At 35.6% G+C, this 124,471-nt stretch overlaps 7 protein-coding genes and 1 pseudogene across 13 annotated transcripts; 5 read left to right on the forward strand and 3 right to left on the reverse strand.

The window, feature by feature from the left end:
* The first annotated feature begins 1,771 nt into the window (after positions 1–1,771).
* Positions 1,772–31,585, forward strand: LOC128170743 (dynein axonemal heavy chain 6-like). The gene is given in 50 exon segments (XM_052836526.1): positions 1,772–1,808; positions 2,218–2,427; positions 2,525–2,737; positions 2,950–3,130; positions 3,627–3,723; positions 4,116–4,258; positions 4,626–4,696; positions 5,088–5,345; positions 5,602–6,045; positions 6,345–6,636; positions 7,038–7,309; positions 7,683–7,895; positions 8,241–8,426; positions 8,841–9,037; positions 9,465–9,648; positions 9,952–10,176; positions 10,443–10,664; positions 10,878–11,198; positions 11,654–11,785; positions 11,988–12,159; positions 12,665–12,828; positions 13,121–13,252; positions 13,481–13,641; positions 13,882–14,032; positions 14,417–14,785; positions 15,090–15,244; positions 16,411–16,591; positions 16,893–17,128; positions 17,332–17,494; positions 18,120–18,202; positions 21,400–21,637; positions 22,061–22,363; positions 22,824–23,009; positions 23,257–23,429; positions 23,630–23,810; positions 24,034–24,213; positions 24,491–24,597; positions 24,911–25,187; positions 25,623–25,793; positions 26,064–26,254; positions 26,482–26,816; positions 27,180–27,280; positions 27,433–27,537; positions 27,750–27,864; positions 28,142–28,263; positions 28,487–28,744; positions 29,109–29,355; positions 29,642–29,805; positions 30,306–30,528; positions 30,811–31,585. Coding segments are annotated over 50 exon segments (9,645 nt in total). The 5' UTR covers position 1,772; the 3' UTR covers positions 30,915–31,585.
* Positions 31,586–33,594: 2,009 nt separating this feature from the next.
* Positions 33,595–39,227, reverse strand: LOC128170727 (chromatin target of PRMT1 protein-like). 4 transcript variants are annotated; one of them, XM_052836501.1, is made up of 8 exons: positions 39,076–39,227; positions 38,693–38,773; positions 37,772–37,928; positions 36,948–37,137; positions 36,325–36,403; positions 35,842–35,880; positions 35,703–35,735; positions 33,595–34,577 (listed from the first exon to the last, which is right to left on the reverse strand). In XM_052836501.1, the coding sequence occupies exons 2-8, from the start codon at positions 38,749–38,751 to the stop codon at positions 34,358–34,360; spliced, it is 777 nt and encodes a 258-aa protein (XP_052692461.1). In that variant the 5' UTR covers positions 38,752–38,773; positions 39,076–39,227; the 3' UTR covers positions 33,595–34,357. The 4 variants fall into 4 exon arrangements, with proteins under 4 accessions (XP_052692461.1, XP_052692459.1, XP_052692463.1 ...); XM_052836499.1 differs by having other exon boundaries at positions 33,595–34,580; XM_052836503.1 differs by lacking the exon at positions 35,703–35,735.
* Positions 39,228–39,527: 300 nt separating this feature from the next.
* LOC128170717 (meiosis-specific nuclear structural protein 1-like) lies at positions 39,528–46,587 on the forward strand. Its single transcript, XM_052836488.1, has 10 exons — positions 39,528–39,677; positions 40,081–40,299; positions 40,548–40,675; positions 41,119–41,221; positions 41,445–41,674; positions 42,021–42,237; positions 42,676–42,783; positions 43,345–43,467; positions 43,948–44,208; positions 45,656–46,587. Exons 1-10 carry the CDS (start codon positions 39,675–39,677, stop codon positions 45,767–45,769), a joined length of 1,506 nt encoding a protein of 501 aa, XP_052692448.1. The 5' UTR covers positions 39,528–39,674; the 3' UTR covers positions 45,770–46,587.
* A 1,292-nt stretch (positions 46,588–47,879) lies between these two features.
* Positions 47,880–57,879, reverse strand: LOC128170710 (uncharacterized). The gene is made up of 4 exons (XM_052836471.1): positions 57,739–57,879; positions 53,202–54,939; positions 52,645–52,727; positions 47,880–48,989 (listed from the first exon to the last, which is right to left on the reverse strand). Exons 2-3 carry the CDS (start codon positions 54,934–54,936, stop codon positions 52,669–52,671), a joined length of 1,794 nt encoding a protein of 597 aa, XP_052692431.1. The 5' UTR covers positions 54,937–54,939; positions 57,739–57,879; the 3' UTR covers positions 47,880–48,989; positions 52,645–52,668.
* A 12,086-nt stretch (positions 57,880–69,965) lies between these two features.
* Positions 69,966–73,192, forward strand: LOC128170729 (meiosis-specific nuclear structural protein 1-like). The gene is made up of 5 exons (XM_052836504.1): positions 69,966–70,203; positions 70,450–70,577; positions 71,030–71,132; positions 71,364–71,612; positions 72,771–73,192. Exons 1-5 carry the CDS (start codon positions 70,039–70,041, stop codon positions 72,882–72,884), a joined length of 759 nt encoding a protein of 252 aa, XP_052692464.1. The 5' UTR covers positions 69,966–70,038; the 3' UTR covers positions 72,885–73,192.
* A 236-nt stretch (positions 73,193–73,428) lies between these two features.
* LOC128170731 (N-lysine methyltransferase KMT5A-A-like) lies at positions 73,429–86,714 on the forward strand. 4 transcript variants are annotated; one of them, XM_052836509.1, is made up of 9 exons: positions 73,429–73,906; positions 78,366–78,407; positions 78,611–78,707; positions 79,586–79,745; positions 80,244–80,439; positions 80,754–80,790; positions 81,611–81,666; positions 82,769–82,858; positions 86,618–86,714. In XM_052836509.1, exons 1-8 carry the CDS (start codon positions 73,880–73,882, stop codon positions 82,838–82,840), a joined length of 687 nt encoding a protein of 228 aa, XP_052692469.1. In that variant the 5' UTR covers positions 73,429–73,879; the 3' UTR covers positions 82,841–82,858; positions 86,618–86,714. The 4 variants fall into 4 exon arrangements, with proteins under 4 accessions (XP_052692469.1, XP_052692468.1, XP_052692466.1 ...); XM_052836508.1 differs by lacking the exon at positions 73,429–73,906 and adding an exon at positions 76,781–77,083; XM_052836506.1 differs by lacking the exon at positions 73,429–73,906 and having other exon boundaries at positions 76,782–78,407.
* Positions 86,715–88,224: 1,510 nt separating this feature from the next.
* Positions 88,225–96,103, forward strand: LOC128172013 (uncharacterized). The gene is made up of 11 exons (XM_052837784.1): positions 88,225–88,228; positions 88,660–88,749; positions 89,273–89,362; positions 89,781–89,858; positions 90,238–90,300; positions 90,532–90,597; positions 90,830–92,620; positions 92,804–92,884; positions 93,350–93,379; positions 93,771–93,806; positions 93,951–96,103. The coding sequence occupies exons 1-11, from the start codon at positions 88,225–88,227 to the stop codon at positions 94,175–94,177; spliced, it is 2,556 nt and encodes an 851-aa protein (XP_052693744.1). The 3' UTR covers positions 94,178–96,103.
* A 1,666-nt stretch (positions 96,104–97,769) lies between these two features.
* On the reverse strand, positions 97,770–111,045 carry LOC128170745 (uncharacterized; annotated as a pseudogene).
* Positions 111,046–124,471: the final 13,426 nt, after the last annotated feature.

Genomic DNA, 124,471 nt, shown 5'->3' on the forward strand with positions numbered 1-124,471 from the left:
GAGAGAGAGAGAGAGAGCTGCCTTAAAACTTATCAGCGACATCACATAGCAAAGTATATACGCTAGTTTTGGGAGAGAGAGAAAGAAAGAGAGAGGTAGAGATATGACGATGATACTGAAGGGGACATACTAACATCAATTTTCTTTCTATCGATTTGAAATATTGTAAAAATGAAACGATCGAATACAATGTGATGTAGAGCATACTGGTTGGTTACCAGTTTCTAACATATAATAAGAATTGTAATATGTATAGCATGAATTTGGACGTCGTAATTTGACAAAATTAACTTGCAATATAAAGATGATTATACTGTAAACGTATTAAAAAACTGTCTTTACCCCTTTGGCTATGTATTCTATTTTGCGTTTTTGGCGGAAAACGGCGTCCGCAAAATCAAGTACATTGCCAAATGTAAAATATATAAGTAGATAAAAAGGTAAATTCAGAAATGCGCTAATCCAAATTCATGCTAACTTGTTGAAAATTATATTCCGCCAAATATTGTACACCCTAAATATAGTGCGTTTACAGTATTTACGGAGACATTCCAACTACACGATTTTTTTTATATCGATATAAAATATTGTAAAAATGATTCAAATACATTGTGCGTGCGTGTGAAAGGGGGGGGGGGGGGGCTAAAAGAGGGGATCATGTTTGATTTAAGGTAAAACACAGGTAAGAAACCTCTTTATATTGCACGTTAATTTTGTCAAATTACGACGTCCAAATTCATGCTATACTTTCTTATCATATGTTAGAAACTGGTAACCAACCAGTATGCTATAAATCACATTGTATTCGATCGTTTCATTTTTACAATATTTCAAATCGATAGAAAGAAAATTGTTGTTAGAATGTCCCCTTCAGTATCATCATCAAATCTCTACCTCTCTCTTTCTTTCTTTCTCTCCCAAAACTTGCGTATATACTTTGTATGTGATGTCGCTGATAAGTTTTTTAAAAGGTCTCTCTCTCTCTCTCTCTCTCTCTCTCTCTCTCTCTCTCTCTCTCTCTCTAAACGTCTGAATATCATTTAATGAAACAAATTAGAAACATTAAAAGGTATAGGAATGTACACCACTTATTTACACAATTATATAATTTTTGCAAATTTCGGATAATCGGCTTAAAAATTTACAGCGGCAATCTGAAACATACACTCAGGGAGTTATATTTTATGGTTCAAAAATTTATTTCAATGAATTTATTTTCACTTTTATGTAGTCAAAAATGATATTAGTTTTGTTTAAATTCCGTTTCGTTTCGTTTCGATTTTTGGTTTCGTTTCGTTTGATTTCGTTTCATTTCGATTGGTTTCGTTTCGTTTCGATTGGTTTCGTTTCGTTTCGTTCGATTTCGTTTCGTTTCGTTTCGTTTCGATTTCGTTTCGCACTTTACAGGCGCCCAATGCAGCCACCATGAACGACGATATATCAGATGCGGTAAAATATGGCGATTTTGAAGTATTTAGTGGGGATAATTATGAAGCCCTCCTGCCAGAATTAAAATTAGAAGGTTTTGATTCTGATTTTGACAATTTTCTATCCGAAATGGTCGTTTCGGACTTCGATATAACATTAACCCGGCCAACAGGCATTTGCCGATTTGAAAAAATCCGATGATCCCGGGTTGCCAGCCCCAGAAACGCCAACAAGTACTCGTTTTGCCAAGCTTTCCGACGACGAAATTAAAGGATTTCAGGAACTCACACAATCAAAGGCTACACAACAAAGCACCAAATTAGGTAATTAATTATGGTCTTAATATGCTGAAGGAGAGGGTGGAGACAATGAGAGACAGGGTAAGTGACCACCCACCTAACCCCCACCCCCACCCACCCTGGGTCATAAGTAAATTTTTAATGATGTAGATAGCAACAAAGGACAAAGGGAGAAGGCAGGCTGTTGCTTCTGCTGAATAAAATTCAGTGCAATGGGTGAACTTTAACTCTGGAAACACGTTTTTAGAATAGAAAGAAGCAGAAATAGGAGAGAAAACAAACTGTTCACAGATTGTAAAAAGTCAATTTTACCCCAATAAGATGTTAACCGAGTAACCTCCCTTACTTTACGATGAAGATGCTTACCATCTCAACATTGTGCCTGTTAATTGAGGCTTACCTCCCTTATACAGTTCCCCTTTTCTCTGTCTCCATTGTTACCTGACATACTGTTGTCACCGCTGTAATCTGAGTTGTGTTCCTTTGACAGTTGCCGGTAATCACGGACCTGAGGAACCCGACCCTGAAGCCGCGTCATTGGGAGGTGATAGAACAGATCCTAGACTACCACTTCACCCCCGAGGACCCTCTCACCCTTGGCAAACTCGTCGAGATCAACGCCTTCCGCAACAGCGAGGCGCTGCAGGAGATCTCAGGCCAGGCCAGCTCAGAGGCCAGTCTGGAGGCCATCCTCAAGAAGGTATGACAATAACAATATACCTGCTACAGTTATGATTTATTTAAAATACATGTGTTATATTATTAAATAGTATTAATATTCTTATTCTGTGCTGTAGGTCGAGGATTCGTGGAAGTCGACAGAGTTCATGGTCCTACCCCACAAGGACTCCAAGGATGTGTTTATTCTGGGTGGTACCGACGACATCCAACAGAATCTGGACGACAGCAACATTAATGTCGCCACCATCGCCAGCTCCCGTCACATCGGCCCGATCAAGTCAAAGGTCGAGGAGTGGCTCAGGAATCTGGAACTGTTCGGCAAAACTCTGGTGAGCAGAACCACTTAATATTTCATAAGGCCTGAAGCATTAACTGAGATTATTTAATTCTGGATGTAGCATTAACTACCCTCATTGATTTTTTGATAAACATGTGATCCTCCAATGCTAATAAACATTGATTTGTTTTAAAAAAATACCTTTGATCCTCTCCTGATTGCACACATTGAATTCACTATAAATCCTTTGATCCACCCCTTCAGGACGAGTGGTTGAACTGCCAGAGGAACTGGCTGTACCTGGAGAGTATATTCTCGGCCCCGGACATCCAGAGACAGCTTCCTGCGGAGGCCAGGATGTTCATGCAGGTCGACAAGTCGTACAAGGACATCATGAGGAAGGTCAACCGGGTACCACTTGCCATCAGAGCCGCCACCCAGCCAGGTAAGGATACCACCAGCAAGAGTTATTAACGTATATCCTAATTTATGCGTTTTCCCCGATTTCTTTTAAATTGCAAATTATTAAATACGCATAAATTATATTTTGTATTATATTCTATAAAACAAAAAATGGCTGACACAAATTAAAAATGCTACACATTTTCTCATTTTCGCAAATTTTGTGACACGCCAAAAAATGGATATATATTGTATGACACTGAAGTCAGTAATGCCACTTATCATACTGTGGTTTTATCATTCATTGACAATCAATTTATGTGTGTTTTGTTTTTCCATGAAATTAAATGATGTTGAAAATCAATGTCTAATAACACAAATTTACAGATCTGTTGCTTTTATTAAATGAACAAAAATTGGTAAAAGCCATGTATGCCATTCACTATCTGAACTGTTCAATGATTATTGACACTACTTAATTTCATATCATGGTAGTTATTGCAATGATGAAAGTTATATTATGATGTGATGATTGACAGGTTTGTTGGAGACTTTCCAGAACAACAACGCCCTCCTGGACCAGATCCAGAAATGTCTGGAGGCCTACCTGGAGTCCAAGAGAGTCTTGTTTGCCAGGTGAATCCATCTGTCTCTCCACTTCTACCATCTCTCTATCCAGATTTTAACAAGCTGTACATTTTGTTCACACTGGTTTATCATTCTAAAGAGTTTTAAAAGAAGGAAGTAATGTTGTATACTTTCTTTGAATTCAGTTGCATATTCTATGGCAAGAATAATCAGTATATTCTTAATAACACATTAATCCTCTTCCAAAACAAACTGAGAACTGGCTGTTGTGTAAATTTTGATACATGTACTGTAGGTTTCTGTAAAAATTAAAGAAGTATGTTCTGCAGCAACACAAATTGAGTTCAGTAATATCCTGTGCAATGACATGGAAGACAATCTTGATTTTACATTGAGGGTCATTCTTTAGAGTTTATTTAAAGTTTCTGTCATTGTTCCAGATTCTACTTCTTGTCCAATGACGAGTTGCTCGAGATTTTGGCTCAGACCAGGAACCCGCTCGCTGTACAGCCACATCTCAGGAAGTGCTTCGACGCCATTGCCAAACTCGAGTTTGGTGTCCAGCAGTCTCAGGACCCAGAAGGTGAGATATCTCGCTGAGACAAAACCTTTTTGTATTCTATAGATTGTTTTATTATTTTGTTCTTTGATAAAATATATTATTTGGGATCAGATTTGAATTATTAACATAAATGTATACATTTGGCTGTGTATTCTGTACAGTGCTTCTGCTTCATCTAAATCAAGTACATTGCAAAATGTCTTACATACAAATCTGTAACTAAATACACTCGAAATTGTGCTATATCAAATCTGCACAAACTTGCATCATTTTCACCAAATTTTATACACGTACATATTTACTGTAACAATTAGTTTACATAACTTTTCCCTGATTTTATGGGTGAGTTTTAATGGATGAGTTTTAATGGGTGAGTTTTAATCAACAGAGGAGGTACAGTACACCAACGACATCCTGGCCATGATCTCCCCGGAGAACGAGAAAGTCAGCCTCGGCAGGGTAAGACGTCTAACTTTGTATAATATGGAAAGTTTGAACATTGTACGGAACGAAACAGTGTACGCCACTCTGTGTCTTGTTGTGACTGCTGCGTCAATGTTTGGTGCTGGGTCTGTATTTTTCAAATTTGGTTAAGATTTAGTCAATGCATTTCTTGCTGAAGTGAAATATTTAAAAGCTTAAACAGTACTCTGGATTTATTATCAAAACCCATATTGGCAATTTCATAACTAAGTCCTTTAACATTATGTAAAATAGTCTGTACAGTTATGCACTTGAAGAAAAAAATTTGCCCTTTTAATGATGTCAGCCATTATTTCCTGTATGTGGCCATACAGATAATCCAAAAAAATTTGAATAAGTGACAAAACTATATATTTCTTCATTGCAGGGTTTGAAGGCCAGAGGGAATGTGGAGGACTGGCTAGGAAAAGTGGAGGAAGCCATGTTTCAGAATTTACGTAAACTTGTCAAGTTTGCGCTGACGGACTACGAACAGCGCCCCCGCTCTGAGTGGGTGGTGACACACGCCTCACAGATCGTGCTGACCGTGTCCCAGATCGTCTGGTGCCGCAGCGTGACCGAGATCCTGGAGGGGGACCATGACAGGCTCGAGGGCATGAGGAACTTTGAGCAGCAGAACTTTAAGGTCAGTGATAGTAGGTCATTTGAGGGTTAAAGGTCAATGTCCATATCCTCAATTATAGGTCATTGCTTCAGTAAGATGAAGGCCAGTATTAGGTCATTGATATAGTAAGGTGAAATCAGTTTAAGAAGGTAGAGGTAATGATTTAGAAAATGTCATGGGGGTAATCCAGAAAGATTAATTATCTTTCCAATGAATTAGACAAGCCATTAAAAACTATCAGTATTGAGACTAACGTCCATTTCCTTTGTTTGTGTAGGATCTGAATGAGTTGGCCAGCATTGTGAGAGGGGAAATCCCCAAACTCGCTCGAGCGAACCTGTGTGCCCTGATCACAATTGACGTCCATGGACGAGATATGATCACGGGAATGGTCGCCTCCAAGGTGGACACAGTGACTAACTTTGAGTGGCAGAAACAGCTGAGATATTACTGGGATCTCGAGATGGACAACTGTGTGGTGAGGATGTCCAACTCGCTGTACGTGTATGGCTACGAGTATCTCGGGGCGTCGCCTCGTCTCGTCATCACCCCCCTCACTGATCGTTGTTACCTGTGTTTGATGGGAGCCCTACAGTTAGATCTGGGTGGTGCCCCGGCCGGCCCTGCAGGGACAGGAAAGACAGAGACCACCAAGGATCTCGCCAAGTCGCTCGCCAAACAGTGTGTGGTGTTCAACTGCTCCGATGGTCTCGACTACAAGGTAGGTGTCCCTATATTAGATAAATCATACGTATATTGTGGTTGTCTCAAAATAATTTAAAAATTTCATCTTTGTGCAATTAAGTTTGTAAGATTATTAAATGTGCATGAAGCTATTTTTGTGGATTAAAAATTTGTAAAAGTCAAGTCACGTTTTGATGATCATACTGAAAAGTAAGGACACATTTCAAGCTGATAGAACTCATGTAAAACTGCTATTTTTCTCATAAGATGATGTTCCTTTTATTTTTTGGTCAATTAAATTCTCCGTTTTAATACCTTGCCTGCTTTTCTCTCCAGATGATGGGTCGGTTCTTCTCCGGTCTGGCTCAGTCAGGTGCCTGGTGTTGTTTTGACGAGTTTAACCGTATTGACATTGAGGTGCTCTCCGTGATCGCCCAGCAGCTGATCACCAGCCGTAACGCCAAGGCCGCCAAGGTCTCCCGCTTCATGTTTGAGGGTCGCGAGATCAAACTGGTGATGACCTGCGCCGCCTTCATCACCATGAACCCTGGGTACGCCGGGAGAACAGAGTTACCCGACAACCTGAAGGCCCTGTTCAGGCCTATCTCTATGATGGTGCCTGACTATGGTAAACTTTACTAATTCAATAAAATATGTTCAATTAAATTAGACTTAGCAGACTGACTACTGTGGATTCCTTATTTTACGCGAGTACTTATTTCCTTGATTCAACCATTTTGAAACAGTGGGCAAGAATATAAAATTGCAAAAGTCAAGTTTTCACAAAGACTTATTTAGTTTACATCTGTCTGAAAAATAAAACCTGGATTTAAAAATCCATGAGATTTGTTTTTCGCAATTTTAAAGAGATATTAATAATTTCTTGCATTTGATTAGGAATCTACAGTTTCTTATTCGTTGTATAAGAAAATATTTCTGTACCATTCATTAATATTTCTCTCTAATTGCTGAACAGATCGTTTTTTTCTCCCTCTCTTTAGCTCTTTTAATGCTTTTATCTTTCTCTAGCCCTGATCGCTGAGGTGATCCTTTACTCGGAGGGTTTCGAGTCCTCCAAGAACCTCGCCAAGAAGATGGTACAGATGTACAAGCTGTGCAGTGAGCAGCTGTCTCAGCAGGACCACTACGACTTCGGGATGCGGGCGGTCAAGTCGGTGCTGGTGATGGCGGGGGCGCTGAAGCGACAGAACCCCGACAAGAACGAGGACGTGGTGCTGATTCGCGCCCTCAGGGACAGCAACCTCCCCAAGTTCCTCAAGCAGGACGCATCTCTCTTCCAGGTATGTACATGATAGTTGAATGTCTGGGGGCAAATTTTCATGTATTGTCAAATCAATGGTTGTTTCAACCCTCTGGTAGTTTTTTGCCAATGGATTTTCTTGTACATATGATAATGTATAACAATTTCCTTACCTTTTACGCTAGTCTATGATAAAGAAATGATTTTTTCTTTGATCCAAAATTTTAAAAAATGGCTGCAATTAAGATTAAAATTTATCAATATTTCTTTTGATTGTCATATCAGAGGACAAATTGCCTGAAAAACTTCACCAATGCAGATTTGGTAGACAGTGTCTGTTAAGGATATCCATGTTTTAAAAATAGTGCTTGGATAAGAATAGCGTTGTTATGATTGTATTTTTTCCTTTGTAGGCCATCCTGCAGGACTTGTTCCCTGGAGTGGAGATTCCAGAGCACGACTACGGCCGTCTGGAGGAGGAGATCAAGAACGTGGTGGAGACCAAGAAACTCCAGATCATCCAAACGCAGATCAAGAAGATCATCCAGTTCTACGAGACCATTGAGGTCCGCCACGGGGTCATGTTGGTGGGGCCCACAGGCGGGGGAAAAACCACCTGCTACACGGTAGGTCAAAGGTCAAAGTTGACAAATCTGGGTCTACAGTATGATTATGAGTATGTGAAAATATGGAGGTTTTTATTTCAATTTTTTCAACTGCCTTCGTGTTCATCTGATTCATAATTAGGGAAAAACAGCAACAAAAAAATTCCTTAGAAAGTGCCTTGGTGTACATGTTAATTGGAGAAAAGGGCATATCATGTGATTAGTATCATATAAAGGATTCAGCAATTGCCTCATGCTAGGAGAAGTTATATTTATTCCTGCTAAGTGAGTTGAGAGTTCTTTGACTTACCTGAGCATGTCTGTGTGTTGTGACACACCTGAGTTACCTGTCTCTCTCTGTTACAGGTGTTACAGGACACGTTGACCAATCTCCACGCGGCGGGGGTAGAGAACCCGTTCTACCAGCCGTGTCACACCCACGTCCTCAACCCCAAGTCTATCACCATGGAGGAACTGTACGGGGGCATCAACAAACTCACGCTTGAGTGGTCCGACGGACTCATGGCCATGACCGTCCGATCCTGTGTACAGGTAGGTAGAAGTGAGGGGGTTTGAGTTTAACATTGTTACGGGGAGGGGAAGAAATCAGGTGTATTCTGACAATGTGTACAGGTATGTGGAAGTCTGAGATTGTTGAAGGAGAAGGAGGGAAGTACTCAGGAAAGTCAGACAATGTGTGGACAATCGCAGGCTGACCCTAGAGGAGTCTGTAATGGGGTTTAACTCGTTTAAAGGTCTGATATTGATAAAGGTTGGGGGATAATTCAATTATCATGACCATAACTGTCAAAGCATCTCTCCAAGCATGTAAAAAGTTTTATAGAATATAGATCTCTATACTTGTCTCTCTATTTTTGTGTAGGACACCTCTATGGACCACCACTGGGTGGTGTGTGACCCCCTGAGAACATTCTCTATTATTTCTCTCTCTTTCTCCATATTCAGGACACCTCCATGGACCACCACTGGGTGGTGTGTGACGGCCCGGTCGACGCCCTTTGGATTGAGAACATGAACACAGTACTGGATGACAACAAGATGTTGTGTCTGGCCAACAGTGAGAGGATCAAGTTCACCCCCTACATACACATGTTGTTTGAGGTCCAGGACCTCGCAGTCGCCTCCCCTGCCACTGTTAGCAGGTAAAGTTCCACTCTTACATACTCATGTTGTTTGATGTCCATTGTTAAGACAAATAGTTTGATAATTAAAGTGACTGTTGAAATAGGAGTATGGTTAATAGGAAATGTTTAACAAAGTTTATGAAGATTTTGTATACCAGTATGTCAGAAAAAGTATCAGATGAAACTTTACTGACAGCTGTAATATCTTTTTTGCAAAAAAAATTGTTCAATATTGTGTAACAAAGTTAATAAAAATGTAAGTGGATTTGGAAAATGGTACAGAAGTATATGTAATTGCACACGACATGCATCCACTTTTTTAAAGCTTAATATTTATAGAGATTGTGATTTTATTAATAAGTATTTAAATATGATAAAAGAAATGATCTGCACAGGTATAATATGTTCATTTTACCTGTCCACATGTTTACTTTTACCTGTACAGGTGTGGCATGGTGTTTGTGGACCCAGAGGAGCTGAAGTGGCTGCCCTTCACCCAGACGTGGATGAATGGATACGCGGATAAAGTGAAGGATGAGATTCGCGAGTACATTCTGGATCTGTTTGTCCGATATGTGGATGACGGATTGACATTCATCCGGAAGAAGTGTCAGCAGAGCATCAACCAGGTAATGCTCTATGTCTTTTTGTGGATTTTTATTGAATCCATTAAAACATGTATTACAGTAATCATTGGGTCAGTTAATGTATGTATTGGCTACAATCGAAGTTTGCTGCATTATATTTTTGTTGTATAATTAGAATGAAACTCACCTTTCTTCTTCTGTAAAGTAATACTGGTTTTACCTGTGTGTTTTACCTTTTTACCTATAGAATTTTTTTTACCTGTGTCATATATGATAATACCATCTTGATCATAACTACTGTAATTATTACCTGTGTAATCCTGTTTAATATTTACCTGTGTACAGGTGGACATCAGTAAGGTGACCACGCTGTGCCGTCTCCTGGAGTCCCTCTTGTTCCGTCGCGGCGGACCGGACTTGAACCAGGACATGAACAAGCTAAACCCGATCCTGTGAACGACGTTCGTGTTCTGCTACCTGTGGTGTATCGGCGGGAACATCACCGAGAATTACTGGGATGCGTTCGATACGTTCGTCAGACAGCAGTTTGAGGACAATGGAGATGCCAAGGTTTGTACTTCCTTAATGTTAGATAATGGAATCATAATTTAGACATCTACTCCTGTTTTTTATGAGGTGATCATACTTTTAACACTGTCTGTACTTGATGAACTGAAACCTCCTAATTTGATAAAGTGATTATATTTTGACACATCCTGTACTTCATAAAATATTCATACTTTTGACACACCCTTTATTAAATAAAATGACCCTACTTTTGACTCCCCTTTATTAGATGAAATGACCTTACTTTTGACACCCCCTCTATTTGACAGCTGCCCAATGCCGGCGACTTGTGGAGCTGTTACATGGACTTTGAGACGCGCCGCATGGACCTGTGGGAGAAGATCGTCCCTCCCTTCAAGTACGATAAGGAGGTGCCGTTCTTTGAGATGTTGGTCCCCACCGTGGACACCGTCAGGTTCGGCTACCTGCTGGAGAAGTTCCTTTCCGTCAATCACTCCGTGCTGTACACAGGTGGAACAGGTGTCGGAAAGGTAAGATTGTAAAAACAGGTTATAGAAATGTTTGCCATTTAAATATAATTCATTCAATAATCTGTATTAATTTTTAAGAACAAAGTAGCAATTTTTACATGCATAATTCTTATCTGGTAAGACAAGATTAACAAAGTTTCAAATAATGTTTGGATGTACTAAATTCACGAGAAAGTATTACAATATTAATATACCAATTTGTTTGTTTGACAGTCTGTAGTTGCTAGAGGACTCCTGAACGGAATTGCTGAGAAAGCCGACTACGTGCCACAGTTCATCAACTTCTCGGCTCAGACCAGCAGTAAGAGAACCCAGGAAATGATTGAAGGGAAGCTGGAGAAACGCAGGAAGAATGTGATCGGTGCCCCGCTGGGCAAGCGGGTGATAATCTTTGGGGACGATTTGAACATGCCTAAACTGGACACTTACGGCTCTCAGCCACCCATTGAACTGTTGAGACAGTACCAGGACTTCGGCGGAATGTACGACCGAGAAAAACTCTTCTGGAAGGAAATCCATATAAGACATTCTTCTGTTTATTTTAATATTTTAGTTACATACATTAGTTTTAGGTTACATACATTAGTTTTAGGTTACATACATTAGTTTTAGGTTACATACACCAGGGGCTTGTTTAGCAGAGCAGACACTCCTACTAGATAAGTGCTTGCCGGAGAGTTCCCAATGTCTGCGTTTTCATGTTGTTAGTAAGCACAAATGTTAGCAACCTGCTCTGATAAAAAGACCTATGTATCGCCCATAAGCTGAAATGTTTGCTTAAAACAGAGACTCTCATTTTAAAAAAAACTTTGTAAGTTTATTTAGGGAGAATATTTTTTTTAACACTGATGGTGAATTTTATGCCTGTCTTACACATTTGGTATGAAATTTTCTTATGTATTGTTTTTCTAATATTTCATAAAATAGTTTCTGATTTAAAATTTCTATAGTAATATTTTGATGTATAATTGTGACGCTATTCTTTACAGGATGTGACACTATCCGCGGCCTGTGCGCCCCCTGGTGGAGGAAGGAACCCTGTCTCTCCGCGATTCTTCCGTCACTTAGCCATGTTGTCCATCCCCCCTCCCTCAGAACACAGCCTCAAACACATGTTCATGGTAAGGACACTGTCCAGTCTTGTATAAATATCTGATCCAAGTATGCTTGGTCTAACTTGTTGATTTGTATATATATGCCTGAGAATTGAAATTTAAAAAAATATGAAGTTACCTGCATTGTACATAATTATCAATTCTCTAAGTAAATGCTTTGATTTCCATTTGTAGAAACAATTAATTAATTGGATTTAATTTTTTGCAGCAAATCCTGGCTGGGTTTTTCATGGACTTCCCGACCGCTGTGCGTCAGACAACAGAACCGATTTGTCAGGCTGCCGTGGAGATTTACGGCAGGATGTCGACCGACCTCCTCCCCACTCCCGCCAAATCTCACTACGTCTTTAACCTGCGTGATCTGTCCAAGTGTATCCAAGGTTAGCTCTAACTGATCAAGTTTGACTTCCTTTAATGTACTATTCTTAGTTTGACATGGAGACCATTAAAACTCTTTAGAAAATTTTGATTGAAACTCAATAGGAAACATATTACGTTGAAAGTTCTTTTGAAAATTATAATTACAGTTTGCAAAAAACAAAAATTGATACCTTTATTTAGCTAATTAAATCAGCATTTTGAAACTCTTGTTCTAAAGTAATGAGGGTAAAATTAACAACTCTTTCAAAAGACAATAGGCCAGTAGATTACAATAATGACCTGATTTTTTGGACAATAATGGTATTGTGTTCATATAATGCATTGCTTCATTGATTTTTGCTTAAGACTGAATTTTCAGCTGTTTCGCGTTCCTTATGTTTAAGAATAAATATGTATATTTTTGCCTGACCTCTGAATTTCTTTAGTGCTGTTTTCCAGTGGTTTATCAATATATTGTACGTGTTGTCCCGTCTCACCTTTTTCTCTCCGTTTCTTTTTCACCAGGTCTGCTGCAGGCGGACACTGGCGTGATCAGGGACGGGAAGCAGGTGTTCCGACTGTTCTGTCACGAGTCGATGCGCGTGTTCCACGACCGACTCATCAACAACGAGGACAAGAAGTACTTCCACACTATGCTGGCTGAGATGGCCAGTAAACACTTTGGGGAGGTGAGTGTCTTGATCTGTAGTGTAATTATAAATATCAGTTCTATGTAGACATTTAGAAGTACTTTCACTTTATGCTAGATGATGGATAGTAAACTCTTCTGAGTGGTGAGTAGCTTGAATTGTTGAATTCTTTTCTCCATCATATTACTACATCCTAGTATGCAAAGCAAACAAATACTGTACCTGAAATAACATTTAAAGAAGGATTAAAAACCAGGAGTATATAGGTAGTTGATTAAATAAAATATGATTTGATTGATCTCGGTATGATATATTGATGTCTTGTACCCAGAATGTGGAGGCGGACAGTTTCACCACACATCCGATCATCTTTGGAGACTTCATCAAGCTCGGCGCGGAGAGAGCGGACAGGATCTACGAGGAGCTGAGCGACATGAAGAAACTGACCAATGTACTACAGGATGTAAGTCTTTTTGTGTATGTAAGGGGGATGTCTTACTTTCAATACAATTGATTTGTTATATTGAAGAAACTGTGATATAAGTAAGGAATGGTATATTGGCCTTAAAAAGCTGCTGTATAGCTTGGATGTATCAAAATCCGGATGGTATCAGACTGGTGCATGATCAAAACAATTGTGATATTCCGTTTATCTGTTTGCCCATTCACCCTCTGCCTCTGCTGTTTACAGTATCTGGACGATTTCAACATGAACTCCTCCAAGGAGATGAAGCTTGTGTTTTTCCTGGACGCCATTGAGCACGTCTCTCGTATCGCCCGCATGATTCGTCAGGACCGAGGAAACGCCCTGCTGGTCGGAGTCGGGGGCACAGGCAAACAGTCACTGACCAGGTAATTAAAGCAGTGGATTGTCAAATCCTTTGAGTTTTGAATAATAAATGTAGGAATAAATTTTTAATTCATTCATATATAGGGTTTATAAAGGTATAATCTTGGTTGGACAATTAAGGCTAAGTAAGTGTATGTATTATTGTATGGGAGTAATTGAACTATTTTTATATAAATTATTTGATCAGGCTTGCCTCCTACATGTGTATATAGATATTTATGTGTATACTTATTTCCCCCCAGACTGGCCTCCCACATCTGCTCCTACAAGTGTGTACAGATTGAGTTGAGTCGAGGCTATGGCTACGCCGAGTTCCATGACGACCTGAAGAAGCTGTATCACTACGCCGGGGTCCAGAACACACACACCACCTTCCTGTTCACTGACACACAGGTAAATAGTCCGGAACTAGAACTACTAAGTCAAGGGGATTTCTAATTATTGCTTTCTAAAAGAGATAGAATGCCTTGAGATTTAAGTAAGCATTTAATGAAATTTTGCAAATAATTTCTTATCTACTAGGGAATTATATGACAAGCACTTCAAACAAATACTAATGTCTTTATTATTGTTTATGTAAATACTGAGTTGTTTGGTTGTAGATTGTTGTGTGTATTGAATTACCTTGTTGTTGTAAATTGTTGTGTGTATTGAATTACCTTGTTGTTGTAAATTGTTGTGTGTATTGAATTACCTTGTTGTTATAGATTGTTGTGTGTATTGAATTACCTTGTTGTTGTAAATTGTTGTGTATATTGAATTACCTTGTTGTTGTAGATTGTTGTAGAGGAGTTCTTAGAAGACATCAACAACATCCTGAACTCTGGCGAAGTGCCAAACCTGTTTGAACCAGATGAGTACGAGCAGCTGATCATCGGCTGTCGTCCGGCCGCAAAGGAAGTAGGCATCGCCGAGGGCAACAGGGACGCGATCTACGACTTCTGTATCAACAGGGTCAGGAACAACCTCCACATCGTGCTGTGTATGAGCCCCGTGGGGAGCGCCTTCAGGACGCGCTGTCGTATGTTCCCGTCTCTCGTAAACTGCTGTACCATCGACTGGTTCACGGAATGGCCGCGCGAGGCCTTACTCAGTGTGTCCACTTCGTTCTTTGAGAGCGTCGAACTCGGAGAGGACAGTTTGAAGGTAAGTCACAGAAAAATAGGCTCAGTTGATGCCTATAGATATAAGTAATCAGTGACTTAGTGAGACCGTGAGTGTCGAACTCAGAACTCAGAAAGGACAATATGTTTCAGAATAAAGCAGTCATTTTTTCACTAAAAGTGGGAAATTTATGACCGAACAAAATAATAATGTTGCATCAAAAGAATAGATAATCTTGATTTTTAACATCTGTATTTGTTCTTAAAAAATCTAAGTCCCTAATTTAGCAGATATTTATCATGTTTGATGTTATACTTGTCTGATAAATCTTCCTCCCTTTTTTCAGCAAAAGATTGCTGAGATGTGCGTGGAGATCCACATGAGCGTGAGTGACATGGCCGAGCGGTTCTACAATGAGCTGAAGCGGCGCTACTACACCACCCCGACCAGCTACCTCGAGCTGATCCGCATCTACATCTCCATGCTGCAGGAGAAAACCAAGTCAGTTACAACCCTGGTGTTCAAAACAGTTAAACTAAGTCAGTTACAACCCTGGTGTTCAAACCAGTTAAACTAAGTCAGTTACAACCCTGGTGTTCAAAACAGTTAAACTAAGTCAGTTACAACCCTCGTGTTCAAAACAGTTAAACTAAGTCAGTTACAACCCTTGTGTTCAAAACAGTTAAACTAAGTCAGTTACAACCCTGGTGTTCAAACCAGTTAAACTAAGTCAGTTACAACCCTCGTGTTCAAACCAGTTAAACTAAGTCAGTTACAACCCTGGTGTTCAAACCAGTTAAACTAAGTCAGTTACAACCCTCGTGTTCAAAACAGTTAAACTAAGTCAGTTACAACCCTGGTGTTCAAACCAGTTAAACTAAGTCAGTTACAACCCTCGTGTTCAAAACAGTTAAACTAAGTCAGTTACAACCCTCGTGTTCAAACCAGTTAAACTAAGTCAGTTACAACCCTCGTGTTCAAATCAGTTAAACTAAGTCAGTTACAACCCTGGTGTTCAAACCAGTTAAACTAAGTCAGTTACAACCCTCGTGTTCAAAACAGTTAAACTAAGTCAGTTACAACCCTCGTGTTCAAAAAGTCAAACTAAGTCAGTTACAACTCTCGTGTTCAAAACAGTTAAACTAAGTCAGTTACAACCCTCGTGTTCAAACCAGTTAAACTAAGTCAGTTACAACCCTCGTGTTCAAATCAGTTAAACTAAGTCAGTTACAACCCTCGTGTTCAAAACAGTTAAAATAAGTCAGTTACAACCCTCGTGTTCAAAACAGTTAAACTAAGTCAGTTACAACCCTCGTGTTCAAAACAGTTAAACTTACAGAGTTATTTTATTTTTACAACCTTTGCTTTATTTTCAAAACAGTTAAACTAAGGAGAGTAGTACTTGGCCCCTTTTGTTAGGACACATATAACTTTGAAAAGTCAAAAACTAGTTTCATAGATTGGATTTGTCTGATAAACTACATAGTCTATAGTATGCAATTGTCAGTTCCATATTCAAACCCAAATCAAACTTGAGTGTCTTTTAAACTTGTTATTTTCCACTGAGTTTTCCCACAGCCAGTGGGAAACTGCACCAATTTTCTGCAGAGTGTCTTGTTTTACCTCTTTATTGCAGTTGTTGATTAAGGTTTGTTATTGTGTTATAGACAGCTGAAGATGGCGCGTGACCGTGTGGACAATGGTCTGAAGAAGATCTTGGAGACAAACGTGCTCGTGGACAAGATGAAGAAGGAACTCATCGCACTCGAGCCAGAGCTCAAGAAGAAGTCCGAGGACACCAACAACTTGATGGAGAGACTCGTGGTGGACCAGGAGGCCGCTGATAAGGTCAGGGTCACACAGAGGTCACATAGAGGTCATCTGACTTGTCTAGAGGTCATCTGTCTAATGGTCATCATGGACTCTAGGTGTTATTTGACTTACTGATAAGTCTTATGACTTGTTTGGTGGTCATTTGACTTGATGACTTGTCAATAGGTTGTATGACTTAGATAGGCTGTAGCTGATTCAGCGATAAGTCATGTGTAAAGTACTGAGAGATTATAATACTTTTAGAAAGTTATGAAATGGTAAACAAAATTCAGGTTCGATTTCAAATTAATGAAAAACTGTTGACTTCATTCTAAAGGTGCGTAAAGTGGTGGTAGAGGACGAGGCTGTAGCCAAGGTTAAGGCTGAAGAGACTCAGGCCATCGCCGACGACGCCCAACGTGACCTCGACCAGGCCCTGCCTGCCCTCGAGGCTGCAGTGAAGGCACTGGATTCACTCGACAAGAGCGATATTGCTGAGCTTCGAGTCTTCTCCAAGCCACCCGAGCTCGTACAGACAGTCATGGAGGCAGTGTGTATCCTGCTTGGCTCCAAGTAAGTGACCCAGGTCAAAGTTCATCATATTGTGTAGAGATCTATCTTTTAAATGATATGTGTATCTCCAAGTTAGTGACCCAAGTCAAAGGCTTAAGATAATAAAGATCTATCTGCAGAAAGATACTTGTGTAAAATAAAGAATCCATGGTACTGTCAAGTTTGTCAGTACTGATCATTGTTTACTGCGGTTTGGTTGACAGGACTGATTGGACGTCAGCCAAGGTGCTGCTGGGAGACGCCAACTTCCTGAAGAATCTACAGACATATGACAAAGACAGTATCCCAGACTCGATGCTCAAAAAACTCAAAAAGTACATCGACAATCCAAACTTTATCCCAGAAAAAGTCGAGAAAGTCTCAAAGGTAGGCAGAGAGCCTGTTTATTTGCATTATTTCAGTCCTGTTATTTTCTGATCTATATATTTAAAAAATGTTTGAGAATGAATTTAAGAAAATACAATGACATGAAATCACATAATTTATTGATGGATGTTATATAAAGGTGTGTAGTTGTCATAATATTGTTTCAATGTCAAAGATTGTAGACTTCCTTACAGAGAACCTGATTCACGAAAGATTTCAGAGAAACACATTTATCTTATCTATTCATCTTACTTCCAAATAAATGACTTTGGTTATTTTGGTGCAGCTGAGATCAGATGAACAGTATTTTCTGTCATATATTTTATTTCGATTGGAATCTTCCCAATGAATGACCACTCTCTTTTTTTCTTCAATCTAAAAAACTCTCACCACATTATCTTCATTCATCAAAGTCTCATAAATACAATCAAGTCTTTTCCATATTCTCTCTGGAATTGAAAATTTCTGCATGAAAACAATAACTTTACTTTGAATCATTTTATGCTGTTTTACCATTCTGCTTTTCCTTCTGTTAGTCAGGGTCCCTCAACCCCCAGGGACTGTCCTGCCCCTGGGGGAGGGGTTGACCTACTTTTCTGTTACTGACCACTCTGTCTCCCCACAGGCCTGTAAGTCTATGTGTATGTGGGTGCTGGCCATGGATTCTTATTCCCACGTCTTCAGAACTGTGGAGCCCAAGCGAGCTAAGTAAGTGAATTGGAGCGTGACGACACGATTAACACTGAGAATGTGACGCCATGCGTAACACTGTCCCCTGTTCTGCCTGCAGCGTGTTTTCTTTATGTTACTTCCCTATTACTGCATTTGCAAGCGTTTATTTTGTGTCTGTGTGTTGATTTTTTGTTATATTAACGTCTTTGCTGTGTCGACTTCACTTAGTTTAACATGGATTGTTTACTGGAAAAAGGAAAATTTTTGCTCCAGAATGACTTGATTTTCACCTTATTTTCAGATAAAAATCAGATTGAAACTATCAAAATGAGATTATTTCAAATTCTATCAAAGCTACAGCATTTTAATGTGTTACCATTTTACTATTTTTCTGTGTTAAGATCAAGATAAAACAGGCCGGGATGAATCTTTTGGAAGTGTAATTGTTCAAAAATTTATAAGAGCAAAGATAACCCTTTACGCAGTTAAAAAAAACAGTGTAATTAACACAACCATACACTAATAAGCATTTACAGAGACCTGCCAAGGGAGACCACTGCTGACAGATCAAGCCAAATATTATAGTACTCAGTCAGGGTTACGGGTTTACGTGTGTAATGTACCTTATAATTTACGTGTTACTGTAAACTGTTTACAGGCCTGTAAGTCGATGTGTATGTGGGTGATGGCCATGGATACATACGCTCAAGTCTATCGACTTGTCCAACCCAAGAAACAGAAGTAAGAGTAGTGTAAAACTAGTACCACTTTCTAGTGTAAAACTAGTACCACTCTAGTGTAGACAGAATATCTCTTGCAGAATACTAAGAGTATAAAATTATATCCAGAGAATATGTAGTGTAGAGAGTATATAGAGATTTCGTAGTGTAGAGATTATAAAATATATGTAGTGTAGATAGTAAATAAAGAGATTTCGTAGTGTAGAGATTATAAAGTATCTGTAGTGTAGATAGTAAATAAAGAGATTTCGTAGTGTAGAGATTATAAAGTATCTGTAGTGTAGATAGTAAATAAAGAGATTTCATAGTGTAGAGATTATAAAGTATCTGTAGTGTAGATAGTAAATAAAGAGATTCCGTAGGTAGAGATTATAAAGTATCTGTAGTGTAGAAAGTAAATAGAGAGATTTCAGTGTAGAGATTATAAAGTATATGTAGTGTAGATAGTAAATAAAGAGATTTCGTAGTGTAGAGATTATAAAGTATATGTAGTGTAAATAGTAAATAGAGAGATTTCGTAGTGTAGAGATTATAAAGTATCTGTAGTGTAGATAGTAAATAAAGAGATTTCGTAGTGTAGAGATTATAAAGTATCTGTAGCGTAGAAAGTAAATAAAGAGATTTCGTAGTGTAGAGATTATAAAGTATCTGTAGTGTATATAGTAAATAAAGAGATTTCGTAGTGTAGAGATTATAAAGTATCTGTAGTGTAAATAGTAAATAGAGATTTCGTAGTGTAGAGATTACCAGGTATCTGTAGTGTAAATAGTAAATAGAGAGATTTCATAGTGTAGAGATTATAAAGTATCTGTAGTGTAGATAGTAAATAGAGAGATATCGTAGGTAGAGATTATAAAGTATATGTAGTGTAGAAAGTAAATAGAGAGATTTCAGTGTAGAGATTATAAAGTATCTGTAGTGTAGATAGTAAATAGAGATTTCGTAGTGTAGAGATTATAAAGTATCTGTAGTGTAGAAAGTAAATAAAGAGATTTCGTAGTGTAGAGATTATAAAGTATCTGTAGTGTAGATAGTAAATAGAGAGATTTCGTAGTGTAGAGATTATAAAGTATATGTAGTGTAGAAAGTAAATAGAGAGATTTCATAGTGTAGAGATTATAAAGTATATGTAGTGTAAATAGTAAATAGAGAGATCTCGTAGTGTAGAGATTATAAAGTATCTGTAGTGTAGATAGTAAATAGAGATTTCGTAGGTAGAGATTATAAAGTATATGTAGTGTAGAAAGTAAATAGAGAGATTTCATAGTGTAGAGATTATAAAGTATCTGTAGTGTAGATAGTAAATAGAGAGATTTCATAGTGTAGAGATTATAAAGTATCTGTAGTGTAGATAGTAAATAGAGAGATCTCGTAGGTAGAGATTATAAAGTATATGTAGTGTAGATAGTAAATAGAGAGATTTCATAGGTAGAGATTATAAAATATATGTAGTGTAGATAGTAAATAGAGAGATTTTGTAGTGTAGAGATTACCAGGTATATGTAGTGTAGAGAATATTTAGAGATTTTGGATATACATGTATTATAGATAGGTTTGTAAAGTTGACCAATTGAAAGAATTTTTGCTAGAGATTATCAATTTTTTAGAATTTTAAAATAACTTCAACTTTACTATGTAGATATTTTGGCAAAAACACTGTTAAAACTTGTTATAGAGGCCAGACTCAATTCAATTTATTGTGTCTGAAGAATTTGAAAAAAAAATTGTAGTTTTCTATAGACTAGGATATATAAACTCATAGCCTAGATCAGTGTGATGGCTTAGTGAATGTCTAGTGAAAAAAAATATTCCTTAAATCTTCTTACGTTGTATCCTCTATATTTAGTCAGTATCTAGACAACTTTTAGAGTTTTTCCTATAAATAAGAACTTATTACTTATATTGTATAGTCAATTCTTGTAGATTTTTTCTTGTTATCTGTTTCTTTGGAACTTGGTACATATCATATCAAGGATTGTGAAATAACTGGTTTCTATTAAATTCCTCTGACACGCATATATATATATACTTCTACTCAGATAATGATTACACAATCATGTAACAATTATTATAATAACCTCAATGACATTTCCTAGATAATTACTGCTTTAACTGCATGAAAACCTGCACTCCATACTAACATAACCTCCATACTAACATAACGTCCTTGTTTGTTTTTTTAAATGTACCAGTGTGCAAATATTTGTTTGAAATTTTTTTATTTAACTTCAATGTACGGTAAATGTTGATATTTTGATAATCTATTAGAATTTAAAATTTTACATTCAATTGCATTTTATTTATAATTAGTGAATAAGCACAATTTCAAAAATGCAAATGACAGAAAGCTTAAAATAAAATTAATGAAACAGAGTAATTTTCAATTGACAAAAACCTTAAAAAATTATTAATTGAGATACTGTAATTGATTTGACTCCGCCCACACGGTTTGAATGACAGGTTAGACTGACAGTTGTCTGATTTGATTGACAGGTTGGCTGAGGCCCAGAAGGAGCTGGACACGGTGATGACTCTACTGAAGGAGAAGCAGGACCAGCTAGCGGAGGTGGAGGCCAAGATCGCGGAGCTCCAGGCCACCTACGACAACAGCGTCCGCGAGAAACAGAAGCTGGAGCGCAACATCGCCACCACCGCCGCGCGGCTCAAGAGGGCCGCCAAACTCACCACCGCACTCGGTGATGAGCAGATCCGCTGGGCCGAAACCGTCAAGGTGGGGACTTGTATTGATTTGTCAGGGGGGATATCAAAACCTATAAACTAATTGGGATTGGGGGGGGGGGGGGGGGTATAGTTTAAAAGTGAGGAAGTTTAAAAATGGTTGGTGCAGGAAATATGTTTCAATGCTTGTCTTAATGATGACTTTACTTTAGATGAAAGTATTATTTTAGGTTGGAGGTTGTGGTCAGGACTTTTTCTTGGTCAAAAAATAGACCAACCTTTTAATCCTTTTACAGTAATCAATTCATCTGGACATATCAAGTGTAATCTTACCATGCATGCATCTCATTGACAACTTCATGCTCTATAACTGGTCTTTTACAAATGATGGTAAAGTGGTGATAGTTGTCCCCTACTCTTACTTCTGTTTTTAAATAAATGAAATTTCTGAAATTCACCAACCATCGTGTTTCAGGACTTCAACAAGCAGATCGGTAACGTGGTGGGTGACGTCTTTGTGTCCACCGCCTGTGTGGCGTACTACGGCGCCTTCACCAGCACCTACCGCCATGAACTTGTAGAACTGTGGACCAATCGCTGCGTAGAGCTGGAGATTCCTGTGACCCCGGGAATGACCATCATCACGGTTCTGGCCGATCCGTTCGAGATCCGACAGTGGAATTCTGATGGACTTCCCAAGGACCAACTGTCCACGGAGAACGCCATTCTCGTCACCAGGGGGCGTCGCTGGCCCCTGATGATTGACCCCCAGGAGCAGGTAATTCTTGGTTGCTTTACTGAATGATTTATACAGATAACATGCATTTTTGAAGTTAAATTTTTATTTTCATTAATATTTTAATCAAGGAATGCTTCATCATCTTCATCTATTTCCCCACACTGAGCTTTAGAAAGATTTGAACTCTTGATCACCATGATAGCTTTGGTCTTTGGATATTACATGTAATTCTTCAAATACTTTGTATCATAATGTTAGAAAACAGGCAGTCTTGATATGCCATTTATAGATCATAAATAACAAAAGGAATTTTAGCATTGTTTGCTTCCTCTAATGAACATTAATGTCTCTGCAAGCCAACGAATGGATCGGGAACAAGGATAGACCTGTTGATTAATTGTCTAAGGTTTTACTCAGTGTCTTGGTGTCTTGTACAGTTGTTCACCCCTATCCAATATCTTTGTGGCCCAACGGTACTAAATATTGTCTCCACTGACAGGCCAACCGCTGGATCAGGAACAGGGAGGCCAAGAACGGTCTGAAGATCATCAAGCTGACGGACGGACAGTTCCTCCGGACACTGGAGAACTGTATCCGGATTGGAATGCCCGTCCTGTGTGAGGACATCGGAGAGTTCCTGGACCCTGCTCTAGAGCCCGTCCTACTGAAACAGACCTTCATGTCTGTAAGTCCTCACACCCACCCACCATGTATTTTATCTTGTTTTTTTTTCAATTTTTCAAGTCTTGATAATTTTTATAAGAAACCCACAGAGTACTATGCCAATTTAGACTTTCTCCTACACATGTTTTATGTATTTCAAATAAACTTATTAATAAGTCCAGCTTAGGATCTTCTATGTTTAGCCATGTTTTCCTCGGACTGATCAGTCAATGAGATCTTATTCACCGGTGCATTTTTTCTAATGACAGGGTGGCCGTCTGCTGATTCGTCTGGGAGACAGCGACATTGACTACGACCGTAACTTCCGGTTCTACATGACCTCCAAGATGGCCAACCCCCACTACCTGCCCGAGGTCTGCATCAAGGTGACCATCATTAACTTCACGGTCACACTGTCAGGGCTGGAGGACCAGCTCCTCAGGTAACAACAGCTCTCATTGGCTGAACCTCAATGAAAATAACCTATCCCAAACCCTAAAAGAAAAAAAAAAACAGCAAAAATATTTTTGGTCCATTGATGCAGCTAAGAGCTTACAGAATATTTTGGGAGAAAAATGTAAGGAGGGAGGGAGGAGTTAGAATGTTCTGTTACTTACACTGAGTTTTCTCCCCTTGTTTCAGTGATGTGGTGGGTCTGGAGCGACCAGACTTGGAGGAGCAGAGGAACCAGTTGATTGTGAAGATCAACTCAGACAAGAACCAGCTAAACGCCATAGAGGACCGAATCCTGAAGCTGTTGTTTGAGTCCCAGGGAAATATCCTGGACAATGAGGAGCTCATTAACATACTTAACGAGTCCAAGGTTATTATCTAATCTGTCCAGTCATTATCTAACACATTTATGGTAAAGATCAAATGAGTTCATATTATATGTAATTACAATTATTATAACAGTCCAAAGTATTTAGTAAGAATAAATCATGAAAACAAATGCGCAAGTTATTTGAGGTATGAAAAGTTGATGTGAATCAAAAAATAAAGATGAAAGTTGCCTTATTTGACCTTTGTTGACTTCTGTTACCTAGGTGACATCCGGCGTAATCAAACAGAGGTTGAGTGAGGCCGAGGTGACAGAGGAGAAGATAAACACCGCTAGAGAGAAGTACCGCTCGGTCGCCACGCGTGGTTCTGTGTTATACTTCGTGGTGGCCAGTATGGGAGAAGTAGACCCAATGTACCAGTTCTCTCTCAAGTACTTCAAACAGGTAGGACCTTATTCAACATGGCACTAATGTACATGCCATGTATCAGTTATATCTTTAAGACTTTAATTATGATCTTTATGAGCAAAGTCCTTACTGTACAAATGGATTCTTTGTATCAGATGTATAGATGGATTGTTTGTATCAGAAAGAAAGCGGATTTGAAGCATTGTAGTTTATGACATTAATTCATTTATTAAGCATAGACCTATTACTTTGTGAGAGCTGTTCTTCTTTCTGGCTCTGACATAGTTTATACATGTTATTGTGATTGTTGCAGCTGTTCAATGCCACCATCGAGTCGTCCGAGAAGAGCGACCAGCTGGCCGAGAGACTGAAGATCTGTCTAAGGGAGACAACTATGACCATCTACAACAACGTGGCCAGGTACGGAATTATCTGATCCAATAACAGTACTGATATAGCATAGCATTAAATGATAGCCCTCAAGTGGGATCTTAGTTGTTTCTTTTATAGAGCTTGTACGTTCTAAAAGAAATGTCTGTGTTTCAATGAGTTTCCAGGGGTTTAGTTTGACAATTATCAAACAGTCTGTGTTCCGTATTTTCCAGAAGTCTATTAAACTACAATCTGACTGTATTTCTGTGATCTCCCACAAATCTGGATCTATTCTTTGTTGGATAGATTTTTATTTCACAGTTATCTCCCTGTCTATATGTATCTTTCATTGTTTTCCCAGAGGCCTGTTTGAGAAGGACAAGCTGGTGTTCTCCTTCATGATGTGTGTGGAGATAATGAAACAGGAGGAGAAGATATCTCCAGTCGAGTGGAACTTCTTCCTCCGCGGATCGGCGGGAATGGACAAGCAGCGACCCCCAATGCCAAGCGTCCCCTTCCTGAACAACATCAAGGTCTGGAACAACGCAGTCGACCTCGGAGAGGTGTTCCCCATCTTCAAGGGGATCCACCAGGATCTGACCAAGACTCCGGTCTGGATCCAGCTCGGAACATTGGAGGTATGGGGGAATCCCTTTCTATAGACTAGTGTTCTATTACTTAGTGGAGATATAGGGAAAATCCTTGCTACAGACTAGTGTTGTGTTAGTTACAGACTTAAATATTAATTCAATAAATGAAAGACTCTGGTCTCTAGAGATCAAGCTGGAAACCTTTAAGGTTTTTTGGGAAGGGGAGGTCCTGTTGTCATAAGCTTGTTTATAATGGATACCTAGTTAAACTAAAACCAAACCTGTTTATAATGAATAACTTAATAAAGATTATGTTTCTTCTCTTCAATCTGCATTCCTTCAATAAAATGGCCCTATCTTAGTAGCAGATCTTGTTTCTATAACTCCCCTGTTGTTTTCAGATACAATCAAACATAAAGGCTTTAATATAAGAATTAAGTTTCTATAGATCTTGTCTCTATGATTTGTTGACTCTGTTTTTAGGTACGAGCAAACCCGGAGAGTTACGAGACATACGAGGGCGTCCCACCGGAGCCGCAGGGCGTCCCTGGGGCGATGGAGGACATGGAGTCCGACAAAACGAAGGGTCACTGGGACAAACGCCTGACCAGCTTCCAGAAACTCATGTTCATCAAGGTCTTCAAGACAGAGAAGGTACGCATCATTCAGTACCATTTTATTTTACAGTCTCTTCATGAAGTCAATTTTGTACTTTCATCCTCATTTCTTGAGCGTAAATTTTTTGGATTTCGATTTTCAGCAGATCCAAAAGTTTAAGAAATTCATGTATAGAGGCATTATCAATAAATCTACAAATCCTTGAAACTAAATCATTAGGTCTATAACAGTAATAATCTGACTAGGAAAACTGAACCATCTCTCAATGCATCCGAGTCATTAAACTTATGATTTGTGATATTTTAGACCGTCTTTGCGGTGAGCGAGTTTGTGCGCGAGAACCTGGGTCAGAAGTTTGTAGAGAGCCCCCCGGTCGGCCTCCAGACCCTGTACGACGACATGAACAGGATTACCCCCCTTGTGTTTGTCCTGAGCACCGGCTCAGACCCCATGGGAGCCTTCCTTAGGTTTGCCCGCGACAAGGGATACACAGACAAGTAAGTAACATAATCAGGACGTATCTTACAATTGTTACTTCTTTGAGGTGAAAATAGTGGTTCATCTACACTCAAAGAATAATATTTACTGAGCCTAGAGGTTTTGAGATTCAGTGGAAAAGCAAATTTAGCTCATCACATGGAATTACAAGTGTATACAATGATACATCAGGTAATACAAGAGATGGACCAATATTTGTCATAAAATTTTGACTTGGACCTTGTAGAGTACAGTCCATCTCCCTGGGTCAAGGTCAGGGCCCGGTAGCTGAGAAGCTGATCCTTGCTGCGGTCAAGACCGGAGACTGGGTGTTCCTACAGAACTGCCACCTGGCGGCGTCCTGGATGTTGGCCATGGAGAACATGGTCAAGGATATGTCGGAGAAACCGGACGAGATCCACGAGGACTTCCGACTCTTCCTCAGCTCCATGCCCGCCAAACACTTCCCGGTCAGTGTCCTCCAAAACAGTGTCAAAGTCACCAATGAACCGCCCAAGGGCATCCGCGCCAACATGAGGAGGGCCTTTGCCGAGATCACTCCCCAGTTCTTTGAGGAGCACGGTAGGTTATGTTGGGCAGACTGATCAGATGCTTTAAACCAGAGTATATATCTTGAACACATGTAAACCATTTTGTCAAACAAAGGTTATTCTAGAGGATTGATATTTGTAAGGCCAGCGAACCCTTTCATAAGGGGAGAACTATTTTAAGAGTAACATATGATGAACATAAGTTGCAATTTTACTTGTGTAGACAGCGATAGTTAACTACTTTAAAATCTAGTATATATGATAATTTGAAGCATACCAATTCTAGTAAATTTTAAAATTGTTTTATTGAAATTAAGCAGTGTGAACATGTTTCTTACAATTCAGTTGTATTGTTAATAGTCTGTAGTTGCTCAATGACCTTTTCTTGTTTCAGTGCTGGCCTCACAGTGGAAGAGGATGATCTTCGGCATCTGCTTCTTCCACGCTGTCATCCTAGAGAGGAAGAAGTTTGGACCACTCGGCTGGAACATCAGGGTCAGTCTCTCTCTCTCTCTCTCTTTTTCTGAGACACAGAAAATAGCTTACATATATATGGTACAAGTAGTCTTATTTTTAACTTTTAAGTTTTATTCTTTTTAATATCTGTTTATTTACTTTGTTTCTACATTGACCCATTTGTTTTACAGTACGAGTTCAGTGACAGTGACCGTGAGTGCGCTCAGCTCAACTGTCAGATGTTCTGTGCGGACGGAGTGATTCCCTGGGACGCCCTCATCTACATCACCGGCATGGTCAGTAACTCTCTACTCACAGTCACAGATGAATAAGTTTATACACTGGTACTTTAATTAAAAGTGGTTATTTACACATGTGGGAAATTTACACTAGTTACGCGGTAAGCTCAAAACTATGTAAAATACACCAACCCTAGAATAGTCGATGCCCAGAGCCTAAATGTTATAATTATTGCACTCGTCTGACTTGTCCCCCTTTATGTGTACAGATTACGTACGGGGGTCGTGTAACGGACGCCATTGATCAGAGGTGTTTGGAGACCATCCTCAAGACGTTCTTCTACCCCAACACACTGGAGCCAAACTACAAGTATTCTCCCTCAGGTATGCTGAACAATTTTAAAATGTTTGTAACATGATTTCTAATGGGCTGAAATTATTTCTTATTGCATATTGAAAAATGTTGTGTACTACACATTTTTTTACCGCAAGGCTTTATTCAACTTATGTCACACGCCCACCATTACTTATTCAACTTCTGTGTCAACTTCTATGACAAGTTTTATGTATGATCTTGCTGTGACATAGACAACAGTTTTCAACCTGATTTTTGTAAGATTTTACCTGACTTAGTGTAATATTTGTGTTTTGTTGTGTACAGGGATCTACTACGCCCCTGACTACCCGACTCTACAGGAGTACAGAGATTACATAGAGACCCTCCCCATTGTGGACGAACCCGAGATATTCGGCATGCACGAAAACGCCAACATCGCTTTCCAGGTAACTTATCTTATCACAGCAGGTTACTTGTTAAAAAAAAATAAAATAAACAAAGAACAGTACATGTGTACTTATCATTGTATAAAAATAAATCTTACATATTATTCAATGTTTAATGGAGAGAGTTGAAACCCTGCTACACTGAATAGATGATACATATAATAGTTAAGAGATATACTAGTTATAGAGATTTTGGAGATTCAATCGATGTTTTAATTAACAGGCGGAGGAGACTGGTCACCTGATCAGCACCATCTTGGATGTCCAACCTCGTCAGGCCAGCGGGGGAACAGGCAAATCCAACGACGACATCGTGTACGAGCTGGCAGAGAGCATTCTGGGTAAACTGATGGACAAACTCGACATCGAGCAGGCCAATCAGGAGATGTTTGAGCCCGACTCGAAGGGCCGACTCAACTCGCTCACCACCGTGCTCACTCAGGAGGTGGACAGGTTCAACAAACTGCTCAAGGTCATCAAGGTGAGAGTGAGGTCAAGGACATTTCTCATGTTGACCTTGTTATTATGTTTTCATGTTGGTGTAGCTTTTATTCTAAATTGAGCATGAAGAGATTTAGAATTTGTTCATCAAATTTATCTGGAAACATTGGAAAAAAAAGTCTTTGACACAATAATGCTTGATTTGAACAAATGATGATTAATTATGCCAAACTACGGCCAAAAAGTTCATCTTGAGTATTACTGGCAATTAATTTTTACCCATTGCTTTTATATCTGGCAAAAGATTTTAAATATGATGGATTCTAATCATATCAGATCATAAATGTCAGCCACCTTTCTACAATGTATGCCCTTGAACTAACCATGAGCAATCTCCCTCCCAGAATTCCCTGTACCAGCTACAGAAGGCCATCAAGGGTTTCGTGGTGATGAGTGAGGAGCTGGAGCTGGTCTACACCGCCTTCCTCAACAGCCAGGTCCCCAGTCTGTGGGCGGCCGCCGCCTACCCCTCCCTCAAACCCCTGGGGAGCTGGGTCAATGACCTGATTTATCGCTGCTCCTTCATTGATAACTGGGTCAGACATGGTCAGCCTCGCTCCTACTGGATGTCCGGATTTTTCTTCCCACAAGGTCAGTATTACTTGGAGAGTGACAGCTTGTTAATGACAGATCTTTTTGGAGATTGATGTTAAATAGAAAAGTTTTGAAACTCATTGGACCCAATTATAAAGGCACGTTAGGATGCAACTTTTTGTACATGTATTCATTTAAATGTATATTTAATCTCTATTCACATTGCTTTAAAATTCTTTTGGGATGAAAAGTATATAACTTGTGCATGAAGATTAATCCCTCTATATTATTCTATTAAATATTGTGTTTTAGGATGTTTTTGTTGTTACATCTTTCTGTGTAGGTTTCCTGACTGGCACGCTACAGAACTACGCCAGGAAGTATAACCTGCCGATTGATCACCTGACCTTCCACTTCCACCCACTCCCTCATTTCCGTGAGCAGAAGGAGGTCACTGCACAGATGGCCGAACTCAAGTTTGGGGAGGAGATTGAGCTTGATAAAGGGGTAGGTGGAAAATAGGTCAAACAGTCACCTACAAAGACAGATAGGATAATGTGTTGGTGCTAATTTTTTATGTACAAAAAAAGTTTCTCTGAGAAGATATAAAGATTTATTGTTACTGATGATCAGTTATTTTTACAGAGAAGGGGTCATTTAGTTTGATTTACATGAATATTAGTTTTTGCATAGCTCTTGCTCGGTTAAAGTGAAAAAAACTCACCAGGAGCCTATCAATCAACTTATATATCGCCAAATGAACTAATCAATCACAGAGAAATACTTATATATCGCCAAATGAACTAATAAATCAAAGAGAAATAACTTGAGACATTAGAATTCCCCAGTCTTAAATTCACCCGCTGACAACGAGGGCGAAAATAAAACGGAGGCAAAATTTTCCCTGTATACACTAATCAACTAGTGAGCCCCTAAATCCACCAAATTGAATCCTCTTACCAACAATTTCCCAATCAACTTATTTACCACCTCTCGCTGTCTTTCAGCTGCCGAACCCCGAGGATGGAGTGTTGGTCCACGGGATGTTCATGGACGGGTGTCGCTGGGACGAGAAAGAGATGGTTGTCACAGACTCCATTAAGGGCGTGATGAACTCCGCCCTCTGTATGTTCCACATGGAGCCCAAGATGGACTTTGTCCCCGATCCTGCTGACTATATTGCACCGCTGTACAAGACGTCAGCCAGGGCCGGTGTTCTCTCCACAACTGGTGAGTCGGGGGACAGGGTAAAAGAAAGGAGAAAGGAGGATACGATATCTATAACAATCAATTCGAAGTTGTTTTGGGGAGGGGGGTCTTAAAAAAATTTTGGGATGTCGGGTTGGGAACAGTTAGGTTTTTAAAATGTGTCTTTATTATCCACAATTTACTATAGGGACAGGACTCTTTAGTTAATAACTTACCTCCATACCTAGGAGCATTTATTTCTAGTGTGTCTATTTTAAAATCATTTTTTTTTTTTACGAAAAAATCATGACTTGTGTTTTGTAGGTCACTCCACCAACTTTGTTGTGTTTGTACATCTGCCGTCCAAACAGCCGCAGGATTACTGGATCTCTAAAGGTGCTGCCCTCTTGTGTCAGCTCAGTGAATAAAGGGCAGACAACTCTTAACACTACTCTATTGTGATGGAAGTTGATTTGTGAACACAGCATTTTTGTGTATATTTATGTTATGAACTTTAAAAGTTATGATTCCGCTATTATTCCGTCCTTGACCTTAATAATATTATTACTATTTATTATTTATGTTACAAAAACTGTGATAATATGGAGGTATTCGAGTGCATTTCGAGTTTGATTTTTTTTGGTGTATTAAACATGTATTTACAATGGATTTATTTTTGTATGTATATTATTTTTTACCTTTTTTTTGTTTACATTAAATGTTATTATTTCTTCTCCTAAGTGCAAATTGTACGTTAATGGCCTTCTTCAGAACTGTATCTATTTTCACTAAAGACATATAGTTATGTAATGAGAGACCTCTTTACCTGATTCCAAGTCTAAGTGTGCCTTTGTTACAACTTTTTTGTTGGTTAGATATATCTTTTTATTAGTTATAACAATTCAGTACAATGTACAATCATTGTGGGAACGGACCCCATTTTGCCTTTGCTGTGAATTTCACTTATAATCTTCAAGCAGGATATATTGTACACTGAAATTCATCAAGCATTCCTAAAGATTGTGATAATTTGGTTGTGAAGTTTGCCTTTTGTCATGTTGTAAAATTATTTGACCAATAAATGTTTCATTATAAAGTACTGCTTGTCAATCTTGTTTGACAGTGATGGGAGATCGGGCAGAGGTCGAAATCGTCATATTTATTGATGGATCTACATTCCAGGATGGCATGGCTATCCTTTCTCCCTAAAGCTATATGTCCTCTCAAATGTTTACATGTAGTATTTCTTGTATAATAATGACAGAGATATTTTTCATACTCTGCTTTCATCAATATTTGTTGATTATCCATGCTACTATATTAAAATACCGATAATACTAGACTCGAATTTTTGGGCTTTACCGAGAAATCGGAAGAGTACTGTCTTTTGTTTTATATATTTTTAACAATTTTGGTACTCGGAGATTACCAATTTTATTTTGATTTTTCTCAATTAGGCTTTGCTAATTAATAATCAACAAAATTTTTTTTAAAAATCTGGAAATCGTCTGAATTTTTCTGATTTTACAATCTTGCACATGCGCATTACATTCCCGCTAAATCACGGGATGCTCTTTAATTTATGTTTTCACAATATCACATTTGCAAGGATAAAATCAAAAACGTATGATACAAATACGTGTAGATTTTCATTACAAATTTGCTATATATTCGTTCATGGAAGAAAATATGGGAGATTAATAGAATCATTCATTATTACGAGTGTGGGATAGTGAAATTCCACCGAGGGGACAAGATTCACTGTCTAGGACGAGGCTTTGCCGAGTCCTAGACCGTGAATCTTGGCCCCGAGGTGTAATTTCTTTATCCCACACGAGTATATAATGAATGATTATTTTTCTCGCATTATATTAGCTTATAAAATGATGTTTGACAACTTTCTGTTATGACGTTCAAAAGATTACTTTCGGTTTATCCCTCCGCGTGCTTCAAATAGTGCAAGTTAAATGAAAGCATACGACAGTTTTTTCAATTAAAATATGAAAAATTGTAATTAATTATGCAACACAATTACTTAATGGATAATCTCAATGCACTATTTTGCATTTCCCTACAGCAGACAACGTTTGTTTACGTTTTAAAACAGCGTAGGTATACACAGTGTAAGACAGAAAAATCTCACACTGCTGTCTCACACCAGACAAACCGATCTCACACCGGTGATAATGCGAGAAAACTCTAAATCAGTGTTTTTAACATGAAAAATTCTGAGAGTTCTGAATGTCAACATGGTGTGCAAATTTGATATATCTTTTGTAAATGCCCGACATAATATGCAATGACAACCTGTGCACGCACGGGTCAAAGTCTAGTTAATTTCAATGAATCTTGTTGCCGATATGATCCACAAAATTATAAGTTCATTGAAGTGCAATTTCTAATAACAATGTAATTAAAGGATCATTGGCTATGAATATTCACATCCTTTACTCCATGATTTTCACCCAAACTACGAAAGTCGATGCCCTCAAATATTAACGAAACCTCAGTCCACAATATCCTTGCACACACATTGCAAGTAAACTGGGATTAACATGTATCTGAAAATCTTCACTGAAAAGAATTCAATTTTATGATACCCCTGTACAGAAACATGTTCAACAGAGCGAGTGCTCGCCAAAATTCCATATACCAACACAAATTTTGGAGAGTGCTCACTTTGTTGAACATGTGCAGAGATTAATAAAATTATCAATTCAAGTAAAATATTAGTGCTTTAGATTCATTGACTATCCCCATTCAAGAGAGCAAATTGAATTGTTATAGAACGGACTCAACTAGTATTATTAAAATGCAAAGAATACGCAATATTTTAAATTATTACATTTAGCATGTTTAGCCGTGTATTTTAATAAGCGTTTTTGAGAGAATTCTAAATGTTGTGCATATATTCATAAGGGTAGATTCTGAAATGAGCTTTATCAAATCTACATGAACTTATTGAGAAACCAATTTCCACCAAATATTTTAAACTTTAAGTACATGTATAATAATCCTGTATTCAAAATATGAATTTTTTTTTAATAGGGGTCTTATAAATATTGCTTGAATTAAAAGTATCAAAGAGTAAACAAACAAGACAAGCAATGATTGTAAGTATATTTTATATACTCTAACAGCATGAAAAACAAAATAAACATCTGCTACAAAACTTCTACAAAACACAACAGTCTACAGATAAGTGTTATATAAGTAGTACTAATGGGGGACAGTTAACAGAGGATAACATACAGGGAATTCTATGAACGTTCTACTGTGATCATCTGTAAATCCACAACACTAAAGCTTGGTGTTACATGATGGGTGGATCATACATAAAACACTCTCTGTTAACTATCTCTGATATTCTTTATAACACTATAACAATAAGTCCAATCTTTCACTCCAGTCATGTAATGTTGCCATATAAAATGAATGCTTGTACCACCCCTTGGCTCAATTATACAGCACCTCTTTTTTTTTTTTATGAACTTTATGTATAATTTATTCACACTAATATTCCCCTCTGTAAAACTGAGAGAAAACTCACTATCAATATCACCACACTATATAACTCCATCACAAGTCACCAAAAATATCTCCTAGTAAAAAAAATTTCAGACAAAAAAAATAGATTTGGTACGGAAGTCATTAAATTGGTTAATAATGCATATTGCACGTTCAGTTCACGATTTCAATGATGATTGTTAATGCTCCTCAAGTTTTTCATGTTCAATTCTACATGTTTATGTTCACTTGGTGTCCATATTCGGTTCAAGGTATTTCTTCTCAAGTGATCAGGTATTCATGTTAAGTTAAAGGTGTTCAAGTTCATTTGATGGTGTTCATGTTCATCTCTATGTGTTCATGTTCAGCTCTGTGACTCTGCCATGTAGGCGTCGAGTTCGGCGTCAAGGTGACTCCGTACGGTGGTGCTGCTCTTTGACATGTACATGTCTAGCTGGTTGTCCAACTCCTCCGCGGTCATGCCAACCTTTGACCCTCCGCGACCTCTGCCCCCACGACCACGACCCCCACGACCTCTCTGGAACCGGTTACCTCCCCTGTTACCACGACCCCCTCTCCCGCCTCTACTGAAAAAAGTCACACAATTAGAACCATAGGCACAAAGTGGCCAAGCATAAAATTTATTACAGCTAGCAACAATTTGATTTGGTATGTTCATCCATTAATTAATCAGACATCAATTTTAAAAAAAAACCAACATGCCAATCACAAAGTTTGAATAATTGCATTCATAATCAGAAGGCTTATCATCTATACTGGGTCCTAAAAATAAGCAAGGAATGCAAGTCAAAAAGAAACTGGTTTCAGACTTGTTAGACCAAAGTCCATCTTGTAAATAATAAACAGAAGTAGTTATTGTGAGGATCCAACACAATAGAAACGAACGATAAACAAACTGTAGGTAGGACTCCATAGAAAGCAACAAGGTTGTACTGTGTTCCAAAGCAACACAAGGTTGCACTGTGTCCTAAAGCAACATTACATTGAATTTCTTATTTGTTCTTTTTTTATTATTATTTAAAGCATATCAAAAATATACTCTGCATTAATTTAAAAGAGATTCTATTATGCAAAGCAGCTAAAGTTATTGAAATATTTTTTTCGTCAAAAAAAAACAAACAACAAACTTTCCCAATTTTTAAATTAATTGTTGTGATATTTCAAATATAAGCTTTAAAAGAAGGAACCAAATAAATTTGACCACAAAACACAGAAGCACCACTAGGTGTACATGTATGCAAGGGTGTGGAGGATGAGACATGCGTGACCTCCAGTGACTCACTTGTACTCGAAATACCCCCCTCTCCCTCTCCCACTACCACCATTTCTACAATATCATCCATCCGTGTAAACATAATTATTATGTAATAATGAATTATACTGAATACCATGACTACATAACACAAATGGTACTGAATATTCATGAGACTTACTACAAAAATCTGCATGCCATTCATGTAACTTTTCAAATTAAAATATTAGGCTCAGAAAGCAGGCAAAGCTTATTTATCCTATTCTAGATAAATACATGAAATGTACCATAACTTTAAAATCGATTATTATTTTAGCTTTGATTTTAAATTCATTCCAATACCCTTATCAAAGTTTGTTTGTCTCAACTAGAAATGTGAAATATTCATGCTACAAGGCCAATGGTCACACCCAAAGCAGCAGTGCATCAAACTCACAAGTTGTCATGGAAACCCCCACGTCCACGACCCCTACAAAATTCAAGGTCATTCCTTGCATGCTTCACTGATTACAAACAGTAGAACAGAAATAACACAGATAGTCTGCTGGAGAAAGAGAAAGTAGACTGGGACTTACCCTCGGTCTCCAAAGCCTCCCCTTCCTCGGCCCCGGCCTCTGTAAAACAAATCACACTCCACTTAATGGGAATCAATTTGACAAGAAAATTCTGGAGTCAAAAGTCTGTACAATCGTCTATGAAATCTAAATTTACATAATGAATCAAACTGACACCTTTGGAAAGTGAGAATTACCTGTTCTACGTTAAAATACTGATTTAATGACATGTTTTATAAGGTTTAAATAAATTCATCAAACTTTCTTTGTTGGGAGAGAGAAAAATACTGTAAAATTGCCACAACCACTGAGTTTTTACACCTACAAATATATATTTTTTAAAGTGACAAATACACACATCTACTTGCTCGTATTCATTGTTGACAAAAGTTAATCAGGATCATGAAGATGTTGACAAAGGTTTATCACGACATTACATTCCTAGACTTTGACAAGACTGATTACACATGATATTGGATACCAATAATCTACAGGTGGAGTTACCTGAATCCTCCTCCGCGTGGACTGCTGCCAAACCCTCCTCCTTGTTTGATTGGCTGTCCAAATCCTCCACGACCTCGCCCTGAAATACACCAGTCTCTAATCAATGATTACATCCACACCTGACACTCAAAATATATCTTTAAGGTAACATGACATGAATTGTTTTCCCTTTTTTTGATGATTCCTTTAACATTTGAAAATAAACAAATATTTAATTCTTTTCACAGCTCTATATATTCTAGAACTTACTAAAATACTGACTGTAAAAGAGTTTAAGACAAACCCAACATCCGTGTAAAATAACAGGTCAACATAAACTAAAAAGGTTAGGTTAAATTATTTCTTTAAACATTCTGTTCTACAAAGTTACAGGACACTATTTCTAGGGATATAACATATGCCGTGTTTACAACAGTAACACACCTGCTCTTAGGCTGATACACAGCCACCTCAACTAGTCTGCTAAAAAACATGACCTGACAAGGTAAATATCCATGATCTTCCTACATAAACCAAAAACCCATGAATGACCTTACTAACTTAAGAATCTCTATAACATAAACTGTGTTTACAACAGTGACAGACCTTTCTATAGCTCATTTGACCTACAAATTACCACCTACCTCTAGAGGTCATGCCGTCTCCCCCTCCCCGGGCCATGGATCCTCCTCTGGGTGCCCCTCCTCCTCGCTGACCTCTCACTCCGCCTCTCAGTCCTCGGTTGAATCCTCTGCCCCCTCCTCGCCCCCTCACTGCGTTCATGTTTAGACGAGCCTTCACATTCGTGTGTCCCAGTCGCTGCTTCAGACTCGCCTGTATTTATTACACAAGTACAATTACCAACTGTAGCCTGGATTTATTATACATATGAAGATTATAAAACTGTGAAAATACACAATATTTGAACATCAATTATCAAATATATGCAGATACTGTTTCTGGTTGAATCCATGCAATGCCTGATTTATCCACATACAAGGACAATTTTTGGATATTTAAAGCCTTATGAAGTTTGCCATTACAGTGATTTTTTTTTTCTTAGAAGGGGCCTGTGGCTTTTGAATTCAGAAAAAACATCAATGTTTTGGGGGTGTCGAAGGTTTGGTCAACTGGGAAAAACTAGCATTACTGTTTAAATAAGATAAACAATACAATAAATTGATTTGTTCCAATTCCATATTTTTCATATTGTATTCTTTTGATATTTCAGTGCTTTTCTTGTTTTCTCTTTAAAATCATAAAACATTCTGTTTTGTTAGAAGAGTGGGGCTAAACAAAAACTTAATGTGGAAAAAGCACAGGTCAATTTGAGAAAAAATCTGTGATATTAGCAAATAGAAAGGGTCAAACTTCAGACCAAAATAAGATTAGAAAAATCACTGCATGAATGACACTTTCTGCCAAACAAAATACACATAATAATAAAACTCAAATCCCTATCTCTCACCTTTTTAATCTTCAGTGCGGCCTGCACTGTGGGTCTGTTAGCCATCTGCTGAGCGAGTCTGCGATTGGCCGAGGATGCCTGCTGCGCGGCGGCCATCTTGGCCCTGATGGCCTGGGGGGAGGTGGGTGAGCTTGGGGTCTTGACAATGTTGGTGAATCTTCAGACAAGGAGACAGAATTAGTCTTACTAGGGTGTAAACCCGTCACTGCAAGACTCCACCTACTTTTTCTCCACACACTTTTTTTGTTAAGGTGGCTCATGACGGCAAGGCACATTTAAACATTGTCATGTGGTCTGTTTAAAAACCTTTCATTTACTGATCATCTCTCTGAATTACTTTTCACTTTTTTTTGCTGTGTTTTTGTACCCATCACTGCAAGGCTTCCAGCATGAACTGGACATTTGCCTTACTAGGGCACAGCAGTGCATTAGATGTTATTGCACTTTCTTGCTTTACAATTTTTTCTGCATTGTGAATCATATTTAACCATCATGACTTGTGCCTTACTAGAGCCACCATTGTGCAACAATCTAGCAACATTACTCCATGCACTTTTACAATTACTTACTCAAACTGCTCATGTCTCAATAACTTCATTTCCTACTCTCATTTCACCATGCATTTAATTCAAAAGCTAAAATTATATTAACCATAATTTGAAATATTGTATTCAATTCCCTTAAAAAAATTATTTCTATCTAAACTTTTCTCATCTATACTTCATAAATATACATCATTTGCATATATCAACATGCTTGTTGCACACAAGTTGCATTTGTGCTGGAGCAAGAAGATTCTGGTCGGTTTTATGGAACATCCTCTCTTTCAACACACTATTTCTTGAGATGATGGATCCCGGGTGGACCCCCCTTGCTAGGACCTCTTGAAGGTGTTGACACCAGGGGTCTACCCCTGCTCACCTGTCATTTAGGGACATCTTGGTCGTGCTCTTCAGCACTATCTTTGCTGGAACCGCCATCTTTCCTGCACTGCTTTATCTTCTAAATGAAACGAAAATGAAAATACAATTTCCCCAGAATGTGTACATACATAATACATAACAGTTATTTCTCTGTTGAAACTGTTTCACCCAAGATGCAATTTGTGTGAAAAAACTGAATTACGTGATGTTTATTTCACTTTACGTTAAAATATACCACTGAGTCTGACTTTACTAAGATAATTGGTGGCGGTTGAGAGACCAACTGATCTATCAACCACTTAGAAAGATCCCAATTTAGTTCATATCACTAAAATAAATTCCTTTAGGCCTGTACTGTGGAAGTATATGTCTTATCCTTACCCTTACAGACTCCAAATTAATCCGATGGGTGTTTCAATGTTGTGATTTTAAGAGATTCTTTGGCTTTGCCTTGAATTGTGTACAAACGTCAGATAACCGGAAGTGCTTTTTGTTGATATCGAATTTCTCTTAGAGGTCCGAAAAGTTACGATTGGTTTTCAAGGAAAATTTCATTCTACAACTTTAATTTCTGTCATTTGAAGACAATTTAAAAAAGATATATATGCAATATCTAAAATCATAGATTTGCGGATTTTTTTAAAAAAGTTTAATCTTCCGTTTTTGTCCGGAATAATAATGGCCGCTCTAAGAAATAATAGAATCTTCCAATATGGGGGATGAGGATTCTTTATTATATTTAAAAGGAAATATATCATCAGCATATAACTTTTATTGATATTCCAGTCTAAAATAATACGTTAATAACTATAGTAGTAAATCTTAGGACAATACTTTATCTGGGAAGATATTATGAACAATTATTACAATCTATGTTAACCTGTACCAACCTAGCAACAGACTGATCCAAGTGCAAACACAAATAACACCGGGAGCCTCTTTGAATATCGTACGCGAGGAATAAGCAAATATCGAACAAGATGGTAAGTTGATTTAGATTACATTAGTGAAGAAATCAAGTTTGTTTAATGCACAACATGATTCTTAAACTGAATCATGTTACATTCAAGTAAATAAAACTTCTGAACATGCTGAAATATTGTATAGAATGTGCATGTTTGTCGTTTTCAACAATTCTGTTTTGTGTATCATATTCATATGCATGATATGTATATCGCATTTCCTCTGCTTTGTTTTCATTTGATTCGTTTACTTGGTGTATTGGATTTTACTGTATAAGTTTGATTTATTGTTGGTTTTTATTGTCAAAAGAGATGGAAAAGTGTGTTGTTACTGTTGTAGTGACTGCTTATTATACGATCAGTTTGAATTATATTCTCCCCTTATTAAACCCCTATAAATAATGAATGCCCTTTTTCCCCGTAGACAACTGTTCGTCGAGCCCTGACAGGTGGGGCAAGAGAGAGGCAGCTCGAAAACATGAGGAGGCAGGAAGATTATCGGGAGGACACAATTCGTCGGCTGCACGAGGAGAAAAGATTAGAAGCCAATATGAGTAATGAAGAAAGGATATCAGAGAAACGATTTATAAGGCGTACAATGATGGAACAAAAAGAAAGAGAAATGGAAGAAGCAATATTAAAGGTAAAGTTCTGATTTTTTCAACTGAAAAGGAGAGAATTGTCAGAATTGTCAATAACAGCTCATTTATAAGGAGGATGAGAGGAGTTTAACCAAAATGAATGTTATCTGAAGAGAATTTGACATAACTTTCATAAGATATGAAATTATTGCTTACATTTTATAGCTTCTTCTCTGATGAAAATAATGCAGAATATCACTGAATATGTGTATCAGTAAATCTGATGTCAATTTTGAATGCTACACTCCAGGCACAGAGGGACCGTTTGATCCGAGAGGAACAGATGTTACAGGAGGAGAGACTGGCTGCAGAGCTAGAGAAGAGGAAACTAGATTCCATCAGGGACGAGAAGATGAGACAGCAAATCAGGGAAACCAGGTAAAACAAACAAGAGTAATCTGATTTTGCTTTAATAAAAACCTACATGTTTGAAAACATACTGGAAATTAAGAGGTTTTTTTTAACAGAGTTCTTAAATTCGAATTTTTGAAATAGGGATTTGTCTTTTCCAGTAACAACTTCAGTCAGTTATCTTAGATGTTTATACACACATCATATGCCTCAAGTATTTCTGTCATTCATAGAATCATAAAAAATAATTGTCAAGTTATTAAAATACTCTCTTCAGGCAAAACTTACCCAAAGTATTTGAATTACTGAATATTTAATTCTTAGTTTTCCACTCTGTTAATTTACATTCAATTGGTGATGTCAATTTTGAAAGAATTTTTTTTTGTAACCTTTCTTTGAAGTGTCAATATCCTGAAATGTAGGTTTTTGAGATAATTTTAGTGAACCAATTCAATTTACTTTGTTTACAGTTTAGAGTTGAGAGAATTAGAAGCTAAGCTACGATCTGCGTACATGAACAAAGAAAGGACTGCCCAGATAGCAGAGAAAGAGGCCATTAAATTTGATGTCATGGTAAATATATCTAATAAATTCCTCACGTTGAAAACAAAACAGTATTGCAATTTAATCTTGCTTTTAGTCTCTACTCCCCTGCTGCCTCTGAAAAATTAATTGAAAATTAGTTTTGTTACCCAAGTTTTCATAGTACAGATTACTAAATTTGTTTTCTGCATTAACGATCAGAACATTACCGTAACGTTCTTAGTAATGAGGCCTTTTAAAATTTTTTTTTTAGAAACGTGACTCTGAGATAGCTCGCGAGATGAAGATTGAGCACGAGCGAGCAGAGGAGGCAGCTCGGCAGCGCGAGGTGGAGAAGTACCGGGAACAGATCCGGTACCAACAGGAGCTGGAGAGACAGCTGGAGGAGCGCGAGGAGCAGAAACAGCAGGCCTACGAGGAGTTCCTGAAGGAGAAGCTGATGATCGACGAGATCGTCCGCAAGATCTACGAGGAGGACCAGAGGTACGCCACAGGGACAGAGTGTCTTGTTTCATACTTTATCTTTGTGTTAAGGACATAAAGTCTTTTGTATGTTCAAAACTAAAGTCTTTGTACATTTTGTTTACGTTAAGGAGATAATATTACAGTGCAGTTCCATTTTGTTACCTGGTCTACGTTTACGTCCATGTTTAGGAGTCACTTAAGCAACACACTGTTCCTTTTTGTCATATTCTTGATTTGAAAGATAATGTTTATGAATTCATAAATAAATGTTAAAGAGTTAGTGTACAGGTGGGGAAAGGGAGCTTGAGTTGATGATGGCAATGATCCGACTCCAGAAACTTACAAATAATGAATTTTTTTTTAGAGAGAGGGAGCTGACGATGGCCAAGAAGAAGGCAACCCAGAAGTACATCTCGGAGTTCAAGGAGGCGCGCGAGGAATGGAAGGTCTTGGAACGCGAGAGGATGGAGGAGGAGAACCGCAAAATCCTACAGTTCTCCCGGCTCCAGGAACAGCGGGAAAACGCGCGCATGGAGAGCAAGAAACAAAAGGAGGAGGCCATGGCCCGCGTACAGAACGCTGTGAGTAGATTTATTTACCATGGGGGAAAGGGAAAGTAGAGAGGGGGATTGGGGCAGAGTATTATAAAGTGTAAGGATGACTAATACACTAAGGGAAGCTTCAAAGGAGAATTGAATTATAAAGAAAGAGAGGGAAAGTGGGGAAAGAGGTAGCATTGGGAAAGGGGGGGGGATGTTATATTGTACAATGTTTAGTTATTTTTGATAATCTTAATTTTTTTAGCAAATTCATGTGATTTCAAATTGTAACCTATTATTTTCATTTTATCAAAACATTTTTTTAGACAATGACAAAGACTAATTCTAAAATTATAATACTCATGCTAAATGTCAGACAAATCATATGACTGTATTGGTTTATGGATGTCTTTAAAAAAGGACCATTTAGTAAGATGAAGAAATTTTATCTCTAACATAAGACGATTGATTTCCTTTCAGCTGGCAGAAGACATCGCAGCTAAGGACGCCGCCCGAGAGGAGATGGAGAGAATCCGCATGGAGCTGTATCTGGAGGAGCAAGAGGAGAAAGAAAGACAGAAAGAAAGGGTAGGTGGATCCAAGTTCTGTATCACAAGTATTGAGGTGGATCCAAGTTCTGTGTCACAAGTATTGAGGTGGATCCAAGTTCTGTATCACAAGTAGTTGTCATATTGGGGTGGACCTTAGTTTCTGGGATCAGAAGAATATTGTATTTTTCAAATGATATGTTTCAGACTTCACATAAGGAAGATCAGTGAATCTCTGTGATATCACATACTGTAGATTCCTAAATAAACGCGAGGAATTATTATTTGCGTAAAATTGGGAGAAGCACATCTTGCAAGTTTTAAAATCTCATTTTAATTTTTTGAACAGATAAAACTAAATGGACCTATTATAAAAATTAGGCATTCGCAATTTTATTTTCCCGCAATTTGATGCAAAATGTTTGAATCGCGGAATGTAAATATTTGCAAAGAATAAGGAATACAGTATATTACTTTAGAAAATACAACTTTTTTCAAACTGATTGTTAAATATCTCTTTCATTATAAATGATTCCGTGGCTCGGAATTGAATGACAAATGTTTTTGGATGGTTCTGATTGGCTGCTATTTTTGTACACAGGATGACATGGAGAGGAGGATCAGACAGAGGCTGGAGCTACAGAGTACACACGCCCAACAGATGCACTTCAAGAATCTCCGACGGAAGGCCGAGGAAGACGAGGAGGAGGAGTTCAGGCAACAGGTAAAGGGACACAACTCTTGGGATATAGTTATAACTGCAGTTGTTATAAGGGGGAGGGGCGGGGGGGAGAGTAACTCTTTTGTTACATTGATAATGGGGGCATTTCTGTAACTTCAGTTATGAAGAGAATAACTCTGGCCCCTGGGCCATAAAAGTAAGACGAGCTTACTTTTGATCTCAATCTCACTTTTGCAATATACCTTTTGTAAAAGTGAGACTGAGATCAAAAGTGAGCTCGTCTAACTTTTAAGCCCGGGGGCCTGTGGCTAAAGTCATAAAGTCTGGGAAGGGACAAATCTGTAACCTTAGATGTTATAAAAGGGGGTCACTCTGTAACATCAGGCGTCATTAAGACAGATTCCCTATGGAACTTAACTATCATTATAGCACTCAGGTTGACATGATGCTCTGTAATTTCAATAATTTTCCCAATGGTTTCTTTACTACAATTGAATTCATGCTGATATAATTGCATTGCAGATGATGGCCAAATTTGCGGAGGATGACCGCATCGAGCAGATGAATGCCAACAAGCGCCGCATGAAGCAGCTTGAGCACAAGCGAGCAGTGGAGAAGCTCATTGATGACAGGAAGTCTCAGTTCGCCGCAGACCGCGAGCGGGAGCTTGAGGAGCGCCGTGAGGAGGAGAGGATGGAGGCATTCAGGAAACAGATCATTGAGGAGGAGAGACAGAAACTGCTCAGGGAGCACGCCATGAGGCTGCTGGGATATCTACCCAAGGTAAGGGCTAATACTGATATCTACCCAAGGTAAGGGCTAATACTGATATCTACCTAAGGTAAGGGCTATTACTGATATCTACCCAAGGTAAGGGCTAATACTGATATCTACCTAAGGTAAGGGCTAATACTGATATCTACCCAAGGTAAGGGCTAATACTGATATCTACATAAGGTAAGGGCTAATACTGATATCTACCCAAGGTAAGGGCTAATAGTGATATCTACCCAAGGTAAGGGCTAATACTGATATCTATACAAGGTAAGGGCTAATACTGATATCTACCTAAGGTAAGGGCTAATACTGATATCTACCCAAGGTAAGGGCTAATACTGATATCTACCCAAGGTAAGGGCTAATACTGATATCTATACAAGGTAAGGGCTAATAGTGATATCTACCCAAGGTAAGGGCTAATACTGATATCTATACAAGGTAAGGGCTAATAGTGATATCTACCCAAGGTAAGGGCTAATACTGATATCTACCTAAGGTAAGGGCTAATACTGATATCTATACAAGGTAAGGGCTAATACTGATATCTACCTAAGGTAAGGGCTAATAGTGATATCTATACAAGGTAAGGGCTAATAGTGATATCTACCCAAGGTAAGGGCTAATACTGATATCTATACAAGGTAAGGGCTAATAGTGATATCTACCCAAGGTAAGGGCTAATACTGATATCTACCTAAGGTAAGGGCTAATAGTGATATCTATACAAGGTAAGGGTTAATACTGATATCTACCTAAGGTAAGGGCTAATAGTGATATCTACCCAAGGTAAGGGCTAATACTGATATCTACCTAAGGTAAGGGCTAATAGTGATATCTATACAAGGTAAGGGCTAATACTGATATCTACCTAAGGTAAGGGTTAATAGTGATATTTACCTAAGGTAAGGGCTAATACTGATATCTACATAAGGTAAGGGCTAATACTGATATCTACCCAAGGTAAGGGCTAATACTGATATCTACATAAGGTAAGGGCTAATACTGATATCTACCCAAGGTAAGGGCTAATTCTGATATCTACCCAAGGTAAGGGTTTATACAAGTTAAGTTTAAGTATTCAATGCATACCAAATTAAACACATATCTTATTAACCACGTGTTTGCCTCATTTAGCAGTGGATGTCTTCCATGGTGTAAATTTTTGATATGACACAGTGACTGTGATATCATCACTACAGATTTTTACACATTATTTTTGAAATGAAATGAGGATCTTTTCCATAAAAAATTCTATAAAACAGGAATTTAAAAATTCAAAACGAGAATAAAAAAAATGTGATTATAAAATCTCTCCAAGACCCAGGCATAGAAAACACACAACTCATTGGATTTAAATCATTTATTATTGCAAATGGTGAGAGATCACCAATTTGCCTAGGTTCATTCATATAGAGATATAGGTGAAACTGATGTAATAATCTTATTGTAGGGAGTGATCCGTGACTCGGGCGACCTAAACATGCTGGGGTCAGAGTTCAAGGACGCATACAGTAAGCGTCAGATTGACCCGTTCGACGAGGAGGCGTGGGACCAGCGTCGGTAGGAAACCGACCAATCAAAATTAGGCATCTGTGATAATGAAATTCTACAAAATGAACTAATATTCCGTTCCATCATTGGATAGCTGTACATTGTTTCTGGAATACATGTATGTTATTGGGTGATGTTAATGGCAGAACATGTATGGTAATGAACTATTTTAATGGATTGTCAATTTGTGTAAATAATGGTCGGCAGTGGACAAAAGCCATTACTTTCTCATGAATTCTTTTTTCTCAGTGTAAGTGTGTGTGTGTGTGTGAATGAGAGAGAAAAGAGTGTGTGATTGTTTAGGAAGACAGGAATGTTGGCATATCTGATAACCGTCAAGGAGTCTTTTTTTAAACAGTACCTGTATTCTCCTTTGCTGCATTTTGTTTGGTATTGTAACTGGATAAAGCTGATTGACGTGGTAGTGATATTCTGGGTATATAATACATTGCGTTCTGTGATGTCTGTTTCCTTACTCTGCTATGCAGGTGAACTGACTATAAATCCCCAGTATTAGTGTATATATACTGATAATTGCTGCAGTGTATGGATGTTTATAGAGATGATGCCTATTTCTCTATAATCAAGTGCTATTAGTGTCGCTATATTTTATTTCTTATCTTAAAAATGTAAAAGAAGTTAAATTATTAAAAGACACTCTTTACAAGTAAGCCTGTCTGTTTTTCAGATTGACAGATGTTTGAACTTTTTAGACTCTCCATGTTTTGAAGAGAGGATTAAGATAAAAATGTTTGTCTCTTTCTGAAACCCATGTTTGCGTAAATCATGCCATTTATACAAGATATTTAATCTGTGACTTAATAAATAAGAAAAGAAACCTAAATTTTGGTGTTGACTTGTAATTTGTCCCAATTTATTACAAAATTAAGGCACCCAGTTTTCTGTTGTGCTTAGCAGATAAAAGAAGGTAGGATATAGATAGTCTAGAGAAGACATCAGGCCCTGGGGCCATAAAACTTGGACGAGCCCACTTTTAATCTCAGTCTCACTATACATTCCTTTTGTAAACATGAGACTGAGATCAGAAGTGAGCTCGTCTAAGTTTTATGGCCCCGGGGCCTGATGTCTTAAGTGTTATGGCCCTGGGGCCTGATGTCTAAGTTTTATGGCCCCGGGGCCTGTCCATCACAGGTTAACTCCAATGCAAGCTGGTACCTAGCGCAGCTTGTTGGACCAAGACTGCATATTAAGAGCCATATCTAAAGACTGAACAACAAGTGACCACAGCATGGTTTGCACCACCAACTCCGAGTTACTGGCCTATAATGCCTTTGACCACTGAGCCATGCGCTCCACAATCCACTCTCACAACTTTCTTATTGACATGGCCATCACTATCCCTGGATGTTACTGTGTTAACGTTTAACACAGAATTAAAAGATTAAAAGCTTCGATGTTTACAACTTTTATTTGTTCTACATGAGTATACACACAAATTATGGATCATGGCAATTTGTATCAACATCAAATGTCAGATTCATATTTTCTCTGGTCCAATGCCTAATTAATTAATTAGACAAACGATTCACATTCAAAAAATGGTTGTCCCAGTTCATTAAAATAGTAATCACGTGATAATTATTGGAGAACAATTCTGTGGTGTCTAATTTTCTCGCATTATCACCGGTGTGAGATCGGTTTGTCCGGTGTGAGACAGCAGTGTGAGATTTTTCTGTCTTACACTGTGTATTACTACGTCGTTTTAAAACGTAAACAAACGTTGTCTGCGGTAGGGAAATGCAAAATAGTGCATTGAGATTATCCATTAAGTAATTGTGTTGCATAATTACAATTTTTCATATTTTAATTGAAAAAAACTGTCGTATGCTTTAATTTAACTTGCACTATTTGAAGCACGCGGAGGGATAAACCGAAAGTAATCTTTTGAACGTCATAACAGACAGTTGTCAAACATCATTTTTTAAGCTAATATAATGCGAGAAAAATAATCATTCATTATAAACTCGTGTGGGATAGTGAAATTCCACCTCGGGGCCAAGAATCACGGTCTAGGACTCGGCAAAGCCTCGTCCTAGACAGTGAATCTTGTCCCCTCGGTGGAATTCACTATCCCACACTCGTAATAATGAATGATTCTATTAATCTCAGTGGGATGATGAATACGATACATATCTAATTCTGATGTAATGACGCATTAATGCATAGATACATGGAGGCTGTTAATTCCGCGATTTGTACATAATAAGCATCTGTGTTCCAATTATAAATGGGCGTATCTTTTTATCAAAAGCTCAACGTATTTTTATTAAAATGCTTACTAATTAAAATTGATATACAATGTAGTTTTTATATACACTTTAATAAAACAATATATATTACATTTAAAAAATCTGTCAATCTAGGAATAAATAAATCATTGATTAGCACTTTAATCAGCAGTCAATCTGATAGTGAATTTCTTCACATTTATTGAGTCCTATCTACAGATTGCTACGACTCACCAAACATCATTTGTATATAAGTAGTATGTATTTCATGGTAAGCTGAATACAAAAGAAAATCAGTAAACTTAAACTTGGTCACAATATTCCTCCAAAACTATTTACATAAACATGAATTTTCCATCTACCTGATCAATATAACATTTTTTATGAGGGAGAAATGTGCTTCCGACGCCACTGTACTCAATAAACTCTCCTACAAAAAAATGTCAGGGATCAACAGCATAAAATACAGATATCTCTAGAAAACATTAGTAGAAGGGGGATAACTTTCTTTCATTTCAAATTGAAAAATACAAATTGGAGTTACCCCCCTTTGCATGTGTTTTTTAATCAATTTCTTGTGTGCAAATCAAAACTAAAAAAAAATTCATCACACATTCGTCACATTTCTAAGGGATATCTCTGTCCCAGCACCAAAGTACAGCAGAGATTTATAAGAGATCTCAGGAGCTTATTATGTAAAACACACATATAGTACAAATGTAAAAATAATAAAAAGGATGACGAACACATAAATGTTAAATCCATGTACACAGAAACAGAGTCCATTGATGTTGCATTATTTATGTTGAGTTTACTTTCAGAAAAACCAAGTCCATTGACGACGCATTATTTATATAAAGTTCACATTCAGTAAAACAGAGTCCATTGACCACGCATTATTTCCATTGGAATTATGGGTAATCCGGGAAGGTTTTCTACTGTCTCCCCCTGAACTGGCCTGAAGGCGTTCTAAAAGCAGCTTGTCTGCAAGAAACAAAAATAATTAGTTTATAACTGTATTAAAAGAAAGAACAAGATATCTGTGAGCCAATGCTCACTAGTGATACCCCCACTCTGATGTGAATATGTAAAATAAGCAAAGTCGACATTTAACAGAAAGCTGGCATCCGATTGGTACAGAAATATATCCCACAATATTGCATGCCTAAACAAATGGTGTGTTAAAATTTCAAGCATCTGCGATAAATAGCTGCTGAGAAATCTTTGAGGAAAATTTTTTTTAAAAATTTTGGCTAAAATAAACAAAGTACTCATTTAACAGGAAGTTGACGTCCGATTGGTACAAGAAATCTTTGACGAAAATTTGTTTGAAAATTTTTGCTAAAAATAAACATTTGCTAAAAATAAACAAAGTACTCATTAAACAGGAAGTTGACGTCTGATTGATACAAAAATATATCCCACGACATGACATGCAAAAACAAAAAGTGTGTTAAAATTTCAAGCATCTGCCATAAATAGTTGCTGAGAAATCTTTGACTGAAATTTGTTTGAAAATTTTGGCTAAAAATAAACAAAGTACTCATTTAACAGGAAGTTGACGTCTGATTGGTACAAAAATACATCCCACGATATAGCATGCCTATACAAATACTGTGTAACAATTTCAATCATCTTCGATAAACAGTTGCTGAGAATTCTTTGACAAAAATTTGTTTGAAAATTTTTGCTAAAAATAAACAATGTCGTCATTTAACAGGAAGTTCACGTCTGATTGGTACAAAAATATATCCCACGACATGGCATGCCTATACAAATATTGTGTAAAAATTTCAAGCATCTGCGATAAATAGTTGCTGAGAAATCTTTGACAAATATTTGTTTGAAAATTTTGGCTAAAAATAGGCAAAGTAGTCATTTAACAGGAAGTTGATGTCCGATTGGTACAAAAATATATCCCACGATATGGCATGCCCTAACAAACACTGTGTAAAAATTTCAAGCATCTGTGATAAATAGTTGCCGAGATGAATGCGACAGAAATTTTTGTTACAGACGGACAGACAGACAGACAGAAAAGGGTAAAACAGTATACCCCCTCTCCTTCGGAGCGGGGGTATAAAAAGTGAGCAAGCTCAAATACCCACGTTCTCCCATTACTTGACAATGCTACACACCATGAATGACAGAGTATGCATTAAATACAAAACAAGAGGCCAATTGGCCTTAACGGTCACCTGAGTAGCATATATCCCATACACAAACTTGTCATGGAGTCTCATATATGCATCTTATTAATTAGGTTTCATACTGGAGTAGAAAAATTATAAATTTGTAATGACGACCACATTTAATTAAAAAAGAACTGTGAAACCTCTAATTTTGGTGAACAACTAAAAGATCTGGTCTACAAAATCATGAATTCAGTTTTCCTTTCAGGTGTGTTTTTATCAGTAAAGAAGATAATTTTTTAACGTTATATGCATTAACATCTATACATCCATTTTAGCCCTGCCCTAGAGTCAAAACCCATACCCCAGGGGACATGAAAATTAAAATTTCAGTAGAGGACTTCTTGGTAAACATAATTATTAGTCAGTTTTTTTTATACACTGGCAGATGTGTGAGAAAAGAGAAGATTTTTAAACATTATATGCATTAACACTATATTGCCCCCCCCCCCCCCCCTCTCATGTCCTGAACCCCTGACCCAGGGGCCATGAATTTCACAATTTAGGTAAAGGAGATTGTGGATATCATAACCATGTATTCATTTTTGTGCCCACATGTGTGGGAGTAGATCGAGAAGAAGATTTTTATTTATTTATCTTTATCTTATAACATTTCAGCTTTTGTGAACAACTAAAATGTTTTCCTTGTAAATTGAATCCCCAATGTAGCCCCATCATACTCCTTAGATTTGAACAAATTTGAATCTACATTACCTAAGGTTGCTTTCATTAAAGTTAGAGCTTTTCTACACAAATGGTTTTATAGAAGAAGATTTCTAAAGATGTTTCCCAATATATTCCTAGTATGTAAAAATTTGATCTCACCCCCCAAATTGTCACCCCATCCTAACCCAGGGGATCATGATTTGAACAAACTTGAGTTCGTCCCCCCTCCCCCATTGTGGCCCCACCCTACACCCCGGGGTCATGATTTTCACAACTTTGACCTGAGGATGCTTTTACTTATGTTTCAGCTTTCCTGGCTGAATAGTTTCTGGGAAGAAGATTTTTAAACATTTACTCTACATTAGTACATTCATATGTAAAAATTTGACCCCCCATTGACTAAATAGAGGCCCCACCCTTCCAGGGGGGGGGGGGGTCTAGATGTTTACAACTTTAATTCTACACTACCTGAGGTGTCTTCCACAAAAATTTCAGCTTTCCTGGCTGCCAGATTAGTTTTTGAAAAGATTTTTTTAAAAAGATTACTCTAAATATACGTATGTAAAAGTTCGACGTCCCATTGTGGCCCCACCCTTACCCCAGTGGTCAAGATTTTCACAACTTTGAATCTACACTACCTGAGGATGCTTTCACATAAGTTTCAGCTTTCCTGGCCAAATGATTCTTGAGAAAAAGATTTTTGAAAAAACTTCTTAAGAATTTTCAATATTTTCTAATTATCTCACCTTAAAAAAGGGCATGGTGCTTAATTTTCACGACTTTGAATCCCCTCTGCCTAAGGGTGCTTTGTGCCAAGTTTTTTTTTGAATTTGCCCAGTAGTTTAGGAGAAGATGTTGAAAATGTAAAAAATTTATGGACAGAGGACAGACAGACAAACAAACAGACTGACAGACGACAGACAAATTGTGATCAGAAAAGGTCACTTGAGCTTTCAGCTCAGGTAAGCTAAAAATGATAAAGGTCATTACTTGCGAAACATCATCAGATCAAAACTTTCTGCAATTATGCACATATCTAATCATATGTCTTAAACAACAACAATATACTAATTAATTCTAATGGTTAAAAAATTCAAGACAAAACATTGTAATTAAATTTCCTAGAAACATGAAAATCAACACATTATGCCCCAACTACGTAAAAAGTTTTACGAAATTCAATACAGCTGTTTGAGAAGAGTCGGGCTTACAAAAAAATCATTCAAAAAAATCATTCAACATTTGGCCAAAATTCAAGTTCAATGGGGCTAAAATTCCCACAAAGATAAATGAATCGGAACTTCCTAGTAATTAGCACATCTACACATTGTGTCCTAAATACCTTAAAAGTTTCATAAAATTCTGTGCAGATGTTTAATATAAGTTTTGCTTAAAAACCAGGACTGACTGGCGGATAGGTTGAAATCATTATTCTCTAACAATTCCATTGCATGGGGTATAATAATGGCACAATTAGCAAAACAAAGATACATTTACAAATTGATAAAGATCCAACATTTACAATGTTTAATTGTTTAGTTATTAAAGACTATTTTATAATATTCCACATTCAGAAAATAAAACTTGTATAACATGACGTTTCTCACTCAGCAACAGACAGCCATGTTTGGATGATCACAAAGTGTGAAATAAACAGGAGTCAGTATTACAGTCCATGTGAATTATACACAGCTCAATTTCAGCTGCAGATGTTGAACAAAGTGACAAACAACATGTGTGGTTTTGAGAGCAGACTAGATTTGTACAGAAACATTTACAACCTGTCAATATCCCAGCTATCTCCATTATACGGCTGGTGTTGAGCTGGACATGGCGTCCTCATCAGGACGGGGTGTGTGTTGATCTACAACAAGGCATTAATTAGCTGTTAATTAATCAATTCCATACATTATATGTAACGATAGAGCTACATCTACAAATTAAAACTTTAACCTGATTACCATGACACTTGCTTTAATTTATAATTGTCTAATTAATTAAATTAAGTCAAATCAACTGATTACAAATACATGAGTCACTCTATATATTTCATAATTAAATACAGCAACCTGTTATTTCTATTCACTAAATACAATGACATGTAACTGTACATTTAATTAATAAAATAATGTATCTAATTTCTGTATATTTTAGATAAACACTGACTCCCAATGACTGGTAGATACAGCTAACCCTGTAACAATGAGTTGTTTATATTGACAAACAATCACACAGATAAACATGTCTTACATGTATCTTATTGACTGATAATTAACACGGACTGTGTGTCTTAGTTATCTATATCTAATTAATGTGAATGATAATGACTCAGACTTACCTGTCAGAGCGTCCTGTCTGGTGATATACCTGTAGACACACACCTTGTTGTTGAACCATGATCCGACCCAGAGACGGTGAGTGTTGACATCATAACTCAGGCCCAGTGGTCTACCCATCTCTTGTGATGTTGTCAGTAGATGTGACAGGAACTGACCGTCCTTATTTATCATCTGTACTGTTTTGGTTCTACCATCACACACCAGGATGTGTGACAGCGGGTCAGTACAGATTCCACATGGCAGTAGTCGTGATCCTGATGGATGTCCTGTGTAGGAGAAACGATGTCTTCCTCCACGCTCTGTCACCACTACAGCACCAGACACAGAGATAACGCTATAGTCAGACACCACGACATCCCCATTGTTGTTCTCTGTTATATAGAGAGGTATCCTATACAGTCCCTGTCCTGTGTTATTGTTCTGTATGGTTTGTGTGAGTTGTCCACTCTGGTTGTACCGGGTTACCTTGCCTGTGTTTGTATCATAGTTATACATCCCGACCAGTAGATCCCCAGTGGACGGGGACCAGTACACACACTGTGGTCCCCATGTAGAGTCTGTTCTCTCTATAAATGTGGTGGTTGTTTTCATATCCTTTGACAGTTTGTTGATGTTATAATTCCTATCTATATAAATCAGTTCACTCTCACTGTTCACTGTGTGTGATCCTACACCACTCAATGAATCCTCCACACGATGTAGAGGGACACCTGTTGTGTCTGTCAACATGAGATTGTTTCTATCACTGACCCAGACCCGGTCTGATGTCACACAGGAAATGTGATAACAACGACCAACACCTGTCAGTGTGAGAGATTGATGGAGCTCAGCACCAGACGTCAGTTTCAGCAGACACTGGTTTCCTACGCGTCGGTTTCCTCTCTCTGTGATTTGGATTGCACTCAGTGACTCCATCACATCCTCCTTGTTGAGTGACTCAGTCATGGAGAGCTGGCTGGTGTGGAGTGTAAGATGTATCTGGGGGAGGGCTGTCTTTGTGAAGGAGAGGAATTGTAGTGCACTGAATGTGAATGCTGGCTGTACATATCTGTGTTCATATCTCCTTAGTCTGCCAATATGTCTGATCATTTCTATCTTCTGTTTTTTACATCTGTGTTTGAAATCAAAGTCACAAAACACATTGTTCAATAGATCATATACCACATCGTCAATGAGATCCTTCAGGTTCTGGGCCTTTGTTAACATCTCTGATTGAAGGCGGGATAATTCTGTGTGACAGGTTTTGACATCAGCTTTGATTCCTGTCAGGAGAACAGGTCTGTAAAAGAGAGCCTCACTTCTGATGGTGTGAATGGTTCCTCTGTGTTGTTGTCGCTTTGTTTTATAGGCTGTTTGTAAATCCAGTATTTCGTGCTGTCCTTGGCCATAGAGAAAACTTCTGAATCGGTGCAATTGGTCCTCGAAACAAGAATCACACACAGGAACTCGACAAGGTTCACAGTACTTTGTATAAACATGGCTAGGATGTCTCACACAGATCTCTTGTGTTGGGATGTAGTTGATTTTATCACGGTGTAACACAACATCATGGTCTATTGTTTGGAGATCTTTTACATGGTTCTCTTTACACTGGGGACACAGATCACATGGACACGATACACAATAGTACGCTGTGTCCCCCGGACACTTAGAACACAGATGTACTCGGTATGGGGAGCTTGCTGTGATGTATTGGGAGCTTGCTGTGTCCATGATGTGGGGGGTCTGGGTCATAATCTGTTGAATGAAAATAAAGAGTTTTAGAATTATCATTGTTTTATAGTTTCAATGTCAAATTATATAAGAAATATTTTAGTTTAAAGCAGATGTTTTTATTAAAGAAATACTATATTTTCCCTACTTAGATAATTGACGGTCCATCATTTTGGTTCTGATTATAGAGACACTCAACCGGTAGAAAAATACAACACAAGATTGCTGAGTGAGAAAGAGCTAGGTGCTTGCTCTCTCTCTCTCTCTCTATTGCCATCGTTTTATCTCTATATATCTCTCTCTTGGATGTGTACATAATTGAGAAAGTGTATTATATGATTATCTAGCAGAGAAAGTCAGAGAGAAAAAAATAAAATAAGATGTAGAGTACACGTCTTAATTTAGTTGAATTCAATTACCGGGTATTTACTGTCTCAATTTACCTAACATGTATTCCTGCTCTTTTTATTTCTTTCTCTCAATCTCTGTTTTTCATAATTTTAACACTAAACAAGCATTCTTGCTCTCTCTCTCTCTCTCCTATCTCATGTACAATTGCTCTAGAGATCTTATTCCTCCTTTCTCTCAGACTTTTTTCAAACAAATGCTTTTTCTCTATCTCCTCAGATTTCTCTTCTGAACATGTATTTTTGCTCTCTCTCTTTCTCTATTTCTGTCTTTCAGACAAACTCCATCAAACATGTACTGGTACATGTACTAAATATATCTTACTCTAAATCAGATGTAATCTCTCTCTCTTCATGAATGTTGTCAAAACACTATGTTTTACAATTATTCAACAAAAATGACTTTATAATTAAAAGCAAAATTTCAAGAGTTATTTTTCATGGATTATATTTTCTTGCTCGTCGATCTAAACTCAACAGTCTATGTGATAACCAGTTTAAACCGGTTTATATAACTGCTGTTCTTGCTGTTACTAATTTACTCCCTCCGTGATCTGCAATTTATATTGATTTATTTAAGTAAACAATTGATTTCATCAGTAAGGGAATGTAAATGTATAAGCATTGAATGATTTATTTTTGATGTCGTCATGTCAGTAACTGCCGTCAGATGAGCAGACAAATTATCATAACGCACGTTATTCAATTTGTCTGCTAACGGCAGACGTAAAAAATAAATCATTTAATGCTATACACTTTCACTGCTAAACCCCCTCTCTCTCTCCTTACTCTTATATATGTAAAGATGTGCATCTTACTTATTCCCTCAGACATATAGTCCCTCTCTCTCTCTCTCTCTCTCTCTCTCTCTCTCTCTCTCTCTCTCTCTCTCTCTCCTTACTGTTGTACATGTAAACATGTGCATCTTACTTATTCCCTCAGACATATAGTCCCTCTCTCTCTCTCTCTCTCTCTCTCTCTCCTTTTACTGTTGTACATGTAAACATGTGCAGCTTACTTATTCTCTCAGACATGTAATCTTTCTCTCTCTCTTCTTATACGTAATATTGCTTTCTTTCATCCCTCTCTTCTATCTTTTTTCTCTCTTTCCCTCATTCTCTCTCCTCTTTCTCTCATTCTTTCTCCCTCTCTCTCAAACAGACTTTCTCTAAACATGTACATGTATTATTACTCTTTAGATATAACCCCCTACACACATCACCATAATTTAGTTATAGAAATGGGGGCTGAGACAAGATTTGCCTTCTCTCTCTCTCTCTCTCTCTCTCTCTCTCTCTCTGACTAACTCTGTTAAACATATGCATCTTTCTATTTCTCTTAGACATGTAATCTCTCTCTCTCTCTCTCTCTCTCTCTAACTCTGTTAAACATATGCATCTTTCTATTTCTCTTAGACATGTAATCTCTCTCTCTCTCTAACTCTGTTAAACATATGCATCTTTCTATTTCTCTTAGACATGTAATCTCTCTCTCTCTCTCTCTAACTCTGTTAAACATATGCATCTTTCTATTTCTCTTAGACATGTAATCTCTCTCTCTCTCTCTCTCTCCACATACACATCACCATAACTTAGTTATAGAAATGAGGGCTGACACAAGATTTGCCTTCTCTCATACTTTCTTTGTTTTTCTACTGAACATGTACATCTAATATTACTCATTAGATTTTATTTTCTCTCTCTCTCCACAAACACACACATCACCATAATTTAGAGAAATGAGAGCTGACACAGAATTTGACTTCTGTCTGATTCTATTGAAAAACAGTTTTTCAAATGTGACACATATCTTCAGTGTGTTCTTATTTACAATTCACCTATGAAATACAGAATGTTACTTTTTAAAATGTGGTTATAAAACATAGGTAAAATGTAGTTGTGTTATTGCCCCTATAGAGAACATTTTGTACTTGCTATCAAAATACAATTCAGACCTAATCATCAAATGTGTGCAAAATGGGAACCCACCAATGTATACATGTTAAATACTGGCTTATGTCCCATGCTTTGCTGTTCCCTTAACCCTGGCTGATTTTTGACAGTCCCCCGAGCAGATAATTGGACAATACCCCAGCCCTGACATTACCACAAGGTTATGTTTCTCCTCGTCTAACACAACAATCATCAAATGGGAATGTGGGCAATAGTTATATTGTCAGTTCCTGGGTAAGAAATTGATGTTGACCTCAGCCTATGCTCTCGGGCAACAGTTCTTACCCCAGGACTAACACAATGACTACTGCCCTCATACCCATTTAAGAGATGTATACTAAAATGTCTATGAATGACACACGACGACAAACGTGAGATAGCAATGGGTCTCCTGAGTGACTCAGGTGACCTAAAAATACAGAGTATAGCTACATGAACATGGTGATATTACATGAATACTATACCACATATATTCTCTCTTTGACCTCTCAGTACACAGCACAGTCAGACACAGGGAACCTGTAAAGAGACCATCAACTGTTACATTCTACAGACTGGTATAACCTATGAACTATTACATACTAGTACTTGATGATATCCCGAGCAAGTGCGGGATTTAATAATATACACATTTAAATGATACAATGTTTAACATGTTGATCCATATTTTTTGGTTTATTTATGTATATATAGTGTCTGATTTTTTTTCTTAATTCATTTCTTAACCTTTTTCAAGCTCGTAAAAATCTACATTTACTATATCAAATACTGCTTACTCTCAAACATGTACTTCGCATCTACCGGGTATGTTAATTCTCTCTCTCCCACATACACAGGTGCACACACACACAGACTTTCTCTGCTTACAATTTGTTCTTGATTTTCTGTTCTAAACCTGTATATGTAATATTACTCTTTATATCTTACTCCCTCTCTTCTCTCTTAGATTTGTTCTGTCAACAGGTACTTATGTTCTTCTCTCTCCCCCTCTTCTCTCTCTCTCTCTTTCTATCTCCTCTCTGTCTCTGTCTCCTCTCTCTCTCTTTCTTTGCTTAAAATTCCCCCTGATTTTCTCTACTAAACCTGTACCTGTAATATTTCTCTTTAGATCTTATTCTCTCTCTCTCATCATTTACCTTACTTCTCAGATATGTACTTTCTTTCTCTATCTCTCTGTCTCTCATTCTTTCTTTGTTTTTTCTACTGAACATGTACATCTAATATTACTCATTAGATTCTCTTTCTCTCTCCCCCCCCCCCCCCCCCACACAAACACACACATCACCATAATTTAGAGAAATGAGAGCTGACACAGAATTTGACTTCTGTCTGATTCTATTGAAAAACAGTTTTTCAAATGTGACACATATCTTCAGTATGTTCTTATTTACAATTCACCTATGAAATACAGAATGTAATTTTTTAAAATGTCGTCATAAAACATAGGTAAAATGCAGTTGTGTGTTTACCACATGTAGAGAACAGACTGTAATTGCTATCAAAATACAATTCACACCTAATCATCAAATGTGTGCAAAATGGGAACCCATCAATGTATACATGTTAAATACTGGCTTATGTCCCTTGCTTTGCTATTCCCTTAACCCTGGTTGATTTTTGACTGTCCCCCGAGCAGATAATTGGACAATACCCCAGCCCTGACATTACCACAAGGTTATGTTTCTCCTCGTCTAACACATCAATCATCAAATGGGAATGTGGGCAATAGTTACATTGTCAGTTCCTGGGTAAGAAATTGATGTTGACCTCAGCCTATGCTCTCGGGCAACAGTTCTTACCCCAGGACTAACACAATGACTACTGCCCTCATACCCATTTAAAAGATGTATACTAAAATGTCTATGAATGACACACGACGACAAACGTGAGATAGCAATGGGTCTCCTGAGTGACTCAGGTGACCTAAAAATACAGAGTATAGCTACATGAACATGGTGATATTACATGAATACTATACCACATATATTCTCTCTTTCATCTCAGTCAACAGCACAGTCAGACACAGGGAACCTGTAAAGAGACCATCAACTGTTACATACTACAGACTGGTATAACCTACCAGTCAACAGTCAGACACAGAGAACCTGTAAAGAGACCATCAACTGTTACATACTACAGACTGGTATAACCTATCAGTCAACAGTCAGACCCAGGGAACCTGTAAAGAGACCATCAACTGTTACATACTACAGACTGGTATAACCTATCAGTCAACAGTCAGACACAGAGAACCTGTAAAGAGACCATCAACTGTTACACACTAGTATTCGATGATATCCCACGCAAGCACCGGATTTAACAATATATACATGTATACACATTTATATGATACAATGCTTAATATTTTAAAAAATATTTTTGGGTTCAGTTTTGCATATATTGTGTCCGATTTTTTCTTAATTACTTTTCATGTTTCTTAACCTTTTCTTTAAAATTGAAATAAAAACCCAACTGCATGGCTTGATTTTTACAAGAGCAGGATGAAAAATATAAACTAAAATGGTTGATATATACATGTACATTTATTATTTTGCAGTTTATAAAGCGTAAACTGCCCCAAACCATTTAATATTGTATACTTATAGAAAATATACCCTTTTCCGCCCTGTGCGATATAAACCGAAAATTCGCCTAGGGGTGTGATATAAACCGTAGGGGTGTGATATAAGATTTATATCACACCCCTCTCCGGCAATCTTCGGATGCCGGAGAGGGGTGTATTGATAAATTTTTGACGTTAGTCTTAACATGACCTAGGCAACATTCTTTATATGATATTAAACAATTTTTTAGCCAATCAGAAAGCGCATTACAACCAGAATTAAAGTAGATCCAGTGTTCTGTGACGTCACACTTTTTTGTAAAACTTTGAATTCTTTAAAAATTATGCAAGATAGTTTTATTTATTTTATGTGAATAAAATCACATGGATGTAATTAGAATTATTGGTAGGTTCAAGATATTTTCGCACTTAATTTTATACTAAATTTCCAAATTTTTATATATTTTATCTAAGCAAAGGGGAAATAACTCTTTTTCTGACTTTTCTCTTAGCTGTATGTCTAAATGCTATAGTTTTTCTTATTCCAACGATTCAATTTAAAATATTTTTGATATTTTAGTTTTCTGATAAAGTTGACATTAAAATTAAACAAGAAAAACAAATTTCTGCCTACAAGATTTTACTTTCAACAAAAAAAATATACATTTTTCTAATGCCGAAATATGCTTTAGTTTATGTTTATCTGACATCTAAAAAAGTGTGATGACATGTATATTTTTTCTAACAATTGATGACATTTAAGTCTATTAAGTCGAAATCAGTTGGGTTTTTCAACTTTCCTCAGAGAATTTTACGAGTATGGAGCTACCTTAAATTATATACCCATCAATTTTTCTTTCTTGATGCTGTCAATTTTACAGAGTTTGATCTGAGTTTCCAGATCACCACACTGTGGTTTTTTCCGATTCCGTATCACTGCTCTCTGAAACTGATGACTTAGTACACATAAATTAACGTCTGTATTAAAGCGCGTTTTTAAAAGAGTTCGTTTAAAATAGCTTCATCTAAAAATAGCTTTGTTATATAAGTAAATGTAATACAATTGATTTTAAAAAGACAGTTTTATAATTAAAACTTATAAATGGACAAGGGTACAAAATAAATTTATCATTTAATATTTATAAAAATTACAGATTCCGTATTACTGCTCGCTGAAACTGATTGTTCTTAAGGTCAAATTTCACTATAATTATTAAAACTGTTCCAAATAAAAATTTCAGATAAAAGACGATTTTGAAAAAAAAAATAATTGGGGAGGGGGAGGGGGGTCATCCCCCATTCAACCTCCCTATTTGATGTATACATGATTTATTCATATAGAGGTAGAACACAATTTGTTCATTGTTTACAAATTAATGTAAAAGGTTTACTACTAATCGTTCATGGTATAAAAATGTAATCAATTATGGTTGATGGACATCATATCACACTTGTTGAAATACCAAAGGTGTGAGCAGTTACTGTGGTGCAGGCATTTTTCAGTTTATTGACAAAATGTCAACTTTTTTCTATATTTTTTTTGTAATTCAGGTAAGTGATTAAGACATTGATAACAACTGACCCCATTTCTTACATGTTATACATGTTTAAGGACGGCGACGCAATTCATTTCCACGGTAGATTTTTTATTTAAATTTTTATATAATGTTAATTTAATCAGTTACTGAGGAGTGAAAATCAATAAAAAAAATTATATTATCACCGACTTCCTTTCTTTACTGGGGGCATTTCAAAATTTGGGACTAAGGGTACGAAAATTCTCAGATATAATAGAATTAAGTAATGGGAATTTTCTGGGGTGGGGTATAAAAGCTTAGAGAAAGAAATGTAGGTCATCGAGATTGTGGTAACGTTATATTTCTTATTGAAATCATTAATCACTTATTATATCTAGGCCAGTACATACAGCTGTTGGATTGAAACAACTTACCCCCTCCTCCCTTACCCGAACTAAGTTACACCAGTTTTTTCTTGAAAACTTTACATATACATGAATGATACGATTTCTGGGTAGCCATTTTATTTCAATATGTAACGTGGATCTCTCATTGAAATGTAAAATTTCTTAAAGATATACTTGGATTACATTGCAAAGCATCTAATGCTGGTTGTTTGGCAGAATTAAACAGGTTACCACTTTGGTCTAAAATCTCATTCTCAAGCATTAAATATTGGAATCACTTGATAACATCTAATTCTTTGGCATTTAAATTATATCAGGGAACGATCAATTCCAATTCCTGGACTAAGAAAATTTATGGCATCCTAGACAATTTGGGATTCTCAAACATTAGTACTTATAAAAGCACAATCCAACACTTTTTACCACACATAAAGCAAAGAATCATTGACCAATGTATCCAAGAGCAATCATCAAAAATTTTTAGTTCAGAAAAACTTTCATTTTTTCAAAAATTATATATGAGAAAAAGAAGGCCTTATGTTGATATACTCAGGAAAAGATCTGAGAGATCCTCTATTAGTAGAATAAGATTAAGTGCACATAAACTTGCAATAGAAAGTGGTAGATATAATGCCACAATTAGGAATGAAAGATATTGTAATGCTTGTAAAACTGGTGCAATTGAAGATGAAACTCATTTTCTTTTTCAATGTAAAGCCTATTCTCATCTAAGGAACAGCTATTTTAGTAATTTTTATAAGATAAGTAAAATAAATATTGCCAATAACTTGGACAAAGAAAGATACATTTTACATGTATGTTTAAATAGTGAAATACATACTATTTTAAATATTACTGTTAAATTCATTAATGACTGCTTTGAACACAAATGTCAATTAGTCTAAGGAAATGTTAAACTGATCTATATAGATCAGTAAAAATATATATACTGTACATGAAACTATTGTAAACATACAATGATGTTCTTATATATTCATTGGGCCTTTGCCAATTATTGTAATTGTGTTTGTGCCAATAAAATATTTGTATTTGTATTGTAACGTTAGGCCTAGTTGATTTTTAAATATATCGCGTTTTATCTCATATATATTGTCACTGGCATGGTGTATTCAAGAAGTAGACTACATTGTAGAATATTTGATATGACAAACCTTTTGTTTCACGCGGAACAATGAAATAAACTTTCCTTTCCTCTTCCCAAATCTGTCTATCGTCCGGTCGACATACGTCACAGCGATGCTTAGACGTTTCGCCACCCAACAATTTCGACCCCAAGTCGTTTCAGTCCCAGATGATGAATGTACCGGTTTTCAAAAAAATGGAAAACGAATATTTAGTTTTTAATGTATTAATCGGTCACCTTAGTTTTCATTATTACTTAATTAATCTTTATATTACTTAACGTATATATACTCAAAGTAAACATATTTTTTTAAAGGGGGGGGGGGGTCTGTGTCTGAACCAACGACTTAGATCTATAATTGAAAAGAAATGTCAACATTGAGGAAACAGGCACGTAGCATCGTTTTTGAACGTGAGAGGGGGCAGACTTATCCAAAAAGTCTTGGCAAGAAAAAAGAAAGAAAGAAATTTATAGGTTACTTTCCAAAACCCTGATATTCCCAATCCGTAGGGGGGGGGGGGTACTTTTAACTTCAGTTTCACTGATTATTTCCTTATTTTCAGTTTAATTTTCTACATGGTCCCTTTAAAGTGTGTGTTGGGGGGGGGGGGGAGGGCAACTTCATGTTAATTCAAATTTTTGTATGTAAATTTAAGAAAAACCTTTCTTTTATATTAATTCGTGTCAAATTTCATTATGCGTTTGTGAAATAAAAAATTCAACATTGTCTTTTTGACGGCAAATTACAATTTAGATTGTCATTTTGGCGGCAATTATCTACCTATAGGATACCTGGCCAGTCAGAACTTGATGAGTTTAGTCCGTTTTATATTCTGTCGTATCCTTACACATGTGTACATCTGTGCTTTGTTTTCTTAATTCATGTCATATTTCATTACGGGCCGCCAGGAGCCGGTCCGTCATTTGATACACATTTAAATATTGTATATATATAGCGTTTCTGCGGGATAGTTTTTTTTTCTTAAATGAATTAATATTATGCTCATTTTTATCAATTAAAAGTAAATTTGCACGTAGAAATATGTTTTATGCTTTTTAAAAATCACTAGACTTTGACCCGTGCTTGCATGGGTTGACACTGTAAACGATACCATGCAGGCATTTACAAAATAGATACATCAAAACACCGTATATTGTTGCCATTTGCATAACCAAACTTCAAGCCTACAATAATGCTATTAATTTCACTGCACTCTGCTGAGTTGGAATAATCTAACTGTGTTTCGGGAAAGGCCTTCACCACAGTTAAAATGCCTCCCATATTTACCATTGTTTACCCGTAATGTAGCAGAAAATTGCAAAATAGCTCCAAAACGATTTTGGAGAAAAATAATAAAGTTGCATTGAAAATAACAGTCAAATTGTTCACAACAAACCCTTTTAAAGCTGTAAATACATGTACCTTTCTTCGAAAAGTTTAATTCTATAATCGCAGAATTCAACATACATGTATTTCAACAACGTTTTTTGCACACCATGTTGACATTCGAAACTCTCGGGATTTTTTTTATAGTGAATGCGCTGTGTTAGAGTTATCTCCCGTATTTTCTTTGGTGAACAGAAAAAATGAAAATTAACACGCATTATGTTTTATCGTTTCCAAGTTTATCCATGCAAATATGATATTGTGGAAACATAAAATAAAGAGCCTCCCGTGATCAGTCTGGGCGGACTCCGAAAAAGGAGTAAACTCCGCAAACGGAGTATTTGGCACCGTCATGCATTGCGATTTTCTCAACTTCCGTTTTGTAGCTAATTTAAATAATGGAGAGTTGCCTCCCTTTCTCGCTAAAACGTGATTGAAAAATAGATTGAAATCCTTCGAAGCGTGAAAAAAAATATGGAAAGGACTCAGAAATGATTAATCTTAAAATAATACTTTTAAAAAAAAAGTGGAAATGTTTCGGTAAACAACAGGAAAAATACATACAAATATTAAAACTCATACGTGGTCGACCAGGACTTATAAGATAAGAAAATCGGACTTCAAATTAAGACTTGAAAGTATGGAAATTGAAAATTAATTGTTGCACTATTGTAAGTATTCAAGCCTTTAATATGGATGATGTTTTTTTTTTTAATACGACAAAATTACGATGTATACAAGGTTTTAAGAAGTGCCGACTTGGCGGGTCAGCGCGTGATCAAAAGAACGGTGTAATGACTACAAACGGGTTAAAAAAAAACTAACAGTAATAGTGTATTTCACACCCTAGCACATAAATTATCTTTAATTATAGTGAAATCATGGAAAAAAACATTAATTTATTCACTTTATTAACAATTCAATTTATTAACATCGGAAACAGAATTGAAAAACTTTGACAGCAAATACAATTTGATTTGGCCAACGAACGTATATTTTTGCCAAATACATTCTGTTGAAACATGTCTTATAAAGCATTTAAACGTATTTTCAGACCTGCATATGAATAATCCGCTTTGCACAATCAATTTTCCTGAGTGCCCTGTTTTCACGTAAAAATGGGATATTTTGATTAACTGCGCATGCGCCGAACTCCTTTTTCGGAGTATTTTTTTTTCTTTTGAGAAATCACTTCCGTTTACTCCGTTTTTCGAAGTCCGCCCAGACTGGTGATTTAGCGTGAATGTAATGCGCATGCGCAAGATTGTAAAATCCAAAAAAATTCAGATAATTTCCGGAGTTTTTGGAGGAATTTTCATTGATAATTAATTAACGAAGCTTGATTGAGAAAAAATAAAAACAAATTGGTAATCTTCAAGTACCGAAAATATTCAAAATATATAAAACAAAAGACAGTACTCTTCTGATTTATTAATATTAAAGCTAAAAAATTCGAGTCTATTATTTTTATATAGTAGTATAGATTACATATTTTTTTGTTTTATTCGTAAATGAAAATTTTGTCATAGACTGTCGTGTTAGACGCGTTTTATCGAGACTATAATATATTCGTAAACTTTCGGAGTTGTTTATTGTATCGGTATACGGGGCATACTAAAGACCTAAAATACTAAAGACCTGAATGACATTAAATTTTATATAATGTATTTTAGTGTTTTTGATGTATTTGAATTTCTATGTGTTGCGTATAAAAAATGATTTTGTGTGTGAATTTATTATATTGCCATGTACTTTCTAGTAGAACATTATCATGAAATGACATCCATATCAATTATTTAGGCCAAAATATGAAAGAACTGAAAATTTGAATGGACCTGAAAATTCGAGCTAACCTGATTTATTTTTAATTCTTTTGAAATAACCATGATTATTTTCGTTAACTGTAGTGTAGATAAAATCTATAATTCCATTTAGGAAAAAAATTTCCGGCTTATTTTTTACCTTTAAAGTTGAACAGATTCTACCGGATGAGCATGATCTTACATATACCTTTATCTTAATCCATTTCTATTTTATTATGTGGTCTCTTGAAATTATATATTATGCAAATTATGCACTAAGTTTTAATTCAATACAATCCACCAAAAAAATTAAGATGGTTTGAAATAAATAATTTCCAAGAGAATAATAATGAATTGAACTTTGTATTAAAATAATGTACAAATCACTGTGTTCTCCATTACTTAATTCATACTTAAGCAATGCCCAAACAACTACCGTTAGAAATGCTTACAGTAACGAACTCTATTCTTAATATTAATAGTAAAATGTTAAATTTAAAAACATGTTGCTGAAAATACAGTAATTAAAATCAAAATTTACCATTTAAGTACAACCAACTCGTTATTTTCTTCCTTGTTCTGTGTGTTTATGTTAACAACCAATGATGATTCAAACAACAATTACATGTATATTTTTGCGGCCCGTTTGACGCTTGCGTCAATGTGATTTCTTGTTATTCGTTTGTGAAACTTTTGAACGGCAATCCTACTACCTCTAGCATTCCTGTCCGGTCACGATGACGACACCGGAAATCGTGTTTATTTCAGCAGCAAAATCATTGCACTTGTTGAACTTAGGACAAGCAAATAACAAAATGTCATGGACATTCGGTACACGCCCTTTAACACAAAATAAAATTATTAATGAAATCAGATTATAAACGGAAAAACCTGGATGACATTTTAATTTACAAATATTAAATACAACTCGAACTGCCATTAGACACAATCTATTTAAGAAACACCATTCATTAAACATATTATATGGACAATCACCAAGACTGGGCGATGAATATTCATAAAAAATTGTTTTGTTTAAATTCCTAGACCGTTTTCCTACGTCACAAAGGATACACACCAATAGAGATCATTGATAGAATGGTGAACAAGTTTAGGTGTTTTAATTAACTAATCTAATTAATTTAATGGATTAATGTATTTGAACATATATGGTACTGGAAATGGGGGGGGGGGTCTTTGAAACAAATAATCGACATCATTCTATTTTGAAAACAAAATCTGAAGGATTACAAAATAAAATGAATTGGCCTACTGTGTGTTTTGTGTCAAGAACCAATGATTGCAAGGAAATGGCGGAGCTAGATTTTTTTTCAGGAAGGTGGGGAGGTATTTTGTGGACGTTGGGTCTGAAACACCATGCCCCCTCCGCTTGTACATAGAACCGTGAATGAAAGGCTTTGCATTAACCGAGGATTTCTGCTAAAAGTAAAATGGAAATTATAAGTTTTCAAACAGTGATTCTCAGTTATGTACATCTGTCACTGACAACGTTTTAATTCTTGATTTGTACACATTGAATCAAATATTTGCGTAATACGTGCATTCTACGTAGTAAAAAAAATCACAGGCACCCGACGTTAGGCCTTTAACTTTTTCTCATTATAAAAATAAATAGCAGACTACCTTAGTCTAAATAATACACGCGTTTTTAGGTATGGGGTATTTGTTTTTTTATGACAAACAATTTTAACGTCATGTGCCTGCGAATAAGATGAAGATATTGATTGATATATTCTAATTATGTTGTACTTTAACCATGCACGCCTTCAATTTAAGACCTATGTGAATTCTTGACTTTGCGCTGCACATAGAGGTCCTTTATCGTGCCAGCGCCTACTAATGTCAGTAACCACCATACAAACATTAAAGGGGAAGGGATACCCCCATGTTCTCAGTATTTTTTTCCTTAAATTTGCATTAAAAATAGAATTCAACGCCCCCCTCCCCACTGTTCTCAAGTATGTAGAAATGACAGGTAACAGTTATAAGGGTACCAGGTTTTAGGATTTCAAAGATCGGCGTAGTGTATTGCAAATCTAAAATGTTTGTTAAGTAAGCTCCCCCCTCCACTTTCAACAACAATGCTAAGATGTTAAAGCAATACAACCTGTCGGCGACGGAAACTTTTGTCAATCGCCGAAATCACTCTAAAACAATTTAGCCACATTAAAATATTACATTTTAAATTTAAAAATGATGCTATCTGCTTTTTAGTCTAAAACTCGTTTAAAAGCAAATTAAAGCAGTTAATTAAAAGCAAATTTCCAACATTTCAGCATTAGATAATGATCAACAACTCTTTTGGTTAATAGTACTTAACATTAAAGACAATGAAATTCTTAACCTTGTGGGCAAATTTATCAATGATAACATGCTATAGTACTCATTTTAAGTGAAATATTGTTATAATCAACATTGTCAATTGTTGTAATTGTTATACTTAAATAAATTCTACACTGTTCTTTGGTATGTCTTTCTCTTGTAATTATAATAATATGTCACGTACTTGTCTGTTCTGGACTTTGAATTAGAAGTAAATGTTCTGAATATGTATTTGTATGCGTTTAAAACGTGAAAATATGCTCAGCGAGAATATTTGTCTTGCAAGACAACATTTCACTGACGTATTTCGAAGTATGCAAGTGACCTCATGTAAATTATGTATTCCGAAGTACCGTCCCTTGGTGTATCTGATGCAGATTACCGTCCCTTAGTGTATCTGATGTAGAGTATCGTCCCTTGGTGTATCTGATGTAGAGTACCATCCCTCGGTGTATCTGATGTAGAGTACCGTCCCTTGGTATATCTGATGTAGAGTACCGTCCCTTGGTGTATCTGATGTGGAATACCGTCCCTTAGTGTATCTGATGTAGAGTACCGTCCTTGACATATCTGATGTAGAGTACCGTCCCTTAGTGTATCTGATGTAAAGTACCGTCCCTTAGTGAATCTGATGTAGAGTACCGCCCCTTGGTGTATCTGATGTAGAATACCGTTTTTGGTGTATCTGATGTAGAGTACCGTCCCTTAGTGTATCTGATGTAGAGTACCGTCCCTTGGTGTATCTGATGTGGAGTACCGTCCCTTAGTGTATCTGATGTAGAGTACCGTCCCTTGGTGTATCTGATGTGTAGTACCGTCCCTTCGTGTATCTGATGTGGAGTACCGTCCCTTCGTGTATTTAATGTAGAGTACCGTCCTTGACATATCTGATGTAGAGTACCGTCCCTTAGTGTATCTGATGTAAAGTACCGTCCCTTAGTGAATCTGATATAGAGTACCGCCCCTTGGTGTATCTGATGTAGAGTACCGTCCCTTTGGGTATCTGATATATTTAGAGTACCGTCCCTTGGTATATCTGATATAGAGTACCGTCCTTTGGTATATCTAATGTAGAATACCGTTCCTTGGTATCTCTTGATGTATCTGATGTAGAGTACCGTTCCTTGATGTATCTGATGCAGAGTATCGTCCCTTAGTTTATCTGATGTAGAGTGCCGTCCCTTCTAGCCTGCACAAGATGATTCTTAAACTGAATTATGTTACATTCAAGTAAATAAAACTTCTGAACATGCTGAAATATTGTATAGAATGTGCACGTTTGTCGTTTTCAACAATTCTGTTTTGTGTATCATATTCATATGCATGATATGTATATCGCATTTACTCTGCTTTGTTTTCATTTGATTCGTTTACTTTGCATTATTGGATTTTACTGTATAAATTTGATTTATTGTTGGTTTTTATTGTCTAAAGAGATGGAAAAGTGTGTTGTTACTGTTGTAGTGACTGCTTATTATACGATCAGTTTGAATTATATTCTCCCTTATTAAACCCCTATAAATAATGAATGCCCTTTTTCCCTGTAGACAACTGTTCGTCGAGCCCTGACAGGTGGGGCAAGAGAGAGGCAGCTCGAAAACATGAGGAGGCAGGAAGATTATCGGGAGGACACAATTCGTCGGCTGCACGAGGAGAAAAGATTAGAAGCCAATATGAGTAATGAAGAAAGGATATCAGAGAAACGATTTATAAGGCGTACAATGATGGAACAAAAAGAAAGAGAAATGGAAGAAGCAATATTAAAGGTAAAGTTCTGAATTTTTCAACTGAAAAGGAGAGAATTGTCAATAACAGCTCATTTATAAGGAGGATGAGAAGAGTTTAACCAAAATGAATGTTATCTGAGGAGAATTTAACATAACTGAAATTTTAACAAATTTTTGACCAGATATGAAATTATTGCTTACATTTTATAGCTTCTTCTCTGATGATAATAATACAGAATATGTGTATCAGTAAATCTGATGTCAATTTTGAATGCTACACTCCAGGCACAGAGGGACCGTTTGATCCGAGAGGAACAGATGTTACAGGAGGAGAGACTGGCTGCAGAGCTAGAGAAGAGGAAACTAGATTCCATCAGGGACGAGAAGATGAGACAGCAAATCAGGGAAATCAGGTAAAACAAACAAGAGTAATCTGATTTTGCTATAACAGGTGTCAGATGGAAAAAACCCACATGTTTGAAAAGTGAAAACATACTGGAAATTAAGAGGTTTTTTTTGACAGAGTTCTTAAATTCAAATTTTTGAAATAGGGATTTGTCTTTTCCAGTAACAACTTCAGTCAGTTATCTTAGATGTTTATACACACATCATATGCCTCAAGTATTTCTGTCATTGATAGAATCATAAAAAATAATTGTCAAGTTATTAAAATACTCTCATCAGGCAAAACTTACCCAAGGTATTTGAATTACAGAATATTTAATATATAAATAATTTACATTCAATTGGTGATGTCAATTTTGAAAGAAAAATTGTTTGTAACCTTTCTTTGAAGTGTCAATATCCTGAAATGTAGGTTTTTGAGATAATTTTAGTGAACCAATTCAATTTACTTTGTTTACAGTTTAGAGTTGAGAGCATTAGAAGCTAAGCTACGATCTGCGTACATGAACAAAGAAAGGACTGCCCAGATAGCAGAGAAAGAGGCCATCAAATTTGATGTCATGGTAAATATATCTAATAAATTCCTAACGTTGAAAACAAATCTGTCATCAGTATTGCTATTTAATCTTGCTTTTAGTCTCGACTCCCCTGCTGCCTGTGAAAAATTAATTGAAAATTAGTTTTGTTACCCAACTTTTCATGGTACAGATTACTAAATTTGTTTTCTGCATTAACGATCAGAACATTACCACAACGTTCTTAGTAATGAGGCCTTTTAAAAAAAATTTTTTTAGAAACGTGACTCTGAGATAGCTCGCGAGATGAAGATTGAGCACGAGCGAGCAGAGGAGGCAGCTCGGCAGCGCGAGGTGGAGAAGCTCATTGATGACAGGAAGTCTCAGTTCGCCGCAGACCGCGAGCGGGAGCTTGAGGAGCGCCGTGAGGAGGAGAGGATGGAGGCATTCAGGAAACAGATCATTGAGGAGGAGAGACAGAAACTGCTCAGGGAGCACGCCATGAGGCTGCTGGGATATCTACCCAAGGTAAGGGCTAATACTGATATCTACCTAAGGTAAGGGCTAATACTGATATCTACCCAAGGTAAGGGCTAATAGTGATATCTATACAAGGTAAGGGCTAATAGTGATATCTACCCAAGGTAAGGGCTAATACTGATATCTACCCAAGGTAAGGGCTAATAGTGATATCTATACAGGTAAGGGCTAATACTGATATCTACCCAAGGTAAGGGCTAATACTGATATCTATACAAGGAAAGGGCTAAGAGTGATATCTACCCAAGGTAAGGGCTAATAGTGATATCTACCTAAGGTAAGGGCTAATACTGATATCTACCCAAGGTAAGGGCTAATAGTGATATCTATACAAGGTAAGGGCTAATAGTGATATCTACCCAAGGTAAGGGCTAATACTGATATCTACCCAAGGTAAGGGCTAATAGTGATATCTATACAGGTAAGGGCTAATACTGATATCTACCCAAGGTAAGGGCTAATACTGATATCTATACAAGGAAAGGGCTAAGAGTGATATCTACCCAAGGTAAGGGCTAATAGTGATATCTACCTAAGGTAAGGGCTAATAGTGATATCTACCCAAGGTAAGGGCTAATAGTGATATCTACCCAAGGTAAGGGCTAATACTGATATCTATACAAGATAAGGGCTGATACTGATATCTATACAAGGTAAGGGCTAATAGTGATATCTACCTAAGGTAAGGGCTAATAGTGATATCTACCCAAGGTAAGGGCTAATAGTGATATCTACCCAAGGTAAGGGTTTATACAAGTTAAGTTTAAGTATTCAATGCATACCAAATTAAACACATATCTTAATAACCACGTGTTTGCCTCATTTAGCAGTGGATGTCTTCCATGGTGTAAATTTTTGATATGACACAGTGACTGTGATCACATCACTACAGATTTTTACACATTATTTTTGAAATGAAATGAGGATCTTTTCCATAAAAAATTCTATAAAACAGGAATTTAAAAATTCAAAACGAGAATAAAAAAAATGTGATTATAAAATCTCCCCAAGACCCAGGCAAAGAAAACACACAACTCATTGGATTAAAATCATTTATCATTGCAAATTATGAGAGATCGATATATTTGCCTAGGTTCATTCATATCTAGAGATATAGGTGAAACTGATGTAATAATCTTATTGTAGGGAGTGATCCGTGACTCGGGCGACCTAAACATGCTGGGGTCAGAGTTCAAGGACGCATACAGTAAGCGTCAGATTGATCCGTTCGACGAGGAGGCGTGGGACCAGCGTCGGTAGGAAACCGACCAATCAAAATTAGGCATCTGTGATAATGAAATTCTACAAAATGAACTAATATTCCGTCCCATCATTGGATAGCTGTACATTGTTTCTGGAAGTACATGTATGTTATTGGGTGATGTTAATGGCAGAACATGTATGGTAATGAACTATTTTAATGGATTGTCAATTTGTGTAAATAATGGTCGGCAGTGGACAAAAGCCATTACTTTCTCATGAATTCTTTTTTCTCGGTGTAAGTGTGTGTGTGTGTGTGTGTGTGTGTGTGTGTGTGTGTGTGTGTGTTTGTAATCACATGAAAGCCACTACATGAGTATGAACACACACGTTTTATCCCACTACATTTTTTCTTCCCACTACATGCACTCGCGTAGTGGGAAGTAAGTTCATTCGGAAACGTTAATTCTCATCGTCCTTGATTCAGAAAATAAAAATCGTACTATGTTTGGGTTTCCGGTGTGTAAGTGAATTTTTTAACACACCTCGTGCAATCCAGAAGAGTAGTTCACACACTTTACTCTATTTAGGTTAAAAAGCGCGCATGCGCGATTAGAACTTCCTGTTGCTTAAAGATGGCGTCAACTGAACTGCACTCAGTAAGTTTATTTTTTACGATAGTAAGGAAATAATTACCTTTTTAAAGAGAGATCTAAAAGAAGACTAAGAAAAGATTAGTCATAACGATTAGAACTGATGAGAGAATCAATGATTACATTAATTGAAAGATTAATTCATTGAGGGGATAGTTTTTGTTTAAGAACGTTTGCTTTTTTATATATAAAATCCAAGATTAGCAATTATTGTAAGGAGTGTTATAACTTAGTAGTATCAATATTTTGCAAATATATTTCAAGAAAAACCAGTGATACGTCTTAGACAAGGACACAAGTTAATTGTATTTTTAAAACAGACAAAATCATTGATATATAAAATATATTTCAGTGGGTTTTTTAATAGTTTGAGGCTTGGTAGAATATAGATGCAGATAAACCATGTCCTATTCACGGGGAAAGCGTGCAGTAAGTGTTTTCAATTATTTGTGAATTGTTCTGAATTATATTTTTATCATAACCGCAATTTTATCAACCACGGTTAAAAAAAATTGGAAAGAAAAATAGGTTGACAAAAATTCTTGTTTGGTTGAAGAGCCTCTGGAAATTTCAAATTAATAATGTTGACATTGTAAATTTACCATTTAATAGAACTCCCTATGCCCCTTCATGCACATCTGCACATACACATTATATGACAGTAAACAAAAGAAATGTGCATATCCATTTACCATAGTAAAAATAGATCCTTGTTGAATGATAAGTTATCCATGCCTATGCAATACAATCATGAAAGAAATTTACACAATAGCCAACCCTTCAAGATAAAATTAATATTAGACACAGTAAAACTTAGTGATGCCATTTACTCCTCTCATCACTTGTAAATATGTGAGCGCATTTCAAACCTATACTAAATTTACCTTATGAAGATTGGGATACAAATTGAATGGGTAAATTTGTGAATAAAAGACATTTTGAGTTTAGCTTTAAGCATATTTTATTGACAAATTTATTATATGTATGCAGATTTATAATTACAAATATTCTGAAACAATATGCATGCACCAGCACCATTATTTCATGAAATGCTTTTTAATCAATTTGTATTTTATTCTTTACCATACAGCTTAACAAATGTTCAAAAGAAATATGCTATCAATTTCATGAAACATATATAAGCAAATTTTCATTGTTCTAATGAGCATTATCAATAAGAATGATCAATAATTATATATAATCATATAGAAATATAGAACTGTTGTAGTGGGCTGTGCGAATTAAAATTGGTACAAAAAATGACCAAACTGATTGATTGTTATAATCGCAGTATATTACCTTCATATATAAATATATTCCACTCAGTTCTGCGCATAAGTAAAAGTCATAAGAATTTTTTAATTGTAGTTCAGATGTGTATCTAAGATCAAAGGTAAAAGGAATTGCACATGAACTATGGCAAAAACCATCAACCAACATCCCAATGCATAATAGGCAGTACATGTATGTGGCTGGTCACTGGTATTACAATGCATTTTTGTTCTCAGTTTTGTTATGAATTTGCATAAAGACCAGTGTCATTGGCAGTTTCCATATTGAGACTTTGGAAGAGAATATTTCTTAAGAAAGGAAAGTTATGGTCATCATACATGCATCTCTCTCTCTCTCTCTATCGATCTATCCATGAAATGCTTCAACTGTTCCTCTAACAATTTTTCCCCAGGAACTCTATCTTGTTCTGAATGCATCCATCATTCAGCCATTATCAAATTGTGAGTTGTAGGATTGATATATCAAGAATAAAATTTGCTTGTTTGATATTTCAAGTAAACAACAACCAAATCACCAAAAAAAAAAAAATTTGGCAGATTATTCCAGTCAAATCAACATTCTGTACCTTGTGATTTACCTCAGTGCTACAACTTGAATAATTAATGCATCACATTTCAAATAATCATGAATTATTTTGCAAGCAATCATTTATCCCATTGCAAATTTAGCTGCATTACTGTATAACTTTTGTGAAATGTATAATGAATACTGTAATATACTTGAAATTTATTGCACACAACACAAACTTCACTTCTTTTAGTTTTAAAGGGAAATATCAAACAAGTGACACTCATTTTAATATTATAAACAACACATGTCTGTAGTAAAAAAGGATTTATTTAATTTATTCCATAGAAAAAATCATAAATATATTTTTAGCAAACTACATTTGGTAACATGTAATTTACTAAATAAAAAACTAGTATTATAATCTATTTTAGTTTAAAATCTACATTTATATTCTCACCATTTTTATTATGTATAATTATAGTTTAAATTTTGAGAATTGACATGAACACATTTCTTTATGTCCAGCCACCAAAAAATTAGTACTATTGTCACCTTACTTTGTAAAACTGTGGTCCTTATTAATCCATGTTAATATTTATTTTTTAAATAATTTTAATATAACTACAGGGTAACCCATACATTCTGTACAGATCAACCATATTTGTTTACTTTGTCACATCTTAACTGCAATGGCTCAATGCAGTATAATGAAAAGATGTAGCAGGAGCATCAAAATGTATAGTGTAAAACATTCACCAAAGGTTATATATATACAGTATTTATACATGTCGTTTACCAATATATACCACTGTATACAATATACATGTACATATTTACAAACAAACCAGTGACACTCATATCAATGTTATGAAAAAAAAATTGCACGCATGGTTTTAAATTGTAATCCTGGTTGAATTTTAAAAACTTTTAAGTGTTGGTAGTGAAAATTAAGAATATAACAGCCTTTTTAATTGGGAAGGGCTTATGAGTTTTTTATCTTGGTCCATCCAGGAGTCCCTCAAGGTTTGTTCTGGGTAATTTGCTTTGGGTCCTAGTAATAGATCTGAAGGGGAAAAAGCTAAATTCAACCTTGGGTTTGTTTAAGGTTTACTTTCTGTTACATTGTCTAGTTGTTACAGTAACAATACATATATAATCTTGATTATTAATACATTTACCCCTTTACTATAAATCCAGCAGGTCAATTTTTACTACAAGTCAACAGGTATACAAAGTCTTACATGCATTACACTTAACTTCACAACTGACCAAAATAAAAATATTCTTATGTCTAAAAGTTAACATATGAGTCTACATTAATAAACTGTCCCATTTCCTAATAGCTGCATGGTTTAAGATGAATTTACTTGGTCATATTTATTTCATATGCATGTATAATTATGATCTTACCAGGCGCGGATCCAGATATTTTTTCAACTTGATGCATTTTGATGATAAGTTTACAATGTGAAATTAATTTGTTTGAATTTTCATTGGGGGTGCCCCCCCCCCCCCCCTGAACGACCCTCCAGCTTTATACCCGCGCATCAAATACATCGGACCATATATTGTTCGATATTACACCAGATGGCGGTCGGAACTATACGGGGAAGAAGAAGAAGAAGAAGGACCAGTCACATTCGGTATTTCAAAGCTCTGGCCTGAGAATGATCTTAGGGTAATATTCACTTCCTGTGAAAGTGAAAGTAGACCGTATTGCTGGTAGGCTTATTATACATGAGCAGCACTGTGAGCACATAGTGACATGTATATTGGATGTTTTGCTTTATCATGACGAAACCTGTAAGTTGTAGTGTCGTTAAAATTACCATAATCATGAACAATGGAAGTAACTTTTTAAAAAATATTTCGAAAATGTGTCGGGGCCCGGATTAGAGTCGATCATTACATATGCACATGTTCATGATCATGATGTTGTACGATGAATACTTATACGTGTGTCTGTATCTGTATCTTGCCATCTCAAACTGTGAACGCACATCAAAGTAGAAAGAACAAAAGTAAGTCGTAACCGCCGCTCTTGAAATACTAGTTGGAAGCCCTCGATTGACATACAGGTAATTCTCGATGGCTCGAACTTTGATCGCTCGAAGTTCTTGATTGCTCGAAGTGAGTCCAGGGTCCCAATTTTTTCCCCTATATAACTAAGCAAATTTACTCTTGATTCTCGAACTCTTGATTTCTCGAAACCCTTGTTCCCTCGAAGTCAAACTGCAGTCCCGTAAAGGCCGTTATTCATAATCTATATTTTTTTACTCTCGATACCTCGAAGTCGCCTTGTATCTCCAAGCGCCATACCTAATTTACACCTACTTGGTCATTTAAATGGCTCAAGGCGTTAGAAGCGGGACCCGTGTCACGGTTTGTTTATTCAGGCGACACTTGTCCTGCAAGGTGATATTTGTTTGGTGATTGACCATACCGATACTTACATGTAGTCTATAATTAACACGAACCGTTTTACGATAATTTGGAGACGCAATGAAAATGAAAAATTGATTGAGAAGAAACAATAATATTGAGCCTTGGTCAAATTTTTGAATTATAAAACTGTAAAAATTATGCATATCAGCATCGTTGTCATTATAATGATTATTGCTAAACAAGTTCTTACAGCTGGTGAAGGACCCTTACGGTGGGAACAATGCGTGATACTCAGTTATCACATTTATGACATGTCGATCGCCTCGCAGTACAGTAGTTCTGAGCAATCCGGTCTTAATATGATGCATAAAATAAATAATAATTATGAATTTAATTTTTTCAATAGTTGTTTGTATTTAGTTTTAAAAACATCCAGTTCTGTATATTTTACTGAAAAGAAAAGGTACTTGTTAAAGCATGTGCGTAAGGTTATCACTAAATCAATGGCTTAATCATAACATCCGGTAAGACTAATTTTAAAACCTGTCGGTCAACCCGGAAAATTAAAACCAAACAAGGGATTTAAAATGAATTTCTCCCATGTGATCTATGGATGTGTCAATTACTGTATTGTGTAAGTACAGTTTTTCCATTTTTCTTTTTTTTGTACGTGTACATGTACTGTAAAAATGTATTTCAGGTGCAGATAAGCTTGAATAAAGAAGCAGTAAACCCAATGAAGGTAGATTACAAGTACTGAACAAAATGAGTTTTCAATACAGTATGACTTGACATATCATGTTGAAATACAACAAGTTCTTAAACAAGACCATTTGAATTACAGATAAAGATTTTATAAAGAGCATCCATTTACATATATAATACTGATATGATACATCCAATATGTACATATAATTATACTGTATTTATGATTTTTTTAAAAAGGCGAAGAGAATAAGGCCAGATGAGGATGCTAAATTTTGGTGTCAAGCAGGTTTAGACAAGGATGGATTTGAAAAACGATTCATTAATAACACTATAGGTATTAATTGTTACCATTATACTTACAGGGTTCGACATTAACTTTATAACCCTTTGCCTTATTGGTCGAAGACGAAAGTAGTTTTTAAGTAGGACTAATAAAACCTGGCTGTGTCTTGTCAGTTCTATTGGAATGATAAAATGTTCTGCTTAAAAACTTGGTATAATTAACAATTACCGGTATCTACATTTTACTGGAAAACCCTGAGGGCATTTTAGCTATTTAGCATAATGGCCAGTCAATTCAAACCTTATTTACATCATCTGATTTAATGATTAAAAATTTTAAAAACCAATAAGTGATCTTCATTTGATTTAACACATTGCTGCAATAGAGATATGGAAGCTTTAGAAATATGATAGACTTTGATCAAACTTGACAAAATTTATAGGAATCTTGAACAAAATATCAAGACTGGTTATCACGTATTTTCATTAATCACAACCATTTTAAAATTGTGAATTAATTTGACTTAAATATTTATATTTATTTATTTTTAAGTTTTAAACAAGATTTTATTTCAAAAAGAAAAGGATCGGACAGCAGGCATTGCCTATTTTATCCATGAATTTGTGCAGATCGGATATTTTAGTGATTGTTCTTATTATATCTGATACCGTCTTGACATTTATTTTTGGCAAAATTATAAAATTGCCTGCAGACTAGTAAAACTGAACCAACACTTGTCAGCTAGAATAAAGTACAGAGAATTTGTGTCGAGCCCTGTCTTATAATTGTACATACATAAATGTCATCATGTATTTCTGAACATGTTTAAAGTAATATTATATTTCTATTAATAATTATTCTGTGTACAAATGACAAATGTACTTTGCATGCTAATTATTCCAATTATTAATTTGACTTTAATTTTACAGGATTCGGTGTATTTACAACAGCATTTTTCCAAAAGGGGGCCTTTCTTTTAGAGTATGTTGGCAATCGAATAAGTGAAAAAGAGGCTGAAATTCGAGAGAGAAAACGCAGGAAGAAAAAACACAGTTACATGTTTCATTTCAAATGGAATGGGAAACATGTGTGAGTTTTTGTTTTGATATCGGTATACTTTCTTCTCTTTTTCTCCTATTCTTTCTCACATAATCAGAATTATTACAGTAAATAATTTAATACATGATATTTTAGATTACATTTTTAAATATTTTCAGTGATATGTAATGATATCTGCTTTAATTAGTTTTGGTTTTAATAATAGCATTTTTTGTAATATATCCTGTATTTAACATCAACTTAGATTTTTTTTCAGGTCTCTAAATAATATGTAATATAATATTCATCTTGCTTGTAACTAGTTTGTTGACGTACAACATTACTCTTTCACGAGAGAGAGAGAGAGAGAGAGAGAGAGAGAGAGAGAGTGAGAGTGGGGGGGGGCAGTCTTTTGATCCATTTCCACTCGGAAAACTAGATAGTTTTGGAAGTTTTACTAGTAAATAAATGTAAGATTAACTAAGGAGTTTCATAGAATTTTACATGTATGCTGGGGCATATTATTTTAGAATTGTTTCAATTTTGTAGTGTTGATGCTACAGATGTACCAGAAAGAATGTGCCGTTATGTCAATGATGACAAGAAGGCAAATGCAACAATGAAATTGAAAGTTTTCAATAATTATCCAAGGCTGTGTTTGTTTGCTCTACAAGATATACATATTGGAGAAGAAATACGTTATGATTATGGTGATGAGAATGTTCCTTGGAGGCAACACTTTCATGTAATTCTTTGAAAAGATCACTTAATTAAACAATGTGTGCTTTAATGTTTGAAAATGAATTTTATTAAAATATTTTCACAAATGAGAAGCATTTATATAAGTTGAGTGTGTATTACTGAAAACTTTAACTATAAATAATAGGCATACTACATTATGATATATTAGATTTGGAGATTCTGATGGTACATGTACTGTACATGTAAAACACTTCTAGAGCACTTAAAAAGTTAAATGATCAATTTCAATGGCATGCTGCTATTTTATTTTAAAGATATTGTTTTGCATTTAATGTAATTTTTGAAATATGTTTCTAGAAAACTAAGATGGAGATGAAGACAACTGAAGTTACAGGTGAGGCAGTTTATAATTATGACTGATATTTTATCAATGTGTGAAAAGGTTGAATCTGTTTTTATTTTAGGAGTAAGGAATCATTCTTTGAGTATTATAAGGTGATAATTTTGGTTGGGGGATGGTCAAATCCAATAAAGCCCAAAGGGCTTTGTGATAAATTTGACCACACTCTGACCGAAATTATCACCTCATAATATTCATAGAACGATTCCTTAATACTTATATGTATAATTAATATTCCCAATTTGTACACTTAAAACAACATATCAAAACCACTGTTTTTTCATGTAGCACATGCTGTGTATTACTTCGCGGCACAGCCAATACTATTTTTGATTAGGCTATATGGCACACCCATTTTGTATCACTTGTCTGTAATGAAGTTATTTGGCTATAGGCTTCAAAATTAATTAGTAATGTTATTATAGACAAAGACAGTTGAAAATGTAAATACATGTGTTGGTATACAAAATTAAAGGTATCAAGATACAAAGGTGTCTGATGAAATTCACTGTGACTGCCAGGTTCTGAAAAGAAAGGATATGAGTTCCATGTGAGATGTGAAACAAATCTTGTGTGAATAAATATGTAACATGTAGATGTGTTACATTGAAGAATCCGCACTACATATAGGACAAAATATATTATAAGTACCAAGAACGGAACAACTTATTGTTAAAATGGATGAAATAATTTTGAATGGATACTGTTAGCATTCAGTAAATAATATCAACTCCAGGTTAACATGTTCTGTTAGGTTTATTTTCGAATTCGAACAATAATTTTAATTTTTAATAACTGTATATTTTTTTAAAAGATGATGATGATGATGACCCCTTTGATCTCAAAAAGCCAAGGTTTTCAGAGAAAAAGGTATGGAACAGTATGCTTTGTTTACTGTGTATTACCCCCAGTATGTATTGAGTGCAATAGGTGTCCTGTACTGATATCAAAATATTCTAATTGCTACATAATGCATTTGACACTGTTAAAAATGTGATCAGAAAAATAGTTATTTTTTCTTATAAAGCATTAAAAAATGTGTACAATGACAATCACAGGGCTGGCTTTAAAGATTTCTTTGTTATTTTCATTGAAAACACATTGAACATGCTGAACCATAACTCCTTATTTGAAATTAACATGGCATTGTATCTTTATAGCATGGTAAATCAGAAGGATGGTCAAGTAGATCATTTTCATTTGGAATTCAGAGAGTTACTTGCAAACTTGAGTGATACAGTCAATGTTGCTTTATATCTCTTAGATTTCAGATGCATACGTAAAGTAGTATGATGAACTTTGTTCAGATTACCGGTAAATTACATAATTGAAACTCTTTGATTAAACATTGTACACTCAGGTATGTGTTTTTTAAATGCTTATTTATTGACCCAATTACTGTTTTCTTGTAAGTTATAACATATTTTAGACAATTTCATTGTTTTTCATTTCAAATTATATTTATTCTTAAATGATTTCAATATTCAAAGGTCACTTTATTTATACTAAAGTCATTATTTTTTATATATTTTTTTCCTTCAATTGTAGGTTTTACTCAAATATATTTATATTATTATTTTTATTATTATTCATTTTTTGGAAGGGGGGGGGGAATGAGTAACAAAGAATTTTGATGTCAGATCTGATTAATTTTTCTCTGAACCTTAGGTATGGTGTAATATCAGATTGAATAGTTATAACTGTGCAAGCTAGTTTTCTTTTTACATGTAGTCATTCATTGAACATTATTTCTTGTTATGACATTTCATTTGTGATCAAATGATATCTTAAGCTACAAAATTTATTTAACATTTTGAAACAGTTCACTTTGTTGATTTTTTTCATTTTATTTTTATACCTTAAATTTAATTTGCATGTTATTTGGATTACGAATACACCTGTAATTTTCATTACTGATTTAGAAAAAAATCTTCATTTAAATATTTGTTTTACTTTTAATGTTTACTTTTAGGAACAATGCCAAAGCAAGGCCAAAGTCAGTTGCATGCTGGAAATGATAGACTTAGTGATGATGATGACATAGATGAGGATGCTCTTTCTGGTGAGAATAAATATTGATTATAATTTACATGTATTTACTCAACACCATCTCAAATCTAAATTCTCTCTCTTGCTCTCTCTCTCTCTCTCTCTCTCTCTCTCTTAGTGTTGCACACATGTAGTGACATTCAGGTTAAGTGTCATCATCAATTTAAACTTACACAGTAGTATTGATTTATCTATCTCTCTCTCTCTCTCTCTCTCTCTCTCTCTCTCTCTCTCTCTCTCTCTCTCTCTCTCTCTCCCTCATATCAGTTTTGCACACATGTAGTGACATTAAGGTTCAAAGTGTTTAAAAAATGAGTTAAACCTCTACCTCTACCTTTCTCTCTGTTGCTATATCCCTCATTTTCCAGCAGATTTTTGAGAAAATGTCTGTAAATATGTTATAAATGTTTGTATTTACATTTAGGAACAGTGTTAAAGCAAGGCAAAGGTCGATTGCATGCTGGAAATGATAGACTTAGTGATGATGATGACATAGATGAGGATGCTCTTTCTGGTGAGGAAAATATTGATTATAATTTACATGTATTTACTCAACAACATCTCAAATCTCAATCTCTCTCTCTCTTTCTCTCTCTCATCTATATAAGTGTTACATACATGTAGTGACATTCAGGTTGAAAGTGTATAAATAATGAATATTGATTTATCTTTCTCTCTCATTATGTCTCCATTTTTTTCATTACTCGCTCTCTCTCAGTGTTTAAAACATGTAGTGACATTCAGGTTAAGTGTCATCGTTAAATAAAATTTAAAAGAACTGAAGTTTTTGTTCTCTTTCTCTCTGTCTTTCTCTCTGTTCTCTCACTCTTAATGATATCAGTTGATGCATAGTTAAAGGTTAATTTTGTTTTATTTATCAAACATCATCAAAAATATTTTTGAAATCTCTCTTCCTTTCTCAACCTCTACCTTTCTCTCTGTTACTATATCCCTCATTTTGTAGCTGATTTTTGAGAATATGTCCATTCCAGTAAATATGTTATAAATGTTTGTGTTTACTTTTAGGAACAATGCCAAAGCAAGGCAAAGGTCGATTGCATGCTGGAAATGATAGACTTAGAGATGATGATGACATAGATGAGGATGCTCTTTCTGGTGAGGATAAATATTGATTATAATTTACATGTATTTACTCAACTCTCTTTCTCTCTCTCTCTCTCTCTCTCTCTCTCTCTCTCTCTCTCTCTCTCTCTCTCTCTCTCTCTCTCATATCAGTTTTGCACACATTTAGTGACATTCAGGTTGAAAGTGTTTAAAGATTGAGTTAAACTAAAGAACATTGATTTTTATTTTTCTCTTTCCCTGTTTTTCACTCTATTCAATGTTCTCCCTCTCCCTCCGTCTCTCTCTATCTATCTATCTATCTATCTATCTATCTATCTATCTATCTATCTATCTTTTTATCTATCTATATATTATATGTATATATACAGTTCTGCACACATGTAGTGACATACAGGTTTAGTGTCATCATCAAGTTAAACCTAAGAGAACTGAATTTTTTGTTCTTTTTCTCTCTCCCTCTAATTATTTCCCTCCCTCTTTATCTCTCTCTCCCTCACTCTCTCTCTTACACTCAAAAGATATTCCAAGCTTAATAAAAGATATTTTTGAAATCTCTCCTCCTTTTTCTACCTCTACCTTTCTCTCTAATGCTATATCCCTCATTTTCCAGCAGATTTTTGAGAAAATGTCTATAAATATGTTATAAATGTTTGTATTTACTTATAGGAACAATGTTAAAGCAGGGCAAAGGTCAATTTCATGCTGGAAATGATAGACTTAGTGATGATGATGACATATATGAGGATGCTCTTTCTGGTGAGGATAAATATTGATTATAATTTACATGTATTTACGCAACATCATCTCAAATATAAACTCTCTCTCCCTCTCTCTCTTTCTTCGCTCTTTCTCTCTCTCTCTCCTCAATCATATCAGTTTTGCACACATGTAGTGACATTCAGGTTGAAAGTGTTTAAAAAATGAGTTAAACTAAAGAACTTTTCTCTTACCCCGTCTCTCACTATATTCATTGTTCTGTCTGTCTGTCTGTCTGTCTGTCTGTCTGTGTCTGTCTGTCTCTCTCTCTCTCTCTCTCTCTCTCTCTCTCTCTCTCTCTCGTTTTGCACACATGTAGTGACATACAGGTTTAGTGTCATCATCAAGTTAAACCTAAGAGAACTGAATTTTTTGTTCTTTTTCTCTCTCCCTCTAATTATTTCCCTCTCTCTTTATCTCTCTCTCTCTCACTCTCTCTCTTACACTCAAAAGATATTCCAAGCTTAATAAAAGATATTTTTGAAATCTCTCCTCCTTTCTCTACCTCTACCTTTCTCTCTGTTGCTATATCCCTCATTTTCCAGCAGATTTTTGAGAAAATGTCTGTAAATATGTTATAAATGTTTGTATTTACTTTTAGGAACAATGTTAAAGCAGGGCAAAGGTCGATTGCATGCTGGAAATGATACACTTAGTGATGATGATGACATAGATGAGGATGCTTTTTCTGGTGAGAATAAATATTGATTATAATTTACATGTATTTACTCAACACCATCTTAAATCTTATCTCTCTCTCTCTCTTTCTCTCATCTATATAGGTGTTACATACATGTAGTGACATTCAGGTTGAAAGTGTATAAATGATGAATATTGATTTATCTTTCTCTCTCATTATGTCTCCAATTTTTTTCATTACTCTCTCTGTCTCTCTCTCTCTCTCTCTCTGTCTCTCTCTCTCTCTGAGAGGTTAAGTGTCATTATTAATTTAAATTTACGAGAACTGAAATTTTTGTTCTCTTTCTCTCTGTCTTTCTCTCTGTTCTCTCACTCTTAATGATATCAGTTGATGCATAGTTAAAGATTAATTTTGTTTTATTTATCAAACATCATCAAAAATATTTTTGAAATCTCTCTTCCTTTCTCAACCTCTACCTTTCTCTCTGTTACTATATCCCTCATTTTGTAGCTGATTTTTGAGAAAATGTCCATTCCAGTAAATATGTTATAAATGTTTTTATGTTTACTTTTAGGAACAATGCCAAAGCAAGGCAAAGGTCGATTGCATGCTGGAAATGATAGACTTAGTGATGAAGATGACATAGATGAGGATGCTCTTTCTGGTGAGAATAAATATTGATTATAATTTACATGTATTTACTCAATTCTCTCTCTCTCTCTCTCTCTCTCTCTCTCTCTCTCTCTCTCTCTCATATCAGTTTTGCACACATTTAGTGACATTCAGGTTGAAAGTGTTTAAAGATTGAGTTAAACTAAAGAACATTGATTTTTATTTTTCTCTTTCCCCGTTTCTCACTCTATTCAATGTTCTCCCTCTCCCTCCCTCTCTCTCTCTCTCTCTCTCTCTATCTATCTATTATATATATATATATATATATATATATATATATATATATATATATATATATATATATATATATACACACACAGTTCTGCACACATGTAGTGACATACAGGTTTAGTGTCATCATCAAGTTAAACCTAAGAGAACTGAATTTTTTGTTCTTTTTCTCTCTCCCTCTAATTATTTCCCTCCCTCTTTATCTCTCTCTCTCTCACTCTCTCTCTTACACTCAAAAGATATTCCAAGCTTAATAAAAGATATTTTTGAAATCTCTCCTCCTTTCTCTACCTCTACCTTTCTCTCTGTTGCTATATCCCTCATTTTCCAGCAGATTTTTGAGAAAATGTCTGTAAATATGTTATAAATGTTTGTATTTTCTTATAGGAACAATGTTAAAGCAAGGCAAAGGTCGATTGCATGCTGGAAATGATAGACTTAGTGATGATGATGACATAGATGAGGATGCTTTTTCTGGTGAGAATAAATATTGATTATAATTTACATGTATTTACTCAACACCATCTTAAATCTAATCTCTCTCTCTCTCTTTCTCTCATCTATATAGGTGTTACATACATGTAGTGACATTCAGGTTGAAAGTGTATAAATGATGAATATTGATTTATCTTTCTCTCTCATTATGTCTCCAATTTTTTTCATTACTCTCTCTGTCTCTCTCTCTCTCTCTGTCTCTCTCTCTCTCTCTGAGAGGTTAAGTGTCATTATTAATTTAAATTTACGAGAACTGAAATTTTTGTTCTCTTTCTCTCTGTCTTTCTCTCTGTTCTCTCACTCTTAATGATATCAGTTGATGCATAGTTAAAGATTAATTTTGTTTTATTTATCAAACATCATCAAAAATATTTTTGAAATCTCTCTTCCTTTCTCTACCTCTACCTTTCTCTCTGTTGCTATATCCCTCATTTTGTAGCTGATTTTTGAGAATATGTCCATTCCAGTAAATATGTTATCAATGTTTTTATGTTTACTTTTAGGAACAATGCCAAAGCAAGGCAAAGGTCGATTGCATGCTGGAAATGATAGACTTAGTGATGATGATGACATAGATGAGGATGCTCTTTCTGGTGAGAATAAATATTGATTATAATTTACATGTATTTACTCAATTCTCTCTCTCTCTCTCTCTCTCTCTCTCTCTCTCTCTCTCTCTCTCTCATATCAGTTTTGCACACATTTAGTGACATTCAGGTTGAAAGTGTTTAAAGATTGAGTTAAACTAAAGAACATTGATTTTTATTTTTCTCTTTCCCCGTTTCTCACTCTATTCAATGTTCTCCTTCTCCCTCCCTCTCTCTCTCTCTCTCTATCTATTATATATATATATATATATATATATATATATATATATATATATATATATATATATATATATATATATATATATATATACACACACAGTTCTGTACACATGTAGTGACATACAGGTTTAGTGTCATCATCAAGTTAAACCTAAGAGAACTAAATTTTTTGTTCTTTTTCTCTCTCCCTCTAATTATTTCCCTCCCTCTTTATCTATCTCTCTCTCTCTCTCTCTCTCTCTCTCTCTCTTACACTCAAAAGATATTCCAAGCTTAATAAAAGATATTTTTGAAATCTCTCCTCCTTTCTCTACCTCTACCTTTCTCTCTGTTGCTATATCCCTCATTTTCCAGCAGATTTTTGAGAAAATGTCTGTAAATATGTTATAAATGTTTGTATTTACTTATAGGAACAATGTTAAAGCAAGGCAAAGGTCGATTGCATGCTGGAAATGATAGACTTAGTGATGATGATGATGACATAGATGACATAGATGCTCTTTCTGGTGAGGATAAATATTGATTATAATTTACATGTATTTACACAACATCATCTCAAATATAAACTCTCTCTCCCTCTCTCTCTCTCTTTCTTCGCTCTCTCTCTCTCTCTCCTCAATCATATCAGTTTTGCACACATGTAGTGACATTCAGGTTGAAAGTGTTTAAAAAATGAGTTGAACTAAAGAACTTTTCTCTTACCCCGTCTCTCACTCTATTCATTGTTCTGTCTGTCTGTCTGTCTGTCTGTCTGTCTGTGTCTGTCTGTCTGTCTCTCTCTCTCTCTCTCTTGCTCTCTCTCTCTCTCTCGTTTTGCACACATGTAGTGACATACAGGTTTAGTGTCATCATCAAGTTAAACCTAAGAGAACTGAATTTTTTGTTCTTTTTCTCTCTCCCTCTAATTATTTCCCTCCCTCTTTATCTCTCTCTCTCACTCTCTCTCTTACACTCAAAAGATATTCCAAGCTTAATAAAAGATATTTTTGAAATCTCTCCTCCTTTCTCTACCTCTACCTTTCTCTCTGTTGCTATATCCCTTATTTCCAGCAGATTTTTTTAGAAAATGTCTGTAAATATGTTATAAATGTTTGTTTTTACTTTTAGGAACACTGTTAAAGCAAGGCAAAGGTCGATTGCATGCTGGAAATGATAGACTTAGTGATGATGATGACATAGATGAGGATGCTCTTTCTGGTGAGAATAAATATTGATTATAATTTACATGTATTTACTCAACACCATCTTAAATCTAATCTCTCTCTCTCTTTCTCTCATCTATATAGGTGTTACATACATGTAGTGACATTCAGGTTTAAAGTGTATAAATGATGAATATTGATTTATCTTTCTCTCTCATTATGTCTCCAATTTTTTTCATTACTCTCTCTGTCTCTCTCTCTCTCTCTCAGTGTTGCACACATGTAGTGACATTCAGGTTAAGTGTCATCATTAATTTAAATTTAAGAGAACTGAAGTTTTTGTTCTCTTTCTCTCTGTCTTTTTCTCTGTTCTCTCACTCTTAATGATATCAGTTGATGCATAGTTAAAGATTAATTTTGTTTTATTTATCAAACATCATCAAAAATATTTTTGAAATCTCTCTTCCTTTCTCTACCTCTACCTTTCTCTCTGTTGCTATATCCCTCATTTTGTAGCTGATTTTTGAGAATATGTCCATTCCAGTAAATATGTTATAAATGTTTGTGTTTACTTTTAGGAACAATGTTAAAGCAAGGCAAAGGTCGATTGCATGCTGGAAATGATAGACTTAGTGATGATGATGACACAGATGAGGATGCTCTTTCTGGTGAGAATAAATATTGATTATAATTTACATGTATTTACTCTCTCTCTCTCTCTCTCTCTCTCTCTCTCTCTCTCTCATATTAGTTTTGCACACATGTAGTGACATTCAGGTTGAATGTGTAAAGAAAAAATAAATTAATCTGAAGAATAATAATTTATCTTTCTCCCTCTCTTCATTGATATTGCTCTCTCTCTCTCTCTCTCTCTCTCTCTCTCTCTCTCTCTCTCTCTCTCTCTCTCTCTCTCTCAGTTTTGCACGCATGTAGTGACATTCAGGTTAAGTGTCATCATTAATTAAACTTTAGAGAACTGAATTTATTGTTCTCTTTCTCTATCTACCTCTCTTTCTTGCAATATATCTTATTTTCTAGCTGATGTTTGAGAGAAAATTTTATAATTATGTTTTTGTTTACTTTCAGGAACAGTGCCAAAGCAAGGCCAAGGTCTGTTGAATGCTGGAAATGATAGACTTAGTGATGATGATGATGATAATTCTGGTGAGAATAAAGATTAATATTTATTCACACCATCTCAAATGTATCAGATCTCTCTCTCTCTCTCTCTCTCTCTCTCTCTCTCTCTCTCTCTCTCTCTCCAATTTGCTGACCATTTGTCTCACTTTCAGTAAATGACATCCTTTTCCACACAGATGTAAACATTTGTTCTTCATAACTATGCATTGAAAATTTTTATTGGTTTCCGTATTCATTTTGACCAAATGCAACATTAATAAGTCACACTTGTCACACTCAAAAAGGTATCTTTTAATTGGCGTATCAAATGGACAAATTTTGTACGGTTTCCAAAATTTTAAAAATACTATTGAATACACAGTAAATGTAGCTTTAAATGAATTTTATCCTATTTTCTTGTCAGTGAAAGACCCTGATTATGAGCCAGACCATAGCTCTGACAATGATTCTGACTCTCTTTTTGAAGGTATAGTATGTCCTTTTTAATGCTGTAATCAGCAATTAAAGAGAATTCATATGTATAATTAATAGTTTCTATTGTTTAACACTTAAATTTATTTTTGTAAGTAAAAATCAACTTTGGGTTATAATAAGATGTTTAATATAAATGCATGAACAATTTACACTAAATTTTAAGATAAACAATCCCAATCAAAATTATACCTGTATAATATTTTATTACATATTTTAACTCTAGAAAACCAAGATGATCTTCATCCTGACAGTTTGGGGGAATTATCTTGCAGTGACATTGGATTAGAAAGTAATTGATTTTCATCTATACATGTAATATTAAAGTTTTTCATCTGTTCATATGGGCTCTTAAAAACTATTGTGTATGAAATAGCTTTTAAATGATACAATTATAAATATCATGTAGCATTTATGTCTTTGCATTAAACTATATATTGTCAAATCCTTTAACAATAAAAGAACAGCCCTCATTTATTTACTTTATCCCTTTTTGGACAATAAATTAAATCTTGTTTTTTCAGAATGTCCTACTATTGATCCTAGAAGAGAAATAGTATCTGATAGTGAAGAAAGTTGTGGTAGCATTGAAAGTGAAAAATATCCCATGCTCTCTGGAAAGACAGATAAGGACATTTCTTTTCAAGGTGTTCCTAAAAATTCGAATGGAAAATTAAAAAACAAGCTGCATGCCTGCTTCTTTTGTGAGAAGATGATTGCAAACATTGCAAGACACCTTGAGCTTGCACATAAAACAGAAGTTGAAGTAGCCAAGATTTTAGTTTTCCCCAAAAAAAGCAAAGAAAGGAGAAAAATGTGGGAGGAACTTGTGAATAAAGGAGACTTTGCTCATAACATATCTGTTCTGGAAAAAGGAGCTGGCATAATGATTCCAAAGAAACGTTCTACAAAATGTGAGATCAAAGACCTTATTCCATGTGAGAATTGCAAGGCCTTTTATAAGAAAACTGACATGTGGAAACACAGTAAATACTGTTTATCTGAAAAGAAAAGCCAAAATCCTGTACAGAAAGGTCGCCTTTTACTTCCAATCAGAAAATGTCAAGATGGGCTTTTCAAAAAAGTACTACTTACCATGAGAGATGATGAAGTTAAAGTGATAATTCAATCAGATCCTAGAATTCTAGATTATGGTCGGAGACTGTTTGAAAAACATGGCCACGAGCCACACAAAACTCAATACATATCTCAAAAATTAAGAGAAGTTGGTAGACTTCTATTTGCATGCAAATTATCAAAAGATATACAGTGTTTAGATGAGGCTCTTTTGAGCAAAAACTGGGATATTTTAATTCAGAATGTGCGTACTATAGCTGGATTTGATGAGGAATCTCATACCTATATCAGTCCATCCTTGGCTCTGAAGATTGGGCATAGTCTACAAAAGTGCGCCCGTTATATGCGGTCTGACGGTATCAAAGAAAATGACAGAGCAAAGATTGAAGAAGCAGACCGATTTCTTACTTTATACGAAACAGAATGGACCAATGACATATCGGGACATGCATTAACCTCCTTAAGTGAAAAGAAATACAACAAACCTCTTCTCCTTCCAGTTGTTAAAGATGTTGTCAAACTGAATAATTACCTGGCCAAAGAGGTGGAGACAGTTTGTGAAAAGATCATAGTACAGTTTGACATGTCATTATATGCAAAAATGGCACAGTTGTGCTTAGCGCAACTGATTTTATTCAACCGACGTAGAAGTGGGGAGGCTGAACGTATCAAGCTGCAAGAATTTTCTGATGCTGAAAATGGAAGTGGAAAACCTGATGAAGTAGTACTAAGCACACTAAATGAATTTGAGAAGAAATTGTGCAATACTCATACTCGAGTTGAAATAAAGGGGAAAAGGGGGAGAAAAGTGGCCGTTTTGCTAACGGATGAGATGAAGAAGAATATCAAGATCCTTATTCAGCAGAGAGAAAAGGCAAAAGTTTCTGGAGACTGTTTGTTTTCAAAACCGGGAGATTCCAAATTTCCATACAGAGGAAGTGACTGCCTAAGGAGGTTTGCAAAGGAGGCAGGTGTAGATAATCCTACTGCTATTACCTCTACCAAACTTAGGAAACAACTTGCAACTCTTGCGCAAATACTCAACCTAAATGAGACATCGCAGGATATCTTGGCCACTTTTCAGGGGCACGACATAAGGGTCCATCGACAGTTTTATAGATTACCAGAGGATACAATGCAGATTGCCAAAGTGTCAAAGATACTACATAGCCTAAACAATGGATCCATATCCAAATTCAAGGGGAAAGATTTTGATGAAATACAACTTGATGACAAAGGTAAATGCCAGTAAACTAGATATAATATACATGTATTAATCAATTAATAAATTAAAAAAAATAGGTTTTAAATCAAGGTTATTAAAAATGCATGATTATTACGATATTTATTTATTTACTTTATTACGATAACACAATAAAACTACATGTATATTATTATGATACATTAATTTCTTTAAACAGAAGCAGTAGACAGTGAGAGTGATGAAGAGGAAACAGAAGACTTGGATGATGATGAAGAATACATTGAAGCAGTGGATATTGGTAAATTGGTCACACAAAATAGTGTAAAATTTCAAAATATCTTTGTTATGATTTCATCAGAAGTTAAACCTATAGGCAACATAAATCATGTGTACATGCCGTATACATGCATGATATTGAAGTTGGTCAAGCATTTTTAGTTTTTTGAAGGCAATGAGTAGGATAAAAAATACAAATCTGGATTCTGCATGTTATTTTTGCTAGAGCCTAATACATCACCTTGAATTTCCTTTTAAAAAATATTGAACTTGTTAACTATGAATTCTATTACAATCAAAATATCCTATAAGTGAGTAATAATTCATTCATTCTGCAGTTTCTGACTTGAATGCATTATCATATTACAATCATTTAATCCCTTCTCATAATATTTAATTAATATTAAAGAGACAGAAGTTAAAAACAGTTATTATTTTAGCATTATTGCATATGATCTGACTTGTTCAATTCCTTTAATTTTTCCAGTTTCCCCAATGTCTGCAGAACAGGAACCAGGTATGTGTATGATAAAAGTATATTTATATCTCTGCTCTGATGGAGGTGGGGTATACTGTTCTACTATTGTCACTTTGTGTTACATGTTTATGAAGACTATTTATAGTGAGATATTTGAGAGAAAAAATGGCCACAGATTTCTTAGCAACTATCAATCGCAAATGCTTGAAATTTTAACACCATCTTTGTAAATGTATGTCATGTGGTGTGATATTCATTTTTGAACAAACCAGATATCAGCTTCCTGTTAAATGTTGATTATTCTTATTTTGATTATTCACAGTAGGGACATTGCTAGTAGACATTGGTACATAGATATCTTGTTCCTTTTCCTTAATTTAATTCAATGAAGCATAATTAAGAAATTAATGTAGGTTTTTTTTAAATTAAGGTTCCCAAGGGCCTGTAAAAAAGAAACCAAAATCAGGTATTATCTTTGTGCTTTCTTTCATTGTTTCTTTTCTATTTCAAATGTCGATAAAGTACATGTATCTGAAGTTCTTTTAGTTTTGAAACACATTCTGCAATATATATTTTCAAATGACAAGTGCTTGTTTTTTTTTGGTTTCAGCACCAACTCCCAGGCACCACTGGACACCTACTGAGAAAGGTGCCCTGAAGAAGCTTTTCAGAAGGAACTTTATCCAAGGGAAGACTCCTTGTCAGTTGGAGTGTCTTAATGCAATGAAAAAGGAGTCATGCTTGGCAAAATTTCCATGGAAGCAGATCAAATTTGCAGTAAAAAATTTAATTACAACTCAAAAACGTGAAAACAAAAAACTAGTTGATAAAATGTAATTTAGTGTAATTTGCCAGTCTTGTAATTTTGAAAAACTTAATGGTAAATTTAGTTTGTGATGATCGAAGGTCAAGATCTAGTAAATGAAAGATGACTACAGGTTTATGAAATTCAGGATATAATTTTTTTTCAATGATGCTTCATAACAATAACATTGAGAGGGTGTACTAGAGCTTAATCTCGTAATAAACACAATGAAAAATCATGTTTTTAAGTGTCAATTTGAATATAATGTGAAGGAAGGAAGTAAAAAATCTTGTAGTTTTGTCCTTTTTATGACTAATGAAATATGTATAGTATGCTTGCAGGCACTCCGAAAACGGCATCAAATAAACTCTTGTCCTCCCCTTCAGAATAATGTCAATTTGAATATAAGTATTAGGGTTTTTCCCCCATAATTCAATTAGAAACTTTGATTTTCTACAGAACTTCTTTAAAGTCGTAAAGTACAAAAAAAAAAGATTCATCACATCAATTATGACGTCATGATTGTTCTAGATCTAGGCCTTAAAATTTTCTGTTTTAATACAAACTGTTATTGCTTGTTCATGTTTCATTTCATTTGTTCTTTGTATTTGGTATTTCTTAAATGCCTATTAGAGATGCCCTCTTTCATATAAAATGTTATTTCTTGTAATCACTTGCAAAACCAGTTTTGGTTACGCATACATTTTTTCAATCCACTGCATATGTATTCTATCACTGATTGCATTTAACTTAGTAACATTAAAAGAATTGTTGCATATGTTTTGTATTTTTTACTGTACTGAACTAATGACTGCCTTGATCAAACCGTAAGTGAATCAGGATTGTATAAGTTTGTACTTCACTTCTGTTAATGGTTATCAATTGTTTACTGATATGAAAAAACTTTGATCAAGAGTTTGATATCAAATGAAATGCATGCACATGTATTTTCTTATGTACTGGTTATTGAGGATGTTTGCCAATATTGTCTGTCTTTTTGGAAATACATATTCCTTGATTATTAATTTTTATGAAAAGACTGTTCTCAACGTTACAGTATTAAAATGAAATTAGATTCAATAATTGGTAAATGTACTTGTTATGTCATTTATTGAAAATATTAACAAGGGTTTCATATAACTTTTCATACTTTATGTGCTTCAAATACAGTATATTATTTCTTGAAATCACTTTCAAAAACAATGTTTGTGTATGCAAGTGTTTTTATGCACTGCATTTTTTAAACAAATGTATATATTAACATTGAAAGAATTCTTGCACATGTTTTGTATCTTTTACTGTTCCAAACTAGTGATTGCCTTGGTCAAACTGTACTAAGTGAATCATAAATGCTTTTATGCAAAATTTTGGATTGAATTTTTGCTTCACTGCTATTTTAGATCATTAAAATCACAGTAATTATTAACATGTGCTTGATATGAAATGAAATGCATGTATGTTTTTTTATATACCGGTAATGCATATTATGATAATTCAGTATTGAGTAATGAAATTTCCCAATCATGTCTCTCTCTTTGCAAAGAAATATTTTTTTCATTCTTATTTTTTTTTTATGCATCTGTTCTGAACCTTTTGAAAATAAAATTTAATTAATGTAGTTGTCATGTCATTAATTTTCAAAATAAAGGTTTTCATAATGGAATAAATACTTTGTTCTTGACATACGTACAGCTTTGCCTAAAAGGATCAATTGTGTCTATGCATGCTTCCCCTGGCCAATTGATATAGCACATACATTTCTTGGTCCCAAGTGTCCATAATATGTTTTAAAAACAATTCCATTTGATGCAAGAAAAGATTAGCTGCTGGCTGCATGCACTTTCAACTACACATTTTGGACAGGTGTTTCAATAGTCATGTACTCAAAGTACATATAGTAATATGTGCATTAAGTCCTCATTGAGGTGAAATAAATGAAATGAGTATGTAGTAGTCGGTTTCATGTGTGTATCTCAACACTGACAACGTAGTGAGAATCGTGTGTGTGTCATTGAAGAGTCACGTGGTCAAATGTAGTGGAATCCTGGTGAAAATTCAAACTATAAATATAAAGATTTAAAGGGTAATTGACCCCGTTGAATCATAAGAGAAGTCCCTCTTCTACAAATTTGTTCCAAAAATTTCATTAGGATGCTTAGAAAGCAGTGTAGTGACTTACTGGTGTAAAGTCTTGTGTAGTGAGTTTCATGAGTTTACAAGTATGTGTGTGTGTGTGTGTGTGTGTGTGTGTGTGTGTGTGTGTGTGTGTGTGTGTGTGTGTGTGTGTGTGTGTGTGTGAATGAGAGAGAAGAGAGTGTGTGATTGTTTAGGAAGACAGGAATGTTGGCATATCTGATAACCCTCAAGGAGTCTTTTTTTAAACAGTACCTGTATTCTCCTTTGCTGCATTTTGTTTGGTATTGAACTGGATAAAGCTGATTGACGTGGTAGTGATATTCTGGGTATATAATACATTGCGTTCTGTGATGTCTGTTTCCTTACTCTGCTATGCAGGTGAACTGACTATAAATCCCCAGTATTAGTGTATATATACTGATTATTGCTGCAGTGTATGGATGTTTATAGAGATGATGCCTATTTCTCTATAATCAAGTGCTATTAGTGTCGCTATATTTTATTTCTTATCTTAAAAATGTAAAAGAAGTTACATTATTAAAAGACACTCTTTACAAGTAAGCCTGTCTGTTTTTCAGATTGACAGATGTTTGAACTTTTTAGACTCTCCATGTTTTGAAGAGAGGATTAAGATAAAATGTTTGTCTCTTTCTGAAACCCATGTTTGCGTAAATCATGCCATTTATACAAGATATTTAATCTGTGACACAATAAATAAGAAAAGAAACCTAAATTTTGGTGTTGACTTGTAATTTGTCCCAATTTATTACAAAATGAAGGCACCCAGTTTTCTGTTGTGCTTGGCAGATCAAAGAAGGTAGGATATAGATAGTCTAGATAAGACATCAGGCCCTGGGGCCATAAAACTTAGACATCAGGCCCCAGGGCCATAACACTTAAGACATCAGGCCCTGGGGCCATAACACTTAAGACATCAGGCCCTGGGGCCATAACACTTAAGACATCAGGCCCTGGGGCCATAACACTTAAGACATCAGGCCCTGGGGCCATAAAACTTAGACATCAGGCCCCAGGGCCATAACACTTAAGACATCAGGCCCCGGGGCCATAAAACTTGGACGAGCCCACTTTTAATCTCAGTCTCACTATACATTCCTTTTGTAAACATGAGACTGAGATCAGAAGTGAGCTCGTCTAAGTTTTATGGCCCCGGGGCCTGATGTCTTAAGTGTTATGGCCCTGGGGCCTGATGTCTAAGTTTTATGGCCCCGGGGCCTGTCCATCACAGGTTAACTCCAATGCAAGCTGGTACCTAGCGCAGCTTGTTGGACCAAGACTGCATATTAAGAGCCATATCTAAAGACTGAACAACAAGTGACCACAGCATGGTTTGCACCACCGACTCCGAGTTACTGGCCTATAATGCCTTTGACCACTGAGCCATGCGCTCCACAATCCACTCTCACAACTTTCTTATTGACATGGCCATCACTATCCCTGGATGTTACTGTGTTAACGTTTAACACAGAATTAAAAGATTAAAAGCTTCGATGTTTACAACTTTTATTTGTTCTACATGAGTATACACACAAATTATGGATCATGGCAATTTGTATCAACATCAAATGTCAGTTTCATATTTTCTCTGGTCCAATGCCTAATTAATTAATTAGACAAACGATTCACATTCAAAAAATGGTTGTCCCAGTTCATTAAAATAGTAATGATAATTATTGGAGAACAATTCTGTGGTGTCTAATTATCTCAGTGGGATGATGAATACGATACATATCTAATTCTGATGTAATGACGCATTAATGCATAGATACATGGAGGCTGTTAATTCCGCGATTTGTACATAATATGCATCTGTGTTCCAATTATAAATGGGCGTATCTTTTTATCAAAAGCTCAACGTATTTTTATTAAAATGCTTACTAATTAAAATTGATATACAATGTAGTTTTTATATACACTTTAATAAAACAATATATATTACATTTAAAAAATCTGTCAATCTAGGAATAAATAAATCATTGATTAGCACTTTAATCAGCAGTCAATCTGAAAGTGAATTTCTTCACATTTATTGAGTTCTATCTACAGATTGCTACGACTCACTAAACATCATTTGTATATAAGTAGTATGTATTTCATGGTAAGCGTAAATACAAAAGAAAATCAGTAAACTTAAACTTGGTCACAATATTCCTCCAAAACTATTTACATAAACATGAATTTTCCATCTACCTGATCAATATAACATTTTTTATGAGGGAGAAATGTGCTTCCGACGCCACTGTACTCAATAAACTCTCCTACAAAAAAATGTCAGGGATCAACAGCATAAAATACAGATATCTCTAGAAAACATTAGTAGAAGGGGGATAACTTTCATTTCAAATTGAAAAATACAAATTGGAGTTACCCCCCTTTGCATGTGTTTTTTAATCAATTTCTTGTGTGCAAATCAAAACTAAAAAAAAATTCATCACACATTCGTCACATTTCTAAGGGATATCTCTGTCCCAGCACCAAAGTACAGCAGAGATTTATAAGAGATCTCAGGAGCTTATTATGTAAAACACATATATAGTACAAATGTAAAATTAATAAAAAGGATGACGAACACATAAATGTTAAATCCATGTACACAGAAACAGAGTCCATTGATGATGCATTATTTATATAAAGTTCACATTCAGTAAAACAGAGTCCATTGACGACGCATTATTTATATAAAGTTCACATTCAGTAAAACAGAGTCCATTGACGACGCATTATTTCCATTGGAATTATGGGTAATCCGGGAAGGTTTTCTACTGTCTCCCCCTGAACTGGCCTGAAGGCGTTCTAAAAGCAGCTTGTCTGCAAGATACAAAAATAATTAGTTTATAACTGTATTAAAAGAAAGAACAAGATATCTGTGAGCCAATGCTCACTAGTGATACCCCCACTCTGATGTGAATATGTAAAATAAGCAAAGTCGACATTTAACAGAAAGCTGGCATCCGATTGGTACAGAAATATATCCCACAATATTGCATGCCTAAACAAATGGTGTGTTAAAATTTCAAGCATCTGCGATAAATAGCTGCTGAGAAATCTTTGAGGAAAATTTTTTTTAAAAATTTTGGCTAAAATAAACAAAGTACTCATTTAACAGGAAGTTGACGTCCGATTGGTACAAGAAATCTTTGACGAAAATTTGTTTGAAAATTTTTGCTAAAAATAAACATTTGCTAAAAATAAACAAAGTACTCATTAAACAGGAAGTTGACGTCTGATTGATACAAAAATATATCCCACGACATGACATGCAAAAACAAAAAGTGTGTTAAAATTTCAAGCATCTGCCATAAATAGTTGCTGAGAATTCTCTGACAAAAATTTGTTTGAAAATTTTTGCTAAAAATAAACAATGTCGTCATTTAACAGGAAGTTCACGTCTGATTGGTACAAAAATATATCCCACGACATGGCATGCCTATACAAATATTGTGTAAAAATTTCAAGCATCTGCGATAAATAGTTGCTGAGAAATCTTTGACAAATATTTGTTTGAAAATTTTGGTTAAAAATAGGCAAAGTAGTCATTTAACAGGAAGTTGACGTCCGATTGGTACAAAAATATATCCCACGATATGGCATGCCCTAACAAACACTGTGTAAAAATTTCAAGCATCTGTGATAAATAGTTGCCGAGATGAATGCGACAGAAATTTTTGTTACAGACGGACAGACAGACAGACAGACAAGGGTAAAACAGTATACCCCCTCTGCTTCGGAGCGGGGGTATAAAAAGTGAGCAAGCTCAAATACCCACGTTCTCCCATTACTTGACAATGCTACACACCATGAATGACAGAGTATGCATTAAATACAAAACAAGAGGCCAATTGGCCTTAACGGTCACCTGAGTAGCATATATCCCATACACAAACTTGTCATGGAGTCTCATATATGCATCTTATTAATTAGGTTTCATACTGGAGTAGAAAAATTATAAATTTGTAATGACGACCACATTTAATTAAAAAAGAACTGTGAAACCTCTAATTTTGGTGAACAACTAAAAGATCTGGTCTACAAAATCATGAATTCAGTTTTCCTTTCAGATGTGTTTTTATCAGTAAAGAAGATAATTTTTTAACGTTATATGCATTAACATCTATACATCCATTTTAGCCCTGCCCTAGAGTCAAAACCCATACCCCAGGGGACATGAAAATTGAAATTTCAGTAGAGGACTTCTTGGTAAACATAATTATTAGTCAGTTTTTTTTATACACTGGCAAATGTGTGAGAAAAGAGAAGATTTTTAAACATTATATGCATTAACACTATATTGCCCCCCCCCCCTCATGTCCTGAACCCCTGACCCAGGGGCCATGAATTTCACAATTTAGGTAAAGGAGATTGTGGATATCATAACCATGTATTCATTTTTGTGCCCACATGTGTGGGAGTAGATCGAGAAGAAGATTTTTATTTATTTATCTTTATCTTATAACATTTCAGCTTTTGTGAACAACTAAAATGTTTTCCTTGTAAATTGAATCCCCAATGTAGCCCCATCATACTCCTTAGATTTGAACAAATTTGAATCTACATTACCTAAGGTTGCTTTCATTAAAGTTAGAGCTTTTCTACACAAATGGTTTTATAGAAGAAGATTTCTAAAGATGTTTCCCAATATATTCCTAGTATGTAAAAATTTGATCTCACCCCCCAAATTGTCACCCCATCCTAACCCAGGGGATCATGATTTGAACAAACTGAGTTCGTCCCCCCTCCCCCATTGTGGCCCCACCCTACACCCCGGGGTCATGATTTTCACAACTTTGACCTGAGGATGCTTTTACTTATGTTTCAGCTTTCCTGGCTGAATAGTTTCTGGGAAGAAGATTTTTAAACATTTACTCTACATTAGTACATTCATATGTAAAAATTTGACCCCCCATTGACTAAATAGAGGCCCCACCCTTCCGGGGGGGGGGGGGGGGTCTAGATGTTTACAACTTTAATTCTACACTACCTGAGGTGTCTTCCACAAAAATTTCAGCTTTCCTGGCTGCCAGATTAGTTTTTGAAAAGAAGATTTTTTTTAAAAGATTACTCTAAATATACGTATGTAAAAGTTCGACGTCCCATTGTGGCCCCACCCTTACCCCAGTGGTCAAGATTTTCACAACTTTGAATCTACACTACCTGAGGATGCTTTCACATAAGTTTCAGCTTTCCTGGCCAAATGATTCTTGAGAAAAAGATTTTTGAAAAAACTTCTTAAGAATTTTCAATATTTTCTAATTATCTCACCTTAAAAAAGGGCATGGTGCTTAATTTTCACGACTTTGAATCCCCTCTGCCTAAGGGTGCTTTGTGCCAAGTTTTTTTTTGAATTTGCCCAGTAGTTTAGGAGAAGATGTTGAAAATGTAAAAAATTTATGGACAGAGGACAGACAGACAAACAAACAGACTGACAGACGACAGACAAATTGTGATCAGAAAAGGTCACTTGAGCTTTCAGCTCAGGTAAGCTAAAAATGATAAAGGTCATTACTTGCAAAACATCATCAGATCAAAACTTTCTGCAATTATGCACATATCTAATCATATGTCTTAAACAACAACAATATACTAATTAATTCTAATGGTTAAAAAATTCAAGACAAAACATTGTAATTAAATTTCCTAGAAACATGAAAATCAACACATTATGCCCCAACTACGTAAAAAGTTTTACGAAATTCAATACAGCTGTTTGAGAAGAGTCGGGCTTACAAAAAAATCATTCAAAAAAATCATTCAACATTTGGCCAAAATTCAAGTTCAATGGGGCTAAAATTCCCACAAAGATAAATGAATCGGAACTTCCTAGTAATTAGCACATCTACACATTGTGTCCTAAATACCTTAAAAGTTTCATAAAATTCTGTGCAGATGTTTAATATAAGTTTTGCTTAAAATCCAGGACTGACTGGCGGATAGGTTGAAATCATTATTCTCTAACAATTCCATTGCATGGGGTATAATAATGGCACAATTAGCAAAAAGATACATTTTGGAATTGATAATGATCCAACATTTACAATGTTTAATTGTTCAGTTATTAAAGACTCTTTTATAATATTCCACATTCAGAAAATAAAACTTGTATAACATGACGTTTCTCACTCAGCAACAGACAGCCATGTTTGGATGATCACAAAGTGTGAAATAAACAGGAGTCAGTATTACAGTCCATGTGAATTATACACAGCTCAATGTCAGCTGCAGATGTTGAACAAAGTGACAAACAACATGTGTGGTTTTGAGAGCAGACTAGATTTGTACAGAAACATTTACAACCTGTCAATATCCCAGCTATCTCCATTATACGGCTTGTGTTGAGCTGGACATGGCGTCCTCATCAGGACGGGGTGTGTGTTCATCTACAACAAGTCATTAATTAGCTGTTAATTAATCCATTCCATACATTTATATACGTAATGATAGAGCTACATCTACAAATTAAAACTTTAACCTGATTACCATGACACTTGCTTTAATTTATAATTGTCTAATTAATTGAATTAAGTCAAATCATTTGTAACAAAACAACAGATTACAAATACATGCGTCAGTGAGTTTTACTTTCGTTTAGTTGATGAGTTGTGTTGTGACGAGGTGTTGTGTATCTGGTGTCCACATCAGGACGGGGTCTGTGTTCATCTAGAACAAGTCATTAATTAGCTGTTAATTAATCCATTCCATACATTATATGTAATGATAGAGCTACATCTACAAATTAAAACTTTAACCTGATTACCATGACACTTGCTTTATTATTTATCTAATTAATTAAGTTAAGTCAATTAACATGTCACAAAATAACTGATTACAAATACATGAGTCACTCTATATATTTCATAATCAAATACAGCAACCTGTTATTTCTATTCACTAAATACAATGACATGTAACTGTACATTTAATTAATAAAATAATGTATCTAATTTCTGTTTATTTTAGATAAACACTGAATCCCAATGACTGGTAGATACAGCTAACCCTGTAACAATGAGTTGTTTATATTGACAAACAATCACACAGATAAACATGTCTTACATGTATCTTATTGACTGATAATTAACACGGACTGTGTGTCTTAGTTATCTATATCTAATTAATGTGAATGATAATGACTCAGACTTACCTGTCAGAGCGTCCTGTCTGGTGATATACCTGTAGACACACACCTTCTTGTGTAACCCTGATCCGACCCAGAGACGGTGAGTGTTGATATCATAACTCAGGCTCCATGGACTACTCATCTCTTGTGATTTTGTCAGTAGATGTGACAGGAACCGACCGTCCTTATTTATCATCTGTACTGTGGCGGTTGTATAATCACACACCAGGATGTGTGACAGCGTGTCAGTACAGATTCCCCATGGCCGTAGTCCTGATCCTGATGGATGTCCTGTGTAGGAGAAACGATGTCTTCCTCCACGCTCTGTCACCACTACAGCACGAGACATAACGTCAGACACCACGACATCCCCATTGTTGTTCTCTGTTATATAGATAGGTAATCTATACAGTCGCCGTCCTGTGTTGTGGTACTGTATGGTTTGTGTGAGTTGTCCACTCTGGTTGTACCGGGTTACCTTGCCTGTGTCTGTATCATAGTTCCACATCGCGACCAGTAGATCCCCAGTGGACGGGGACCAGTACACACACTGTGGCCACCATGTAGAGTCTGTTCTCTCTATAAATGTGGTGGTTGTTTTCATATCCTTTGACAGTTTGTTGATGTTATGTTTCCTATCTATATAAATCAGTTCACTCTCACTGTTCACTGTGTGTAATCATTCACCACTCAATGAATCCTCCACACGATGTAGAGGGACACCTGTTGTGTCTGTCAACATGAGATTGTTTATATCACTGACCCAGACCCGGTTTGATGTCACACAGGAAATGTGATCACAACGACCAACACCTGTCAGTGTGAGAGATTGATGGAACTCAGCACCAGACGTCAGTTTCAGCAGACACTGGTTTCCTACGCGTCGGTTTCCTCTCTCTGTGATTTGGATTGCACTCAGTGACTCCATCACATCCTCCTTGTTGAGTGACTCAGTCATGGAGAGCTGGCTGGTGTGGAGTGTTAGATGTATCTGGGGGAGGGCTGTCTTTGTGAAGGAGAGGAATTGTAGTGCACTGAATGTGAATGCTGGCTGTACATATCTGTGTTCATATCTCCTTAGTCTGACAATATGTCTGATCATTTCTATCTTCTGTTTTTTACATCTGTGTTTGAAATCAAAGTCACAAAACACATTGTTCAATAGATCATATACCACATAGTCAATGAGACCCTTCAGTCTCTGGGCCTTTGTTAACATCTCTGATTGCAGGAGGGAGAATTCTGTGTGACAGGTTTTGACATCAGCTTTGATTCCTGTCAGGAGAACAGGTCTGTAAAAGAGAGCCTCACTTCTGATGGTGTGAATGGTTCCTCTGTGTTGTTGTCGCTTTGATTTATAGGCTGTTGTAACATCTATCTGAGTGTGTTTTCTATGTGTTTGGCAATTATTACAGGCAGGAACTTGACAAGGTTCACAGTACTTTGTATAAACATGGCTAGGATGTCTCACACAGATCTCTTGTGTTGGGATGTAGTTGATTTGATCACGGTGTGACACAACATCATGGTCTATTGTTTGGAGATCTTTTACATGGTTCTCTTTACACTGGGGACACAGATCACATGGACACGATACACAATAGTACGCTGTGTCCCCCGGACACTTAGAACACAGATGTACTCGGTATGGGGAGCTTGCTGTGATGTATTGGGAGCTTGCTGTGTCCATGATGTGGGCGGTCTGGGTCATAACCTGTTGAATGAAAATAAAGAGTTTTAGAATTATCATTGTTTTATAGTTTCAATGTCAAATTATATAAGAAATATTTTAGTTTAAAGCAGATGTTATTATTAAAGAAATACTATATTTTCCCTACTAAGATAATTGACGGTCCATCATTCTGGTTCTGATTATAGAGACACTCAACCGGTAGAAAATACAACACAAGATTGCTGAGTGAGAAAGAGCTAGGTGCTCTCTCTCTCTCTCTCTCTCTCTCTCTCTCTCTCTCTCTCTATTGCCATCGTTTTATCTCTATATATCTTTCTCTCTGTTTCTCTCTCTTGGATGTGTACATAATTGAGAAAGTGTATTATATGATTATCTAGCAGAGAAAGTCAGAGAGAAAAAAATAAAATAAGATGTAGAGTACACGTCTTAATTTAGTTGAATTCAATTACCGGGTATTTACTGTCTCAATTTACCTAACATGTATTCCTGCTCTTTTTATTTCTTTCTCTCAATCTCTGTTTTTCATAATTTTAACACTAAACAAGCATTCTTGCTCTCTCTCTCTCTCCTCTCTCATGTACAATTGCTCTAGAGATCTTATTCCTCCTTTCTCTCAGACTTTTTTCAAAGAAATGCTTTTTCTCTATCTCCTCAGATTTCTCTTCTGAACATGTATTTTTGCTCTCTCTCTTTCTCTATTTCTGTCTTTCAGACAAACTCCATCAAACATGTACCGGTACATGTACTAAATATATCTTACTCTAAATGAGATGTAATCTCTCTCTCTTCATGAATGTTGTCAAAACACTATGTTTTACAATTATTCAAGAAAAATGACTTTATAATTAAAAGCAAAATTTCAAGAGTTATTTTTCATGGATTATATTTTCTTGCTCGTCGATCTCAACTCAACAGTCTATGTGATAACCAGTTTAAACCGGTTTATATAACTGCTGTTCTTGCTGTTACTAATTTACTCCCTCCGTGATCTGCAATTTATATTGATTTATTTCAGTAAACAATTGATTTCATCAGTAAGGGAATGTAAATGTATAAGCATTGAATGATTTATTTTTGATGTCGTCATGTCAGTAACTGCCGTCAGATGAGCAGACAAATTATCATAACGCGCTAACGCACGTTATTCAATTTGTCTGCTAACGGCAGACGTCAAAAATAAATCATTTAATGCTATACACTTTCACTGCTAAACCCCCTCTCTCTCTCTCTCTCTCTCCTTACTCTTATATATGTAAAGATGTGCATCTTACTTATTCCCTCAGACATATAGTCCCTCTCTCTCTCTCTCTCTCTCTCTCTCTCTCTCTCTCTCTCTCCTTACTGTTGTACATGTAAACATGTGCATCTTATTCTCTCAGACATGTAATCTCTCTCTCTCTCTCTTCTTATATGTAATCTTTCTATCATCCCTCTCTTCTATCTTTTTTCTCTCTTTCCTTCATTCTCTCTCCTCTTTCTCTCATTCTTTCTCCCTCTCTCTCAAACAGACTTTCTCTAAACATGTACATGTAATATTACTCTTTAGATCTAACCCCCTACACACATCACCATAATTTAGTTATAGAAATGGGGGCTGACACAAGATTTGCCTTCTCTCTCTCTCTCTCTTTCTCTGACTAACTCTGTTAAACATATGCATCTTTCTATATCTCTTAGACATGTAATCTCTCTCTCTCTCTCTCTCTCTGTTAAACATATGCATCTTTCTATTTCTCTTAGACATGTAATCTCTCTCTCTCTCTCTCTCCACATACACATCACCATAACTTAGTTATAGAAATGAGGGCTGACACAAGATTTGCCTTCTCTCTCTCTCTCTCTCTCTCTCTCTCTTTCTCTCTCTCTCTCTCTGACTAAATCTGTTAAACATATGCATCTTTCTATTTCTCTTAGACATGTAATCTCACTCTCTCTCTCTCCACATACACATCACCATAACTTAGTTATAGAAATGAGGGCTGACACAAGATTTGCCTTCTCTCTCTCTCTCTCTCTCTCTCTCTCTCTCTCTCTCTCTCTCTCTCTGACTAACTCTGTTAAACATATGCATCTTTCTATTTCTCTTAGACATGTAATCTCACTCTCTCTCTCCACATACACATCACCATAACTCAATTATAGAAATCAGGGCTGACACAAGACTTGCCTTCTCTCTCTCTCTCTCTCTCTCTCTGACTAACTCTGTTAAACATATGCATCTTTCTATTTCTCTTAGACATGTAATCTCTCTCTCTCTCTCTCTCTCTCTCTCCACATACACATCACCATAACTTAGTTATAGAAATGAGGGCTGACACAAGATTTGCCTTCTCTCATACTTTCTTTGTTTTTTCTACTGAACATGTACATGTAATATTACTCATTAGATTTTATTTTCTCTCTCTCTCCACAAACACACACATCACCATAATCTAGAGAAATGAGAGCCGACACAGGATTTGACTTCTGTCTGATTCTATTGAAAAACAGTTTTTCAAATGTGACACATATCTTCAGTGTGTTCTTATTTACAATTCACCTATGAAATACAGAATGTTACTTTTTAAAATGTGGTTATAAAACATAGGTAATATGTAGTTGTGTTTTTGCCCCTATAGAGAACATTCTGTACTTGCTATCAAAATACAATTCACACCTATCATCAAATGTGTGCAAAATGGGAACCCACCAATGTATACATGTTAAATACTGGCTTATGTCCCTTGCTTTGCTATTCCCTTAACCCTGGCTGATTTTTGACAGTCCCCCAAGCAGATAATTGGACAATTTCCCAGCCCTGACATTACCACAAGGTTATGTTTCTCCTCATCTAACACATCAATCATCAAATGGGAATGTGGGCAATAGTTACATTGTCAGTTCCTGGGTAAGAAATTGATGTTGATCTCACCCTATGCTCTCGGGCAACAGTTCTGACCCCAGGACTAACACAATGACTACTGCCCTCATACCCATTTAAGAGATGTATACTAAAATGTCTATGAATGACACACGACGACAAACGTGAGATAGCAATGGGTCTCCTGAGTGACTCAGGTGACCTAAAAATACATAGTATAGCTACATGAACATGGTGATATTACATGAATACTATACCACATATATTCTCTCTTTGACCTCTCAGTACACAGCACAGTCAGACACAGGGAACCTGTAAAGAGACCATCAACTGTTACATTCTACAGACTGGTATAACCTATGAACTATTACATACTAGTACTTGATGATATCCCGAGCAAGTGTGGGATTTAATAATATACACATTTATATGATACAATGTATAATATATTGATCCATATTTTTTGGTTTATTTATGTATATATAGTGTCTGATTTTTTTTCTTAATTCATTTCTTAACCTTTTTCAAGCTCGTAAAAAGCTACATTTACTATATCAAATACTGCTTACTCTCAAACATGTACTTTGCATCTACCGGGTATGATAATTCTCTCTCTCTCTCATACACAGGTGCACACACACACAAACTTTCTCTGCTTACAATTTGTTCTTGATTTTCTGTACTAAACCTGTATATGTAATATTACTCTTTATATCTTACTCCCTCTCTTCTCTCTTAGATTTGTTCTGTCAAACAGGTACTAATGTTCTTCTATCTCCCCCTCTTCTCTCTCTCTCCTCTCTGTCTGTCTCTCCCCCTCTTCTCTCTCTCTCTCTCTGTCTCCTCTCTCTCTCTTTCTTTGCTTAAAATTCCCCCCTGATTTTCTCTACTAAACCTGTACCTGTAATATTTCTCTTTAGATCTTATTCTCTCTCTCTAATCATTTACCTTACTTCTCAGATATGTATTTTCTTTCTCTATCTCTCTGTCTCTCATACTTTCTTTGTTTTTTCTACTGAACATGTACATCTAATATTACTCATTAGATTCTCTTTCTCTCCCCCCCCCCACCACCACACACAAACACACACATCACCATAATTTAGAGAAATGAGAGCTGACACAGAATTTGACTTCTGTCTGATTCTATTGAAAAACAGTTTTTCAAATGCGACACATATCTTCAGTATGTTCTTATTTACAATTCACCTATGAAATACCATACCTGTTAACCCTCCCGCATTGCGCGGGAGACTCCCGCAAAACGGCCTTAAAATCTAAGATCTCCCGCATCCAACCTATCTCCCGCGCGGGAGACAAATTTCTCCCGCAATCGTATTTGTCTTCCCCATAACCCCCCCCCCCCCCCAATTCTGAATCTTTACATGCAAATTTCAACAACCACTGCGGGTTTTTCTCTGATTTTTAGCCCAAAAAGCTGCTGTGTAGCTTGAATATATCAAAATCCATCCAAGTACTGTCTACCGTGATCGTAGTATGACATGTTATAGCCCAGTTTACTTTTTACGATTACTTCCGGTTTTGACTTAAACCAGTTACGTATTTAGTTATGCATATGCCTTATAAAAAAATAAGTGAAAGCTTAAAACATCTTGATTTTATTCTGTAACACCAAAGAAAACAATAACAGCCAGTGGTGTCACTTAACAGGTGTACAGGTAAAGCACCCAAGCCACGTGCAGTGAGTCGTGACTAATTCTGTCTGGCCAGCACGGTCGGTAAAAATCAAAGTGAGTTTGGAACACTGAGTGTTTATACAAGCTACCGATAAAGAGAAGCTCGAGGAAAAAGTGTAAAAGCATTTCACAAAAGTTTTTAAAGTTTATAGTACCGGTACTATGAATTACAGGGATGCTATAGACATTACAACAGAGATCATTTTTAAATGATACTGGAGAAATACATGTTGTTTTGTGAAATAAAAATCTATCCTATATATATAAGGCAAAAAATAATTTTAATTAATGTTATTTTCTGGTATTTTCTTAACTGGGTTTCACTGCAAATTCAAAATAGCCAAAATAAATTTTCTGTGTTTACCCTAGATGTCAGCATGCAGTGATGGTTCAATACTGAACAATAAGAAGACCTAATATAAAAAGTGGCACTATTGACTTCTTGTATTGTACCATGCAAACAAAATAATAGTTTTCTGAACATGTACAGCAACACAAGTTGTATTATAGTCATAGAAATAATAAAATTTAAAATGATTGCATATGCATTAATTACAATGGTAAAATAAGGTATCTAACAGTATTTTTAATATATATTTGCATTTCACGTGAAAAAACGTCGTTTACGCAAAATCTCCCCCTTAGCCAAGTTGGTAAGGGGGAGATTCTCCCACATAGCAGCTTTGAAAGGTTAACAGGTATGAAATACAGAATGTAATTTTTTAAAATGTCGTCATAAAACATAGGTAAAATGCAGTTAAAATGTGGTTATAAAACATAGGTAATATGTAGTTGTGTCTTTACCCCATGTAGAGAACATTCTGTAATTGCTATCAAAATACAATTCACACCTATCATCAAATGTGTGCAAAATGGGAACCCACCAATGTATACATGTTAAATACTGGCTTATGTCCCTTGCTTTGCTATTCCCTTAACCCTGGCTAATTTTTGACAGTCCCCCAAGCAGATAATTGGACAATTCCCCTGACATTACCACAAGGTTATGTTTCTCCTCATCTAACACATCAATCATCAAATGGGAATGTGGGCAATAGTTATATTGTCAGTTCCTGGGTAAGAAATTGATGTTGACCTCAGCCTATGCTCTCGGGCAACAGTTCTTACCCCATGACTAACACAATGACTTTTGCCCTCATACCCATTTAAAAGATGTATACTAAAATGTCTATGAATGACACACGACGACAAACGTGAGATAGCAATGGGTCTCCTGAGTGACTCAGGTGACCTAAAAATACATAGTATAGCTACATGAACATGGTGATATTACATGAATACTATACCACATATATTCTCTTTGACCTCTCAGTCAACAGCACAGTTAGACACAACCTGGGAACCTGTAAAGAGACCATCAACTGTTACATTCTACAGACTGATATAACCTATCAGTCAACAGTCAGACACAGAGAACCTGTAAAGAGACCATCAACTGTTACATACTACAGACTGGTATAACCTATCAGTCAACAGTCAGACACAGAGAACCTGTAAAGAGACCATCAACTGTTACATACTACAGACTGGTAAAACCTATCAGTCAACAGTCAGACACAGAGAACCTGTAAAGAGACCATCAACTGTTACATTCTACAGACTGATATAACCTATCAGTCAACAGTCAGACAAAGAGAACCTGTAAAGAGACCATCAACTGTTACATACTACAGACTGGTATAACCTATCAGTCAACAGTCAGACACAGAGAACCTGTAAAGAGACCATCAACTGTTACATACTACAGACTGGTATAACCTATCAGTCAACAGTCAGACACAGAGAACCTGTAAAGAGACCATCAACTGTTACATACTACAGACTGGTATAACCTATCAGTCAACAGTCAGACACAGAGAACCTGTAAAGAGACCATCAACTGTTACATTCTACAGACTGATATAACCTATCAGTCAACAGTCAGACACAGAGAACCTGTAAAGAGACCATCAACTGTTACATACTACAGACTGGTATAACCTATCAGTCAACAGTCGGACACAGGGAACCTGTAAAGAGACCATCAACTGTTACACACCAGTATTTGATGATATCCCACGCAAGCACCGGATTTAACAATATATACATGTATACACATTTATATGATACAATGCTTAATATTTTAAAAAATATTTTTGGGTTCAGTTTTGCATATATTGTGTCCGAATTTTTCTTAATTACTTTTCATGTTTCTTAACCTTTTCTTTAAAATTGAAATAAAAACCCAACTGCATGACTTGATTTTTACAAGAGCAGGATGAAAAATATAAACTAAAATGGTTGATATATACATGTACATTTATTATTTTGCAGTTTATAAAGCGTAAACTGCCCCAAACCATTTTATATCGTATACTTATAGAAAATATACCCTTTTTCGCCCTGTGCGATATAAACCGAAAATTCGCCTAGGGGTGTGACATAAACCGTAGGGGTGTGATATAAGATTTATATCACACCCCTCTCCGGCAATCTTCGGATGCCGGAGAGGGGTGTATTGATAAATTTTTGACGTTAGTCTTAACATGACCTAGGCAACATTCTTTATATGATATTAAACAATTTTTTAGCCAATCAGAAAGCGCATTACAACCAGAATTAAATTATATACCCATCAATTTTTCTTTCTTGATGCTGTCAATTTTACAGAGTTTGGTGCTGGTCACTTCGCCCCAAAGCCAAAGCGCCCCATGCACGAGCGCCCCAAATTTTTCTTGTTGCGCCCCAAGTACAATTCACGAGCGCCCCAAGTGTATGTCACGAGCGCCCCAAATGTTGCTTTTTTTCATGATTAAATTTTTTCACGTACGAGCGCCCCAAAGTAATAATTGGAATGTTATGAGCAAAATTTCCAAATGCTCCGAATGGTAAATCATGTCGTTGTTTTTTTTTATTTTGTTTTTTTTTACGAGCGCCCCAAAATAAGTTTCGCACTGAAATATTATGAATGTAAAATGACCTTTTTTCCAAGTGCTACACAAATTGCTATTCTTGCTTGGTTTTTTTTTGTTTTTTTTGGGGGGGGGTGTTTTTTTTGTTTAAGTTTCGCTGTCTATTATTATATTTCAAAATGTAGTTTTCGAGTTAATGTTTTGTTTTTTTTAATTTTAATTTTGGAGCGTCCCAGAATAAGTTTTGCTATACAAAAATAACAATGCTGATATAAAGCGATGACAAATATTTCCGTAAACTGTTTTTTATACAAAGATCAAAGCATGAGCACTGAAATTGATATTCATCAAACAATATGACAATTATCTACCCAATTGACCTTCCAACGCCCCCCCCCCCCCCATTACGTCACATATTGTCAATCCAGGGTGTTGGGTGTTATTCCTTCGTTGACATTCGTACGATTGCAAGAAAAAGGTATGTGAATATTCTCATTTATTTTCTTTCTCTATTTAACAAAACATTAATTTATTTATCTAATTTATAATTTTTTAAAAAAATTTTTAATTTTATTTAGCACGGTCATACTAATATGTAATTTTAGGAAACTTTTGCAACCAATTTAACAACGGAATCAATAATGTTCGGATCTTTAATATATATACCTGAGTTTACCTAAACATATTCCCCTGTTCGGTGAGGTTTCTTTAGTTAATTTTTTTTAAGAATCTCGGAAAGAGGTATGCAAATATATATGCATTTAAGGAAGGAGTCTTCTCATTATCAAAGATACTTCTTATAATAAGAAATTCATGAAATTTTGACACAGTCAAACGGATCATATTACCAAATGATTTTATCAGTTTAATCAAATTTGACCTTTTTGTTTTCGCATAAAGGTCAGGTCAAGGTCACTACCTTTTTCCTCAACATTAAAGATGATAGAAATAAGGGTAGCTCTTTGTTGTTTTGTAGACATTTGTTTAAGATTTGAAGATTTTATTCTTCAATGAAATGATAGAATGTCTATTAGCTTATACTACTAAATTGGAATTAATTTCTATACTTATATTTATATTGCGTAGCCCGCATTTCCTCTAAATTTCTTAAATTTTGATTATTTTTTTATGCTTCCAATAACAAAATATTTCTGATTTTTATGTATAATGAAGGCTTTATATAAAGATATAAATTGACAGAAAAGCTAATATATTGACCATTTTATAAGAGAGAAAAACTTATTTTAGTGCTTTTTTCACAAACATCAATGTATAGAATGGGCGCTTTACAAAGCTTATAAAATATAATTTGATAGGCAAATCATATTTTAAAAGCATATTCCGAAACCCAAGTATCATATCATTAGTTCACATTAGTAAAAAAATCACACATTATTGTTATTGTTTTTAAAATGCTAAAACAGACCCATTAATCTGCAGCAATTCTGAATTGCGAAACATGTGATATTTTCCTACGCCAATATTACGCCAAAAATATAGTCCTTGTTAGATTCTTAACATTGATTACTTTTTCTATGCCAAGTTGTATGATAATAAAAAAGAAAGAAAAATTTCCTATTTTAAGGTAGTCCTATACTCGGCACTAAATGGGCTCAATCATTAAATGCTTAGCTTTAAATGATAAATATATATTCTAACAATACATATACAAAAGAAAATATGTATGTTTACGTGCTAGTTTGTTTGTTATCAGCTCTCAGACGGGTGTACCCCCTTGCGAAAATTATTGACAATTATGAAATTTGCCAGACGTCCGTTTTTCCAAAAAATAATTACCAATTTTGGAAAAATTAGAACTGAAGATACAAAATAGAGTATAAATATTTATTTAAACCATATCTCATCAATAATTTTGCGCAAATTTTTGTAAGTAAGTACGCTTTATGGACCTGATGTATCAAAATAGAATACAAAAAATCCAATGCTAGTATCGCGTTTGGTAATTTTTTTACTATTTTATGGACTCAAACTTAAATTCATGGTGTTTATTCTATAGATTGACATCTTAGAAAAAAGATTTGGTAAAATAAATTATATGTTGACGGATTACTTTTCACGCTATAAGCTCTAAACCAAGTAGACCCTAACGAAAAAATCCGTAAAAATCACATTTTGCTAGAGTTTTCTGCCTAGATCTGTCAACAATGTTTGATATCATTTAAACATTAATTAATTGACGATTGATTAAATTCGAAATAGCCTCTGTCTCTTAATTTAAACCGGTTTTAGTAAAAGAAAAAGAAAAATTCGGGAGGGGGGGTCAAAACAAAGAAGATATAAGCATACCTGAGATCCTGGTTAATCAGAAACTTTGTTTTTCATTTTACTTTAACAGAATCGAGTTTCTCAACATTAATCATTTCTATCTCTCATAGAATACATAAATTACCGTTCTAATTGCTAATTATTGCCATTGTTTACAACAGCGATGTAGAGCAAAATCAATACCGGGTATCAAAAACGCTTTGTAAAAGTCGAACCAATATTGTAAAATCCGTATTATGACGTAATGCGATACTCGGACTACTTTAATTTCCTTTCATCTTGATTTAATGAACAATTAATTAAATTTACGTCTGACAAGTCGAAAACCAGAAAAGACTCCTTCCTTAATCGTTCATATTCTATCGACTAAAGATAAAACATTCAGAAATGGAGGGGGGGGGTCGTAATATTTTAAGTTAACAAATGTTTATATATACAGATATAAACAGAATCTTTATATAAATGTTTCTTGTTGTGTACGCCAAATTAAAGAATTTACAAATAAGGACATTTTGAAGAACCTACAACTATGCATACCTATTAACTGGATACTTATTACGAAATTCGAATCATAAGAACAAACTTAGATCATAATATTCCATGTTATTAGATTTTCTTGTAAATTTAAAGAATATATACCAATATTTGTAAACAGGTCTGTTTATTGCTTCCTTTATAAATATCACGTTTCCTTTTGGTGTGTTTTAGTTCATTATTGATAGTTTCTACAAAATACTGAACACAATCAATGTATACATACAATACACACAGTGTATACTAGTACATGGTGTACACACATCTAATCAAAGGGGTACACGACGAAGCCAACGTCTCCCGCGTGTCTGGGTAAGTTTTCTCCTGATACCGTGACAGGATACCCCCTCCCTTGACACCTTATAATGTTTCCGAATATCCCCTTCTATTACATCATCGTCAGTTGTCTTCGGAAGCTAATGTTTTCACACATATGGTATATGTAATACAAAATAAATAATGACACACCCGTCCCATTGGCCCTATATATCACTGCAAATACAATTATAGCATATATAATACACATATAACGCATTGTTTTTTTTTTCTTATAATGATTGACTGTAAATGTAAGCTTAAAAAACATATTTAGAGGTTTGCGCGGAAAATTTGAGAGTAGAAGAACAATTGTGTTGGATTATATCTGACATTATTAAAAATTTCCTTCAAAAATAAGAATACTTTGTACAATTCAACAGAATTGGTGCGCTCGAAATAAAAAAAAATTGAGGTATGTATTTTGGGGCGCTCGGAATAATAATGTGTAAGTTTAATGAGATTCCATCGAAGATTTATAAGGACTAATAAACAAAACCAATTTGGGGCGCTCGTGAAATTAATCCAAACTTGGGGACTCACACACCAACGTTGATTCTAGTTGAATAATCTCATTTGGGGGGCGTTCGTGTAAATGATGCTTATTTAACGTAAAAGTGTGATTCTCCAACATACATTTTAAAGCAAAATCAGGTTTCAATTATTTATTACACAGGCAACTTCAGGGCACGTTCGTAAAAAAATAATCCAACAAGATTCCATGCAGAAAGACATAATCAGGATAATCATTTTGGGGCGCTCGTGAAAACGATCCCGATTTTAGTACAATATTGGAAAATCCAATTTGGGGCGCTCGTGCAAATTTTCCAAGACATAAGGTATAATGATTATTTTACTTTGGGGCGCTCGTGAAATGAATTTGGGGCGCTCGTGCATGGGGCGCTTTGGCTTCGGGGCGGTACGACAGTAACCCGAGTTTCCAGATCACCACACTGTGGTTTTTTCCGATTCCGTATCACTGCTCTCTGAAACTGATGACTTAGTACACATAAATTAACGTCTGTATTAGAGCGCGTTTTTAAAAGAGTTCGTTTAAAATAGCTTCATCTAAAAATAGCTTTGTTATATAAGTAAATGTAATACAATTGATTTTAAAAAGACAGTTTTATAATTAAAACTTATAAATGGACAAGGGTACAAAATAAATTTATCATTTAATATTTATAAAAATTACAGATTCCGTATTACTGCTCGCTGAAACTGATTGTTCTTAAGGTTAAATTTCACTATAATTATTAAAACTGTTCCAAATAAAAATTTCAGATAAAAGACGATTTTGAAAAAAAAAATAATTGGGGAGGGGGAGGGGGGTCATCCCCCATTCAACCTCCCTATTTGATGTATACATGATTTATTCATATAGACGTAGAACACAATCTGTTCATTGTTTACAAATTAATGTAAAAGGTTTACTACTAATCGTTCATGGTATAAAAATGTAATCAATTATAGTTGATGGACATCATATCACACTTGTTGAAATACCAAAGGTGTGAGCAGTTACTGTGGTGCAGGCATTTTTCAGTTTATTGACAAAATGTCAACTGTTTTCTATATGTTTTTTGTAATTCAGGTAAGTGATTAAGACATTGATAACCACTGACCCCATTTCTTACATGTTATACATGTTTAAGGACGGCGACGCAATTCATTTCCACAGTAGATTTTTTATTTAAATTTTTATATAATGTTAATTTAATCAGTTAATGAGGAGTGAAAATCAATAAAAAAAATTATATTATCACCGACTTCCTTTCTTTACTGGGGGCATTTCAAAATTTGGGACTAAGGGTACGAAAATTCTCAGATATAATAGAATTAAGTAATGGGAATTTTCTGGGGTGGGGTATAAAAGCTTAGAGAAAAAAATGTAGGTCATCGAGATTGTGGTAACGTTATATTTCTTATTGAAATCATCAATCACTTATTATATCTAGGCCAGTACATACAGCTGTTGGATTGAAACAACTTACCCCCTCCTCCCTTACCCGAACTAAGTTACACCAGTTTTTTCTTGAAAACTTTACATATACATGAATGATACGATTTTTGGGTAGCCATTTTATTTCAATATGTAACGTTAGGCCTAGTTGATTTTTAAATATATCGCGTTTTATCTCACATATATTGTCACTGGCATGGTGTATTCAAGAAGTAGACTACATTGTAGAATATATGATATGACAAACCTTTTGTTTCACGCGGAACAATTATCTTAACGAGTAGAAATAAACTTTCCTTTCCTCTTCCCAAATCTGTCTATCGTCTGGTCGACATACGTCACAGCGATGCTTAGACGTTTCGCCACCCAACAATTTCGACCCCAAGTCGTTTCAGTCCCAGATTATGAATGTACCGGTTTTCAAAAAAATGGAAAACGAATATTTAGTTTTTAATGTATTAATTGGTCAACTTAGTTTTCATTATTACTTAATTAATCTTTATATTACTTAACGTATATATACTCAAAGTAAACATATTTTTTTAAAGGGGGGGGGGGTGGGGGGAGTCTGTGTCTGAACCAAGGACTTAGATCTATAATTGAAAAGAAATGTCAACATTGAGGAAACAGGCACGTAGCATCGTTTTTGAACGTGAGAGGGGGCAGACTTATCCAAAAAGTCTTGGCAAGAAAAAAGAAAGAAAGAAATTTATAGGTTACTTTCCAAAACCCTGATATTCCCAATCCGTAGGGGGGGGGGGGGTACTTTTAACTTCAGTTTCACTGATTGTTTCCTTATTTTCAGTTTAATTTTCTACATGGTCCCTTTAAAGTGTGTGTTGGGGGGGGGGAGGGCAACTTCATGTTAATTCAAATTTTTGTATGTAAATTTAAGAAAAACCTTTCTTTTATATTAATTCGTGTCAAATTTCATTATGCGTTTGTGAAATAAAAAATTCAACATTGTCTTTTTGACGGCAAAATACAATTTAGATTGTCATTTTGGCGGCAATTATCTACCTATAGGATACCTGGCCAGTCAGAACTTGATGAGTTTAGTCCGTTTTATATTCTGTCGTATCCTTACACATGTGTACATCTGTGCTTTGTTTTCTTAATTCATGTCATATTTCATTACGGGCCGCCAGGAGGCGGTCCGTTATTTGATACACATTTAAATATTGTATATATATAGCGTTTCTGCGGGATAGTTTTTTTTCTTAAATGAATTAATATTATGCTCATTTTTATCAATTAAAAGTAAATTTGCACGTAGAAATATGTTTTATGCTTTTTAAAAATCACTAGACTTTGACCCGTGCTTGCATGGGTTGACACTGCAAACGATACCAGGCATTTACAAAATAGATACATCAAAACACCGTATATTGTTGCCATTTGCATAACCAAACTTCAAGCCTACAATAATGCTATTAATTTCACTGCACTCTGCTGAGTTGGAATAATCTAACTGTGTTTCGGTGGAATAATCTAACTGTGTTTCGGGAAAGGCCTTCACCACAGTTAAAATGCCTCCCATATTTACCATTGTTTACCCGTAATGTAGCAGAAAATTGCAAAATAGCTCCAAAACGATTTTGGAGAAAAATAATAAAGTTGCATTGAAAATAACAGTCAAATTGTTCACAACAAACCCTTTTAAAGCTGTAAATACATGTACCTTTCTTCGAAAAGTTTAATTCTATAATCGCAGAATTCAACATACATGTATTTCAACAACGTTTTTTGCACACCATGTTGACATTCGAAACTCTCGGAATTTTTTTTATAGTGAATGCGCTGTGTTAGAGTTATCTCCCGTATTTTCTTTGGTGAACAGAAAAAATGAAAATTAACACGCATTATGTTTTATCGTTTCCAAGTTTATCCATGCAAATATGATATTGTGGAAACATAAAATAAAGAGCCTCCCGTGATCAGTCTGGGCGGACTCCGAAAAAGGAGTAAACTCCGCAAACGGAGTATTTGGCACCGTCATGCATTGCGATTTTCTCAACTTCCGTTTTGTAGCTAATTTAAATAATGGAGAGTTGCCTCCCTTTCTCGTTAAAACGTGATTGAAAAATAGATTGAAATCCTTCAGAAGCGTGAAAAAAAATATGGAAAGGACTCAGAAATGATTAATCTTAAAATAATACCTTTAAAAAAAAGTGGAAATGTTTCGGTAAACAACAGGAAAAATACATACAAATATTAAAACTCATACGTGGTCGACCAGGACTTATAAGATAAGAAAATCGGACTTCAAATTAAGACTTGGAAGTATGGAAATTGAAAATTAATTGTTGCACTATTGTAAGTATTCAAGCCTTTAATATGGATGATGTTTTTTTTTTTAATACGACAAAATTATTGTGTTAGACGCGTTTTATCGAGACTATAATATATTCGTAAACTTTCGGAGTTGTTTATTGTATCGGTATACGGGGCATACTAAAGACCTAAAATACTAAAGACCTGAATGACATTAAATTTTATATAATGTATTTTAGTGTTTTTGATGTATTTGAATTTCTATGTGTTGCGTATAAAAAATGATTTTGTGTGTGAATTTATTATATTGCCATGTACTTTGTAGTAGAACATTATCATGAAATGACATCCATATCAATTATTTAGGCCAAAATATGAAAGAACTGAAAATTTGAATGGACCTGAAAATTCGAGCTAACCTGATTTATTTTTAATTCTTTTGAAATAACCATGATTATTTTCGTTAACTGTAGTGTAGATAAAATCTATAATTCCATTTAGGAAAAAATTTTCCGGCTTATTTTTTACCTTTAAAGTTGAACAAATTCTACCGGATGAGCATGATCTTACGTATACCTTTATCTTAATCCATTTCTATTTTATTATGTGGTCTCTTGAAATTATATATTATGCAAATTATGCACTAAGTTTTAATTCAATACAATCCACCAAAAAAATTAAGATGGTTTGAAATAAATAATTTCCAAGAGAATAATAATGAATTGAACTTTGTATTAAAATAATGTACAAATCAATGTGTTCTCCATTACTTAATTCATACTTAAGCAATGCTCAAACAACTACCGTTAGAAATGCTTACAGTAACGAACTCTATTCTTAATATTAATAGTAAAATGTTAAATTTAAAAACATGTTGCTGAAAATACAGTAATTAAAATCAAAATTTACCATTTAAGTACAACCAACTCGTTATTTTCTTCCTTGTTCTGTGTGTTTATGTTAACAACCAATGATGATTCAAACAACAATTACATGTATATTTTTGCGGCCCGTTTGACGCTTGCGTCAATGTGATTTCTTGTTATTCGTTTGTGAAACTTTTGAACGGCAATCCTACTACCTCTAGCATTCCTGTCCGGTCACGATGACGACACCGGAAATCGTGTTTATTTCAGCAGCAAAATCATCGCACTTGTTGAACTGAAGACAAGCAAATAACAAAATGTCATGGACATTTGGTACACGCCCTTTTACACAAAATAAAATTATTAATGAAATCAGATTATAAACGGAAAAACCTGGATGACATTTTAATTTACAAATATTAAATACAACTCGAACTGCCATTAGACACAATCTATTTAAGAAACACCATTCATTAAACATATTATATGGACAATCACCAAGACTGGGCGATGAATATTCATAAAAAATTGTTTTGTTTAAATTCCTAGACCGTTTTCCTACGTCACAAAGGATACACACCAATAGAGATCATTGATAGAATGGTGAACAAGTTTAGGTGTTTTAATTAACTAATCTAATTAATTTAATGGATTAATGTATTTGAACATATATGGTACTGGAAATGGGGGGGGGGGTCTTTGAAACAAATAATCGACATCATTCTATTTTGAAAACAAAATCTGAAGGATTACAAAATAAAATGAATTGGCCTACTGTGTGTTTTGTGTCAAGAACCAATGATTGCAAGGAAATGGCGGAGCTAGATTTTTTTTCAGGAAGGTGGGGATCGATCGAGGTATTTTGTGGACGTTAAGTCTGAAACACCATGCCCCCTCCGCTTGTATATAGAACCGTGAATGAAAGGCTTTGCATTAACCGAGGATTTCTGCTAAAAGTAAAATGGAAATTATAAGTTTTCAAACAGTGATTCTCAGTTATGTACATCTGTCACTGACAACGTTTTAATTCTTGATTTGTACACATTGAATCAAATATTTGCGTAATACGTGCATTCTACGTAGTAAAAAAAATCACAGGCACCCGACGTTAGGCCTTTAACTTTTTCTCATTACAAAAATAAATAGCAGACTACCTTAGTCTAAATAATACACGCGTTTTTAGGTATGGGGTATTTGTTTTTTTTATGACAAACAATTTTAACGTCATGTGCCTGCGAATAAGATGAAGATATTGATTGATATTTTCTAATTATGTTGTACTTTAACCATGCACGCCTTCAATTTAAGACCTATGTGAATTCTTGACTTTGCGCTGCACATAGAGGTCCTTTATCGTGCCAGCGCCTACTAATGTCAGTAACCACCATACAAACATTAAAGGGTAAATCTAAAATTTTTGTTAAGTAAGCTCCCCCCTCCACTTTCAACAACAATGCTAAGATGTTAAAGCAATACAAGCTGTCGGCGACGGAAACTTTTGTCAATCGCCGAAATCACTCTAAAACAATTTAGCCACATTAAAATATTACATTTTAAATTTAAAAATGATGCTATCTGCTTTTTAGTCTAAAACTCGTTTAAAAGCAAATTAAAGCAGTTAATTAAAAGCAAATTTCCAACATTTCAGCATTAGATAATGATCAACAACTTTTTTGGTTAATAGTACTTAACATTAATTAAGACAATGAAATTCTTAACCTTGTGGGCAAATTTATCAATGATAAAATGCTATAGTACTCATTTTAAGTGAAATATTGTTGGAATCAACATTGTCAATTGTTGTAATTGTTATACTTAAATAAATTTTACACTGTTCTTTGGTATGTCTTTCTCTTGTAATTATAATAATATGTCACGTACTTGTCTGTTCTGGACTTTGAATTAGAAGTAAATGTTCTGAATATGTATTTGTATGCGTTTAAAACGTGAAAATATGCTCAGCGAGAATATTTGTCTTGCAAGACAACATTTCACTGACGTATTTCGAAGTATGCAAGTGACCTCATGTAAATTATGTATTCCGAAGTACCGTCCCTTGGTGTATCTGATGCAGATTACCGTCCCTTAGTGTATCTGATGTAGAGTATCGTCCCTTGGTGTATCTGATGTAGAGTACCGTCCCTCGGTGTATCTGATGTAAAGTACCGTCTCTTGGTGTATCTGATGGAGAGTACCGTCCCTTGGTATATCTGATGTAGAGTACCGTCCCTTGGTGTATCTGATGTGGAATACCGTCCCTTAGTGTATCTGATGTAGAGTCCCGTCCATTGATGTATCTGATGTAAAGTACCGTCCCTTTGGATATCTGATATATATAGAGTACCGTCCCTTGATGTATCTGATGTAGAGTACCGTTCCTTGGTGTATCTGATGTAGGGTACCGTCCTTTGATATATCTGATGTAGAGTACCGTCTCTTGGTGTATCTGATGTAGATTAACGTCCCTTGGTGTATATAATGTAGAGTACTGTCCCTTAGTGTATCTGATGTAGAGTACCGTCTCTTGGTGTATCTGATGTAGATTAACGTCCCTTGGTGTATCTGATGTAAAGTACCGTCCCTTAGTGTATCTGATGTAGAGTACCGTCCCTTAGTGTATCTGATGTTGAGTACCGTCCCTTAGTGTATCTGATGTAGAGTACCGTCCCTTGGTGTATCTTATGTAGAATACCGTCCCTTGGTGTATCTGATGTAGAGTACCGTCCCTTGATGTGTCTGATGTAGATTACCGTCCCTTGGTGTATCTGATGTAGGGTACCGTCCCTTGGTGTATCTGATGTAGAGTAACGTCCATTGGTGTATATAATGTAGAGTACCGTCCCTTGATGTATCTGATGTAGAGTACCGTACCTTGGTGTATCTGATGTAAAGTACCGTCCCTTAGTGTATCTGATGTAGAGTACCGTCCCTTAGTGTATCTGATGTGCAGTACCGTCCCTTGATGTATCTGATGTAGAGTACCGTCCCTTGGTTTACTGATGTAGAGTACCGTCCCTTGATGTATCTGATGTAGAGTACCGTCCCTTAGTGTATCTGATGTTGAGTACCGTCCCTTAGTGTATCTGATGTAGAGTACCGTCCCTTGGTGTATCTTATGTAGAATACCGTCCCTTGGATTATCTGATGTAGAGTACCGTCCCTTGGTATATCTGATATAGAGTACCGTCCTTTGTTATATCTAATGTAGAATACCGTTCCTTGGTATATCTGATGAAGAGTACTGTCCTTTGGTATATCTGATGTAGAATACCGTCTCTTGGTATATCTGATGTAGAGTACCGCCCCTTAGTATATCTGAAGTAGAGTACCGTCCCTCGGTATATCTGATGTAGAGTTCCGTCCTTTGGTGTATCTGATGTAGAGTACCGTCCCTTGGTGTATCTGATGTAGAGTAACGTCCCTTGGTGTATATAATGCAGAGTACCGTCCCTTGGTATATGTGATGTAGTGTACCGTCCCTTGGTGTATCTGATGTACATGTAGAGTACCGTCCCTTGGTAAATTTGATGTAGAGTACCGTCCCTTGGTGTATCTGATGTAGAGTACCGTCCCTTTGTGTATCTGATGTAGAGTAACGTCCCTTTGGTGTATATGATGTAGAGTACCGTCCCTTGGTAAATTTGATGTAGAGTAC

Source organism: Crassostrea angulata, chromosome 2 (genome assembly GCF_025612915.1).
Source record: "Crassostrea angulata isolate pt1a10 chromosome 2, ASM2561291v2, whole genome shotgun sequence".
Classification (NCBI taxonomy): Eukaryota; Metazoa; Mollusca; class Bivalvia; order Ostreida; family Ostreidae; genus Magallana; species Magallana angulata.

Excerpts from the sequence above, each read along its gene's own strand:
- LOC128170727 (XM_052836499.1), bottom strand. The coding sequence starts at position 38,751 with ATGGCGGTTCCAGCAAAGATAGTGCTGAAGAGCACGACCAAGATGTCC. Across the intron at positions 37,929-38,692 it reads AAGATGTCCCTAAATGACAG|ATTCACCAACATTGTCAAGA; the intron begins GTGAGCAGGGGT and ends CCTTGTCTGAAG. Across the intron at positions 36,404-36,947 it reads AGACGGCATGACCTCTAGAG|GGCGAGGTCGTGGAGGATTT; the intron begins GTAGGTGGTAAT and ends GGTGTATTTCAG.
- LOC128170717 (XM_052836488.1), top strand. Across the intron at positions 42,784-43,344 it reads AAGAAAGACAGAAAGAAAGG|GATGACATGGAGAGGAGGAT; the intron begins GTAGGTGGATCC and ends TTTTGTACACAG. Across the intron at positions 43,468-43,947 it reads AGGAGGAGTTCAGGCAACAG|ATGATGGCCAAATTTGCGGA; the intron begins GTAAAGGGACAC and ends ATTGCATTGCAG.
- LOC128170710 (XM_052836471.1), bottom strand. The coding sequence starts at position 54,936 with ATGACCCAGACCCCCCACATCATGGACACAGCAAGCTCCCAATACATC. Across the intron at positions 52,728-53,201 it reads CAGACAGGACGCTCTGACAG|ATCAACACACACCCCGTCCT; the intron begins GTAAGTCTGAGT and ends GCCTTGTTGTAG.
- LOC128170729 (XM_052836504.1), top strand. The coding sequence starts at position 70,039 with ATGAGGAGGCAGGAAGATTATCGGGAGGACACAATTCGTCGGCTGCAC. Across the intron at positions 70,204-70,449 it reads TGGAAGAAGCAATATTAAAG|GCACAGAGGGACCGTTTGAT; the intron begins GTAAAGTTCTGA and ends GCTACACTCCAG. Across the intron at positions 70,578-71,029 it reads CAGCAAATCAGGGAAATCAG|TTTAGAGTTGAGAGCATTAG; the intron begins GTAAAACAAACA and ends CTTTGTTTACAG.
- LOC128170731 (XM_052836506.1), top strand. The coding sequence starts at position 78,279 with ATGTGTCAATTACTGTATTGTGTAAGTACAGTTTTTCCATTTTTCTTT. Across the intron at positions 78,408-78,610 it reads AAGCAGTAAACCCAATGAAG|GCGAAGAGAATAAGGCCAGA; the intron begins GTAGATTACAAG and ends TTTTTTAAAAAG. Across the intron at positions 80,791-81,610 it reads GAAGACAACTGAAGTTACAG|ATGATGATGATGATGACCCC; the intron begins GTGAGGCAGTTT and ends TTTTTTTAAAAG.
- LOC128172013 (XM_052837784.1), top strand. Across the intron at positions 88,750-89,272 it reads AGATGAGGATGCTCTTTCTG|GAACAATGTTAAAGCAAGGC; the intron begins GTGAGAATAAAT and ends GTTTACTTTTAG. Across the intron at positions 89,859-90,237 it reads TGATGATGATGATAATTCTG|TGAAAGACCCTGATTATGAG; the intron begins GTGAGAATAAAG and ends TTTTCTTGTCAG.